Consider the following 141,909-nt stretch of genomic DNA (forward strand, 5'->3'; position numbering starts at 1 on the left):
ATGTCTGGGCATTTGGACTGGCCCAAGATTGGTCTCAATCTGGTCCCTAACCTAACTGGACCAAAACACACTTTAAGCCATACATTTGGATGGTGTGACTGAATGCCTTGAGAACAGAAGTGAACTGGACCCAGCTCGGACTTAAGTGGGCCGAAGCCCAGTTTGAGCATAAGGGGCTGTTTGTTAGGAAGCTGAAAATGACTGTTATCCACTTAAGTGGAAAGTTGGCCACTTCACTTTGAGCTTTCACTTTTCAATGACTGCATCAATGTTTGGTATATGATGGGCCTCTAAGGCTTTTTGGTGCTTAAAGAAACTACACATTCAGGAAGTTTGGCTCTATTCCTTGAATTATTATTCTCCAAGGTATGGAAGTACTAACTATAATGTAATTCTAAAGGAACTTGCTTGTCTATATTCTTAATTGCATAAAATGACATTATGCATTGGGAGTTGGGTTTAAAATTTGGTATTGGGATTCGGATCGGTTCCAGCGGATTCTGATCCTAGTGTTGCCCTAGAATCAATATATTTCAGGTATCTAGGGTTTATTTTCTTCTTCTTTTGATAGCGATATCACACAAATCACACACCAATCTCAAAAGGTTATTATACATGTACGTAGGGTTTGTACGTACAAAATTGGCTCGAGTCCGATGGGGGATTAGGATTGGCATCAATTGATTCTAAATGATCTATTTTTAAAAACCCTACTTGGGAGCTGATAGAAAGATTCTCCAAGGTGTAGATTAGCATTAAGCTATTAAAAAGGGAAATCAATGTTTTAGGGGGGAAAAGAATATTGTTCGATTGCGTCCTCCTATGCCCAGACACAAAGATGCCCCTACCCTCTAGTTGGATGCATGTACATGTTCTCACTAGGCCAAGCATTGGTACAATAGCCACTTGATCAGGCAGCATTCTTTTAACTATGTTTTAGATATGAATAAAGAATGAATAAATTCGACTTAATTTAAGAGTAACTTCGAATACATGACAAGTTAACAGAAACTTGTTTGAGGTGGCATATGCTTCTCAAGTACAAATGGGTGAGTTATTTTAAATTGAAGGAGTTAAAAGACCTAAGGGTAGGCCTAAAATAACTTTAGAAGAAGTGAAGAAATGTGTGCATCTCTTCCTCCTCCAAACAAGGGGGAATATGTGGTATAGGTGCAGTGTACTGTATCGATATCATACCAATTGACACCCTGTTCCTGCATCAGATATAGGATCACATAAATTTACTATTCCTTCCAATGAAATAAAAAATCCCATTCAGATAGATCCCACTATCCATTTTTTCATTGGCCCTGCAATAATGTAGGTGCACGACCGGACAGCAAATTTTTTTTCTTAATTTTTTTTGAATAAAGATTTGAGTTTAGCGGAATTGATTTGTCTGTCCTTAACTGGCAGTACTGTAGTAGCACAAATTCATCTGGTTGAGGGAGGGGGTGGGGGACTGAGGAAGAATAATTTATGTAGGAAACAGGTGTCAAAATTATGTAAATAGAGAGTATAGGGAGGGACCAGCCTAGAAAATCTGTTTCTAACATGAATGGACAATCAATCAAAGGGTAGACCCCTACCTAACTGTGCTTACTGCTTATGCCCCCAGCTTTCTATCAGTGACAGCAACACAGACTCGGGAACTCCCCCCTTTTGTAAAACCACACACTGTTCTAAGTTCAGTGAACTTCAGACTTTCACTTGATGAAGCAATTAAAGAGAGAAGTGACTAATCACTAACTTAAGAGTTATAAACACTACAAAAAGAGAAAGAGAGAGAGAGAGAGAGACTCATTCTACAGTTTCTTTAAGTCAGATTGTCACTGTCCCAGGGTTGGTTGCTGCTAACTGATAAATGTTGACACGTGGACTCATGACTTTCAGAAGATGCTCCAATCATGCCGCCGGTCAATCCTTATAGGCATGGGCTCCACTGACGAGTGTAACGAAAAAGCTGAATAAGTTTTTTTTTTAATAGAACAAAACAACTGAATAAATCAGGGTGGGCTTTTGGCATTTTGATTAGCGGGAATTTTGTTTTGATTGAACTTCCCTTTTTTTTTGTGGTTTTTGTTTTGATGGGTAGAGCAAGGGGATGTAGGATGTGAATCAGGAGACTTGAACTCAAGGCCTCTTAATAACAATGGGCCTTTACACACCACTAGTTACCAAGTGTAATGCACTTGATAGTATAGATTCAAGTGCAACGATCTTCTACGGTGGCACGTTGTCCTGTTCTGCTTATGATATGCAAGTACAAGGCCGTATGTAATGATTGTCTTATTTTCGCTTGGGCAAGACGCTCGAACAAAGGTAAGACAATCAATGCACATTGTCTTGTGTCTACGCAACACGACAAGATGAGTAGCCCACGCCGTAGAAGATCTGGATCCTAGATTCAATCAATTGTATAGAAATTAAAGCCACGAAGCTTCTAAAAGGCTTAACTTTAGGTGCATCTATTTGTAATCATGCATTTTTTACTCCAATAGAATGACATGTTAATTGTTTAAAAAGATGCTCTCTCTCTCTCTCTCTCTCGCATCCGGCTCCTCTCCTATGACTTGCCTTACCTCCCTCCTTTTTACGAGACACAAATAGGGGCAAAATAATTACCCTACTATGACCTGCCTCACCTCCCTATGACTCTGAAATCTACCAATCAGCTCCTCCACTCTAAGAATGATTTGGTCCCTCACCAATCTACAAGTGACATAAAAGCTAGCTTCTCCTATGCGAGGGAAATAGAAAAATTAAATTAGTACACAATTTTGGAAATTTGTAGGTTACAGGGTAAGTTCTTATATGACAATCAATGCCCCCAAGAGAAACGCGAGAGAGCCCAATAGTAGAGAAATTTAACACTAATGAATAGAAAGTACACGGTGGGATATCAACCATCTCACTCCCCTAGTCTCGTCTTCTCTTTCTCTTATTACAAAAATCATCCTTGTCTTCAAGGATTGATAAGTAGAGTGAGGTGGGTAAATAAGTCCGATTACAATATTATGTTATTATAACCAAGTTGGTTACAAACAACTTTGCCCTATCTATTTAAGCAAGGTAAAACTTATTTAAATTATCATTCAAGATTCAAATTATTAAAAAATTTAAATTGTCTTTATCATTAATTCTCAGTCTTATATACTCCATTGACGAATATCTGAATTATCCGTCCTAAGTTGATTAAAAGGTCAGATGACAAAGATCCCATGGCCGAAGAGGTTCTCTGATTCTCTCTACACCATAGGCCAATGCAAGAAAAACTCGAATTTTACCAACCTCTCCGTTCAAAAGAAAAACGTAACAATACTTCTAAGATACCAACCCTGGCCATGCCCTACAACTCCAAAGGAAAGTGACCCATGAAAGTTGCATTTAAAAATCCAACCCTTAAACATAAGCCAAGGAAAACTCGAACGTTTTACCACCCTCTCCATTCAAAAGAAAAACGTTACAATACTCCGATGATACCAAACCCGACGAGGCCCTACAACTCCAAAGGAAAGTGACACATGAAAGTTACATTTAAAAACCCAACTCTTGAAATTAAAAGCCTTACCATTGTGACAAAATATTAAAAACAACAGTGACCCTTTAAAACCCTCTTCCGTTCATGTTCTTTTTATTACTACCCAATTATTCATTGTCAAATAAATTCTCAAGTTTTTTGACAAGTTCTTTATAATAAATATTCCAAATCATGAAGAGTACAAAGAATAAAGATCTTAATGATCGTTAATTTTTTATATTTAAATTGTCAAAAGGTAAAATAAAAAAATAAATATGGTTAATATGCTATAGTTAAAAAAATATTTGAAAGGGAAAAGATTAGGAAAGATGTTCTCCGTGTGGGAGTATAGGCTGCACCTAGACACATGGAGATGAGTGAATAAGAGAATGCCAAATGGCAAAATATAATCATACAATGATAAGGAATCTTTTTTTCAAATGTAGCATTTTATAATCAGACCCGATCCAACTGGTCTTGTCTATACTCATAGTTGAGATATCAATAATTGGGTTTGGTCGTTCACATACTGGTTGGCCACACGGCCCAACCCAGCTAGATTTTGTTCACAAACTCAACTGTCCTCTTTGTTTGCAGATGTGAATGGGTTTTTCATAAACATCTATCAGCCCCTCCAAGTTTAACACTTTTATAATAAGATCAAAAATATTTTTTTTGGTCCTCTCCATTCTTATATAAGTTATCACGGAAAAAGATTGAAACGGCACTAGTGGACGCCCTCTCACATTCCACCTTTGGATTCCATACTCTTCTTCTCATTAAACTTCTATTGGATGATTCAATTTTCCACCCCCTCATTGGTGAGAAAATGCACTCTGGCATCGTAGCACTTCCTCTCCTATGTTACTAATATGACCAAGTTCCCTACCACCCATGGTAAAAAAAGAATCTCTTAATCCACATCTCTAGGATTAGATGCTCTATTACTCATCTCCTTGAAATTTAAGGAGGGTTGGGGGGGGGGGGGGTTGGCAGGTCAATTTTAGTTTTCTAACACAGCTAGTCAACATAAGGAGGTCCGATTGGCTCTCCTAGGCCCAATTGACCAGTAACCACGGGCCGTGGGCCATTTTTTTTATTGGCCCATATCCTTCCTAAGTCCCATCAGTCTTCCATTTTAGTCTCAATCAAATTACTCGTGGAGATAGCATAGTTCAAAATTTCGGTAGAAATACAGAAATTTGGTACTTGTCAAAACAAAATGGCATGTAAATGGTCCATCTTTTTTTGCTATTTTAGGGATATATTTAGACAATTTTGGTAATTTTCGGTGCCATGATTTGATGCCATTTCAACCGTTTCGATGATATTTTGAAACATAAATCTTGAACCTTAGTAAATAAATGAAATGGATTCGACGATTAGGATCAAGTCGATGGGTCTTTATAATCAACCTTGTGAAGGGTTTAATCACCACCCAAATGGTATATTGGTATTTGATGAAGATCTTAGCCCTAAGAAAGAACATAAAGTGGACTAGCCAGATTTGGAAATAATTATCTTTGTAAATTGCAAGTAGGTCCCTTCCTCATTGGACTAATAATTTGATGGGCTATCAATGAATCCTTCATAAGTCTTGTCTTTTAGATGGTTTTTCATGTACACAACCCTTCAATCTAACTACCTCAACGTTTTAATTCATGGTGGGTCCCACACTGAAATTCTCCATGACTCCAGTTTCACACTGTCACCTCTTTTTTGTTTCCTTTTTTTCAATAAATAGTCTGGTCGTGCGTGTACACGTGTGGTGCTCCTTTATTACTTCCATTCTAATGATCTATAAATCTATAATCCCCACGTTTGTGGTAGTTAATGCAGCCCCATGGGCATGTTAGTAAGAGATGATCATGCAGTAGCCCTTAAGCTCCGTTTGGCTTGTTGGAGTGATTAAGTGAGAGAGAAGGCGTAGGGAAGACGTAATAGCTTGAGTGAAACAAGCAGGGAATCAGACTCGTCCCACGTGTGTGGGAGAACCATGTCATCGGGCATTCACCATAGACAGGGGCACGTGTCCATCCCTGTCGTGGGACCCGTGGAGTCCTTTCAGCCACTCCTCCATTTTCAGTGCCATTTATTTATTTAAAAGAAGGAATGGATAGGTCACACCTGTCACAGGTGCGAAGAGATCGAGAGAATCATAGAGACTAGACACCGGACTTGCGGAACTGATGATTTCAAATGTGAAGTGGGGCCCACATGATAAGATCGTCAACCGTTTCTAAGGCAAAGGGTATTTTCATTACGTCAGGTGGGTAAAAACTGTAGAAATTCGCCAACTCTTTGGATAGATTCCCTTGTGATTTGGGACCTTTTTTCTTGGGTCATTGTAAGGTCGGTCTTACGTCTTACCTATCAAAAACAGGACAAAGTAATAACTTTAGATATTTTTTCTTGGGATAGAGAACTCTACCTGGGCCGTGCATACGCTGCCCCAAATAACTGGACACAAGGGGTATATGAAATGACCGTCATGCCTAAGTCATCGATATCAGTATTAGTATTAACTGTATTCAATCTAATATCGATAATGATGCAGTGTATCAATCCATACTGATGGCAAAATCATCTAATAATACGAAACCAATCTGTATCAATATCAATATTGATATCAACTGGTACCGATGGAACCTCAATACCATGATTTAAATCCTTGGTTTGGTATATAACTTCAAATAGATATTGGGTCTAACTTATATTTTGAAATCTGATTTATTTTTGTTATTTTCATTTTCAAGATAGAATGCATTCTAGGTGAAAATATATTTATGCATACCAAATACATCTTTAATTTTTTTCTCGGATTCCTTCAATCATTGTAAAAGGTTTGACCACGAATCTATTGTCATTGTTTCTTTTCCTTTACATGTTTGAGGTCAAAGTGTCTTTCACTATTCCCATATACACATCCAAGTTCAATATTAAGCATCAGTGATCTATGCACATATCTGCACCCTTTTGATAATATGTGCATACCCTGGAATCTAGTCAGGCTTTATTTTGAGTTACCTGATATGACAGATAACTTTACAATATTCACATGTCAAGTTTCAACTCGAGTAGGTAAACACTTCCCATGGCCATCCTACTTCTGAGTGTTAAAATCCTCTGCAGTACGGGCGGGGCGGCGGTGCACATCCGACAGCACAGCAGAGGCCATGTGTGCCATGTGTGTCAATTGGCCTCTGCTGCTCCGTCGGATGTGCACCGCCGCCCTACCGATACCACAGAGAATCCTATTCCTACTTCTGATCCTTGAATGAACCAATATATTTTCTACTTACAGTCCATCAAGGCAACCACACTGTTAGAGTTGTTCATCCTTGTTCCTTATTCTTGTGGTGTCCCTACAAGACCGTTCTTCATTGAAACCACAATAAATTGAGAGAAACTCATTACAATTGAAGCCTATGTAGTTGCGTCCATAAAAGGCTCAAGACTACCATCACAAATAAGAACATGGTCCTACTGTTGTGATAATCTATGGTAATCCACACAAGACAGAACAAAAACTTGGGAAAATTACATGATTAGTTACTTTTGGGTTTTTATTTACAAAACTGTCCACCCTATGTTTGAGTTAACAAAAAAAGACAAAAACTAGTTAAGGTTTACAAAACTGGACAAAATAGTGCCTCTCCCTCCCAAAATTACTTTTTTAGATATTTTTACCCTTGCCATTGCCTTCTTGCCTAGGCATCCTCCGTTCCCTGCAACCCACCCCTGTCCCCGCCACCGCCATTGTCTACTACCCAAACCCGCCCCTCCCTTCCCTTCCCTATGATTACCCAGGATGCCTGGGCGAGAAGGCAATGGCAGGGGTAAAAATATCTAAAAAGTAAGTGAGGGAGGGAGAGACACTATTTTGTCCAGTTTGTAAACTTCAACTTGTTTTTGTCTATGTTTGTTAACTCAAACATAGAGTGGACAGTTTTGTAAATGAAAACCCAAAAGTAGCTAATCATGTAATTTTCCCCAAAAACTTTGGGACAGTTAATGACAACAATTAAAGAGGGTAATAATTTCACCTTATGAGACCACTTAAAGATTAATTGCACAAGATTTGTCTGGATTGGGCTTTTCATGTTAGAATAAAATCTCATTTCTAAGTATCCAAATGAAGTAAAAAGTAATAGCAATTAGCAAGGATGAAAAGAAGGCCTTGTTTTTAAGATTTCAATAATGAAGGACAGGAACTCAGTGATTCAAGCAAGCCATAAATTGAAGTAGCATAGAGAGTCTCAATCCATAATAAACCTAATGGGCCAGCTGTTGGACAAGTGTGTGTCCATCAAACCTGGTTCGGTCCGGTTCAACCCGATTCACCTTTGTATTGAACATTTATACATTTTAGTTTAATATTGTCACATGCGATATAAACTTTTTGAGCATTATGTGTCCGTAAATTATACTTAAAATGGTAGTCACGACTAGGGTTTGGGCTGGGCACCCTTATCATATGGTTGTCGCATTGGGTATGCCTAGACATGTGATGTCAGGGTACGAATGCGAGGTGCTCACATGTTTGATGTGTGCATTGACGAAGAATCTACTTTGTCGATTCCCTCATGTATTCTGCGGATGTAGGAAGGGATAGACATGTGTCACCGACACTCGTACTGAGGGAACCCGTCACCGCAAAGTGTGATCGCATTCTTTGGTTCATCAATGACCGAGACTCAAACGAGTCAAAGCCGGTGTTCGGGAATGCGTGAACACTTTGTGAGTGAAGGAGTTATCCAACACGGTCACCACTTGCGATTGGGGAACACCAAGATAGAGAGATCATCGTGCACGGTCGGATCGAACTGGATCCGATCTGCGTTTTGGAAATGGTTTTGCAAAATTTATTTTACATAAAATGATACATTATTTATAGTTATTTCAAATAAAATGTTTTATCGAATTTTGCGGGACCCGATCGGATGCAAGACGCTCTTATATGGACATGTACTATGGAATGGGGTTTGGCAGTACATGTGTACATGCCCTAGATTCCATAATGATGGTGTTGATTAGTGGGGGGGGGGGTTGTATATGATAAATTGTTATCATATAGGGAGTTATTTGGAATTTGCTAATTTAATTGGCTCTTTATTTAATTAATGGATTTGGTACTAATTGTAATTATTCATTAATAATTAAATAAAGAATCTAATTAATACTTTCCCTATTAGATTCTGCTTCTTCACCTGATATAGCACTTTGAGTTTAAACAGAATCGCAGATCGAGAGAGAGAGAGCAGGACTCTCACTAGGGCTCTATTAAATCTATCTAGGATTTAATTAAACCCTATTATTATAAATAGGGGACCATAAAACGCAGAAGATAAAGCTCTCCACGTTTTTGGAGCAGACACTCTCTCTCCTGCATTTTTGGTTTCTCTCTCTCCCTCTTGTGATCTCTCTTCTTCTTCTTGCTTCTCTCACCTGTGTTTGAGAGTTGGGGTTTATGAAACCCTAGACATGTGCTGAGGAGTTTGAGGGCATCTGGGATTGGCGTGTAGAACCTTGGTAGCACCATTGGAGGTTCAGATCTGTTTGCTTGGAGCGCTCACTAGAGGAAGAACCAGCATCTATTGGATGAGCAACACTTGAGGCTCACCAGGTTAGCAGATTCTTTATTAATTCCTTCTTCATTGATTATTAATATTTATGGGATGCGAAAGAAACTCGAATCGATTAATTTCATGCGCATTCGAGTATGGGATGGATCCCTCTTGCCATGTGATGGACTAGAGACGAATTTCTCCGTTCCTATTGTGATAATTAATTTTATGGGACGCAATAGGGAAGGCTAATAGGGATGCACCAGGGTTCCCATGGGAAACCATGGAACACCCTAAAATTAAAATGGGATACCCATGGGACACCATGGGATAACCCAGGGCGTGCAATACCCTAATTGGTTTCCCTACGGAACCATGGTTTGATCCCTGGACCGTTGTTTGACCAACACCAGCAACAAAAATTCTTTTAGTTAAGAATTAAGACAAAACTTTGATACATAGCCAAGCAAAGTGATTCCTTAAATATTTAATGGGCAAGAGATCTTTACTTGGTCACATGGTCTTTACACAAGCGTTTGGATCAATGGGTGAGCACGCCTAGGTATCTACCAAGGGAGTAGAGATGTCATCTCATGGTGCCCTGTGAAAGGGCGTAGGAAACACCACTACGTATAGATTTTTTCCCATATTTAATAATCAAATTTGCCACATCATTCTTTCATGTGATAGGATACGGAAATTTGTATATTTACAATTAGATTTTTTCCTATTATTATTCACTTCTTTGATAATAGTACTTGACGAGGTTTTCTTTTTATTTATTGGGGAAAAGAATACTACCTGGTTGTGTGGGCTGTGTGGCTCCTACGCGTAGATATAAAGGCGTGTGAAAGTATCACATTGCACCATGGAAAGGCAAAAATGCCACTAATTCGATGCTTGTGCGTGCAAGCTCTAGAGGCCCAAACAACGATATGTTTCCCTTAAAAAAGAAAAGAAAAACTTCAGACCAATATGTAAGTTAAAAGGGGTCATACCATGGACCAAAATTAGATCAAATCACAAAATTGCAATTAAGCCATGATCTTAGATTTTTTGTTTTTACTAGCTCTATAACCCTATTAATCTCCAGATCTTTATCAGCTCCATTTCCCCAAGTCCCTCTAAATATGGGGGGGAGGGGTGGGGGGCAAAAAAGACCACCCTACCCCTGACTGAACACATTGCCCAGGTGAGGTCCACCCCCCAATTAGAGGGATTTGGGGAACTGGATCGGGCAGGGAAATGGAGTAGATAATTTTCCATCAATCTCCTCCTCCACCCAACCCCCTCAAATCACTATGTCTCCTGTTTGCTGTCCGAACAGGATCGTCCTGTCCCCTCACATGGGGGTGCGAAATGACAACCTAACCTCCTGTCCGAACACACTGCCCGAAAGAGATTAAGTCATCATTTCGTACCCCATATGAGGGGATAGGACGGTCCTGTTCGAGCAGCGAACATGAAAGGATTAAAATTACCATCCCCCCTCCCCCACCCCCACAACAAAAACCTGAAAAAAAGGATTTAGGTTTAAACCAAACCATCTTTGTTGGCTCTTTTTATCTCACACCCGAGTTAGGAATCTCTCTCTTCATTGCATGTGTATCATAGTCAGATGTGAACATCCATCCTTGCCGTTCGAAGAACACCTCAGCCACGTGTCAACCTCAACCTTTGGGGTGAGCCGGATCCTATCTTAAACCTTTTTGTTTTCAATCACACAGATTTAAACTATATTTCATTCAAACAACTCTCTGTCGTCTTCCTCCGTATAAATTCTAAATCGATATCATACGAGTGATACGACAAAGACTTATAATGACGAAAACACCCTCTCCTTCGTCTGCTAAGAAAGTATGAATCACGTAGGCGCTGCAAGTACAAGAGAATAATGTTTACGTAATTTCATCTGTTTTACATTTGGGCCCACCATTGTGACGACCCCCCGACCGTTAAAATTGAAAGTGACGATGAGGATAGTGGCCAAAGAAGCGCACGTACAGTCAACAGATAATTACAAACTCTTCCCTATCACTAATTTAAATTTTAAAGAATAATTAATTCCCTAAATATATTTATCGAAAATAATAGAGAGAAGAGACAGAGACACGCGCACACACGCACACTTGCACAGAGACAGTCACATGGCATGTGACCAACCAGCTGGGTTCCCTCCTTCCCCGTCCCCTATAAATAGCTCTGCACCTTCGTTCTACACGTCCTTTTGACTCTCTTCAGTCTCTTCTTCTTGTTCTCTGTCTCTCCCTCTCTCTGCTTAAAACTCTAATGGCGGAACTCAAACCCTAAGATTATTCAAGTAAATATGGTTCTAACTATGTATTATAGTTTCGTCATCTTCCAATCCATGGAATTGCAGAAGCTCTTATACTACCTAACATTCTTCTTTGTTGTTCTTCCCGCCGGGAAAGTGTCTCCGGCGTCGCTTGACGGAGTTACGAGAGATGTCCAACTGTTGCTTTCTTTTAAAGGTACGATTTTGAACCCCGGAGTGTTACAGAACTGGCAACCGAATCAGAATCCATGTTATTTCACAGGAGTAGCTTGTAAGAACTCGAGAGTTTCGGCTCTGGATCTGAGTTCTCTCCCTCTGAACTCCGACTTCCGGGGTATTTCTTCGTTTCTAATGAGTGTGGAGCGATTGGAGAGTTTGACGCTGAAGAATGCGAGTATTAGCGGTAACCTCACTTCGGCTTCGGCATCACGGTGTAGTGAACTGTTGAGCGAGCTCGATCTGTCGGGGAACTCTTTGTCTGGTTCCATTTCGGATATTTCAAGCTTGTCTTCGTGTTCGGGTTTGAAATCTTTGAATATTTCGCACAATTCCCTCACTTTTTCTGTCGGACCAAGGGATTCCGGTGGTTTACGGCTCAGTTTTCAGGCTCTGGATCTCTCCTACAATAAGCTTTCTGGTCAGAACGTTGTCGCTTGGGTTCTTGCTGGTGGTTGTAATGAGCTCAAGTACTTCTCTGTGGGGGGAAACAAAATCTCTGGGAATATTCCGGTATCAAGTTGCCGGAGTCTGGAGTATCTCGACGTCTCGTCCAACAATTTCTCAGGGGAAGTTCCGTCTTTTGGCGGCTGTTCTGCGTTGCAGCACCTGGACCTTTCCACGAATCAATTTTCCGGCGACATCGGCGCGCCACTCTTGGGTTGTCAGCAACTCAGATTTTTGAATATTTCCAGTAACCAATTTTCAGGCAACATTCCATCTTTTCCCAGCGGGAGTTTACTCTCTCTGTTGCTCTCCGCCAACAACTTCCAAGGCGAGATACCTCTGCATCTCGCTGATGCATGCTCAACTCTGATCGAACTTGATATTTCTTCCAATCACATGCACGGTACGGTACCTTCTAGTCTGGGTTCCTGCTCTTCTTTGGAATACTTTAATCTCTCCAATAACAACTTCTCTGGTGAATTCCCTATTGAAACTCTCATTCAAATGACTAGCTTGAAGAAACTTGTTCTGTCTTACAATAATTTTGACGGTAGTTTGCCGGATTCGTTGTCAATGCTCACACATTTGGAGTTGTTAGATCTCAGTTCTAATAATATTTCTGGATCAATTCCTCCGGGACTGTGTCAAGACTCCAAAAACAGCTTGCATGAGCTTTATCTGCAGAACAATCTCTTCACGGGTGCCATTCCGGCCACTCTCAGTAACTGCTCCCACCTGGTTTCGCTTGATCTCAGCTTCAATTACCTCACAGGGAGGATCCCGTCCAGCTTGGGATCCCTATCTCAGCTCCGGGATCTAGTAATGTGGTTTAATCAGTTTCAAGGTGAGATTCCGCAAGAGCTCATGTACATCCAGACACTCGAAAATCTGATCCTAGACAACAATGAGTTGACCGGAACTATTCCTGCTGGTTTGAGCAACTGTACCAATTTAAACTGGATCTCATTGTCGAGCAATCAGTTGAGTGGCGAAATTCCAGCATGGATTGGTCGGTTGAGTAATCTAGCAATCCTGAAGCTTGGAAACAATTCGTTCTATGGCAGTATTCCACCACAGATTGGAGACTGCCAGAGCCTGATATGGTTGGACCTCAATAGCAATCACTTGACCGGGACAATCCCTCCTACCCTTGCAAAACAATCGGGTAAGATTGCTGTTGCGTTGATTGCGGGGAAGAGTTATGTGTATCTGAAGAACGATGGGAGCAGCAACTGCCATGGAGCTGGAAACCTCCTTGAGTTTGCTGGAATCAGACAGGATGAGTTGAACAGAGTTCCTACAAGGCGCCAATGCAACTTTACTAGAATCTACATTGGTAAAACAGCATACACGTTCAACAACAATGGCTCCATGATTTTTCTTGATCTGTCATACAATATGTTGGAGGGTAGCATTCCAAAGGAGCTTGGAAACATGTTCTATCTCTCGGTTCTGAATCTGGGGCACAACAACCTCACTGGTCCCATCCCTCCTGAAATGGGAAGCTTGAAGAGTGTCGGGGTTCTTGATCTCTCTCACAATAAACTTGAAGGACCAATCCCTAATTCCCTATCTGGTCTTACTCTGCTCTCTGAGATTGATCTTTCAAACAACAACCTCTCTGGACTGATTCCTGATTCAGGTCAGTTAGGAACTTTTCCAGCTTTCAGATATGCGAATAATTCGGGTTTGTGTGGTTACCCCCTTCCTGTTGCTTGTGGAGTGGGTCCCAGTGCATCCAATCTCCAGCATCATAAGTCTAGCCGAAGGCAAACATCTCTGGCTGAAAGTGTGGCAATGGGCCTATTATTCTCCCTCTTCTGCATCTTTGGTTTGATTATTGTTGCTGTTGAAAGCAGTAAGAGGAGGAAGAAGAAGGACGCGTCCCTGGATCTCTACATTGATAGCCGATCGCACTCAGGCACTGTAAATGTTAGCTGGAAGCTCACTGGTGCACGGGAAGCTCTAAGCATCAATCTGGCGACGTTTGAGAAGCCTCTTCGGAACCTCACCTTTGCCGATCTTCTTGAAGCCACCAATGGTTTCCACAATGACAGCCTCATCAGCTCAGGTGGCTTTGGGGATGTGTACAAAGCTGAGCTGAAGGATGGAAGTGTTGTAGCCATCAAGAAACTAATCCATGTTAGTGGGCAAGGTGATCGAGAATTCACTGCTCCCTCTTAGTCAATGTATGTGACAGTTCCACAGCAAATTCCCAACTGAATCTGTGGCCATGGAAACAAAGGACAGAGGCTCTTGAAAGGTGGTTCAGAAGCAACCTGTTTATAGGAAGTCCACTAACACATTTGGATGGATAACTGTTAGATATATGGGCTAGAATACCATGGGGGTATTCTGGACCTTTTTCCCTTTGTTATTAGTTGTTTCTTGTATGTGGTTTAGTCTCACATTGCTCATGTAATTATTTTTATTGTATCATTATGATTATAAATAAAGATGCGCTTGGGATAATCATCCAAGCGTTTCCCTAATTTTAAATCTCTCTACATGGTATCAGAGCTGATTTCGAATTAGTAACAATGGCTTTCTTAATTCAAATCTCCAGCCAAACAATTATTCATTCTAGCCAAAGCGATCCTAGAATCCTTTCCTTAGAAAGAGTAACAATGGCTTTCTTGAATTATTTTGATTTGGCTACAATAAATTACTTGAGTATGTTGGCTAATTATATTTTGTTTATTTCAGTTGGAAGGCATTTTTTTAACAAATTCATAATCTTCATGCTATTATTTTGTTTGTCAAATGATGTACATGGTGACTGCATAGTGGATATATGCCCATATTTTTGTTCCAGAATGGTTAAGATGAACTGTACTAAACACCTATTAAACATGTATCTTATTAATGCCACACACGTTATTTACAAGGTATATATTGAAACCTAGGTCCATTAATACCCATACATATCCATACCCTTTTCTACCATACTATATTTACTAACTCTGGATGAAAGGATCCAGATCCCCTACGGCGCACTGCCCATCCTGTGTTGTGCTGCGCAGACACTAGGTCATGCGCAATGACCGCCTTACCCCCACTCGGGCAGGGGTAAGGCGGTCATTGCACGTGGCCCCATGTCTGCACAGTACAATGCAAGACTGGCAGCGCGCTGTTGAGGATCCAAATTGTTGGATGAAGTACCTCAAGATAATTCAAAGTAACCCAAAAAAAAAAAAAATGACAGATATGACTTTATTAGACTCTATTATAGTGAAATGACATTCTTATAATTTTAAATCTATTTTTAACCACTTCTCATCCAAAAGTGGTTGCAGCTTTTAGATTTTCAATTAATGTTATAATCAGGTCTCTATGTTTTTCATGGTTATGGCCGGGTCTGTTCTGCTATAACTTTACGTTTAGTACCGTAGAATGGCGGATATACACAACTCTCACATATCCGATGTGGGACTAAACCCACACACCCAACACACATATTTTTTGATGAAAGTATAATCACACAAACCACACACCAATCCCAAAAGGTTAATCGACTTTTAGGACCATGGAATGATAGATATACACAACACACACCACACGCACACACCCGATGTGGGATTAAACCCACGCACAAGTTTTGTACTAATTGAACTCCATGTATGATTGAAACATATATTATCAATCCAATTAGTAAAAGGCTTATTAATTATCAGCCAAAGTATCCAAGTAAAGTATGTGATATATTATTCTTCAGCATCTATTGATGGAAAAAAAAAATAGAAATTTTATTTCTTAAGAAGTCATCTTATGGATTTATCCATGTATTCCATGTGGTATAGAGGACCAAAAAGTACACGTGCATTCTAAATGCATCCAAAAGTGTGGTTATAGCATTTAGATTTTCAATCAATGGTTATAGCCGGGTCCCTATGTTTTTCATGGTTATGGTCGGGTCTATTGTGGTATAAGTTTACATTTAGGACCGTAGAATGACGGATATACACAACACACACCACACGCACACACCCGATGTGGGACTAAAGCCACGCACCTAGCACACACATATTTTTTTGTGTAAGTGTAATCACACAAACCACATATCAATCCCAAAAGGTTAACCGATTTTTAGGACCGTGGAATGTCAGATATTCAAAATACACACCACAGGCACACACCCCATGTGGGACTAAACCCACGCACAAGTCAGATATAGGTGCCCCCTGATGATGTCCGATGATCGATCGTTAACCCACAGCAGTAGTCACCAATCAGAGAGCTAGCGAAAGCCACTGCTTCTTCCAGTTCTTCCCATTAATTAATACAGGTACATCATTTTACTTAATTTGGTATTTCTTTCTTTAAGCCCTCTGAATTAGACCTCTTCAATTCTTGCTGCCATGCATGCACAAGTTCCTCAAATGGCTTAGAACTTTAGAAGATAGAGTACTAGCTAGGATGTACAAGCAGAAGATCGAAGATAAGAAGCAAAATATTTAAATTTGAGATTAACGTAGAAGCAGTTTGGTTTGCTTTAATTACCAGATACAAGTGTAACCATGTACAGAGTAGGGAGGAGCCTAGCTAGCTAGCTAGCTAGCAAGCCAAAAAGAAGAACCGAAAACAGAGGAGGAGCAAAAGGGCAGGGCAGGGATCGATCGAGCACATTCATTAATATGGCAGCAGAGGCTGTTGTTTCCTTTATTGCAGGTAGACTTGGGGACCAGCTCATTCAGCAGGCCAGTTTCTTGTTTGGTGTAAAGGACCAAGTGAACGATCTACGGGATGAGTTGATGTGGATACAAAGCTTCTTAGAAGATGCTGATTCAAGGCAAGATGAAGACCCTCTTGTGCGCACTTGGGTTTCCAAAATTAGAGATGCTGCTTATGACATCGAGGACATCATCGACACCTACATCCTCAAGGTTGAAGATGAAAAAGATGTTTTAGATGGTGGTACTCCTCAGAAAAGAAAATTCCTGGGTTCCCTTAAGAAGTATGCTTGCATTTGCCAAAAAGGGAAAAACCTCTACTCAATAGGGAAGGAGGTTGAAGTGCTCAAAACCCGGATCCAAAAGATTGGAGACGGAATGCAAAGGTATGGCATTAAGAGAAAAGAAGGTGGCTCACAAGGAAGTGATAGGAGGAGGAGCCAGTTTTCTCCACAAAACAGATTTGATCAGCTAAGAAGATCTTCTCCTCCTCAAGACGATGATGCTACTCTCAAAGACATTGTTGGGTTAGAGAAAGACGTAGAGAAATTGGTATCAGAGTTAGTCTGCAAGGAGGAAGATAGATGGTGCCGCTTTATTTCCATCACAGGCATGGGCGGTATTGGGAAGACAACTCTTGCCAAAAAGGTTTACAACTGTGAAGAAGTTAAGCGCCATTTTGAGTGTCGTGCTTGGACATACATATCGCAAGACTTCAGTGTCAAAGACGTCTTCAAGCAATTAATAAATGAAGTCAAGCCTAATCCCAGTTCAGAGGAACTGCAGGTGATGGAGTTATTGAGTGAGGAAGGTTTGGAAAAGAAGCTTCGTGAGCTATTGAAAGATCGTACGTATTTGGTGGTACTTGATGACATATGGGACTTGGAAGCTTGGGAGAGTTTGAACAGAGCATTTCCTGACGCCAATAAGAAAGGAAGAGTAATTCTTACTACTCGCAACAAAAAAGTTGCTAAAGAGAGTGTTGTCATTCACCAGCTACATACTCTAAATCAAACAGAAAGCTGGGAGCTTTTTGTTGCTCAAGCATTTGGCAATGATGGTTGCCCTGCAAATTTAGAGGAATCGGGGAAAGAGATGGTGCAAAAGTGTGATGGTTTACCACTAGCTATAACTATATTGGCTGGTCTATTGAGAGGAAAATCGCCACAAGAGTGGTTTACAGTGAGAGACCGCATTGTCCAACAACAACTGATGATGAAAGTCGAAGGGAAAAACAACATCGAAAAGATTATGTCTTTGAGTTACAATGCTTTACCCTATCAGTTGAAGGCTTGTTATCTCTATATAGGCTTATTCCCGGAAGATTATGAGATTGAAGCTGAGGTATTGATTCGGTTGTGGATTGCAGAGGGTTTCATAAGGTGTGAAAGAGATGATACACTATTGGAAGATGTGGCTAGTGCATACTTGGATGAACTGGTCGACAGAAATATGCTTCAAGTGGCAAGAAAAGATGACTTGGGGAAAGTTTCGCATTGTCGAATCCACGACCTTCTGCGAGAGTTCTGCATTTCAAAAGGTCGGGAAGAGAACTTTTTAGATTGTTATCCTCGTAGTGCCTCTTGCTCCTCATCATCATCATCTTCAAATACGACTATGGCTTCTTCAAGTAGTGTGCATCTCACGACGATATGCCATACATTCAGGGATTGGAAGGTATGATTTCTCCAACAACCTTTCTAACTCACACCTATGTACGCTACTGTACATGTTGTTCAACCGCAATAGAGGAGAATCTCTTCAACAACAACAGTTGGAATCCATTTCAAATATCAGACTGTTGAGAGTGCTTGACCTATCAAATGTTGAGCTTTCTTCAAGTATGAGGAGGTTGCCTGATGCCTTTGGAAAGTTGATTCACCTGAGGTACTTGCGATTGTATAACACAAATGCAAAGCTTCCATCATCCATAGAGAGCCTGCAGAGCTTACAGACCTTAGAGTTACAGGAGAGTTCATGTCGTTGGTCAGATATAGCTATTGGTGCTTTATCCAAGCTAACACAATTAAGACACTTGTTTTTAGATATTTTATACTGGGCTGGCTCGGATGGAGAGGTTGGAAATAATTTGCCTCGAATTGACACCCTAACCAATCTCCAGACTCTAAGGTGGGTCAAAGCCATTGTTTGGAAACAAAATGAGATTACCAATTAGATTAATCTCCGAGATCTTAAGATTATTGGAATAGAGACATCAGATGTGGAGTTGTTGTTGTCATCAATTGGTAAGTTGAACAAAATTCAATCATTGCGGCTTGACTTATCAAATTATGGATCTACGGAGAAGTGTGGATTTCCAACGTTGGTAACCTTGTCCTCTTGTCATCAACTTCGAGATCTGACTTTGTGTGGAAAGATAGAAAGGCTACCAGAAGATCCGTACCTTGAGTTCCCACCCAGATTGACTGAATTAACCTTGATCTATACAATGCTAGGGCCAGACGGAATGGCCACGTTGGAAAAATTGCCCAACTTGATGTCCCTTTTTTTCTTTATGCACAAGAGCATTAAAGGGGAAGAAAATAGTATGTTCCGAACAAGGGTTTCCCCCAACTCCGTTACTTATGGATCCGGGACTTAGATGACATAGAGGAGTGGGAAATCAAGGAAGGAGCATTACCGAAGCTTAACCGTCTACGTATTTGGAGTTGGAGTAATTTGAAGAAGATACCCATGGGATTGAGGTTTGTTGCCTCCCTCCAGCTGCTGGAATTACGGAGTTTGTCGGAGGAATTTAAGGACAGATTTGACAGAAGAGAGGACGCTCATGAAATCGGACACATCCCCTCCATAATCTATGAATATCCTTCTCTTTTTTGGTAAAAATAATCTACGAATATCCAAATCCTCTATGGCAGAGGTAAGACCGGCAACCTCTTCCTCCTCCTCCTAACCCTTTTTACTTAATTAATTGGTTTTTATGAAAAATCAGTTCCACATCATACATTCTTTCCTTTCACCAATTGATTTCTTCTCATTGACTATCATTATTAGAAAATCAGAAGAGGTAAAAGATTAATTTACTTATTTATAATGAAAATATTTTTTTTTTTTAAAAAAACTTCCATGTATTTCTTTTATTACATCTTCACTTTTTTTCTTCTTTTTTTCCTCTTTGATTGATTTTACATCATTTATTTCCGTAAATTTATGTAAAAATAGAAGTATTAATTAGTAACACTCACTGTTCACAGTAGGAATTAAAATATGTTATTTCATTTATTACCGAAATTTTTAGTTTATTGACGAAATAATTTTGTTGCAAGGTTAAAGGAGAGAAGGAGTTTCTCTCTTTTGGTGCGCACGCTGGAGGGAAAGAGATTCAGCTCCGGATGATATATATAAGTACAAGTGGTGGTTCACATGAATTGATCTCAGACGTTGCTGAGTTTTTTTTTTTTTTTTTTCATCTTCTAAGCAATCTCTGTTAGTTGAACTCTAATATGGTATTTCACATTTATCTAGTCAAACTTGGCTACTTCTTGTGTTGTGTATTAATCCTTCAACTTCCTTGTTTTCTAGTCAAACTTCTCTCTATATCTGATATATGTTCTTAATTAATCTCTTCATAATCACATTTTGATGGAGATTAATTATTTGGTTTGTTAAATAATCTGTACCTCGATCTTTAGGGTGTTTCCCTAGATTTGATAAGCAGTTGCTGTTGGCAAGTAATAGATATATTGAGTTCTACAACATCTATTGAGCATTTGAGAGCAAAGCTTGCACTTTAATTTGTATTGTGTATCTGAAAGAAATTGGTTCGTTATTATCTCTACAATTCTTTGAAGTTTATAATTAAGTTGGTTCGTTATATTACTTTAGATTCCTTAATTACTTTCTTTTTGTCTGGTCTAATTAATTTTTCATGTCTTTCTAGCTCCCAAACTTGAAAAGTGAAAACCTATGGATGATTATTGATCCAAAAACATCCAAGCATGAAAAAATTAATTCTTTTTACCTTTCTTTTGATATACATATTGGTTTACAACTTGGCCTATTATGCACGCGGACTCAATGGGAGGAGTCCTAGCTAGTGCGATTGTCTCCCATAGTTAATTTCCTTTCTCAGCTCACCTTACCCATTACTCAACTTGGCATCAAACCTCTTGGCCGTCATATTGTTCTTCAACTATGTTTCATATGTTCCGTCTTTTCAATTTAACTTGATTTCCATTAGCAAATTGAAACAATCTTGAACTGTGCTATTATTTATTTTTTTTCCCCCCCATCTTTCTCTTCAATTTCTTCAAGTTATGATGTTACCCGATTCCCTTGGAAAGTTGATTCACTTGAGGTACTTTCGATTATCGGGCACAAAAGCAAAGCTTCCATCATCCATAGAGTGCTTGTGGAGCCTACAGATCTTAGACTTATGTGGGAGTAAAGGTCATTGGTTTGATATAGCTATTGATGCTTTATCTAAGCTGACACAATTAAGACACTTACTGCTTTTAGATTACAAATACTGGGATGGTTTGGACTATTAGAGGTTATTGCTTTACCACAGATTGACTCCCTAACAAATCACCAGACTCTAAGGTGGATGGATGCCCTTGTTTGTTTGGAAACGAAAATGAGAAGACCAAATTGATCAATCTCTGAGATGTGGAGTCGGTGTTATCATCAATTGCAAAGTTGGACAAAATTCAAACATTGGATCTGAAATTATCAGCTTATCAATCTACAGAGTATACATTCCCAATGTTGGGTACCCTTTGTCTCATTGCCGGCCATCTCCTTAACTCGAGCTCTAACCTTGAGGGGAAAGATAGAAAGGCTACCAGAGGATCCGTACTATGAATTCCCACACAAACACTCTTCAAACATAAAGATAGAAATGAAATTAAGAAACAAGCGGAAAGGTACAACTCTCTGAAGTTTCAAGGGGCTGACTCAATTGAGTAAAAACTTCATTAATCAAATTCTTCATTTTAAAATGAACATCACTCTTACATATTTAAAGAAAAACAAAACCCTAATCTCAAGTTCTAACCCTAATGAGCTTAAGGTTGAGACTTTGTAATTAAAGACAATTATAGACCTAATCAAGGTAACATTTACTAAGGTAAGTTCTTTGGTACAATATAACTCTATTGTACCCCCCTCCCTCGCCATCTTTCGTTTTATGATATGCATGGACGACAAAGATGGATTAGATGCTACACCATATGTATAAGAAGGATGAATTGATGAAAATATTCCATCGGTCGTACATGATGATATATATATATATCCGATTTGGTAACGAGGAACCCAATTAATTAACTTCACATGTAAGAATGATAGAATCATTGATTGAAAGAGGTGATCTTAATTACAAGAATATATAGATACCTCTCCAAATCCATGAGCTTTTGTTTTGCTAGACTTGACTCCAAGTAAAGAATGTCCGGCCATGAGCAAGGGTACGTAGTATATATACTTAGCTTGTGAGACATGAATGAGAGAGACTTTTAGATTGTCTCCCTAAGTAATTAAGAAGGCAGATGTACAAGGCTGATTAAAGGTTTCTGATCAATGTTCATAATCTCATCATAGTCAAATTTTGATGGAGATTATTTGCTATGTTAAATATATAATCTGTAATTCTTTTAAGGTGTTTCTCTAGATTCGATCAGCAGTGATAGTACTTGGTATTAATTATGAATTTAAGCTGGAACAAATATGAGATGCTTGTGTGGTGCACCCAACTACCCAAGTAATAGCTAGAATGGCTATATTGATAGAGTTCTACATCTATTGAGCATTTGAGCCATTAATTGTCTTTTGTAGTTCAATGTCATATATCTGCTCACTAGGACCTAATTGATGATATTTTTTTCTTCTTTCTAGGACTTCACAGAGGCCCAGATTGGGTGTTCCTGAAGATTAATTAATAGATCTCTTCAAGAGAATCTGGTTTTGTGTAGAATACATATTTGTCCAAAAACACAGGGCATGCATTTGCATTATTTGTTGGGACCTGTGTTTACCTTGGGTGAGGCATTTTTTCTCAAACTTTAAATATTGGTTGAGGTCTTGAGGATATTCCCTTCCCACAGTTAACCACATGCCCCAGGGCTGAATGTTTGATCAGTACTGAAGACGTTTAGTCCAAACATGATTTCAGTTGGAGTACCCTAAATTCTCAGACGTGGGGATATTGATGGTTTCCTACCAAACATAAAAGTCAAAATAGGAATAGTATGAGCAATAATGTTGACCATATGTGTCTATCGTAGAAGAAAAAGATCGTTTAACGACCTGAATAGCAGCCGCATGATGTCAAACCATGTCTTAAAATCTTACCTTACCTGTAATACTTTTCTTCCTTATTCTCTTCATTCCTATCTCTCTCCCCAATTTGAAGACCCTGCAATCTTTGGCAACCTATGGCCATCATGTTCGATGATCGTTGACCCACTGCCACCGAAGAACCACTTCCTCCCTGTTCGTAGCTGTTAGTCTGTGGCTGTTAATGACAGTAGATCTCCATGCACAATCATATTCGATCTGTTACAGAAGAACATCCAGGATCGCCATTACAGGTACATACTTTTACTTTGGTATTGCTTTTGGTGAAAATCACATTCACAAGTCTGTAAGAGTGACCTTATTATCCCTGTGAATTAGACCTCTTCTTACTGGCACAAGTTCAAATGGCTTTAGGCTTTACCATTTTAGGGAAACCTGTAATCTTCAAGTTGGCTTTCTCTTATCCTAACATCTATTCAAAGGATTTGAATTTATAAACAAAAAATAGGTACAGATTCATTCCTATCTATCCCATCACCATTGGCTGATAAGAGATATTAAACGGGTCAACTGATTAAGGATTCCAAAATTTATTCTTAATTAATAATCAAACTTGAGCTTAACATTTGATCTTATCCTACTTACGCAGATGAGACAGTAACAGAGAAGTGTAGCAAAAAGAACCAAAAACAGAGGAGAAAAGGGGGAGCACAACATGGCACAAGCTATTGTTTCCGCTGTTGCAGGTAGGCTTGGGGACTTGCTCATTCAGCAAGCTATTTTCTTGGTTGGTGTGAAGGACCAAGTGGAGGATCTACGGGATGAGTTGATGTGGATACAGAGTTTCTTGGAAGACGCTGATTCAAGGCAAGATGAAGGTTCCGTAGTGCGCACTTGGGTGTCTAAAAGTAGAGATCTTGCATATGACATCGAGGACATCATCGACACCTACATCCTCAAGGTTACAGACCAAGATAAAAATCGTACTCCCAGAAGGAGACGATTTCAAGATTCCCTTAAGAGGTATGCCTGCATTTGCCAAAAAGGGGCAAACCTCTACACTATAGGGAAGAAGGTTGAAGAGGTCAAAACTCGTATCCAAAAGATTGGTGACGAAATGAATAGGTACGGCATTAATAGGAAAGATGGTGGCTCACGACGAGGAGATAGGAGGAGCCTTTCTCTACAAGATAGATTTCAACAGCTAAGAAGATCCTCTCCTCATGACGAGTCTACTCTTAAAGACATTTTTGGGTTAGACAGAAAAGCAGATGAATTGGTAGCAGAACTAGTGCACAAGCAAGATCAGTGCCGTCCTATTTGCATTGCAGGAATGGGAGGCATTGGCAAGACAACTCTTGCTACAAAGATTTACAACCATGAAGAAGTTAAGCATCATTATAAGTGTCGTGCCTGGGCTTATGTGTCAAAAGACTTCAGTGTCAAAGACGTCTTCAAGAGATTAATAAAAGAAGTCAAGCCTAATCTCAGTGCAGAGGAACTGCAGGAGATGGGGATGTTTAGTGAAGTACATTTGGAAGAGAAGCTTCGTGAGCTATTGAAAGATTGTACATACTTGATCGTACTTGATGACATATGGGACTTGGAAGCTTGGGAGAGTCTAAACAGAGCATTTCCCCAACAGAGTAAGAATAAAGGAAGAGTAATTCTTACCAGTCGCAATACTAAAGTTGCTAAAGAGAGCATCATTCACCAGCTAGAAACTCTAAATGAAACAGACAGTTGGAAGCTTTTTGTTGTTAAAGTATTTAACAATGATGATTGCCCCACAAATTTAGAGGAATCAGGGAAAGGGATGGTGAAGAAGTGTGATGGTTTACCACTAGCTATCACTGTGTTGGCTGGTCTTTTAGGGGGAAAGTCGCCACAAGAGTGGTTTACAGTGAAAGACCGCATCCACCAACAACTGATGGTGAAAGAAGGCCAAGGGAAAAACAACCTTGAAAAGATACTGTCTTTGAGTTACAATGATTTACCCTATGAGTTGAAGGCATGTTTTCTTTATATAGGCTTATTCCCAGAAGATTATGAGATCATTGCTGAGGAATTGATTCGGTTGTGGGTTGCAGAGGGTTTCATAAGGTGTGAAAGTGATGAAACAATATTGGAAGATGTGGCTAGGGAATACTTGAATGAACTAATTGACAGAAACATGCTTCAAGTGGCATATCAAGATGACTTGGGTAAAGTTTGTTCTTGTCGAATCCATGACCTTCTGCGAGAGTTCTGCATTTCAGAAGGGGGAGAGGAAAACTTTTTAGATTATTATCCTCGTGCCTCCAGCTCCACATCATCTTTAACTGTTACTTCAAGTATATGGAAATCACGAAGATATGCAATACATTCAAGGATTAGAAGGTATGATTTCTCCAACCTTTCTAAGTCACACCTACGTACGCTACTGCTGTTCAACCCCGATAAAGAATCTCTTCAACAAGAACAACTGGAATCCATTTCAAATATCAGATTGTTGAGGGTGCTTGACCTATCAAATGTTGACCTTCAAGGTATGATGTTACCTGATTCCCTTGGAAAGTTGATTCACTTGAGGTACTTTCGATTATCTGACACAAAAGCAAAGCTTCCATCATCCATAGAGTGCTTGCGGAGCCTACAGAACTTAGACTTATGGGGGAGTAAATGTCATTGGTCTGATATAGCTATTGATGCTTTATCTAAGCTGACACAATTAAGACACTTGCTTTTAGATTACAAATACTGGGATGGTTTGGACACAGAGGTTGTTGCTTTGCCACGGATTGACTCCCTAACAAATCTCCAGACTCTAAGGTGGATGGATGCCCTTGTTTGGAAACAAAATGAGAAGACCAAATTGATCAATCTCCGAGATCTTATGATAATAAATATAAAGACATCAGATGTGGAGTCGGTGTTGTCATCAATTGTTAAGTTGGACAAAATTCAGTCATTGGATCTGAAATTATCAGCTTATCAATCTACAGAGTATGCATTCCCAATGCTGGTACCCCTGTCTCATTGCCATCACCTTCGAGCTCTAACCTTGAGGGGAAAGATAGAAACGCTACCAGCAGATCCGTACTATGAATTCCAACCCAGATTGACTGAATTAAACTTGGTGTATTCAAGGCTAGGGCCAGACACAATGTCTACATTAGAAAAATTGCCCAACTTGATGTCCCTTTATTTACACAAAAGTTCATACATTGGGAAGAAAATAGTATGTTCTGTACATGGGTTTCCCCAACTTCGTATCTTTCGCACCCACCACTTAGAAACAGAGGAGTGGGAAATCGAGGAAGGTGCCTTACCGAAGCTTAACCGTCTATGTATTGAAAATTGCTACAATTTGAAAAAGATACCCACGGGATTGAGCTTTGTTGCCTCCCTCCAGGTGTTGGAGTTTTATGATATGTCTGAGGAATTTTGGGACAGATTTGATAGAGGAGAGGATGCCCATGAAATCGGAAACATTCCCTCCATAAATACCAGAAGGTGATGGTAATTGCTCACCTCATCTTCCAATTTGTGTCCCTAATGGGGAGGAATTATTGTGGGGAAGAAGAACAGGTACTAGTATATTATCGATTTGTGACTTTTCTTTATGTTTTCACTTTTACTGTTTGATTTACTTGTGGAATGAAAAGATGTATCTTATGTATGTAACGTGCTATCACCTCCATATTTTTAAGGACCATATGAATGATTGAAACTAGGTTCTTTTGTCATATTGTAATTACTTGCCAACTTTTGAATCCGCTGAAGTTATTTTGTTGCCAGGTGAAGTGGGGGATGGAGGGTATTCTCTCTTCTTTTTTTTTGGGTTCTTGGAGTGTTTGGAGGGAAAGAGATTCAGCTTCGGATGATGCTAAAGTCCAAAAATCAAGAACTCATCGCAATGACATATAAGTACATGAATTGATTTCCCAAAGCTTTTTGATGGAGATTATGCTTGGTATTAGATCTTATATTAACCGAGAAAAGAACAAAATATTATATTCCTTCCATTGAGTACCTTGCCCCTAGTTGCTTGTCCCAAAATTTTGAAATGTAACTGTTTTTATCGTCTGAGTATGCGAAATCAACCTATAATGTATTCCAAGAATGCATACCAAACACAGCCTAAATGTTTAATGCCCTGCTTTCACAGGCTTATTGTTGAAGTGGCGGATTGGAAGAATCGAACACACACACACACTCTTCAAGATGTATGGATTGACTCAAACACAAAGATAGAAATGAAATTAAGGAACAAGCGGAAAGGTACAACTCTCCGACGTTTTAAGGGGCTGACTCAATTGAGTAACAACTTCATTAATCAAATTCTTTATTATAAAATGAACATCACTCTTACATGCATATTTAAAGAAAAGCAAAGTCCTAATCTCAAGTTCTAACCCTAATGAGCTTAGGGTTGAGACTTTGTAATTAAAGACAATTATAGACCTAATCAAGGTAACATTTACTAAGATAGGTTATTTGGTACAATATAACTCTATTGTTTCCCTCCCCCCCCCCCCCCTCTTTCGTTTGATGATATGCATGGACGACAAAGATGGATTAGATACTACAACATATGTATAAGAAGGATGAATTGATGAATATATTCCATCGGTCGTACATGATGTATATATATATATCCGATTTGGTAACAAGGAACCCAATTAATTAACTTCACATGTAAGAATGATAGAATCATTGATTGAAAGAGGTGATCTTAATTACAACAATATATAGATACCTCTCCAAATCCATGAGCTTTTGTTTTGCTAGACTTGACTCCAAGTAAAGAATGTCCGGCCATGAGCAACCAGGGTATTATATATACTTAGCTTGTGAGAATACATAGACTATTTGTAATTTATTGGTGTCATGATCAGACTCAAAAGCATGAGATATTCTTTTCTTTGATAAGCCTATTGATTGTGAGGAGTAAAGTAAAGACCAAAAGATTTTAAAGTTGTTTACGAGTTGGCTTGCCATGTCTTCGTATCGCCTAATACTACCTTGGGAGCTAAGAAAGAATCATCATCTAAAAGAAATTTGCATATAAACAAAAGGGTTCAAATTTGTTCCTAATTAAAGAATGACCTTTGGCTAAATTAGAGCAATTGAAAGAATCAAAAAAAGTTTTTCAAATTTAATAGTCTTGAGAGGGACTTTATTAGACCCTAAGAAGCTCAACTATCCTTGGCACTCTTCCTCCTCCCCCACTCCAAGTCTATATATAGAGAAAGAAAGAACGGAATTCTGTACATCGAAACCCTGGTTCCATATTGTCCTTGTTCCCTTCATTTGATCTGATCTAACACTTTATTAACTCCAGCTCCCCATCTACCATCCTTGCCTTTGAATGTCACCTATGAAGAAGCAACAAAAGGGAGTTGGCAGCCATTAATTATAGGCTATTATTGTTGTGTTCTGCACCCAACAGCCCTGACCGTGAGGAGCTCGTTCACATGGAGATTACATACAAAAATCAGGTTCATATACAAATTCATATTTGTTTTTCCTTAGAATAACTCAATTTATGATCCATATTATAAAGGAGAGGACACCACCTCAGTGGTTAAGTTTTAGCTCCAAAAAAACTGGTGAAGTCATAGTTAGTAAACTGTTTTTTCCCATATATTTCCAAAGATAAGGATCGACAAATATGCATTTTTTTCTATATCAACCATATTGAACATGGATTATACAGATGATACATGTAATTCATTTAAAAATATTATATATTTAATAATTTGAAAATTTTCGTATTACAGGTATGGGTCCCACAATGATGAACTCTTCCCCTTAGATAAGTCTTCCAAACCACTGGAAGTATTTTGTCTTTCTTTGAGGTCCACCACAACTGTCCATGTAAGTAGTCTCTCTCTCCCTCTACACCAGATTTTTTTTTTTTTTTTTTTTTTTTTGATATAAGTATAATCACACAAACCACATACCAATCTCAAAAGGTTAACCAATTTTTAGGACCGTGGAATGGCGGATTTACACACAACACACACCACACTCACACACGGGTGGGACTAAATCCACACACCTCTACACCAGATCTTGTTGGGAGTTTAATCACACACATCACACCTCGGTTACTAATTAGTTTATTGCTCCATTTATACACTTGGCAGTCCTTCCACCTACTAGTTTGATAATTTATGGTGTATATATACAATACACCATTAATTAATAGATGGTGTCACATGGATATATTGAAAACATGCTTTGATATCATGTTAAATTTTTATTTTTTTTTTTCTCTTTGTTGAAGGAAAAAACCCAAACGTAAAAGGAAAGAGGTTACATCAGAGTTTATAAAAGTCATTTGATTCGTGGTCCTAACAGTATTAGCAAGATCACGAGCAATTGCCATTTAGGATCTATCCATTTTTAAAATACAAATATTCTCAAACATAGACATAAGAGTTTTAATGTCCCATAAAATAGTAAATAACTCCCACAGCCACTTATACTTCTTTTGAGCCAACCAGGTCACCATCAGATCCATGCGATGAGTCCAGATGTTGAGAGAAACGTATCCCATTATCCATATGTGTTGCAAGAAGTCCTTTTGTTTCTGCCTCTTGAGAATTCCCTGCAAAGGCAAAGTCCACAGAGGCCATAATAAAGGTTCTTTGATAAATTAGTACAAAGCCCCAACCTGCTTCTCCTGTTTTCTTGGTGAAACTCCCATCACATATGAGGGTTAAATAATTGGAAAGGGTACGTTTAAGGTACTGTGAGCGGGTGAGAGTAGGAATTGGTTCCTTCAATGTGTCTTGTGGTGGAGGGAAAGAAAGAAGACTGAGATCTGAAATCGGAAATCCGTCGCTCTACATATATTATGGACAATGATATAGGGTTCGAGGGGTATTGTGAGAAGGATTTTCTTCCCATAGCTAATAGTATTTCGGTGAATATATTTTCATCTATCTCCACTTAAGTATCACATAATTACAGAAACACCTGTCAGTTTGAAAAATTATGCATGTCTCCTTATTTTTGTGAAAAGTTAACAAATATACTCATCCTATTAACTTTGGAATAACGACGTTAGAATTAAAAGAAAAATTGTTCAAAATGCCTTCTTCTTCCAAATTGTTTAGGGTTTATCTAATGAATCTTACCATTAAACCCACCAAAATCCACTTCAATGGATTCGGATTCAGGCGGTTTTCACTGTGACAGCCACCGGAGCATTGCTGGTGAACTCGCCAGCTTTTGGGGCATTGATGGTACAAAAGGTCATAGAGATACATGATTCGAAGGGGATCAAGGGTCCGAACAAAGAGTGGGAAGCGCCACCGAAGCTGTTCCAATGGAAAGATGCAGGGATCAATTGTGTGGCGGTGGGGAGCTCGCCGAAGTTTCAGATTTACGATATCGATTTTGGATGGGAGAAGTCGGAGACGGTGAGGAGTGGAAGAAACAATAAGTTTCATAGGATGGTGTATCTGTACCAAGGAAAGGGTGGGGGAAGAAGTATCGATGTGGAGATCAGCTTGGAATCTCAGGCTAAATCTTAAATCACATTATTCTCGCATGTCAACTGAGTGACCCGTCATCATCACTCTGTAAGGTACCCAAAGTATGTGACAGATCTCACATTGTGATGAGACACAAGCGAGAAGACCCGCAGTGAGGCATGTGGGCCCCACAACAGAGTAATGTAATTTGCTGTACAGCACCACCGAATACTCTAATTGGTTGATCAGGGGGATCGACCGGTGTGATCATCCAGTGAGTGTTACAATGCTTGATCAACAGCTTATGATTCAAGGATTTTAAATATAATTTTCATATGCTTAGACACTCACCTCATGGTCGTCAACCAGCATAGCCAACACATCATCAGTATCAGGGGGAGCATCGGTGAGAGTAAGGGTGTCAAAACCAAGCCTGAACACTTAAAATCGATCGAAACCGACAAAAAAAACCAGACCAAACCGAACCGATCCTTATCAGATTAGGGTATGACGGGATCGACTGAAAATCGGACCACACTGGACCGACCGATAACAAACGAAAAACCGAACCGAATGAAACTGATAAAAAAAAAATCTATGAATATAAGGTTATGAATAATTGAATTGATTTCAATATTAGTGAGTAAATTTATGGTTCTAAGGGGAATTGTTACAAATCAATGACCATGAGGTTATGACAGGGAAATTGATTTGTAACAATGCTTCTTCCATTGATCTCCTTTTTAAGTGTGGGGCTAATGAAATATTTTATGTAGTTGAAAAGAGAAAGAGAAGAAAATAGGCACAAACCGAATCCAATCCGTTTTAAAAAACCCGGTACCGAACCAAATCCAAACCGTTATCAATCTGTTATAATAAATCGAAACCGACACGAAACCAAATCGCACCGAAACGGAGCTGAAATCGAAAATTCCCTATTGGTTCGGTTTCGATTTTCCTAAAAGCCACATCGAAACAGATATACCGGCCCGAACTCGGACCAAATCGACAGATTGACACCCCTAGGTGAGACTTACAATATAATAATATATAATTAGACCCGGTTCAGGTGCGAGTATGACATTCTCCCCCTATAAAATTTTGTCCTCGAAATTTAAATTATACCTGAATCAGCAAACAGGTAAGAATACTTGTCACTAAGGGTGTTAATCGGTGTGATTCTGGTTATTCGGTTCGGTTGCGGTGTACATTTTAATAAGGTGAAATCAAAACCGAACCGGATAGGAATCAATCAAAATCAGAATCGTTTTGCATACGGTCTGGTTTTACCAGTTTCTATTCGATTTTGGTTATCCGATTCACAACTGGTTTACATGCAGTTTGTGTAGTATCGGTTTTGAGAAATAGTAATGAAAACAACCTTGGTTTTCAAGACCTTTATATTCTATGTTTCCCCATTTTCTCTCGATGTCCCTTCACTCATCATATTTTCAATTCTTGTGTGGTTCTAAAAAAAAACTTCCCATCTTCACCCACCCTTCTTTTTCTTTTTTATTCTTTGTTTTTCCATATTTTTTTTTTTTTTCTATTTTCACAAGATTTTTTTTTTTACAAAAAAACTATTTCTTCCATTAGAAAGTAGGGTTTTGTTATCCATTTTAACACCATCATTTTCAATTCATACTTGAACAAATATATATAATATATAGTTAATCCATGACATTTTACTTATTTTATGTTTTTTTTTCAAGTATGATACAATAATTATGTTTATTAAATTAATTAATCCAATTGATGCATAGGCTAGTATTCAAGTAAGAGGTACCATTTTTTATTCGATTTAGAACCGTGATTTTGCGGTGCATATCAAAACCGAACTGTAAATTAAAAGCTATAAATCAAAATCGGATCATTTTTCTACGGTGCGATTCGATTCAATTCAATTATAAACAACAGAAATAACATGAAAGAGAGGAAATAGAGTTCCCAATCTAAATTGGGTTGGGCAGGCAGAGACACCAAAACTTGCTGGCATGGCTGGCGCCAATGGAATTTCACTTATTATTATAAATAATAAAAGGGAATAAAAAAAAAACCAATGAAATTTCATTCACTTCGGTGCTAATTCCATTGGTCTTCCAGGTAACTCCTCTTTTTTTTTTTAAGGGTTAGAAAGGTAACTCGATCTGGCGGCATCCCCTACTAGAGTCATCGATGATGAGGTTCAGGTCCAAAAGGAAGTTGTTGGTCGACGTCGTCCATAGGGTTAACCACCTCGGACTTAGTGGCCTTTGCGAATTTGTTGCTACAAGTGGTAGCAACCGCTGGGATACTTCAATGCGGTATTAAATTCGTCCAGGCTTGAACGATTCGGTCTTCTTTATAACCTTATTATTAGAAGACCCTCCTCCTCCTCCTCCTCCTCCGGTAATCAACCCTTGCTATTGCTTGTTGGAGATCCGAGCGAGTACGAAGGGCGGTCGTTTTGAGTACCTGCTCGCAGGTTCCAATCTTCAGGGCCTTCGTACCGTTGAGGTAGATGGCACTTAAGGATATTTTCAGCAAGAAATATATCGAAGAGTTGACATCGGACTAGTCAGAAACCAAAGTTTATCAAAAACTTGGTCTAAAATTTTTGAAAAATTAGTTTTTTATAATTACATCGACAATAATCCAGCAAAAGAAGGATTATTCAGAGCAGGATCAATGGACAATGGGGATGGAATAGTTGTTGGAATTATCCGTCATTTTGCACCAGTTAACCATGCTCTTCACTCGGCCCACATGGTTTGCTTCACCGGTTATGGAGAGGAGGAGAATGGTAGTGGCCAGAAGAAAGACCAGTTGTGAGCTTGAACAAGGATGGAACCTCTGGCTCTGGGTGGTGCCCATGTATTGTATGAATTAATGCTCCTTCAGATTCAGACACTGACCAACACCCACCCCTCCTATGGCCTACCCCTTAGCCCTTAGCCTGGTCAGGTAATTGGAAGCTTAATTAATTTTCTCTCTAGGTAAAAGAATTATTATAACTTAAATTGGAAAAAGTTCTCTGTCTGGGAGTGTGGCCTATGACAGCACTCTCATGAGTCTATCTCTCTCCTCCCTATGTGAAAAGATACCTCTAAAAGACACCTCTGTCCCCTTGTTTTGAGAAAGAGATAGATAGATACATAAGAGTACTGGTGTAGGCCATACTTCCATACAAAAAACTGCTTTCAAACTTAAATACATTTTGATTTGAACAGAAGATAGTGAATGTTTCAGTTTTGTTAGTTATAGGTATCCCCAACATTATTAGTCAATGATCCATTTGAAATTATCAAGACAGATAAGTAACCAAATGACAGGGTACCCGTAAGTAGGCCGGGTAAATTTGTAAAGCTCACCTTGATTATAACCTATTAATTGCTTGCTTCAACTTTTTACTTTTTACCCAAAAAAATAAAAAAACTACTTGCTTCAACCTTATCTTGTCTTTGTTGTTTTAGGATTGTAATATTATTAGCTATCATTATTACGGGATGAGAGCTTGGAATCTGGATCCTCTCCAATGACATTGACATTGAAGAGGATATCTATCCCTCTTCAATTATCGGGGTGGGGACCTCTATCCGCTGCTGTGCGCATCGTGTGGTGCAGCAGCGGCCATGTGTGCACAATGGGGCCCGTTGTGCACACATGGCCGCTGCTGCGCCGCACGATGCTCACAACAACGCTCCAGTTACAGTAGCAGATAAAAATTCTACCTTTATCTATGCCACCATTTCTATCCATTTGCGGATCGGAGAGGAGAAACCTCAATTATCTCAAATTTTTTTCTCATCTCTCCCTCTTTTATTCGAATCTTTTTTAGATACCCCCGTGTTTCTATCTTTCCTGCTTCAAAGGCCTCTCCGATTCACGACCCCTCCTAGCCTGGTTTGGTTGGAAGCTTTTTTCTTTCTAAACCTTAATGTGGATTAATTTATATCTTAAATCATAGTCACCAGGTTTACTGACTCGACTCGTCTTTCAGTAAAACCCTGGTGATGAATCGGCCTTGTTAAACCCTTAGTAAGTTCACGTATTATATGCGTATCCAAACTCTTAATTCAAAAAAACATATTTTACCATTTTTGTATATATGGTAAAAAAAAAAAAAAAACAACACGCTTTTTTAAGTTTCTTGTCAATTACAGTGATTCCTATATATTATCCAAGACATTTAATATTTGGTATCCAGTTTAGAGTCATGTATTTTCGCCTATATTCCAAGCGTGGGAAATAGTTTGGCTGACTCCCTTGCAAGGAGGGCCTAGTCCTTGACGTGGAAGACTAGGGGTGAAATAGAGCCGGGTTTTTTAAAATCCTAGCCTAACCGGCCCTAGGTCGGGCTGAGATAACTCAGCAGCCCAACCCAATTCGACCCTGATTGACCTTGATTTTTGCCAAGGGCTAGGTTGACCCTGATTCCTGCCGAGGCCTGGTTGGCGTTGGCTTACCCTCCTTTTCTTATATTTACGTCGTCTAAATCGATATTAACTTGATATTGAAAAATCAAAATAAATCGGACCAAAACCAATCAGAAACTGAAGTTCCTTAACAGTTTGGTTTCGATCTCTCATTCTTAGATCAAAACCGATTCAACACTACCCAAAAAGGTCGAACTGACGTTTGACACCCCTTACCAAAAATTGAGTTTTGCTGGATAGCTCGTGGAATTAGCCAGTAACGGTCAGATAAAATATAAAAATTTAATAAAGATTAAAATAAAAATTAATGGTCGATAGCGATCCAATCCGGGTGGATCAATCGATCCATCCCGAGATTCTAAACCATTTTAGAAGATTGTTTTCTGGGTTTCACACATATCAGATTAGATTCAGACAATCTAATCGTGTAGCCCGATCCAGGGACCGAAAATTTGTGTCTTTTCTCATTTTTCTTGATTCAAATCTCCAGCCAAACAATTATTCATTTTAACCAAAGCGATTCTAGAATCATTTCCTTAGAGAGAGTAACAATGGTTTTCTTGAATTATTTTGATTTGGCTACAATAAATTACGTGAGAGTATGTTGGCTAATTATATTTTGTTTATTTTAGTTGGAAGGCTTTTTTTAACAAATTCATAATCTTCATGCTATTATTCTGTTTGTTAAATGATGTACATGGTGACTGCATAGTGGATATATGTCCATATTACCATATTTTTGTTTCGAAATGTTTAAGATGAACTATACTAAACACGTATTGAACATGTATCTTATTAATGCCACACACGTTATTTACAACGAAATTTTTAAAAGTATAAATTGAAACCTAGGTCCATTAATACTCATACATATCCATACCCTTTTTTACCATACTATATTTATTAACTTCGGATGAAGGGATCCAGATCCCCTACGGCGCACTGCCCGTCCTGTGTTGTGCTGCACAGACACTAGGCCACGTGCAATGACCGCCTTACCCCCACTCGGGTAAGGCGGTCATTGCGCGTGGCCGCGTGTCTGCGTAGCACAGTGCAAGATGGGCAGTGTGCCGTAGAGGATCCAAATTGCTAGATGAAGTACCTCAAGATAATTCAAAGTAACCAAAAAATATTTAAAAAAAAGAGGGCAGTAGATTTCTGTCCGGGAGTGTAGCCTACGCCAGGACTCCCATGTGTCTATCTCTCTCCTCCTCAAAACAAAGGGCTAGAGGTATCTTTTCAAATGGAGAGGAGAGAGATAGACTCATCATGGGAGTGCTAGCATAGGCCATACTCCCAAACACAGAACTTTCTCCCAAAAAAAATTGACAGATTTGACTTTATTAGACTCTATTATAGTGAAATGACATTCTTATAATTTTAAATCTATTTGTAACCACTTCTCATCCTAAAGTGTGGTTGCAGCATTTAGATTTTCAATTAATGGTTATAGTGACGTCCCTATGTTTTTCATGGTTAGGGTCGGGTCTGTTCTGTAATAATTTTACTTTCAGTACTGTGGAATGACGAATATATACAACACACACACACCCGACGTGGGACTAAACCCACGCACCCAACACACACATATTTTTTGATGAAAGTGTAATCACACAAACCACACACCAATCCTAAAAGGTTAACTGACTTTTAAGAACATGGAATGATGGATATTCAAAATACACACCACACGCACACACCTGATGTGGGACTAAACCCATGTACAAGTTTTGTACTAATTGAACTCTATGTATGACTGAAACATATATTATCAATCCAATTAATTAGTAAAAGGCTTATTAATTATCATCCAAAGTATCCAAGTAAAGTATGTGATATATTATTCTCAGCATCTATTGATGGGAAAAAAAAATAGAAGTTTTATTTCTCAAGAAGTCATCCTTGTATTTAGAGAAAAACTCAACAACCATAATGAGCTGATTAAGACGTAAACATAATATCTAAATTTGAGATTAACGAAGCACTTGGTTTAATTTGATTTCGCAGATGCAAGCGTAACAGGGGAGCCTATCAAAAAAGAAGAACCGGAAACAGAGGAGAATAAGTGCAGGGACCACAGTATGGCAGAGGTTGTTATTTCCTTTATTGCAGGTAGGCTTGGGGACCTGCTCATTCAGCAGGCCAGTTTCTTGGTTGGTGTGAAGGACCAAGTGAAGGATCTACGGCATGAGTTGATGTGGATACAAAGCTTCTTGGAAGACGCTGATTCAAGGCAAGATGAAGACCCTCTTGTGCGCACTTGGGTATCAAATATTAGAGATGCTGCTTATGACATCGAGGACATCATTGACACCTACATCCTCAAGGTTGCAGATGAAGATGCTTTAAATGATACTCGAAGAAGGAGACGATTCCTGCGTTCCCTTAAGAAGTATGTTTCCCTGTGCCAAAAATGGCCAAACCTCTACACATTAGGGAAGGAGGTTGAAGGGGTCAACACTCGGATCCAAAATATTGGTGACGCTATGAAAAGGTATGGCATTAATAGAAAAGATGGTGGCTCACAAGGAAGCGAGAGGAGGAGGAGCCTTTCTCCAAGAGATAGATTTCAACAGCTAAGAAGAACTTCTCCTTAAGATGATGCTACTCTCAAAGACATTGTTGGGTTCAACAAAGATGTAGAGAAATTGGTATCAGAGTTAGTCTGCGAGGAGGAAGATCAGTGGTGCCGCTTTATTTCCATCACAGGCATGGGCGATATTGGGAAGACAACTCTTGCTAAGAAGGTTTACAACTGTGAAGAAGTTAAGCGCCATTTCGATTGTCGTGCTTGGGCATACGTATCGCAAGACTACGGTGTCAAAGACGTCTTCAAGCGATTAATAAAAGAAGTCAAGCCTAATCTCAGTACAGAGGAACTGCAGGAGATGGAGATGTTTAGTGAAGTATATTTGGAAGAGAAGCTTCGTGAGCTATTGAAAGATCGTACGTATTTGGTGGTACTTGATGACATATGGGACTTGGAAGCTTGGGAGAGTCTGAACAGAGCATTTCCTGATGCCAATAAGAAAGGAAGAGTAATTCTTGCTACTCGTAACAAAAAAGTTGCTAAAGAGAGTGTTGTCATTCACCAGCTACAAACTCTAAATCAAACAGAAAGCTGGGAGCTTTTTATTGCTAAAGCATTTGGCAATGATGGTTGCCCTGCAAATTTAGAGGAATCGGGGAAAGAGATGGTGCAGAAATGTGATGGTTTACCACTAGCTATAACTATATTGGCTGGTCTATTGAGAGGAAAATCGCCACAAGAGTGGTTTACAGTGAGAGACCGCATTGTCCAACAACAATTGATGATGAAAGTCGAAGGAAAAACCAACATCGAAAAGATCATGTCTTTGAGTTACAATGCTTTACCCTATCAATTGAAGGCATGTTATCTCTATATAGGCTTATTCCCGGAAGATTATGAGATTGAAGCTGAGGTATTGATTCGGTTGTGGATTGCAGAGGGTTTCATAAGGTGTGAAAGAGATGATACACTATTGGAAGATGTGGCTAGTGCATACTTGGATGAACTGATCGACAGAAATATGCTTCAAGTGGCAAGAAAAGATGACTTGGGGAACGTTTGTTCTTGTCGAATCCACGACCTTCTGCGAGAGTTCTACATTTCAAAAGGTCGAGGAGAGAACTTTTTAGATTATTATGCTCGTAGTGCCTCTTGCCCCTCATCATCATCATCTTCAAATACGACTATGGCTTCTTCAAGTAGTGTATGCATCTCACGACGATATGCCATACATTCAGGGATTGGAAGGTATGATTTCTCCAACAACCTTTCTAACTCACACCTACGTACGCTACTGTTGTTCAACCGCAATAGAGGAGAATCTCTTCAACAACAACAGTTGGAATCCATTTCAAATATTAGACTGTTGAGAGTGCTTGACCTATCAAATGTTGACCTTTCTTCAAGTATGAATAGGTTGCCTGATGCCTTTGGAAAGTTGATTCGCTTGAGGTACTTGCGATTGTGTTACACACATGCAAAGCTTCCATCATCCATAGAGAGGTTGCAGAGCCTACAGACCTTAGATTTAGGGTGGAGTCCAACATCTCATTGGTCAGATATAGCTATTGGTGCTTTATCCAAGCTGACACAATTAAGGCACTTGTTTTTAAGTGTTTCATACTGGAATGGTTTGGATAGAGAGGTTGTAAATAATTTGCCTCGAATTGACACCCTAACCAACCTCCAGACTCTAAGGTCGGTGAATGCCCTTGTTTGGAAACAAAATGAGATTACCAATTTGATCAATCTCCGAGATCTTGAGATTTTTGGAATAGAGACATCAGATGTGGGGTGGTTGTTGTTATCAATCGCTAAGTTGAACAAAATTCAATCATTGCAACTTCAATTATCAAATAATGAATCTACGGAGAAGTATGGATTTCCAACGTTGGTACCCCTGTCCTATTGTCATCACCTTCGAGATCTGATTTTATGGGGAAAGATAGAAAGGCTACCCAGAAAATCCGTACCATGAGTTCCCACCCAGATTGACTGAATTAACCTTGTTCAATTCAATGATAGGGTCAGACGAAATGGCCACATTGGAAAAATTGCCCAACTTGATGTCCCTTTCTTTATACGACAAATCATACATGGGGAAGAAAATAGTATGTTCCGAACAAGGGTTTCCCCAACTCCATTTCTTAAGAATCAGCAACTTATTTGAGATAGAGGAGTGGGAAATCAAGGAAGGAGCATTACCGAAGCTTAACCGTCTACGTATTGAGTATTGCAGTAATTTGAAGAAGATACCCATGGGATTGAGGTTTGTTGCCTCCCTCCAGGTGCTGGAATTATGGCATTTGTCCGAGGAATTTAAGGACAGATTTGGCAGAAGAGAGGACGCTCATGAAATCGGACACATCCCCTCCATAATCTATGAATTTCGGAATCCTCTACATTCAATCTTATCCCTCTTATGCAATATATAACCCAGCTGACACGTGGCAGAGGTAAGACCGGCAACCTCTTCCTCTTCCACCTCCTCCTCCTAACCCTTTTTGCTTAATTAATTGGTTTTTAAGAAAAATCAAGTTCCACATCATACATTCTTTCTTTTCACCAGTTCATTTAATTTCTTCTCATTGACTAACATTATTAGAAAATCAGAAAAGTTAAAAGATTAATTTACTTATTTATAATGAAAATAATTCTTTTTTTTTAAAAAAACTTCCATGTATTTCTTTCTTTTTTTTCGCTTTGGTTGATTTTACATCATTTATATCCATAAATGTATGTTAAAATAGAAGTATTAATTATTAACACTCACTGTTCATAGTAGGAATTAAAATGTGTTATTTCATTTCTTACCAAAATTTTTAATTCATTAACGAAATAATTTTGTTGCAAGGTTAAAAGAGGGAAGGAGTTTCTCTTTTTTGGTGCGCGCACTGGAGGGAAAGAGATTCAGCTTCGGATGATATATATATATATAAGTACAAGTGGTGGTGGTTCACATGAATTGATCTCAGACATTGCTGAGTGTTTTTTTTTTTTAAAATCTTCTAAGCAATCTCTGTTAGTTAAACTCTAATATGGTATTTCACATTTATCTAGTCAAACTTGGCTAGCTACTTCTTGTGTTGTATATTAATCCTTTAACTTCCTTGTTTTCTAGTCAAACGTCTCTCTATATCTGATCTATGTTCTTAATTAATCTCTTCATAATCACATTTTGATGGAGATTAATTATTTGGTTTGTTAAATAATCTGTACCTCTTTATGGTGTTTCTCTAGATTTGATTAGCAGTTGCCGTTGGCAAGTAATAGATATATTGAGTTCAACGTACAACATCTAATGAGCATTTGAGAGCAAAGCTTGCACTTTAATTTGTATTGTGTATCTCAAATAAATTGGTTCGTTATTATCTCCACAATTCTTTAAGATCTTCTAATGCTTCTGTTTTCAAACTATTCTCATTTGCCAACCACTCTCCAATCTATATTAGATTCAAAGGGATTTTTGGGTTTATCCTTGCATTGTCCTCCATTAGGAGAGAGAGAGATCACAAAGTGCAAGATAGAGAAAAATAACATGAATTGCATTGTCCTTGGAAGACAAAGAGTTGTCCTTGAAAAAGCACAACAGAGACGAGTTGAAGAGTTGCCATTAACTATGCAAAGAAAGTTAGGGAAAGCGAGTGAGAACCAAGGGAAGGAATTTGAGAATCTGACCGGATACATTGAGTTTCATGTGACACAGATACCCAAAAAAAAAAAACCCTAGTCTCTTGTGACTTGAACAAAATCTAATCGAGTTTTGGTGCTTTTTTTTTTTTTTTAACCAAATCTGTATTACTCCTAGTAAGGTTTTTTCCTACCTATTTTATTAAAATAAGGGAAAATTTTACATACCTCCCTTGCTTTTCACACTATGTAAGAAAAAACCCCAATCCGTTAACTGTAGATGTTAAACATTAAAATAATGTTTTAATTGATCAAAATGTCCTCATCTTCCCCAAATCATTTAGGGTTTGAAAAAAATTACAACTCATCTTTCCCAAATCATTTAGGGTTTGAAAAAAAAGGAAGATGGGTTGGGCTTCCCTATCCGTCTCCTCCAGCAGTGCCATCAACGACATCTTCACCGACGGCGTCTCCTCTTGCCCTGGCTCAAGGCTAATGAGTATATAGCTGTATTGGGACATTTGTCAAACACATGAGGTGAAGTTCTATATTTAGTGAAATTTTTGGGCTTATAAATAACGTTGCATATTGTGAAAAGTTGATTCCCATAAGATTGCTATAGTTCTAGAGTGTTTCATATCGTTGGGTTGGCATTAATCGGACGAGATTCCATTTGGAGCGCGCTGAATGTCCATGGCAAATCTGATTCTTGTGTGAGCTTCTTGATTGGTCCGCTCTATCATGCGTCGCATGGATGCATTACATTGTATCGCACTCTCGGGGGTATTAAGGATTGGGCTCCTCTAAGGCACACGGGTGTGCTACACATTTTGTGGCACGACACCATAGATCGCCACGTGATCCACGAGCTCCCTTTTGGACGGCTTGGATCGAGCTACAACGAACAGTCCCTGTTGATAGAAATTACGACAAAAATCTTTTTTATTTTTTTTATTTTTTATGAGGACGACAAAAATCTTTGAATCTCCATAGAAATAAAATTAGGCCAAGCCAAAAAGGATTTGAACGAATCAAGAAGTGAATGATGAGCTTATAGGATAAAACAACCTCTCTCTAAAGTAGGGTAAGGATGCGTACATTATGACTCTCCCCAGACCCTGCAGTGGTGGGAGCCTTGTGCATTGGATACGCCCTTTCCAACTAATTTATTATTGGGAAAGAACGCTACGGATCATGATCATCCCTGTAACAGCCATAGCAGCACACTAATGAGGCGCAACGCAATGACCGCCTTACCCCTGCTCAGGCAAGGCGTTCGGGCAAGGGTAAGGCGGTCATTGCACCGCACCTCATTAGTGCGCTGCTATGGCTGCTACGGGTAGGCAGACCGTAGACAATCTGGCCACCTGGTCGCGTGCGTTGCCCCTACACTCTAACATAGCGGCATGCGAAATGACCGCCAAAACCCCCCTTGGAACTTTGACAATGACCAAGGGGTGTGACGATCATTTTGCATGCACGCCCATATATCACGATTCATGGGCGGCATGTTTGGCGCGACCGGGTGACATTCTTTCTCCGTTTATTCTTTACCCTATTTATCAACATAGAAAGAGATTTAATTTTGTATTTACATTTTAGACACAAGAATTAAAGTTCTCAAATAATAAGAACCAGTACCAGTATCAGACACTCCTAAACTATAGATTTCATTTCAGGAGAAATGCGCATATTAAAAAGGATTTTGGGTAGTTTTGTAATACTGATCCTTATATCGGGTAATAAAGATGGGTAATTTGGTAAACTAAACCCATTTTTTACATAGTAACATGGTTTGAGGGATTGGTATCGGATCGGCGGATTCTTATTGGTATCGATTTTGAAGACCGATACTGATTCCTGACCGTATCGGTAGATTGGCAAGTAACAATAGGGATGTAAATGGATAACCGAAATCCGAATCCGAATTCGCATCCGTATTCGTTTAGGGGCATCCGTATTCGTTTAGAGATATCGGGAAAATAATCCGAATACTCCGATTAAAATCCGAATACTTAATAATAAAAAATTAAGTAAATAATGATTTTTAGGGTTTTTGAAGATTAAACAAGTTCTAGAATATGATGAAAAGAGAATCATGATCTAAGAGATATGGATTGAGAGAGAATTGTATCCGCTAGGGGGAGGAAGGTCCGGGTTACACAAGGCAGATATGTAAACGGATGGTCGAAAATCCGAATCCGATCCGCATCCGAATCCATTTAGAGGTATCCGTATTCGGCCAGGGAATATCCGGCTCCGATCACATCCGATCCGTATCCGATCCGAATCCGATCCGTTTACATCCCTAAGTAACAAGGATAAAAATGGAAAAAAAGAAGAAGAAGAGATTTTTCAAAGAGTACTCGGTAAATCTTTTCCGATCTAGACTGACAAGGACCGATACCGGTTACTAGAACCCTGAACAGTAGATAATGCTAGATTGTTGAGAGAGAGGGTGAGTGAGGAAGGCGGGAGAGAGTTGTGGGCAGTGGGCATAACATCATGGAGGCAAAGAGCGGGAGGAGCAGACCTCGAGCTGTGTTCATGGCGTTTGGGACCAAAGGCGACGTTTATCCTATCGCTGTACGGTTTTTCTATCCTCAGTTGTTCCCCTTTCCTTTACTTTTTTTTTGTCTTTTAACGATTTCATTCTTTCGCTCCGGGAGTCCGCGTTAGCCCCGACCGTTTACACTTGCATTCGTAGTTACCGTACCTTTTTGGTGCAGTCAAGCAAGCAATGTGTAATTGTCGCAGTTCGAAAATGATCGTTTCGAAGCTCGAATTCACCTATATCCATCAATCGTCAAAATTCTAGATGAAACAATCGATATACGGTTTAAAAAGAAAAAGATGATGTTTGGGTGTGTCTTCCTCAGATTCCACCTGCTACTCGAATACGGTGGAGATCTTCATCCTTTATTTTTGGGAAGAAATTACCAGTTCGCACGATTGACTCTTGAGTACGTTTTTTCAACTACTGACAGTGAAGCGTCATGGTTGGTGGGAAAGCATTGTTTTCCGTATATAATTTTTAGGTCTACCAAAATTTTCCTTTCTTCAAGTTATGACCAGAGAGAGTTGCATTGATATGAACAAAAGACTTGGGATCTGACGCATTCCTGGAAGTCTGGCTTTGGAGTATGGAGACTATCCGTTTGATGGTACAACGCAATACTTTGTGAATTGCCCGGCATAAGTAAACTAAAGGACCTGGCCGACAGCCCATCCTAATTCTGTTCTTTTTTTTGTGGTTTTTTGTTTTTTGTTTTTGTGCTGGGCATCTTCTAATGTTCTGTTGTCTTTACCTGAAAAAAACCTGTAACAACCTTAACATCGTCAATTTGTTCGTAATTCCTATCTGTGGTAGTCTTTCTTCTTACTTTACTCCTGCACCCACCCTCTCAAAGTATCCATCGATGAGAGCTTATTATCAAATGGATTGTTGTCTGCAGGCCATCGCTGCAGCTTTTGCAATTGATCAACAACAATACAATGTCGTGCTAATCACTCATTCTGCTCACAAGGTTTGCACTGGAAACTTTGTCAGATCTCAAATTATACCTACTAACGATACATGCAAAAGAAAGAATAATGATAAAAACAGACTCTTGCATTAAGTATTTGACATAATCCTGAGAAGCTAATTTATCTGCTTCATGTTCAATCACTTTATCTTAGCTGTACTTATTGCTATTAGGTATTGTCATCAAGTATTTAGTGGCTTCTGTTTGGTGTTCATTTTTGTCAGTTAATTTATCAGTTATGTGGTGAAGTTGTTGTTAAAACTTCAAAAGAAATTCATTGTTACTGTAATCAATAAATTAAGCGATTCATAACCTGATGTTGAAAAATTTTACTCCTCGGGGATGAGTTAGACAAGTGAGAGTTTCTGGGGATATGGTCTCAGGAAATTTATATTATCAGCAAATCATCAGCGATGCTCTTATATGTTATTTATCTTGCAGAATTTAAGTGCAGAGTTGGCAACAAAAAATGTTTCCTATTTCCCAATTTCGACTCCATCTGTTCTTTCTGCTAGTCAGGAAAATTCCTCTGGTTTGAATAGCCTTTTGAATCTAAAAGTCCTTTCTTCAGATTTTGATGCTTCCTTCTATTCGATAAAAACTAGGTCTGGTTTGAAACCATGAACACAGGTGATGCACTAACATTTAATTGTCTCATCAGGCTCTGTGGATTTCCCATTTTCTCTGCAAAAAAAATTAATTACAGTAAAGCATAGACAAGAATGCTTGTCTGCAATGGAAAGGATCTTTGATGATGGACCAAACATGGAGAATGATTTTATTGCGATAAATTTCTTTGCACTGGTACATTCTGCTTAATACTTAGGGTGTCAATGGGCCTTTTGAATTATTTAATAAGTTAGTATGTTGATGCAACGATATGCTTCATCCTTGAAAGGTTCTCCTTTTGTGATGATTCAGGAAGGATGGAATCTTGCAGAACTGTTTCGGGTTCGCTGTGTTATTGCAGCACCTTATGTTGTACCTTACAGGTATGAGATTCATCTTCTTCTCAGGAATAATGTACAGTGTTTCAGGCATCCCACTTGTAAATTTGTAGACCTCCTGCTCTCTTAGCTTTATGCACCTTTTACCATTTAACTGGTGGAATTTCCGCTTCTCACTCCAACCTTCTCACAAGAAATTCTTTAATAGCTTCTTAATCTTTTCTGATTAGGACAACGTAGTACAAAGAGATCATGGCTATTGCAATGTCTATCTAAATCCCTCTTGCTCCTGTCAAATCCTTAAGCCTTTTCCCTACGAAAGCCTCATTCGTGTTTTCTATACATGAGAACATGGCTATGCCAGAAAATCTTTGTATCTACTCAGCCTTTTTGATTACCAACTTTGTCACACTCACCGAGGATATGTGCACCTGGAAGTTGGCTGGTGAAATGTCCACCAATTGTAATCTTCCCCAAAATGATGATAATCCTCTTTGACATCACCAATCTTCCTCTCTTATGTTGCTTTTAAGTTGCTGGGGGTATTAACAATACTTTAACTTTGATACTCTTAAGACTTTCTTGACAGTTTTAACGTATTGTGCAGTGCACCTTCATCATTTGAATGCCAATTCAGAAATGAGTTTCCCCTATTGTATAAATATCTCCAAGAAGTTCCTACTGGCAAGGTAAACCATGCTTCATTTTTTGAATATTCAGAAGTTCCATTGATATGCCTTCTTTAATTGTTGCCTTTTTATTCTTTGCTGATGCATAGTTATGTTTGCGATTGTGCAGAAATTTTGAAAATTTGAAAAAAGTTCACACAACAATCAGGACAGGACATTTAATTTGCTTATTTTTCTTAGTATCTTTTTTTGGAAAAAATTTCTGTTCCAGAAAACTAGCCACGTGCAAGGTGATATGACATTCTTGAGTAAAATGGTCTATATTGGCCATATGTCAAATTTCAGGCTAGGATTCTACCATAGACCCTCCCACAATTCACATATTGACATATTCCCTTATATTTTCAGCTGTCCATTTTTTTTAGAGATGTATCATTTTCTACTGGATTTTCAAAGCCTTGTTTTGCCACTTGGCCAGCTCTATTTTAACTGAAACTTGATATGTGAGCAGAGACCTTCAGGTCCACCTGTCCACAAAATGTCAGCCCTAACTAATCTGTCACGTTGCAGATATTTATGCCAGTTTAGAGAAACTCTCTAGACCCGCTGGACTAGAAAAACTTTATTTTTTTTATTTTGAATTTATAAAAATTCATGGCCTTGGGCTTATCTTTCCTTGTATCTTCTGCCTTTGAAGCACGTGGAATCAATTTCTCATCTTTGTTCACTAATAGGTGTGCTGGAAAGATGTGATACATTGGATGTGGCCACTTTTCACAGAAGAATGGGGCTCATGGAGAAGTGCTGCTTTGAATCTAAGCCCTTGTCCCTTCACGGTTGGTGCCACTTGACCTGTGAAGAGTTAACCTGATTTATAGGCTACAATACATGGCTAGCACTTATATGCCTTAGCGTAAAATTTAGACAACTCTTACCTGTTAATGTTAGTAATTTCAAGTATGTAGTCTACTGTTGACTTTCGTAAGTTTGAATTCATCAAATTGGTTCTTTATCAAATGCAGGATCCTGTAACAGATCTTCCCATGTGGCATGACTGGCCTCAATCCCCTCTGCTGCTGTAATATTTTGATACTCCTTTCTAAAAGTCTGCATCATAAAAAAATGCTTCCATGATTGAATTTCCTTTGTAGATGCAGTAGATGAACATTTAGATTGAAAGCTGCAATGGGTTTGATAAGAAAAAAGAGGCTTTTTGTTGAAAAATTGTAGTAGACCTGAATAAATGCTGCAATCAGGGGTTCAAAAAACCAGTTTCAGATCGCTTATGGGCCCACCCAATCAACAAGGCCCCAAGTTTTAAAACTTAAAAGGGATTGGCAGTTTGGTAAATAACCAGAAATTTAAAGGGTTCCTAAAGGAGATGAAAAGGGAAAGATGATACCAAAGGAATTGGCATTTATTGATCAGGGGTAAACTTGGAATGAAAGATAAAATATGGACTAGGGAGAATGAAGAAATAAAGGAGGGGTAAAATGGGAAACAACAAAATATGATTTAACAAGCAACCCACGATTTGTGGTTGTCTTCAACCTCCAGCGCACGATTTGCACAGTAAACCAGCGGGGAACTTCAAACTTGCGAGTGTGAGTTCTCACTCAATAGGGATCCAAACAACGTGAGAATTCAGGATGGGTTGCTAACACGATGGCCCCTTGATTCTAACTGATAGGTACTTAAAGCGGCAATCAGATTATGAGACCATAGCCCTGCAACTCAGGCCTACCAAAGAACTCAGGAAAAGCTTGATTGCTGATTCGATTTCTTTCAAATGGATGGGTTTTAGAAGATGAAACTCCAGGGTTTACGATGCCTATTGGTGGGTAACCTAGACCCAGCATCTTGGTAAGAATGGGATAACTATGGAAACTAGTTTAGGGTTCAGTTTCCGGGTGAGATTCAGTAGGATGATAAGACAGGGAAAAGTATGTCAGATGGAAGGAAGAAGATGGCATTTTCATGTTTAATAAGAAGATTGAAATCTCAAGAACAAAAACATTGAGTTTATTAGGTTTTAAAATAGACTAGACAGTAGGAGTTTAGAATCAAAATATCCAAAACAAATCCTTAAGATTTTTTAATTTTTTTTTTGAAGTTTTAAAATAGATTGACTAGTTGGAGGTGAGATGGGCAGCAAATAAAGATTGTAGTCTCCAAAACAATAACTGGGTTGAGGGAATGGCAAGATATAGGTATTTTAATTTTGGGTCATATATGTGTTGGGCCTTTGGTCCAATGGATTTTCTTTGTAGTGGGCCTAAATTATAGGTAGGAGGTAAAAACTCAGGATTTACCTTATTAGGTTAGTTTGAGTTGTTTTGTTTCATTAAGTAATTGTTTTTCCTTGGTTGTTAAAGATAGGATTGAGTCTTGTATGAATAGAACTCCTATTCCTACATTGGATAGAGTTTGAATCATTTGGGACCCTTATGCTAACTAGTTAAGTTAAAGTTTTAGTTACAAGGGACATCTATTCGTATTATGGATATAGTTTTCTACTTCTTTCTTAATTCAAGTTCACTTTCCTTTCCTATTGTAATTATACTTTTAGTTTCTATATAAAAGAGCATTCTAGTGCACAAGGCTCCTGCTACTGCAGGGTCTGGAGGGGGCAAATGTACGCAGCCTTACCCCTTGCTTCGCAGGAGAGGCTGTTTCCAAGTTTTGAACCCGCAACCTCAACCTACACTTTTAGTTTCTATATATTAACGTAAAATCCATAGAGCTCCATTTGATTTTGCTATTGAATAAAATTGGCTTTCACTGCATCTATGTTGTGTGGGATTCAGAATGCTCTGTTGTGGATTCCAAGGATGGTTGATGAGATGTCAGCCTAGTTCCAGGTGGGATGCTTGGTTTATATCTTTCTTCTATTCTCCCATTCTTCTAGTCTTTCTATCTTTGATTCAGGTTGTAATTTTTGGTTTCCTGTTCTGTTATTCTTCATGTAGAGTTGCTGGAAATTTTTGTGTCTCATTGTTTACATCTTAGTTTGCAAATCTGATTTTATATTTGGTAATCAGATAGTATTCTAAACACACCCACGGTTTCAGAATATGATTTTAATGTTGATTTCTTAGAGCCCTACTTCAAGTGGGATTCTTCTAGAGTCTTATTGCCAATAAGATTAATCCATAACTCCAGATCTGACCATTTGATTCAATCATATTTTGAGGAGTTATTCTAGACCACTAAAGTAACATGTGACCAGAATTTAATTCTCATTTGAGTTTGTTGGTTTTTACTTATTGAATTTCTTCTAAATCTGGTCTTTTCCCCTTCACTATTGTTCTGGTTTTTAAATGAATTTCTGAACCTAATCCTTTAGGCTTCTACAAACCCATCACCATCTGCTTGGCAAGCTCTTGCATGGATACCACAAAACATGATTCAAATTCTAAGAAGAGTTTTTGCAGCTTTGATCACCATCTTCTAGGCAAGCCCCAATGTTATAGCCACACAACATAATTTGATCAGAGTGTCAAGCCTCTTCCTGCATCTGTAGGATAATCTCTTTCTTAGGCAAGCTCCAACATGGGTCCAACAGAACATACTTGATCCAGATTCCAGTTTTGGGGCAATAGATGTCATGAGGCCATCAAAGGTTATTTTTATTCCTTAATGTCTTGCAATTAGTCTTAAAAAAAAATTTAGCATTCATGTCTTGGAAATCCTTTTATTGTTTGTTGTGAAGAGAACCTCACATTCATGTATACTAATGTACCCATTTAAATGCCAGCTGGATTTTGTTAAATGGATTATTAGCTTCGGGCTATAGAGGACGTATACTTTTTTTCTTTAAAAAAATTAGTTTTGATTTTGTGTTATATTTAGTAGTATTTACATCATGAAGAAATGAAATACGACTTTTAACAAGGCAACACATTTGTTATAGAATGAGGCAGAATAACAACGTGTGGCTGCTAATTTTATATCTGTTGCACTTGAAGTTGCTGTATATGGTCAATTCTTATCGGTTCTTTTCTTGATACAGTTCACTTTTTCTGATTTCAACCTTTTTATCTTTCTTTTATTTAATTGAGAAAATCATATTTTACTAGTTGGCAATACTTTTGTCAAGCAGGTATGGATTTAGCAGAGAAGTTGTGGAATGCCCAGGTATGCTGTTATTATCATTCCCATTTCCTTGTCTTTCTATCAGATATTTATTATTTCTTGTTGTTTCCTTCTTTGAGAGGATGATCAAACAAGTGTATAAATGAACATTCATCATGAGGTCGAGAGGAATTGAGAGGAAGGCAAGTGAACAAGCTTTATGGGATATGGGCATACAATTACCCCGGAGCTATTAGCCACAATAGTAGACTAGTAGATGCAGAATATGGACCTTAATCATTCTCCAACATTTAAATGAATCTTAAAATTTATTATTCATAGTTGTCAAGGCATCGCCTACGCACCTTGGTGGTGTCGCCTTGACGTCCAGGCCCCTCCAATGTCTTGGGTTGTCGAGATACCATGACAACTATGTTTTTATTTGTATAAGAAAGCATAATTTATCCATTTGTTCAGACAGATCCTTAAAATCTCATGTATTTTGTCTTGGGAGAGGGATGGATTCAAGACATATGAGAGATTGATGCAGGCATAATAGGGGATATTTAATCCCTTGCCCGCATAAGTTCACATCAGACATCATAAATTGTTGAATGGGCCTGTGCACCAAGACCATTAGCTAGTGTGATGAGAAAAATTTTATTGTCTTTCCATACATATTTTCCTAAAATATCCTGGGAGTTTGCATTGTCAAATAGGTTGAATTGAATGTTTGACATCATTCACTATCTGCATCTTTCCCTAGGGGTTGATCATGTTCAACTTGATGGATTTCAAGATAACTAAATGTTGGAGTTGTGGGAGGTCAGGGGTACAGATACCAGGGGTAGAGGTAGGGAGGAGGTCTTAAGGATAAAATTGACTCCACTCCATTGTCTGCGATATTCTGGGAGGCATTTGGGTTGTTTATAGGGTTCAGTAGGGTACCTGTAGGCTAGTTGCTTGTAATGCTGGCTGGGCCACTGGGGCACTGTGGCTTTGTCGGAAAGGAGAGGTTTTTTTTTGTTTCAGGATGCTTTGATTGTATCTGTATAGCTGGTTCTGTAGGCGTTTGGCTGGTGGATTTATGTTTGTGGGGTGAATAGTGATCTTTTGTGGGGTTGATCATCTCACAGTTCATCTCAAACCTTGTTGAAGATCTTTATCCTCAGCTTCCTTATTTCTCTTTCCCAGCAGGGGAACACAAATAGGACTTGCGTTTCAGAAACAATAGGGCATAGTTTCAAGGCAATCTAAGCCTCGTCTCCTTCCTTGTTTCTCTACATATTACACTTCCTTTCTGGTTCTAAATTCCAAATGTATTATTTATCTGGAAGCCTCTTTGTGTCCTTTACTTATCTATCTTGGGTAGGGTAATGTAGAAGGCCCTTGGCAGTTTGCTGATGTGATTAGGCATATTAGATTCATTGTTTCTCAGATGAAATGCCCGTTCTGTTGAAACGTAGGTCATCTATTGACATGGCAATCCGTTTGTCCAAGGAAAATGTCCATAGGTTGAGGTGGTGTCAAGGGAGTTCTGTCCCAATTCCAAAGTAGGAACTGTTTTATTTTTATACCTTGTGCATTGAGTGTGCTGTCATTATAATGGACTTGGTTGTTGGGAGTATTAAGTTTCTTCTCATAGCAAATTGTTTTTCTGTTGCTAATCCCCCCCCAAAAAAAAAGTTGCCTTTTGCTGAGCTCTTAGAATTAAGAGACCACACTAGTCTCAGTGCTTTCATCAGACAATGCGTCAGTAAGATGGCATAACCTCACCAATAGGACCTGAATGGACAAATATGATTGTTCCAAACCTCAATTTTGTCACGTTTAAGTCATGAGGGGACTGAGATTGGGATATCTATAATCTCTGTAGAGGAAGGAGTTGTCTTGGTACTTGGTAGTGGTTCGCCGATATTTAAAAGGATATCCATGGATATAACTTGAAACAAATCATCAGTGAAAACAAATTCGCCGATATCAGAAATGACATCCATGGATATAGCTTGAAACAAATCATCAGTGGTAACAAATGGTCCACTCTTACAGTAACTGTCTACCTCGAGTGGAATGGCATCTGTTTTGGAGGACTCTAAATTCTCTCTCTCCTACAAAAACAAAATTATTAACCTAACGATGCTTTTCCATAGCAATTCTAAAGAGGAAATAGGGTAATAACTAGGGTAGAAAATGATTAATGTGTTGCCAGACACATAAATGTGGGGGATTTTATGCTTATGCCTTGAGGTTCTCTTCTAGATTAGGCAAAAGCTTACACATGGAGGCTTGGGTTTCATGGCTCAGGTGTGATGGGTAAACTGCAAAGGGAAACTAACAAGTCATAGGACATTTGTTAGGAGTGAACATGGTAAAAAACTAGTCAAGTCATGTGGGATGTCATTTACGATATCATTTCTGGAGTATGCCCTAGCCTAAGGTCGTACAGTGGATTTTCCTGTATTCATATTGAAAGGATTTTATTAAAGGTTTTAATGCTGACCGTCAACATGATCCAGCCTCCTCTTTTTTTACATGGGTTTGGGACTAGTGATGCCAATTGATGTAGCTATAACATATATCATAAAACTTAGAACTGTGCGGTGAGTCTGGTTTCAGTTGTGATGGACAATTAATTTAGTTGACAGACCAACAGTCTTGACTTGCACATAACTGTTGTTCCTGCCTAAATTTATTCATTGAGACTGAACTGCGAACATATTCTTACTGAGATTCTTAATAAAGATTTTGGAAATATGTTGCTTGCTTTCTGAGCCTTTTGAAGCTTTTGTATTGATTCAGGAATTGAGTTTTTATGATCAATGGAAATTCATTGTTTAGTGAAGTTTAATTTCTTCAGTTTGGTTCTCCACTGACAGGAGGTCAATAACAGGTTATTGGCCATCAAACATCCGAGTGTGTGGCTTTTGGTTTCTTCCCACTGAATGGCAATTTTCGTGTAACAACTGCAAAGAAATTTCAGCTCTATTGTCTTCAGGGCATCTTAGAACAAAGAATGAAATGTGTCCACAGCATGCTGATTTGGAATATTTTCTGAAGACTCCTGCCTCGGTTTTACCTATATTTTTAGGGTTAAGTTCTATTGGGAGGTAAGTTCATTACATTTTTTCTTGTAATTCTTCACTACTATTTCATTTGACATTTTATTAGTTAACCTTGGTTTTAAATATTTCTACCAAAATTTTTGGCCTGATCTTGGGATGGTGATGTGTCTTGGTGAATTGGGTATGGTGAACGTGAAAAGTGCTGGAAGGTCAAAACAAATGTCCATGCAAAGGAGTTTTGAATAGAGATTTGAAACATTGTGGGAAAAAGATTTACTAGTGGAGACTGAACTACTGACTAATGTTACTACCTGCTGTCATTGAAAATGTTGACAAACTTTGGTCAAAATTATTGAATTGTTTGATCTTTCCAGGGAGTCGGACCCAAAATCAAATTATTGCTACAGGGAAGCCAATTCTATTGCAGACTTACTTTCTAAAGAATCGGCAAAAAATGAGATGTCCTTCTTAGTGGGTTCTTTCCCTCATCATATTTTAGAGGAAATTAGAAGAGATAGCTTGGGGTTTCCAAGATTTCGTTTTTGTAATTAGTTTGTGGGTTGATCGATCCTGCTGATGGCATTGCCGAAGGTGGGATCTGATGATCTCTTTTTCGTTCTTGTTCTCCCTAGGTATGCTTGGGTACTTTTTGTAGTTCTTTTCTTCCATTAATAGTTTAATACAATTCATTCTGATCCTTAGCAACAACCAAAAAAAAAAAAAAAGGGAATCCAGTCTGAAATCGGGATGGAATTACTTGCTTGCTATAGAATTTTTTAACTTTGTGTGTGTATATGTGGACAAGGATGTGGAAATTTGCGGTATCAAGAGGACCATGTTTTTTGTTTTTTTGTTTTTTTTTTAAAGTTTATTAGGCTATTGTGCAAAAGAAAAACAGCTAAATGCAACATCCCGCCAGAAGGAAAACAGCTATAGATTTTTTTTTAAAGTTTATTAGGCATTTGGGAGGATCTCCCAAAATGAACTCATTTGCCATCCCAATTTCTTAGTATGGAATTTTGGAAAGAGAAATTCTTACGGCATTCTATAACATTTTTTACTGGAAAAATAGAAATAAGAATTTCTATGTGAATAGCACACTTAACATTTTTAAATCTCTCACTTCTGCTGACAATTTTGTGATGGCCCCATTCTATTTCTGGAGTATAATAAAGGGAAGAAAAAAAAGAGAGAAGAACCAAGTTCTTGCGAGATACTTGATCAATAGCAGCATTAAATGTTACTGCATTCATTTGGAAGCCTTGGCAACTTCTGTGCTTTCCAAATGTGTAGATGATGAGCCTTTCTTTCGATAATCTTGTACAAACGTGAAATGATGGTAAATTCAAAGTTTGTATGCAGTTATCTTATTGATAATAATTCTGACATTTCCTGTTTGTAATTGTTCTTTATCTTGGTAATGGAGTTTTCTCCAGGGTAACCATATTGGATTTTTATGTAGAGCAATAGATGTTCATCCATACCTTTGTGTCACTTTATGAATGTTGAATTTTACTTCTCTGAGTTTTATTATTTACTTTTATAACTCAGAGAATGTTATACTGTGCAGCATGGGTTTTCTAACAAATCCTCGAGCATTTCTTCGAGTAATTGAAGTAGTTTTAGGGATCACAAGTTATAGATTCATCCTTTTCACAGCTGGCTATGAACCTTTGGATGCTGCCGCCCAAGAGATAGCTGCTGAGATGGGATCATTCTCCAATCAAGGGCCTGACAGTAAGGATGGAATACTCCTTTTCAGTGGTCGTCTCTTCTGCTTTTCTGGGTAAGAATCCCTTTTCATGTTTTTATGATTGTGTTCATGTGGAAATCAAATTAGGAAGGGAAATGATTAATAAAGCATGAAAAACTTGAAAGAGGAGCCCTCTACCGTAAAGCTTCAGCAAGTCTATATGTTTGCCTGGAAAAGAATCTCAGCAAATGGATTTTGACCCCTTTTTATTTGAAGCCATGAAATTGTACTTACGAGTCATGACTTTGAAGATAGATGTTCAAAAATTATTCCTGAATTGCATCTGCATTGATGTCAAATGGATTGACCGTATCATTTAACTTATCCACGTTGATGACTTGGATCTTGACAATCTTCACAAGCTTTCTTGTAAAAGTTCTATTGAGGAAAAAGATCAGACTATTACAAGTAATTTCTGTTGGTATCTTCTGCCCCGCTTTTAATTATCTAAAACCCAAAATTAATACTCCTGCAGTGTTTGGATTTTTTTTTTTCAAATCTTTTCCCGCCAGCAACCCAACCACACGCCTCTGTCATTTAACTAATTGAACCAGACTAATCCCATTCTTTGATAGCCTTTGTGTTCCGTAAACCCATATATTCTTATGGCTGTTGGATCATTTCTGGTAGCCTTTTGGGACTTCATCTGACTGAAGTTGGACCACTGGTTGACTACTTGACTAGTCTGATAATAAATAGGAATTCAGTCTCTGGTCCAAAATTTCCTCTCTCCCCCCCCCTTTCCTTTTCTTAATCTATAGAGACTGACAGTTCCCTCTTGTCACTCTATGAATTAGTGCTATACCATACAACTGGCTGTTTCCAAGATGTGCGTTAGCAATTCATCATGGGGGTAGGTGAGATTCTCTGTATGATCTAAACAGTTTGGACAATGTATTGGCGAACTCTGTGAAATTCCAGAACTAAATGTGTTTTTATGTACTACTTGGTTTCATGTGGCATCAGTGGATCGACTGCAGAAGCACTACGTGCAGGAATTCCACAGGTTTGTTCTAGATGTAGACCTCTTATTGCTATTTTATAAAGTTCAAGCAAATTTTACTTATTTTATCTTAGAATTTAATTGCAATTTCAGTTTCTATATTGCTCAAAACATGGACATTTCAAACCAAGATGCATGTATATGGCCCCAAATTCCATCAGTATATACATTCTGTTTGTGCACATTTTTGGATTACATTCACTATCATGTCAGTTAAGTGTGCAATTATGCATATTTGTGTGCATATTCTTTCCTACGTGTATTTGTGGTATGAGTGGATAGACTTCCTCCACTTGATCGTTTGTTAATGGATTATGGGCATGGTAACCTTGGACATGAGCGTAGCCGCACCTCCGCGCCCTTTGCTTGATTTTCTTGTTAAAGTGAGGTTAGGTGGGCGAGCTACAAGACCCACATTGCTAAACATATATATAAAAAAAGGAAGTAAATGATACTATCAACTCATACCATTTAATATTGATCCATTTCTTATTTGTTTCCCTACCACAACCCTTAAATGAGGAAAGAATAGACACATCAGTCCTTCAATGTCCTAATCCCTTCTCTCCTTCTACCACTATTATTTCTATTTAATTTAATTTTAGAATATCAAAATGAGCTTGCTTTTATTAAACTTCCTCTTTTAAAGTGAGTTTGTTAGTCAAAATGAGCTTATTTTTATTAAACTTCCTCTTTTGTCTATACAAGCTACTTGAAGCTTCTTTTTTTTTGGCTAATATACTTGCTGATACTTGAATTGCAATTAAATTCTATTTTTATAAAAGCAGGACATTTTTTGTTGAGGCAATTGAAAAAAAGATTCATGGTGGCCTCAAACCACTTGATTCCATCAACCTAGGTCATTCCAAATTGCTAAGAATTTACATTGTTCTTTCTTTATGTCCCCCCCCCCCCCCTTTTCCCCTCTCTCCCTTTTTAAATATTCAAATTTTGATGGAAGTTTTTCCTTCCAGGACAACTATATGCATTTGTTCCTCAGTTTTGTTGAAGTCATTAAAATCCTTGTCCATGTGTGTAATTGTATATTCATATTCATTTAGCTAATTGTATGTTCAAATTCATTTAGCTATTATAGAAGTGTATTTAAATAGTAAGGGAAATAGAACGCTAACTGGGAGCGTATGGTGCGCTGCTTCTGCTCTCAGACACTGGCACCCGAAATGACCACCTCGTCCCCATGGAAAAAGTTGAATTTCCTAGGGGCGTGGCAGTCATTTCGCCAGTCCCTGTGTCTGGGCTCAGGGGCAGCGCACCGCACACACCCAATTAGCATTCTTTCTCCCTAATAGTAATCATGATACTTAATAGGTTAAGTGGTGCACCCCCTACCCTGGGGAAACAAATCCTCTCACTTCGCCCCAGACCTCGGGTGCATGCTTTTTATTTACCTTGCATCAAGGTTTAAGTGTGAAAGTGTGTGTGCCTTAAATAATGAAATTTAATGATGGGTGTGGGTTGGCAGGTACTGTGCCCATTCATGCTGGATCAATTCTATTGGGCAGAGAGGATGTTCTGGATTGGAGTTGCACCAGAACCATTGCAAAAGAGATACTTGCTTCCAGATGATGATGATCTGGTGAGCATTAGGCAAGCTGCAAATGGGCTATCAAATGCTATAAATTCTGCTTTATCTCCGAAAATAAAAGAATTTGCATCAGAGATTGCTCAAAGAATTTCATCGGAGGTATGTATAGTCCAAGAAACTTATGGTGCATTTTAATTTACGTGTCTCGTGTCTCTGAAGGGAACATCTTTATGGTTTCTGCCCTTCATTAAGCTGCCTAAGAACCATATCCAGTCAGACATGAGGTTCAATTTGATGTAACCATTTCTGTATTGAATGTCATTTTTTCCGATGAAACTCTGAAAGGAAGAGTGGGCACAGACTAGTAGCATTCATTTTTTGAATTCTTTTTAGCAGAGGATATAGAACTACTACTGCAGAAGCTTGTGTGCTTATTTTGTGAACCGAGTGCCTAAGCAAGTCAAACCTGTGATGTTTCTAAGCTTTCTCTGATACTTCCAGGATGGAGTCGGCAAAGCTGTGAGGTTCTTGAAGGAAGAGGTGATCTCTCTTAGTAGAAGTGAAGATTGAAATTCTCTATCTTTGCAATTATTGTTTCTTGGCCAATTCAAAATGGCATTGTCACTGTGTCAGCTACTAGTTTGGTGCCAGATGCCCATCTCTGACTTGTGTCATATCTGGGTTAACATTGGTTGCAACTTAGTTTGAATTTGGGATGGCATGATGGTTTAGTTTCTGCCCCCTGGACCAGTTTACTTTCTAGTGGCCTCCATACTATTGTTCCTTGCAGATGTTTTTCATTATGTCAATGGAACTGCTGACATGGTTGGCTGGTTTCCATTTCCAGAATCGAGTTCAGAGTGGCCTTGGACCCAGGCACCAAATCGGTGAATTCTTCCCTCTGATGTTTTCCCCGTACTTTAAATCTTTTTTTTTTTTTTAATAGTACATCATAATGTTTATCATAATATGAATTTCTTTCTATTTGGATCTGGTAATTTAGGAGGCCTTTTCAGTTTTGTCCATGCTTCTTGAAATGCATCCAGAACTAAATAACAGAACATTTAGGGACTTCGGGTGTTGACAAGTTACAATAGCTGATCCTGATGTAGTTTTTATGTCAAGAACAGTTCAGCGATGGCCATGGACTATGATGATGGTTCCGTGCAAAAGGAGCAGTTTTTTGTTTTTTGTTTTGTTTGTGTTAAAACAGGAACCGTATTGCTTGCAACACCGGTGTCAAATGCTAAGATGGTTGCAAGCACCTCATGCAGGGGCGGAGCTGTTGTGGTGGGCGGGGTTGCATGGCAAATTCTCTTCCACACCCCCTCCCCATCCAACCAACTCTTATATAAAATTTTGTACCCAGCTTTTATCCACGGTCGGTATGTAGACTGTCATGCGTTTCAACTATTGGATGGGAGTGGGAGAGGGCATAAGTGTAATAACATGGCCCACTCTCTCCCCATTCAACGGTCGAAGGCACGACGGTGTACGTATATGGCCGTGCATAAAACCTTTTGCTTTTGGGCAAGAGATTGCTGATCCGTCTACTAGCCTCTATGTCAGCATGGGGGCCAATGAGGGTGCATGCGGAAGCTTCTACTTGGATGGGGGTTTTTTTTTTTATTTCAGTTGGGGGGGGGGGGGGGGAGGTTGGAGGGTAATTTTGGACGCACATGTGTAGTTTGGACTCTGGACCCAAGAACCACATGATAAGGTAGCATTCTTTTTCCAATTTTTATTATATAAAACTTATATATGTTAGCTGTCACCAAAAAAAAGTATAGAATAGTGTGCCACTTGGTCGCACAATGCATGTCACTCTTGTGCTAGATAGGGGTGTGTAAAATGACAGCCATATACCCCTAGACATTTCCATATTTCCAGAGTTGTGGTTGTGATTACATGCCCCTGTGTTTGGGTGGGGTGGCATGTGATGTGCAATCGGATGGCGTTCTTTCTCCGGAAATGTATTTATGTTTAGCTTGATCTTGTTTCCCATAAAATATATTGTTTTCATCACGTACTTCTCTGTGAATATAAATAATAATAATTTTGTGTATAATAAATCTTGAGGGTAATTTATTAAGGTATCCAGCTCTTGAGAGGAATCTCTACGTGGTTTCCATCGTACACCTTTATTTTCCCTACGGCAATTTTTTTTTTTTTTTTTTTTTTTGTAGAGAAGAGTTTTACTGATCATGTGACCCGCACTGGCTTCAAGCATACAAAGACGATGAAACCAAGGAATGGCAATGGGCCAATCATTTGCCCCATGGCAGTTTGGTTGTGTTAAAAAATTGCTAATGGTTTGTTCACATCAGCCTTGACCCATGTAGTTAAATTTCAGCCATAAGGGGAGAAAGAATTCTGCTTGGTGGGGCAGCTCGTGTATATTCCAAGCTGCTGTGGACACACCACTAGATTGAAATATTTTAATATCTACCATTGGATTAAGGTTATATTAATTTAATGATTAAATATTAATTTAATAATTAAATATCGGTTTAACAGGTAACCAGTCTCACTTCCTCTTTCTTCGTAAATTTATAAAGTTTTCTTTTTTTAAAATCAATGCCACTTTCCTTCCCTTCCAACCAGCCGAAGCGCTAAAAATGCTTTGACTAATAATACTATAAAGATGCTATCTTTTAGGGTAGTGATCCTCGATAATAAAAGGTGGTGCGGGTTTAGTGACGCTAGGTAGTGTTGTTAGCATTACTCAAAATCTGCTGTCGGAGAACAGAATATAGGTCGAAGAAATAAAAGGGAAGGGTTTTTTTCAAATGCCCCTTTGAAAATAGTTAAATTTACAGTTGTGCATCTGAACTTTCACTAATTTCAAGTGCACTTTTGCTTTCCAAACTATGTACCATTATAGTCCCGCCCGTTAGACACAGATGTTATGTTATAATGGATCCTAATTTTTGAATATTGATGGACCATTCTGCCCCTTAATATGTAGAATGACAAAAATACCTTTGAAAAAAAAAACAAAAAACTGTAACTCATCTTCCCCAAATCGATTGTGGAAGATGAGTAGTATCCTTCAACCCATTTGTACGTTTGGCCATTTTCTGAATCTATCTCTCAAGCTTATCTCCATCCTCATACCAAGAGATTTTCAGCAGAAGATGAGCTTGCCACAAGATCACGGGTAAAAGGACCAAGAACCAGAATTAGAGAGAATTTAATAACCTGAACAAAACCAATCTGAGAGGTCATGCAAAATCTAATTCAAAGTTGGATAGCAGGATTATAAATTATAACGAAAACCTTCTTCCACTAGGAAACCCAGAAAGTGCAGAATTGATAGGAAATTGTGAGAACTCAAATAAGAAATCGATTAGGAATTCAAGTTGAAGATTTAACAGTAAAACTGTATCCAAAACATCAAGTGAAATAGATTTTTAAATTAAGTAGAAGTTGAGTTGAACTAGGAAAACCAAATCATTTACTAGAATTTGGAGTTCAGAACAAAAACTGCAACTAGAAAACTAGAAAGGCAAATTGAAATCAGAATATGGCAGAATTTTAACCAATAATCAGGCTTTAAGACATTAACCAATTATCAATTTGAAACAAGACAGAACAATAAAACCAAAGATGAAGAAATTGAGACATTCCAATCTGAATTCATTAGAATGATAAAGAGAGTGATAGATTAAAGACAGAACAGCAAACTAGATTAGGAATCCAGCCAATTTGTAGGTTTAGAATCCACGAGTATGGTTTGAAACCACATAACCAGACGAATTTTCTGCAAAGGGTTAAACCTTAAAACCCCCAGTTGTTTTACCAGAATCTGAGGCCGGCATCGTCGTCGCCGAAGGACGGACGTTGTTCGCCATGTCCTTCTAAGGCCGCCGCCTCCTAGTTCAGCCACCGCAAGAGGCGGCAGTGGCTTTTAAAAAAAACCCTAACCCGTCTCTGTTTTGCAATTTGGGGAAGAAGGAGAGGGAATACTAATTCTTATAAAATTTAAAAAAAAAATAAAAAAATTTTGTATAACCCATTTTTTGAGGTCAAATTGGTCATTCTACTCTATCAAGGGGCAAAATGGTCCATCAATGTTAAAAAAATGGGATCCGTTATAACATAACGTCTCTGTGTAACGAGAGAGACTATATCACTATAGTGGTACTTAATTTGGAAAGCAGGGATACATGTGGAATTAGTGAAAGTTCAGGAAGGCAACTGTAAGTTTGGCCATTTTCAGGGGGGCATTTAAAAAAAACCCAAAAGTAAAAGGGTGATAAGCATTGGCCTAAGCATGCCAAATTGGAAGCCATACTTGTCACATTTCTTTACTAATGGTCTTATACAGAGAGGTCTCTGATATGACTGAATGTTTTATTAATTTTCTTTGTTAAACTTGAAGGAACGGGTTCATCTACATGTACTGATGTACTTGAGTATGTAGAGGTGCAGATCCTCTCGAGTCAATGTAATAACTGGTAGGTTCAGTGAGAGAACAGCAAGGGGAGCCTGCAGTCTTTTCAGCAGACTCCACGACCCACTCCCCTACTCTCCTCTGCTTCCTAACTATGGACCTCCTAGAGACTGGAGAAGATACTTTCCTGAGTATGTAGATGTTCTTCAAAAGTTGTAAAGAGGATATGCATGTACTTTATGGAAAATGCTAACAACACTCCATGTGCATCTCCCTTGGTGGATTCCAATAAATGTTGCTTAACCAATGCATAGGATGCAACTTTTAGAACTTGGAATTCTACCTCGAACCAGATAATCTTATGCCATTTTCAATACATTTACCAAGGTATATACACATAGAAGGAAAGATTGCTAAGCTGAGGATCTTCCACTTGTACAAGTTATATACTGATGGATATCCACAAATATAAGACAATCTCTCAGACACGATTAATTAGGCTATCCTCTAGGCATTAAAATGTACACATGAACAGAATAGTAATATACATAATTGACAGGGTATGATCAATACTAGAGAATAGGTAAAGAAAAACTAATTGCCTGTATCGTAAATCAAGGAACTCATCCAGCAAGTCTTCACGCACGTCAAGGGTTACTCTATGTATGTATCCTATAGCTCCCAATCAGATATATCCTGCATCAATAAGCAGACAAGATATTTTGAGAGAGGGTGGTGCTTGAGATAAAGCCTGAAAGAGGACCACAAAAGTTTGATTTGGGGGAGAATACTAATGTATCCACAAGACAAAAAGACTCCTTTTTAGTATCTAAAGGAAAAGACATGCTCAGACAGACCGGTTTAAATTGCTTATTCTTCGTTTTTGACCTGGACTCAAAAAATAATTATATTTTACCTAAACTGAGAAACATGCAAACATATTATACTAATACAACATGGTCATCCATTACTAGATGGTGACCATGGAGGACTTTGATTGATCTAAACTCAGGTATTAGGATTTTCCTTGAAAGTAAATTACCTCTCCAAAACTTAGCCTCACATACCATCATCAAGTCCCATATCTGCTATAATAACTTCAACTTCCAGCTCTGCATCTGTGAATGTAAGAGCCCTTTGGAGCTTCCTGTGACAAAAGATCTCAACCTCAGCCATGTAGATGGCAGTCACAGGTCGGTGATCAGAAAGCGTATGCTCAACCCTCTTATAGTTCAACAGCTTCATTCCATTTCCAAATGAAAGGATGCGGTCACACCTGAAAGATGAACACATTTATGACCCATATATGAGTGTCCATTATCCAACATAATATAGTAAGCATATGCAATTGTTTATCCTATTTATGGGGGTTGACATGAAGGAATGATGATATAGGAAAAGCTACCTCTTTATGATCATTACTAGCATGTCATCTTTATATTTTTTTACTTTCAGCATATATATGTATATATATGTGCAATATGCATGTAGCGGTTGCTATTTAAAATGTTGGATGCACGTGTAAATGGTGGTCGAATAAGCCGAAGGGTATCCCTATAAGGCTGCTGGTTGCGAAGAATTGTGGTTTATAAGCAGTAGGGTGTTGAGCACATGATTGTGGAAGGTACAGTTAGTTAAGAGGTATTCATTTGGGATGTGTAGAAAATGTCTTGTTAGAGAATGTATAGCTGCAGTGAATTAGGCTACTGTAAGTTGAGAGTTCTTTGTGCACGTTTGTGTGTTATATGGTTCTTGCATTTGAACTTTGGAGTGTATTCACCATACTCCTTGTGTTTGGCACTTGCAGTTTACTTGATCAATTTTCAGGGCAATTTGTCCCATTTTTCATGTTTTTGTCTGGTGTTGGATGAAGTAATGTGATCTCTTTAGATTTTATTGACTCAAGGTTCTCTGGAATGTCTACTTTTCTTGAATCAGCTTAAAAGACCTCCTTGGAATATCTAAATCTTCACATTTGCTTATTCAAATGCCTGTCATCTTAAAATGCTTCTGTCGCTATTTCCAGAGCCTCTTTGGATCATTGACTCAAGCCGCTCAGGATCCTCCAGCCACATGACTGGAGTGTCCTTACTTTCTCTAAAACAGTATAGGCTCAGAAGACAAAATGGATGAATTGAAGAAAAGATTCGCATGGACAAACCTGACCAGTAACCAGACACTTATGAATAAATACACTCATTTGTAAGAGATGATTCAATATCAAATGGACACAAATATAAGTGGATGGAGAGGTCAAACCCAATATTGAAATGAACCAACAGAAACTCACAGATTCATACCATGCTGGATTACGCCTCCCAGCTTTTGGATCCTCCCCACAATACTTCTCCGAATTAAACTCATACTTGTATGTTGGTGGAAAATTTAGAGTACCTTCGGACCATCCATCAAATGCTTGACCTTTTCTCAATTCTCGTATGAGCTGCAACAACCAGGTCAGATAATTCCAATAGTCATCAAAGTCAATATCCAAACAATAAAACGAACAGATCCATCAAATATCTGAGAATTGGGGAGTACATATAGTTGAATCAAGATTTGCATGATGATGACATTGATTCTGTCTGCATGAGTTTGTGCACAGGGCACAAACCCCAGATTTTTAAGAGATTGCAACACTGAATACCTAATGTAATGCTCGATATTCAAAGATAGAGTCACTCACTCCTTTATAATGGTACAGGAATTTCAATAAGATCCTATGCAATGGATGCTCAGATATTCCAAGGGCATTAAAAATAGTAAATAAGGGATGAACGTGAGCGGAAAGAGTTAGAATTTGCAAACCCCACCCTCTCCCTCTTCCTTGTGAATTAAGTGATCAATGGTCACAATGTTATCTGTGGCCACCGTCCACACAAAAAACTGAAATGTAATAGGAACCTTCCATTTACAACTTTAAGATAATACTACGTTGACGTGTCGTTGTACGCATGTTGAACATAGATTTAACAATAAATATTCCATCTTTAGAGCCTACCATACTCTCACCTATCAGGCACAATATCATCAATTATGGAATTGTTGCAACCACAAAAAGCAAATCAGTGAAAGGCTTCTCGGTTATTCAGGTTCCTAAAAAACAGTAATGACCATATTATTTCACTTCCCATGATTTCATAATGTAGATAAATAGGGAAAATCATTGACTTTAAATTCTGTTAACTTCTCCCTGCAAATTTTCTAGAGTTTGAACATGTTTTTTTGTTTTTTGTAATCTGTTGCACATATTTGCAAGAATTGAAGTTGGAATGAGTTTGTAAATTTTGGAGAAAATATTGGCCTCAGTACATTGAAGAGGTGTTTTTTCTACTGCAAGGTCAAGATCATGGATGCTCTAACAATTGACTTTCAACACTATCTTTTTGGCAGGCATCGATTCCAGAGTCCAGACACATGATTGAAGTTCTTTCTGGATTTTTCCTCATTTGTAGCAGGAAAAAGTGCACTAGTAACAAGAAAGATAAGGGAGGAAAAGAAACAACAGGTCCTACTGCCTTTGCCACAAATGTTATTCCTGCAGTGATTCGTCATACAATTATCTCCTTATACTCTCATTGACTAATGACTAGTGTCAACTGTACATGGAATCTATCTACATCTTCAAAAGAAATTCAAGAATATTTTCTCCACAGAAGGGGTTCTCAGAGTTAATGACATTTTTTCATTTAATATGAGAAAAAGTCAGTTAATTTGCATATACTACCTCTACATACAAGATTTTGATCAAAAAAATTACCATTCCTGAACAGAATGTCTTAGAATAGTACTCTCTACACCAAATCACATTAAATTTTTTTTTTCGTTATCATCCATTTATTATACTTAATATTTTGTGTTTATACATATTAAGAACAAATTATACCAAAACCCATCTTACTATGCCAGAAAAATCCTACATATTCTCAGAGACATATTTCTGTATAATTTTAAGTTTTAAGCGTTCTAATAAGACTTAAACAGCCTAAGCTTATAGATTACTACTACTAAATCAAATATTATGTTCTTTAAATCTTCTACGTGAGAATTGAAAACAGTTCCAGCATTAGAAGAACAACAAAAGTTCACTATGGAAATAACTCACACTATCAATGAAATTGAATCAAAAGTTACCTGGTCCTGCTCAATCAACTTGGACCATTCGTTTTTGGATATGAGTTCTCGTGTCTTCTCATATGATAAGTTGATACGATAATTTAGGTCCCCCAACCAGATAACTCTTCTGCAAAAGGGAATAATGGCACTTAAAAACTCAAATTTGGCAGAAGGATGGATATTGAAATATATATGGGCAAAGAGGGGCTAGGGGAAAGGAAATTGAAATTAAGGGGAAGATAAAGATCCATTAAAATGTTAATTTTTATGTCATTGACAAAGTAAAAGTTCATGATATTTGCAAATAGAGAATAAATGCAATAGAGAAAAAATTTTGATTGCACCATTTTCATGTTAAGAGGATATAACAAGGCATAATTGTTAGATTATAAACAGCTCTTGGGCAAGAGTCGTCTTTCTTTATTGGAGCCGTAAAGAGACCAGTTTTTAGCCAGCAGCACACTTTGCGGGAACAGAACCACCCTCCTATTGGTCCAGCAGGCGGACAACCCTAACTGGCAGTCATACCTAGCCTAGAACTATCTATATACAACGGTTAGTGCTCCAGAATAAGCAAGCAAGTCGCCCCTAGGACAGTCAAGCGCGCACCAGAAACAATCTGAGAAACTACAGAGTGCACTACAAGAACTTCTCTGTATTTATGTCTAGGTTGCTTCTATTCTATTATACACATCCATGTTTACAGTTTTTCCTTGTAGTTCTGCTTCATGCCCATGTTCACTAGGAGGTCTCGAGTTCGAGTCTCCTGGCTAGTACCTTACCTCCTCCCTGGTTCGATCCCCCCCCTCTATAAAAAATATATATATGTAGCTCCAAATTCCAAAATAATAATCTACTTTGCACTGAAACAGAAAGAAAAAAAATGAACTTCTCCCTTACTCATGGTCAAGGATGGTCTTCGGGAATCCCATACCAGAAACTGGATTGAAATGTGTCCTACGATGTATTTCTTGCACATCAGCATTCCTTTTATGTTCATCCCCATCCTTCTCACCTGATGTTAGATGAGTACAGATAAAGCAAAAATGTGTCTGATATATAGACATGCTCACTGATACTGATCCCTGGAAGATTAAATATTAAAAGATTGTCAAGATACCACCAATTAATCATACAATAAAATCAGGTCGTTAACACAACTCAAGCATAATGAACTAGGGGCAATAAAATAGTTTAACGCACTTTTTCCTTTCAGTGAGGGTAAAACCTGTCATTTCACATGTGTACTCGAAAAAATGTACCAGACAATAACAACTCTTGAAAATGACATAATGGTAAGTCACTTTCAAATAATTTTGAAAACCCTCTTTTACCCCGACTTAAAGAACTAGGGGCAACAAAAAAAAAGGTTACATGTTCCAAATACACCTATAGAGGTGTCATTCTGACAATCCCAACTTGTAATTGTTTTTTTTTTAAGGATAACAACCTCATTAAGAAGAAAGATCAGATAGAGTACAACAACAAAAAAAGAAGGCTAAACCCAGCCAAAACAGAAAAACATGCAACAAAGAAGAGAAGAAGACACAAGGAGGGCACATATCAAAGCACCCAACAAAACCTCACAAAGCAGAATTATCCCCAACCACAATCAGGCCTGACAACACCTTGCCTGGCCAGTTCATCAGCCAAAGAATTAGTCGACCTAGGCCTTGACATATAATATTGTTCATCTAAACAACATATCAGACCATGTGACAAAATTAGCAAATGAAAAGCTATCCTTTGAACCTTTACACTGGATTCATTACCCAAAAGCAAATAAAATTTGAACTACCTCCAATTGTCAAAATTTTTTTATATTTGACACGTATAGATTACCCAGATGGATTATGGAGTGAGCTAGAAGATGTGGCAACCAATGCACTGCTTAAGATGAAAAATTAAATTGAAAATATAAGCCAGTGAATTGCAAGACAAATGATGCAGTATTTGCGCCAATGTTATCAAGGTGCATCACTCATGGCCTGCTGCCTAAAGCTTGGTTCACTAACGTGTTCCCTTTGTCTTTCTGGGCTGTTCTCTTCAAACATAAAGCAGAAGCTTGTCTGTTATTTTGTCCATAGCAACCCTGTTTCTTGCTCTTGTTGAATAAAGGCTGACATGTAATTTTACACATTGATTAGGTTGTTGTCTAGCACATTAGTCAGCTAACTTCTCGCAAATTTCTATATCCATTTGATCTTATTTTGATATTTTTTTAGTTGTACATTAATCCACACTATCTTATGAAATACATGTGAGCCTCAGCTTCAGTTAGTAGAACCCCTTGTGCACAAGATCTTGGTTCCTTGTGTGTCTCTCACCCTAATAACAATGTTGTTTGACAAACTATCTAGTTAGAAGGTCTAAGTGCGATGAATTCAAGATTTATGAATATACTTCTAACTAGAGTAAGTCAAGGAAGGAGCCAAATAGTCTAGTTTCAATTAGGAGTTAAGTTTCTGGAGTTCTAGTTAAAGGAATCAAAAAGGCTGATGCACAGATTGTAATTCCTTCTCTCAACCATATTCACTCCTTAATTTTCTCTCACTATTTTTTAGTTGATTCCATTTTATATTGGAGGTTCATCCTTCGACGCAGTTCATGGATTTTCTGGCTCTTTGTTTAGGATTAAGTTATCTGAAGTTCCTAGTGTATACTTACTGGAATTTTGATGATTTTCTGATTGTTTCTCCTGGAAATTTCATCACCAACCCTCTCAAAAGTGCCATTTATACTGATGTTTCTTTTGCTAATGGCTATATTATCTATGTGAAGAGAAATCCACCAACTACTTTAAACATCAACATGAGTAAAGAAATGTGATCAATTGACAAAGATGAAAATGACTAGGTGTAAGATCATAAGACAGTGAAGTGTTAGTTCAAGGGTGAAAAACATTTTCAAAATGATTAGTTGCATGTGGTAATTCAATGACAAGTCTTCTTAGATTATTGTTATTGATGGGGAAACTAAAACAAAATCAACTCAATTGATCTCATTATTCATAAATCAAGGAAAGACAAAAACAACGGGGGAAAAATTATCTAAATGAATGGGAAATTTTGAAATGGTAATGACAAATTGACAATAAACTGTCAGAGAAGTTATTAGATATTGAGAAATTCAATAAGGTTTTAGCTATTTTCCAGAAACATGTTAACAGACGTTTATATTGTTTCAAAGTACATTCTTAAGGATGTTATTCATAAATTGTAGTTGTTTTGTAGATGTCAGCAGTGGGAAAACAGTAGTTTCATTTCTCATCTTGAATTTTTCCAAGGTTTAGGCCTTGTATATCAATATCTATACTTTCATTTGCACTGCAAGAAGTTACTAACAGCTTCCAAGTAATTGTTATATGCAGTTACCCATTTAAACATTAGGAAGTCAACCTTGACAACTTTTTTAAGAGAAAATTTAATGCATCAAGAGCAAAGAAGAAAAGAGCGGTTGACTATGTTAACCTAATGGAGAATTCGATTATATATATTGGAATTTGGTAGCATGAAATACTAAATATCCAACTTAAAAGGGGGGGGGGGGGACAGAAAAGTGAGTGGAAGTTGGCAGAAAAAAGAACTCTCATTTTATTGGTCAAAAGAATATCATCCTTTCCGTTCACAAATGAAATGGCCTTAGGCTTGGCCAGACGATTATCATAAAATGCCTACGCAGAAATCCAGGAGGGAGGGGAAAACAAATATGATTGTAGTGAGTTTCTACTCAATGAGAGGCATAAAATTCAAGGAGATGCAAAACCCTCCAAACCAAATTTATACTCTAAAGTATATATATACATTGGCAAAGCAATCTATTGCATTCAAAGAAACAGAATTGTCAGCAAGACTTAACAAAGGCTACTACATAGAATTGATAGTAAAAAGGCAGCACTGCATAAAACTGCAAGGATAGAAAAACTAGTTAAGAACTCACCTTATTACCGATGTAGCCCATAACACCAACACCAACGGTAGACACTTTCACGTTCCGAATATGTCTACGCAAGCTTCTACGAACCCATATAGAAAGGAAAATCCCAACCATTTTCTTACTAATTATTCTTACAAAAGGTGACCTTTTGCGGCGTATGATGGTTTCCAGGTCAATATTGGTTAGCAAAGCTGTTTCTGATGCTCCTCTACAATCCCCACAAGTAGATGACTTGAAGGAATAAGATGTTTTGAAAGACTTAGATGCTTTGAAGGACTTGACTGATTTGAAGGAATTGGGTCTCTCTAAAACATGCTTAGCCAGCAAGTCCATTGGTGGCTCAGGCCAACTCAAACCAATCCTCTCTGTCCCACTAAGTGTTTTAGATAATATGCCTTTCTGTTGGGGAACTGATGACTCTGGATTTTCCATGGACTCCTCTGCCCTAAAGCAATTTAACCTATCTAATCTCTTTGAGGAAGAAAACTGTCTCTGTAAATCACGTTCTCTTGATGAGATTGTATCTGCATTTTCAGTGGTGTTTGAAGCTTCAGATCGTACAAACTCATTCTCACTTGTGGTGGTTGCATCCTTGACTTCATCAGAACCATTGGATTCTTCATCCAATGGATATACTTGCTCATCTCTATCACTATCAGTTTCAACAAGGAATTCATCTTCGATATCAGGGACATCATCTGATGGCTTGAACCTAGATGGTGAAGGAGGATCACTGTAGCATTTATACTTTGGCTTCTCTTGTTGAATTCTGTTCAGTGTTTCACGAATAATATTTTCCCATTTTGGAACAGGACGGCTGTCCTCAGCACCAAAGATATTTCCTGCATTTAATGGGACAATCTCCTGAAGACTACAAAGATAAAATACTGTTAGTCTAAAATGAAATTTTCCACACATAAGTGTGATAAGTTTATACAATTAATGATGGTGATATACTTTCATTGAAAAAAAAAAGATGGTGATATATTAGGGTACAAATAAGAGTCATAAATACTTTTCATTAACTGGAAAAGTGGGAAAAGAAAACAAACAAGTATGATGAAACAAGTTTTGATGAAAGAAACAAATATGCATTTAGTGGAGAATAAGTAGCATTAACTCTGGCATAGATCAAATCTTTTGATGGGCCCAGAACTGCCAGAGAAGCAGCCAATCAACTTATGCACTAAACTCTAACTAGCAGATTATGGAAATAAAAGGAAAGAGATGATTACCCGATCACATACATATCGGCAGGCTCATCCATTTCTAGCCACTCTGAGATGTCTAGATCATCAGGAGGAAATTTACCCCCTACGTTCCATGTCCCTACAGAAATCCTAATAAGGCCAGAACTGAAGAGTCAGCAAGAAACTCATGATAGATGAAATATAAAAATAAAAAAGAGAGAAAATGATTCTTCCCCCTCACTCCAAAAGCTGTCTAACATGCCTGAGTTCTTTGGTGTTTATGTATTGAGCTCGAAGGGTTTCTGAATTCCGTCTCCTCCTCTTGGGAAGAGTTTCAGAGGCTCCTATAAATTAAGGCCATAAGTTATTCAATGGAAAATGCAATAATACGGAAACATTTCATGGAAAGGAACTCAATGAGAAGGAAGCATGTGAAAAACAGAATTAAAATCACTGGTTAATAGTCATCCTCTTCCCCAGATAAAGTTCTGGAAGCAACAGTTTCCAATTCTTTTTATTTCTTGATTAATTTAAACTGCCTCCAGGTCTGTTCTAGATATGGTTATTTTAATACCTTAAAGAGTTCATTGGTGGGATATTAATAGAAAGAATCAATTACAAGCAAATACTTGGATTTTGCATTTATTTAGTAGCAGAGGCATTATCTTACCTATTCATGTAAACAGGACAGTTTATACTCATAGAGAGAGAGAGAGAGAGAGAGAGCTGGTAATTGTTTATACAAAGCACTCGTAATATTAATAGAAAGAATCAATTACAAGCAAACACTTATGGGCACCAAGATTCAACCAGAAAAAATATGGCAAAGCTTTTCTCTGGGAGGGTGAATTTTTCTTCATTTTCATCAATTGAAATTATTTTACTCATGGGCACCAAGGTTCAACCAGGGAAAAAAAAATGGCTCTCACCAATTCAAAAAATCAAATAAAATTCGATATTACACGCGTTACCATTGCGCTCACCTTTTTTGTCTCCAAAGAACGAATCTTGTCCCCAACGAAAAAATTCTGAACAAAATAAAAGTTTCAATCAAGCAAAACTTCAAAAGGAGTTCTTGAAACTTGCATAAATAAGGAGTAACAAGTAAAACTCAAACTTTTAATGACAAATCAAAGAAAAATTATGTGTCCGGGGTTATCTTCTTCTCACCTTCATCCTCAGAATCAGAGCTGTTGTCACCTTCGTCGGTATCCGCACTGAAATTGTTTCCGCTGGAGCTGATGTTGAGCCATTTGTTCAGGATAACTCTCGGCCAAAGGAGCTACAGGTCCATGCAACGGAAACACAAGATTTCAACCCAAGTTCACTGCAATTTCTTAAACTAAGAGAGAAGGGGGTTGGGGTGAAGGGGAAGGAAGAAATGGACAAATGTTGCCCCAGCGAAAAAAAAAACTATAATATTAAAGTCTCTAGAAATCCAACTCAAGAACCCAGATGGGAGAAAATAATAATAAAAGTAGCAATAATTATTAAATTAATACCTCTGCTTGTTTTTTCTGGGTCTGCTTCATGTTGTGCAAGGTGAGAGAGTTTAGAGATATGGAAACAGCAAAGCCCCCGTTCGGTTCTCTTTCTGCTCACTAATCTGAATATCCACAGACAACAAAACTTGAATCAAGGAGGGAAGTAATTGGTGAAAGTCAGGGGGAAGGGGTGACAAAATTGGCTCTCTGGGTAGCAAAATAACGGTCCTCTGTAGAGAAGGGAGTGAAAAACGAGAGAAGGGAGTGAAGAACGAGGGAGCTTTATCAACTGAATCGAAGGGAAGTGCTGAGTCAGTTTATCTCCCGAGTTAAGAAATAAATTCTCCTGAATATTTTGCCCAAAAATAATACAAAATTGGAGAAATGAAAGCATTGGCGGGAATATAATATTGTGTTGGGTCAGACGACGACAAAGCATGATTTTGGAAATAGGATCACACACACTGCTGACACATTTACAAGCATGATTTTGGTTACAGAAGTCCTAAAAATAGATAACACTTAACCTTCTGATCTAGACAATTAATCCAACACAACTGCCACCCGTCTTGTTGTTTTTTACTTTACCTCCAGAGGTATTTTTTATTTTTTTTTTTCTATTGATTTTTTTTTTTTAAATAAAAAATTTATTAAAGATTAAAAAAGAGGCAAACAAGCTTAAATACAGACCAAAGGCAAAGAAAACTAAAACTTAAAAAGGTGACTCAGTCCTAAACACACTGGTGAGGGCAATAAGTCACTCGCTCACCCAAGAGAAATAATAAAATAAGACTACGGGAGATCTATGAGGTGCATCGAGAGGGTCCTTATTCTATTCGATCGTCTATGGATCTCAGCATATAAACCAGACCGATCAAGAACCACACGGATCGAAAGAGCCTCCTTCTCTGGCGAAAAGGGAGATGGAATTTTTTGCAATCCCACTTTTAACTTCTTTTAAACCTGATGTTTTTCTAGTACCACGTCCACCGCCTTAACACCAAGATTTGCATTTCTTTGATTTCGAGTTCTGCAAATAACTGAGATTGCCATATGGGAACCCACACGACCACCTCGAAGAGCATTCCCATGTCTAACACGATTTTTTCAACCCGGCAATTTAGTCTACCCGCCTTGCACCTACTCTTAATTAGATTGGTCATAACCTGACCCATGAGAATTTGATTTTTGAACTGATTCTATCTCATTAGACATATTTAAAAAGATAGCTCCATCTTGAAAGTGAGAATTATACATATTCGAACTCCCTCCCTCTTTTTGGTTCGGCACCACAGATTTACCTTGATGTCCCGTTTTAACCTGCACCTCCCTTTCTTCCAAATCATCTTCTTCAGAAGAAGCACTACCATCTGACCTAGAACCACCTTCACTGCCCTAATCCTTTGACTCAGAAGAAGCACCATCACTATAAACGAACCCGGACTGAGAACCAGCACTAATTGGAGCTCCAGAATTTGGCCCGCCCAACCCATTTGTTAAGTCTTTACTCACCACTAAGGAATTTGAATGAGATGGCTGTCTCTCATTAAAAATTGACTTGCCAAAATCAGCATGACTATTGAGTGGGACGTTACTTACCAATTTAGATCCCTCTTGATTGGAAAGACAGGGAGAATCTCTTCTTGATTGCTCTCGAGAACGTGATTAAATGACAAGGGGACTACCGGCTTTCTATCAACTCTGTAAAGTAAAGACTTCTTACCCCAAAAAAGAAAAATCTACTCTGTAAAGACTTGCAACGCTAAAAAATAATGCATTCAGCTTTGACTATTATTGGCTCCACACCCGTTCCCATGCGGGGGAGCTGAACCGTACTCTGGTTAATTTATGGGTATCAGAGTATGGGAGAGTATGGATGGCTGTGGCGAGTCCGGCTCAGCACTTCGTACGAAGACTAAGAGCTTCCTCTTTGTACTTTTCCTAATGGACACAAAACTGATCAAAACTGACTCTTATGATTTGGGATTTGTTTTTTTCTTATAATAAAACTAGCCATAAGACAAGAATTTTTATCCACTCAATTAAACTGCACGTACTTGACGTCTAGTACATCTAAATAGAGGAAGGTGGATCTCATGTGGACCCTACCTCGGATAGTGTGTTCAAGCAGGGAGTAGGATAGTCATTTCTACCTCTTCTGTTAGATGTACTTGACGTCAAGTACTGGTAGTGTAATTGAGAGGATAAAGATCCCATAAGACAAAAATGAGACCCACATCCTCCTTCGCCTCCTCTTTCTTCACAAAGGATGAAGTAACACCATCAACCAGTCCAATCCCTCTTCTTCCTCCTAACCCACCTAGAACTCCACCCTCACGCCCAGTTTCGCCCCCTAACCCCACAAACAGCTCCCCATATGGGGACATGTGTTCGTAGATCCATCCTCCATGGGGCATGGAGACCACACTTACTACAACCCTATGAAAGATGAAGATCTGTCCCTACCCGTCCCCTTGTGGGGAGCGAATCCGTTCCTCGCAACCTCGTCTCCAAATCCCACCCCTTGCAACCGTACCCCCGATTCGATGCCATATGAGAAGGGGGTTTTGCGTTGGGGGAGGACCAGAGTTTATACACTTTAATGTAATTGTTAATTGAAGTCTAAAATTCAACCCAAAAAAAAAAAATTTTAAGTCTAAAAGAAAAAAGGTGGAGGATAGTAATTGTGTAACTTGGAGCATTAACAAGGAACCTTGACCAGTCGTGCTACTACTGACTTTAAACCATTCCCCTTAAAGAAAATAGTGAAGCATTTTTAAGAAACGAATCACTTTTTGATTGATATTTATTCTCGATCCATATCGATATCAAGTATCGATAATATCAATACATATAATAAGATATCGATACCTTATCCATATTATATATCCAAATAAAAATTTGTCCAAAACAATAAATTCTAACCCCTACGTGGAGTGGACCATGGATTCAATAGGAGCGCTTCTCTATTTCTTGGCCTTACTCCTATTTTTCTTCAGATATTTGAAATATGGAATATTTTGTTGACTAGTCAGCTTCTAGTAAAAAATACAAGGACAAAATACTCCAATCCAATGGCAACAACTCTAGGTTTACTTGTCCATAAAATTTGAACCCAATTAGACATACATCATGACCTTATTTTTTGGTCAACCACATAAGATTATTAAACCTAACCAAATATACTTTGCCCCCAAAAAAAAAAAACAGCATGAAAATCAATATGTTTTTATCCAAAAATATAATAAATAAATAATAGAAGAATACTTCGTAATCCTTTAGGCACATAACTACATAAAGCCTAAGTCAACTGAACATAAATGACAACATAACGATTTAGAGAGACGTGATGAAGGTATGCTATCTAATCACCATTGAAGGAAACTCACACAAAAAAAGAACAAGGAGAAAGTTTTTCGAGTCCTACGAGTGAATTCTTTACCCATTGATTCATCATCATAATTACTTATTTCTCAGGTATTTTGAAGGTTCGAAATGCCCCTTCACTATTCCCAGAATTTCATCCAATCACAATAATGGTCATTGGCTGAAGAGATTTTTTTCTTTTCTCCCACAGTTAAAGAAAACTCGGTCCAAAAAACAATGACAAAATATGAAGATGACAAATTCACATAGTTTGCATAACCACACAAAACATGAAGACAAATCGGTTGCTTGTGAATTTGACCTTGATTGGTTTTGGGTGGCCATTGAAAGGGAGGTGGAGAGGTAAGTAACCTATGACAACTAACAACTTGGCTCAAACATCCGATCAAGGCCCTTTTCAAAAACCTATATTCCACAAAATATAGACGGCATTAATATATGGAGAGAATTTTCTTGAAAAGAGTACACATCCATCTAAGGTCATAAATGTTTACTCCTTATTACAATTTCTTGATACTTTTTGGCTTTTGCACACCACTTGAAATGCCTCAATCAAGGAAGATTCCTCTTTATTTATTTGTTCTTCCATATCTCGTTTGTAACATTAAAGATCCCAACACATACATTATTTTACCTCAAAAAAAGATAAAGACTGAACACACCGACACAACTATGCCCAACCTGAGGCTCTCTCTCTCTCCCCCACCCCTTATGGAAATGATCTTCTACAATGCCAATCCCACCCTTTTCATTGGACACAGCTGCTAACTCTAAGTAAAGCCAAACGGCAAACATAATCCTCTCCCAAAAAAAAAAAAAAATGTTTCCATAATTTAAGCCTGTGAGTCAGTATGACATGGTTGGTTAGGGCCAAATCTAAATAGACATTTAGGAATGACTAACCATGTCGTACACACCTCATATCTAAGCTTCGTTGTCCGAATGCCTTCCTCGGTGAGTCAGAATCTCTGAGGTCACTCATTATGTCAGATCACCAAAAGCGGTCCATTCTGTTGTCAACTGTCCTTTTCCAGTTCGGTATCGTGCATAAAGTTTTTTTTTTTTTTTTTTTTTTTTTTTTCACTTTCTAAATTTTTTCTGGCTCTTATGCAATTGGTTCCTCTCGTATGCCGTCGACGAATAGGAATGCAGTATAGGGAAGAGATAAGATAAGTGTAGACTTTACAGAGAATTTTAATCATAAGTGGCGGAGAACATTTATGGCACCCGGTTCGAAACACGGTAGGAAGAAACAAAGGTATTTAGGGTCGGGCCCCAAACGATATGGAAGGAGGAATTTAATCATAAGAGGCACAGACAATGTCGGAAACTTAAATTGAAAGGAAACCCACAAAAAAAGTATAAAGTAGACACATGTATTCGAGTGCTCTTACCAAAAAAAAGGTATTCAAAGTGCGTTATGGACATTGACTTTCATCCTTTCCTATGGTCGATGTCATCCCAATCCTTAACAATGTTAATAATAATAATAATAATCCGAATCATCGAATAGCAGAGAATTGATCCACTATCTACAAAAATCTCAAAGAGAATCCCCATCGACCCCCTTTCTATCATTAGGAAAGATATCATCGATGTCCAAGTCGTGTAAAGGACCAATGAGAGTGCAAATAAAAGTATCAACGTAGAAGGTTTTTTTTTTTTTTTTTCAGACGGAGTGGTACTTTGACATGTTTCTATGCTTGCACGAACCACATGACAAAATAACGGTATTTTCCTTTCAGTTATATTCTTAACTAGGCTAATTGTATTGTTCACTCCCTCGCTGTAAAGGTCATGTCAACATCATGTAAGATAGTATGATCGCATTCCACTCCTTAGCTACATGATTTTTGTGTCAAGGAAGCTTTGTGCTCCTCGTGTCATTCATCTCAATAAAAATTAAAAGTAATCTGAATTTATTTGATTTGAATTAGATTTGATGGCATCGAAGTCTTATTATTGTCATTCTATAAACCTTCTTTTGCATCAATGAAACTTATCTTGTAGGCATATTTCTCAAGGTTGTCGAATAAAAAACTCTAATAAAAACAAGAATTTTGAGAAATCTTTGGTTCTTAATTCTATTTCTAAGATCGATCCCATGTCCAATTCCATATGCTTGAACCTTTTGATCTTCTGGGTTAGATAAAGGGATTAAAATCCATCCCGCAAGTTACTTGGAAAAAATTACTGATTCATGAATTTCAACTGCAACTAAAGGACTTTTTTTTTAATCAAAGAAGTTGGAGAAATGCCTCCACCAAGCGATTGATTTATAGTATCGTGACTCGGGACTTAGGAGATGCTTTGTCTTGCCTCTATTTGCTCTAGTCACTACAGAAATACTCTCTAGGATCCAATTGCAAGCGATCGTGACACGATAGTAATTTGTTTTTGTTTTCCACAAATGGAAAAGATTCAACATCATGTTTGGAGAAGGTTGGATATGCCACCAGCTTTTGATAGATGAGTAGCATATACCAATCACATGACTGGACATAAAAGGGCAAAGGGATCCAAGGTTCAAAATCCAGGTATCGGACTCGGGATCGGGATCGGATCGGACCAAATCGGTCAGGATCAGTCAAAAAACCCCCCAAAATCATTTTTTTATGGATCGGGTCATGTATCGACCAGAGTTGGTGAGTATTGTGATCTTGGGATCGAATCGATCGATATTATCTAGATTGGATCGGTCAAAATCGATTGGTATCGGTCAAGATAATATAAAAAAACTTAAAAACTTTGAAAAAATAAAAAAATATTCAGTTGGATCGAATCGGCCGATCCAGTCAACGATCCAATCAAACCTTGATGTATCGGTCAAATCTCGGGATCGGCCTTGACCGATACCGATCTGATCCAGCCAATATTGGCCAATCTGATCCGATACCTCAAACCATGAAGGGATCTTTTCTAAAAGAAGAGGAGAGATGATGACAAATGCTGAGCACCTGGCGGTGTGCCCAGCCTTTTCCCCAAAATCAAATAAGATGGTATGTTTCAGGACTTTTTGGGAACTTTGTTCCATCGTCAATAAATTTGATTTCTATAAAAAAAAAAAAAAGGTATGGTTTGGGACTTTGGATAAAGAGCTACATTTGTCATGCCTCACAAGAGAACGAGAGATCTACACCCTCCATGGGCTGTGTGTCCCACAGTCCATGAAAGGTGTCGATTTGTCCCCCATTCGTTCCCACGTGGGGACAGGAACCAAACCGACAAATCATCGCAATTTTCTCCGGCAAATACAAAGCAACCCATTTAGAAAAAGTAACCACAAAAAATTAAAAACTAAAAAATGGCAGATAAATATATAAAAGTTCAGACTACAGAAAGAAAAAGGGGAAATTTATACAGCGCCATAAGTGAGATCTGGCATCTGAGCAACAAATGTATGAAAATATGAACTATTAAGAGCTGGTTTCAACTCAAGAACAGTAACGACGAAGGAGATAAATAAATGATCGATCAACGAATGGACAGATAAAGCAGGTAAGAGTTGAATTGAAAGATCCGTACCTTTTGAAGTCCGAACTTTGCACTATTAGTTGTTTCAGCAGAAAAATCGAACAGATAGAAATCATGAGAAGTGAGATCTGAGCAACAAATGTATGAAAATATGAACTATTAAGAACTATTTTCAAAACTCAAAAGATATTAATGGAGGAGAAAATGATCTCAATCGATCGATCAAAGGACGAAACAGGCAAATCAGGTAATTAAGAGGTGGAATTCATTAATCAAAGATCAGTGTACCTTTTGAGTCCCGCACTTTTACGTGAGAAAAAGCGAAGAAATGGAAGCTGAAAAGAGACAAATCACACTCAAAAAAAGTCACTATTCCCTCTCCTGACTCCTCCTGAGAGACTCAAAAGTCTCCTGCTTTCTTCTTTGAAGGCTGTCTGAGCAGTGAGAAGAGAATCTGATTCTCTGAAATAGGGATTTGCCCTTTCCGTCGGTGTCCCTATTTATAGCTCTTCGTATCAGATTCTTCTTTAGCCACGTGGACTTATCACTTTTGCCGCTTTTACATCATCCGCAGCTTCTGGGTTTCGTGGCTATTTAAAATCATCATTCGTCAGATTGATTTAATTAATTTTGGGTTCTCCAATGAAATTGACCGCGTGGACACGGTGTCCGTGAATGGAGCCGGGGAGGTGGGACCCACAAGTGGGACGTGTATACCGTGTAATTTTGTGACGACGTCGAAGTAATTGTTTTTTTTGGGGATACTGTCTGTCTCTGTCACCATTCAAATAAAGTACTTAAATTAAACACCGAAATAAATTAATAAAGCACTTAAATATAAGTTAAGTGAATCATTAAATACATTATCGTTGAATCCAATCTTCTTCATAATTAGCAACCATAATGTCTGGCATTTTGGTGGGTCCCACCCATCGCAACTCATGATTCTCACTATAAAAGAAAAAAAAAAAAAAAAAAAGGAAATAAAAGAAAATCAATAAACAAAAGGTTATGTGTATAGCCATACATAGTGCACGGTCGCCCATCAAACTGTTGGATGGGCATGAGCATATTGGATGCACGGCTTTACCCCTCCAATGGTTTGGTGTACAACCGTTGATCATGCATAGCCTTAATCCATTTCCGTGTTCTATGTTGTGTTCCCTTACAGATTCCCTTTAGCTAGTCGTCGGACCATCGAACTGATCTCCTATGAAAATGTAAGTGATATAAAGATCTAGGGAAAAAGTTCTGTGAGGTGCCAGAGGAGGGACCGCTAGTATGCTATCCATTCCATCACATCTCATTGATGCACTTCTCTAAATCGCTTGCTCATATAACTATTTCACAAAGATAAATGTTATTGAGAATGTCATGGAAAAGGATTTTGATCAGCCATGGTAGGAGTTGGACGATCTAACTCGCTAAACGACAGCAAAAACAGGGGTGGGGTGGTTATTTCACATATGGGGCCCAGGTTAGTGGGGCTAGACCGTCTAACTCCCCCCACGGCTAGACAGAAGCCAGGTCTGAATGTTAATACAAGACAGTTGGTTTTTAATTGCCACATGGCACTTCCTTGACACTCGACATATAGTGAATAGGCAAGCCCCATCCTGCCCCATTTTTTTTTTTTTTTCTTTCAATTAAGAGGGATTAACTAATTTCAATTAAAAATTCATTGGGTCTTTTTAAGGATTCTTTTTAAGGATTGTCTCTAAAATTGCAAATTTTTATTCATCTTATTACTATTTAATATCTCATAATTTGATTTTATTAATTGAATGAATATTGGGATTGAGTTTCCCATATTATCAACATGAGGGGAATCTGCACACCACACCAATAAGTGTTCTAAAGAAATATCATTCATGTGAGGCCTATATTTTCAAAACAGGTGATCGAAAATTCATATAAAATGGAAAACTGACGACATTTGTAGCATAGCAATCTGTTTTTCTCATGTATATTTGTTATTTAACAATTATAAACATATTTTTTAAAAAAATATTATTTAATGGAAGAAAATAAAAAACAAAATTACAATCTTGATCATGTGATTTAGCTATGCCATCAAAATTGACTTGTGGGCAATTCAATGGACACCTTGTCTATTCAACCGCTCAATTAAGCCACACCAAATCTCTCCCCATAGTAAAAAATCACATGATTATCATCTTAGTGCTAGACTGCTAGCACAACAACAATTGTGAAACACTTCTTTTTTCTTTCTAGAAAACTATTAATGTAGAACGTTACTTTTTTTTTTTTGATAAGTTTTGTAGAACGTTACTCATTACTAATTTAAAAAACTACTTGGTCAAGTTTGAGTAAATACTAAGACAGGTGGTATTGAATTGAATAAATAACCCGGTAAGGAATTTAAACGTGCATCACTACTTAAGTGGGATTAGTTGATTGTGAGGTTGACATATATAAGTTTTAAAATAATAATGCTGGTTGTTCCTCATAACACTCATTACAATTAGGCTCACCGCATATATACATATATATACAAGGTATTTGGTTATGCACTTTGTCAGTATCATGTTTTAACTTTTCAAAGTAGTTTTCTCCAATCATAAATATGTATCTAAATTTAGATAGGGGTAAAGTTATCTGCACTAAGGGCGTGGGGTATGCCTAGACACATGGGGTGGGCGAAATGACCACCCCTCCCCCACAATGACCCAAACCCCGTCCCATTTGTCTGGGCGCAGGCTTCTGGACAGAGAACATGTACCTAGATAGATAATTATAATTAGGGAGAGAAATCTATATGCACACAACCCACTTATATATATTGATATCTTACACGACAAACAACTAGTAGGGATCAAAACAGTATATTTGAAGAGGGGAGAGTTGGAAAGCCCACATATTTGATGAGGAGAGAGACTGACTGTGAGAGTGATATACATACTTTATGTGGATTGGAATAAATGGGAAAATGATGTATACGCTTCTAGTAGTACATGCCCTCTTACAGTCTCTTTCATTCTTGACATTCTCTCTCCTCCTTGAGTATGTGGGATCCTCTATATACAAAAATCATGACACCCTCCCATGTGCCCATTGGCTTATATTGTAGGAGATGTCAATGCACATGGATCATCTTTAGATCTCTCTCCCTAAAAATATAATCTAAGATTTTGAGATTTTTTTTTATGTGGGTTTCTTTGGCTGTTATGGTTACATAACCCACCAAATTCACATTAGAATTTGCCTACATGAACACAAGTGAAAATGTTGAATTGTGTACAAAAACACAAATGAAAATCTTGAATTGCGTATAGAAACAAAACAAACCACTTCTATTCTTAGAGAGAAGGTACGTGAGGCAGTTTTCCTTCAGCTACGATGAAGCAAGTATTCTTTCATCGTGAGTGATCAAAACCATGAGATGGGTGTTGAAAAGTCAGGGAGGGGCATCTCTTTTTTTTTTTTTGTTTTTTGTTGAAAAATAAATTCCTTGACAAACAGAGTCATTACAAGCAATGACATCTTTCAAACAAAGATTCAAAAGCCACTAAGAGGTAACTGGCCAATCAATCGGGGACTCAACCGATAGGACCGATCAGGCCAAGGAGTCTGCAACAACATTAGACAACCTTGGAATGAAACAAAACGAACATGATGCAAAGAAGCTTTGAAGCTGGAGAATATCAAAAGCCACACCATTAATTTCACAGTTGAAGCATCTAGAATTAATTTGATGAATCAGGCTAGAGCATCCGATTCCACCAAAATATGAGATAAACGGTGCTTTGCCGCTTGGAGAAGACCACTATTGATTGAAGGTGGGGCATCTCACCTTCAATCAATAGGGAATGTAATAATGATCATTGATTCATAAACTCTCATTGCGCCCCTCTTGGTTGATATTCGCGGGTGCACTCTCATTGGTCGAAGCATTGGCAAAAGAGCCATGCTCCCAAATAGAGTTCATTTTCCCGATTTAATATGTGGGCCATCAGCATATATAATATTACATTAAATTTTTTAAAAATTGTCATTTGTCACTCAACAAACGTTAGACATATTTTAAATATCTTTAAAATGAATCATACCTTTTTAGCATTTTTTTGACGTACCTTTTAGGCCAATACAAAAAATGAAACCAGGGCGACAAAAAGACACCCCATAAGTCCATAACGCTGCTGTTAACCCTCGGCTTAAAGTCAAGGGGTCCTTGTCGTCTTTAGGGTATAGTAATATAGTTAAGGGTTCCAAATCTTTCTCTGAATACAGATCCATCCCCAAAGGTAACCATGGGAACGAGGTTTGTGGGAAGAAAAATGGCTCAGAAGGAAACAAGGAATTGGGATAGGAGATTAAAAAAGAGTCTTACGCGTTAAGGTGCTAAACGTGTGGTCGGAGGTACAGAAAGGAGTGGATGAAGAGAAGTTTGTTTTTAATGATGAAGACATGAATTTATTTTGGTAGAAAATTTTCATCCATTGTGGGAGGGAGAAGTAAATCTCATGATCTGACGGTCATTAATACTCCCATTATAAATGAAAGTTCAAAATTATTTATTTTATTTTCCTTGTTTTTTGTTTTTTGTTGATGATAAAAGCAGGTACAAACTAAGCACCAAGTGCATAAACTGCTAGGTTATGCACAATATTCCAACAAAACCCCGGTTCTGAAAGTTGGTAACAACTATATCAGTAGCACGATTACTAATATACATAAGATCCTGTTCTACCTCCATTAATGCTTCCTTTATGGTTGGTGAAGGAAAACTCTTTTTTTATTTTTTTAAAATTCTCCCAAGTAAAACTAGATCAAGTTTTTTAGAGATGGATTTCATCTATGCGTCTAATGGCATACGAGAATGATTTTCATACGAGAACCAGATCTACCTCTATATATAACATTGATGGGAGAGTTTCAACGTGTCAAAGTTGCAATGAATCGACCAACACAGCCCATGTGAACGAAAGGAACCTTTTCACATTGATTTCTTGAGCATGTTCAATTGAGACAAGTAATGAAGTTTAATATTTCCCTTTCCATTATTAATGAGAGGGTTGGCACTTGGCAAGAATTTAAGCTATCAACATACTTCATTATTTTATTTGGCTTGGCATCTTCTAAGCAAAATCACTTGTCAATGTCAATATTATTGTCATTCAATCTTAAATTACCAGGTTGGTTCTTACTATTATTATTATTATTCTAATACATATAAAAAGTATCGTCATCTGAGAAGGTACAAACATACGAGTTATCATTATTTATTGCTATATTATCAGTATAAAAATGCATATTATAAGTATATTATCTAAAATCATTTGGATGGACTTTTAGTTTTTTCTTAGATGATAAATTCATTTTGCTCGGTATAAGTTGCCTTAAAAATCATGATGTTTTGGAATCAGAACTAGTAGGAACTTCCGCTGAATTAGGTTATGTTCAATTGAGAGGGTCTGAAAGAAGTTTGGTGTTTTAACAAGTTGTTGTCTCAACTTCTTCCAACTGCATTCCATTCTACGTGACCCTATGAAATTTTAACTTATTTTTAGAATGTTACTGACCTGTCTAAAGATATAATTTTTAGGGCAATACCAAATGATGCTCTGTTAACCTTTTTGAGTACTTTAGCTAGGAAAGCTGCTTTATCTAACCTTCCTTGTGTTCATGATCGATGTATTAATTTGCCATCTTAATATATAAAGTTTTTCTTTTTCATTAAAAAAAAAAAAAAAAAAAAAACATTATCTAAGACTAGGTTATCAGTTTTGTGAATTGAACACTTTAACGTGATATCAAAGCTAGCTATCTGATTCACTATGTTAATAGTACATCTATGCATCACCGAAAGAAAGGTTACATATGGTGTGTGTACTGCCAATCAAAAGTAGCAACAAGCTAGTGTGAGGGGGGAGGATTGATGAGATTAATCCCCCATTGGAGAACTGTGAGACCTTGAATTGCTTCATATATCAATTGCGTCTTTTCATTTAATAGCTTAATAAACTTTTGAATTAGATGTTCTTAACATGTCTTTCAATACACTTATACCATAACTTTGCCTCATTTCGTTCAACTTCATAAATGTTTTATGGAGAAAAGTTTTCTGTGGTGGAGTGTACCGATCGACCATGCCCAGACATAGTGGTAGGCCAAATGATCGCCCCGCCCCTTATGAAAGACGAAAATTCCGCCCCCAATCTTGCTTTTGTATGCTCTCTCTCTCTCAACATACATCCTGCATAGAAATGGATAAAAATAAGTGGTCCAACCCTGGTTTTAAAAATCAGTAGGGATCTGTATTGATTCCAGCCGATATCAATCGTATCAGGTCATATTGATTTTGTTCTCAACTCCCAATTAAAACTATTGCACCTAGGGATGCAAGTTTGGCCATGATGGCCTGAACCCATCCTGTGCCTGAAGAGGGCCTGGGCTGAGATACCTTGGTCTTAAGGGCGGGTTAGAGCAAGGACTTTCTGGCCTTGAGTCAAGGCCAGACAGACTGGGCAAGGGTTGAGGTCTCGGACTGAACATGGCCCGACCTCACTTACCTTACAACCAAACGGACCCGCAGGAATTTTGTACTTCTCCTCAACTCCAGCAAAGAGGTGTGTGTTTTAACGCCAGAAGTTGCCTGTTATTATATGGAAATGTAAATAAGATTTAAAGTCAAGCTTAATCTAATCTGTTAAGCAAATACCCAAAAATCATGAGATTTAAAACTCCTTCAATCCAAGTTGATACTTAGCGTCCTCTACATCTCCAGCAATCGATTGGACATCAACCATGCTGAGGATAGCTTGAGGCCTAGGAAAGAGGAAGACAGTCCCAAGCCCATCTAACTTTAGGTTTTCACTGGCCCAGTCCAAATTTTAGAAGCGCAAAAGAGGAAAACTTAGCCTAGCCCAGCCCAGCCCATCCCAGCCCAAGCTTAATCTTAGGAAAATATTTCATTTCCAACCACAAAGATCTTGGGTTCTCTACGGTAGGCTTCCATTTACTTTTTGAGTTAGATGTGTTTTAGGAATTAATTAAATATATGAGTAAGTTATAGGTTGCATTTAATCTGTTATAAACTGACTTAATCACTAAATCTTACCCTTCATAAAGATACTGTAAGACCAATCACATATGCAGATAGAGGACCGAGTTTTCCTTAAGCCATGGTGAAGGGGGAATCCCTTGACCGTAGCTTTCAGACGGGCAGGAGAAGTTATCATGCAACAGTGTGTTGGGGGGGGGGGGGGGGATGTTCGACCTAGGATGGTGGTTCAACCTGCGCTGTGAAAGAAAACTTTCTTCCCAAAACTTATATGGGAAAAGGGTAGGCATGCTAGCTCTGTGCCAGCATCAATCCGTCTCTCCCACCCCCTATGGAAATGACCCCCTTGCCTCCCTATTCCACCATCTCTATTGGGTACAACTGCTAGCTCCAGGAAAGTTAGCAGCGTGCCCAACCCTCTCCCATCTTATATACATAAAGGTAGGGGTGTAAATGAATAGCCAAAATTCGTTTCCATATCTGTGTCCGTATCCGTTTAGCACTATCCAAATCCGTCCGAAAGCTAAACGGATGCGGATACTAATAGACTATAGTTATTCGAAAAGCTATATTTACATGTAAACGGATAAAATATCCGATCTGTATCCGTGTCCGTATCCGTCCGATGGCTAATCGGATGAGGATGCTGATGCGGATATAGCGCTATCCGAGCCGAATCCGATCCGTTTACAGGCCTACATAAAAGTCATCAACTCATCATATTCTGGGGTTGTTTTAAGTACCAAATTTCTGGCAGGACCCAAGCCTGCAGCAACCCAAGCCCAACCCGAGGGACCTTAGATTTCTTTCTTATTTAGAGGTTTGGGCATGGCCAGGTTCGGGTTCTCTTAATTTGGATTTGATTTGGATATGTGAAGTTTTTGCCTGTCAAGTAAACCTTTCATTATAAATAAATCCGAAGCTCTGCACTCTGAATGGCTTGGTTTTCAAACCCTGCAATCTGACCGTTGTACAAATAGTTTGAATTCAAATGTAATCATACTCTCTCTGATGTATCTATCTATACACAATACTAGGAAAGGGAACATCTGATCGCAGCACACGCCCTGCACCTTGATATAGGAACGTGCAAAATAACCGATGCACCCTTGGAAATCTGGAACCCCAAAAATAATCAATAATATCAAAAATTGAGTTACCATTGAAATGAATTGATATCTATCTTCTTTTCTTTTATTTATTTGTTTCAACAGGTTATTATTCCAATTTAAGTCGAATTACTAAGACTGTATACAAATCGAATAAGAATTAAATAAAACCAAATCGATTCCGATTGATTTCGCTTTAAGATTATGAAAGAACACTATAATGTTATTTGTTTGACTTGTACTTAAATTTTCCCTTTTAATTATTTAGGTACAAGTAGGTGCTAAAATACAGGAAACCATGTGGCTCCGATTTGGATTTCTGACAATCTGGAGCGATCTATCTATGTTGGGTTTCTATGATTCAAGCTGATTTCAACCGATTCTCAATCGATTCCAACTGAAACTTAATCAAGATCGGCTGGATCCGATTCAGATTCTGATTCCAAGTTCAATAACCTTGATGTCCACATGAGCGATCCATGAGCCAACAAATCAATTGTTTGGGTGGCTAAGAATGGGACCAGGGTTTAAAGAATTGGTGAATCGTCCAGGTTCGATTCCACTTTTTTTCTGTTCTAAATCATATTAATATTCACCTCCAGATTCTCCGATTTCTACCCTTTTATGCCGAATCCAGGGTTAATCGGACTGATTCCGGCTGAATTTGGAATCGGCTGCGACCGATTCCGCCACCGATTCGGGGTTTTAAAACCCTGCCATGGGCGCAGCCACACGTTTGAGAACTCAAGTCCAAGACATGTTTATTAGAGAAGAGAAGTAGTAAAACTTAAGGGGAATATTGCTTGGGAAGTGGGACTAGAACTGAAGCAGAGGGCTTCAATCAGCTAATGAGGTGCTGGAGCTGGATAAGATGTCAGGTCTTCATCATCCGTGTACCTGTAAGCCCCTCAATTTCTTGAACTTATCCTGTCTACTTAATTTCACTGCACCATTCAAAATCATTCAAAAGAATACTACAATTTCAAGCACCTTCAGATGTCCCGTTTCAGTAAGTTCAAGCTTCTTTCCTGTTTCCAGTACGGGGACTCTTGAGAGTTCAGTTTTCTCCCCGGATTCTCTGATTTGGAGAAGAACCCATGTACCCTTTTGCTCCTCCAATGATGACTATACGGAATTCGGGGGTACCCGTGTCTCGAACAAACCCGAAAATGAGAGATTTCAGGAAATTGAAGGGCTTGAATTGCTGGGAAAGCCTTCGCCGATACCTGTAAACGGTGGTTCTGTAACAGAGGTGGAATCTGAGTCTCCAAAGCCTGATAGAGATGATGCTTTGGCTCCTTTCCTGAAATTCTTCAAAACTAGAGATTCTGGTGAAGAAGTGGAAGAAGAAAGTGAATCAGAAGTGAATAAAGTGGAGGAGTCGCAGTCGCAGAAGGTCCTTGTCGAGTATTACGAGCCAAAACCTGGTGATTTGGCGGTGGGTGTTGTTGTGTCGGGCAATGAGAATAAGATCGATGTAAACATCGGTGCGGATCTTTTGGGGACAATGCTGACTAAGGAAGTGCTCCCTCTCTATGATCAAGAGTTTCCGTATCTTTTGTGTGATATGGAAAAGGATGCCGAGGAGTTTATGGTTCCTGGGAAGATGGGCATTGTCTGGGATGAGGATGCAGTGAGTGGGGAACCCGTGCCAGGGAGGCCGGTTGTTGAAGTAGGGACAGTGCTTTTCGCTGAGGTCTTCGGGCGAACACTTAGTGGACGACCTTTGCTCTCCACAAGGCGGCTCTTTCGGCGGGTTGCGTGGCATCGAGTGAGGCAGGTTCTCTTCTCGCTTTTCGTAAAAATTTTAAGATATAATGTTACACCATTTCTGAATTTGGGTTGCTTGAGGCTTGCATTTTTAAATTATAATTGTGCCATTTTGTAGTCCAGTTTCCCTTTTTCTTTAGAATTTTTCAGACCATGCAATTTTAGGATGAAGTCTCTTTAGGATAACTGATAGATAACTGCAAATTTGCATATGATTTAAAATTGAAGATTTGACAGAGAGAGAGAACCCCCCATTGAACATGTATGGTTAACGATGGAATTATTATTCTAACTGAAAGCTTACTTTTTTTTTTTATTTCCCCCTTTCAGATAAAACATTTCAATAAACCTATTGAGGTTAGAATTACGGAATGGAATACGGGTGGCCTTCTTGCAAGAATTGAGGTGTGCGCCTTTATTTGATGTTCTCAGCTATCTATCTGTTATGGTGTTTCTTCTTCCAACCATTTGCATTGTTGGAATTTTTTTTCCAGGGTTTGCGAGCATTCCTTCCTAAAGGTGAGTTGATGGGTAGAGTTAACACCTTCACAGATTTGAAAGAAAATGTAAGTTAATCATATCCCTTGGTCAATTACCCAGTCTGTTGTTATCTGAGCCAATTACGCATTTATCACAAGCTAGATTATGATATGCTTTTAAACCATGTGCCCAATGTTGCTTGCCCATTTAGCAACTTTTAAATGCACCATATCCCCAAATCTGTAATCATAGGTGACCATAGTAACTCAGTCCAGAGATGATCCTAGTTGCAAGAGTCCATACATTCGGTCACTAAAATTTCACCAAATTTTTTGTCATTTGAATGAGTTTGAGTCCAAGTGGCCAACTGTTGTATTTGTAGATTGAAAGCATAAACCACTTCTGGTGTTCACAATTACTGTATAATCCGTATATCTTGTTTACATTTCTTGCTTAATGTGAGCGGCTTGAGGCGATAGGCAACTGCATCTTAATCTTCTTTTCTGTTTTTGTATTCCAACTGCATCTTTATCATACTGATATTTTAGAAATTTATTTCTGTTTTTTTTTTTCTCAAGCTTTGCTTTACCAAATAGAAGCTTAGCATTATGCCATTGAGATATGCTTAATGAGTGTTGTTTTTGTTGGTCTGCAGGTGGGACGCCGGATGTTTGTGCTGATTTCTAGAATAGATGAAGCTAATAATGACTTAATAATCAGTGAGAAAGAAGCTTGGGTTAGTTCATTTTCTCAGCCTTTTCTTCTTCTACATCTGGCTTTTTCTCCCACAGGGATGGGGGGGGGGTGAGGGGTGTAAAACTGCTTTACACTTCTCAATCATGTCATTTTCCCCTTTGTTTGTGGAAATGGGAAGGTCACTATAATTGTTTAGTATTTCAGGCATTGTTGCACCTTCAAGATGGAACACTTCTAGATGGCACTGTTAAGAAAATTTTTCCATATGGGGCACAAATAAGGATAGGTGAGACCAATAGAAGGTGAGAGTTCTGCTCTATCCTGCCCTGCAATTTTATGTGGTATTCCTAATTGCTTAGTTGAAGTTTTATCTTTTGTTTCTTGTTCTTTCTTGTTCTTTCTTGTTCTTTCCAATTTGAACATATGTCTAGTTTTCTCCTGCAAATCCAATGTAGAAAGAGTGCAGAGCCGTAACCTAAAATTGCAAAACAAAGAACAGATGAAAAGAATTTGCAGACAAAAAGATAGGTTGATGTGTTTCTAAAGAAACTATATTACATCATTTTTATGTAAGTAATCTGAAATGCTACCATTAAGGTTCACTGAGACTAGCACTCATTAGGACAGCTTATACCTTTATAAATGCTCTAGTTTATGGTATGTTCATCATATAAGCATATGAATTTGCAAAATAACCCTCTTTTCGCCATTAAGAAAAGAAAAATGGAGAATTTTTTACCATATTTTTGCTTTATAAAAAAGATAACAATTGACATAGCCAAAACCTCTTTGGAGGATGCAATAAAAAAGACAATGTCCTCCATTGTGTTCAATATGGTGATATGTCCCTGTGCCATTCTTTTATTGTACTTCTTAAATTTCTGTGTGAGCCACCAGAGCAAACTGAAACCTGAGTAAACTTAAATTATATTGTTATCTCACTTGGTCTTTGCTGGTGCCCTCCCTTTGCTCTCTGATAGTTAGCAAGTTTCTACTGTTATTGTAACTGATAGTTTTGTTTGGTGTCCTTAAAAAATCCTTAATGCTTTGTTTTATTTAGAGATTTCCATTAATGGACATAGTTTGCACTTGTCTTTTCTTCTTGTTCAACACTCTCCAACAAATCTTAGTTCATGTTCAAAATACTTTCTATTCCTTGCAGTGGGTTGCTGCATATCTCAAGAATAACGCATGGCCGAATCGGTTCTGTCAATGACTTGCTAACAATAGGTGAAAATGTGAAAGTTCTAGTGGTGAAATCAGTGTTTTCTGATAAAATATCACTAAGGTGAGCAAGACATGGATTCATGGATTTTCACCTTTCAGCTTTTGCATTGTTTAATCAACAATACAGAAAGATCACTTATGTATTGGTGTGGGTAATTGCCATATGGATAGTGCCTGTCTTTCAAAGAATTTCATGATGTGGACTGAACACCATTTCAGCGTGATGGATGTGTATGTTCTATTTTTTAGTATACTTTGCTATACATGTAGGAATTTGATTGTATTCTGTACAGTTTTACCCTCTCCCCATCAATGAAAATTTTCACTTTTCTCCTTTTTGCTTTCGAAAAAAACTGCATGCACTGTTTGGAGCTACTGCTTGTCACTAGCGAGCTTGTTGAGAACTAGATAGTTTATAATACGTATCTCTTAACCTAAGTTTGAAATGGAGGATACAAGAATAGGAGTGAAGTTCCTGATAAGAAAGAAGACGAGCCGAGAGCTTGGGGAGAGTATGCTAAGTACAATGAAGCAATAAAAGATTGGTTACGGATCCTTCAAAAGTTTAGACCTTCTTAAAAGCGACATTACTGACATTAGTAGGGGAACTGCATTTTGTTTCATAAGGATCAACAGGCCCAGATTATCTTCAGACATTGCATTCTCTTTCAAAGAGCTGGTTTCACCTTGGATACTATCCCCAGCATTTTGAAGACACCCTTATCAGTTATTTGTTCCCCCCCCCCCCCCTCTTCTGGGAGTGGAGAAGAGGATTTACATGAAGACACCATCCATCTTACTAGACAAAGAGTACAATAGAGCTTCAATTAAGATCAAGTGGTGAGGAAATATATGCATAGCTTAGGACTAGTAATAATTATGGCTTTGGATAGGGCTGATTGGAGGAAAAGGATCCATCTGGCCGACCCCATTTAGTTGGGATAAGGCCGAGTTCAGTTGAGTTGAACCTCACTCTAGTTTACACAAAGAAGATTAGACCAGATATTGAATGATTCTTTTGTTTTATTCTTTCCATACCCTGCAACAATGAATGAAGTAGAAGTCTCCTTGAAGATTTTTCTCTCCAATAAATAGAGATTCAAAGATAATATGTTTCTTATGGGGGCGAGGGGGAAGTAAAAACTATTTATTAGGTGAGAGGTATGAATCTATCCTCTCTTGGGGTCTAGAATGGATTAAGGGTATAGAAATAACTAACATTTCTTATGGATAACCCATTTATGTCAAACAAAGCCACCCCTATGTCTAATGTGGCTATTCCAGTTCAACTTCCTTGTGTATTACTGATATGAGCAAAATGATCCCTATGGATTTGATGGGTAAGGGTAAATTCATGTTCCTGGACTCCTCGTACTGCTGCTTCTCCCCACTCTCTCCCTTGGAGGTACAATTAGAAGTTTATTGATGCATAGGAACACAAGAGGGTGCACTAGTGATGTTCAAGATGATGCTTGATACATTAATTCCTAAAATTGCACTATAAAAGAAAGTATGTCCTTGAAAAGTTTGTCCATTTTAGTGTGAGATTGTTCCTTTTGTGATTATGTGATAATGGTTTTATTGGATCTGCTAGTCATTTGGATTTAAGTGGATAAAAGACACTAGTGATGTTCAAGATGATGCTTGATACATTAATTCCTGAAATTGCATTACTAAGAAAGTTTGTCCACCTCTGAAAAGTTTGTCCATTTTAGTGTGAGATTGTTCCTTTTGTGATTATGTGATAATGGTATTATTGGATCTGCTATTCATTTGGATTTCAGTGCATAAAAGACATAGTCTTTTAATTTCTCTTTTTTATGTTGCATTGAAGTGGGGTGGTGGTGACGTTTGGGAAGATTCCTATCCAATGGTTAATGGTTGCGTTCACAACATTTGCACACATCAACCCATTTTCCTTATTTTCTCCCACTTGCTTAGGATTCCCTTCTCTATTTCCTATAAGGATCACGGTATAGAAACCTTGTCACAGATAATTGTGCTTGAACAGATAGCCTCTGTCTTCTGATCTGGCATATTGCCCTCCTATCCACATTTGTCTTAACATTCTGTTGTGTACAAAAAAAAAATTCTAGGATTTTGCGACTAAATTGTTATAATTATTTAGAAGATTATTATTGGGATATTTCTGATGCCAATTACAGTGGCTAGCTTCTGAAGATTCTATTGTCGCCTGCAGTATAGCAGATCTTGAAAGTGAGCCTGGCCTATTCGTATCAAATAAAGAGGTGATTCATTATAGCTCGCATTTGTCTCTGTTTGGCTCCTGGAATTCTTGTAGTGACTTAATGCTACAATCTTTCTTTAAAATTTTGACTACAAGATTTCTTGTTAAACTCATTCTCACTTTCCTGTGTTGGGCAGAGAGTATTTTCTGAGGCTGAAGAGATGGCTAAAAAGTACAGGCAAAAACTACCAGTTGTTTCTGCAAGTCGTAAGCTAGATGACCTTCCGATTGATGTTCTTCCATTTGACGACGAAGCAAGATTATATTCAAACTGGAAATGGTTCAAATTCGTACAAGATAATGCTTCAAAATGACTGATGAGGTGGCCTGCTTTGTACGATAGCGAGCTGGGAAATTGGGAGGTGCTCAGTCCTGCAATGCCTGAAGAAACTAAAATATCCTTGTTTACATAAAGTGACAAACATTAACATAAGGGTGTTTTAGTGTTTTCTAAATTCAATCCATTTGAAAATCGATGGAGGCAAGGTATATGATCTTGTGATCACACCTTATTTCCTTTTCTTTCTTTTTTTTTCTTCTTTAGATGAATATTGTCTTTGTTGACAATTCTAAGATATGCAATGTCAGAATTTTGTATTTTGTACCATATGTAATTGCTATTTGATTAATATGAAAAGATACCCCCATCAATCCAACAATCTAAATGACCAAACGGGGAGAAAGCCGCTGGTGAAAGAAACTTCACCGCCAGTCACTGGTTAAAGTCAGTTTGGTCAACCTTAACGTTTCCATCAGCTTTTACATGGCAATATGCTTAAAAGAAGAATGGGATTCAGTTCCTCTTTGGAGGGCATCGCCCAATGAGTGCGTGCCTCACAATGAGGCATCCGACGGTTGGGCTGTGCCAAACATATTCCGGCGTGTGCATAGTCAACCATCAGGATGTGTGTGACACAGCCCAGCCGTTGGATGCCTCATTGGGCGACGACCTTCCAAGGAGAGGAGCCCAATTCAGATGACTCTTCTATCCAATTCAATTCGGATAATGCGTAACATAGTTTATCTGATTCAAATAGATATCCAACTAATAATAAAAAATTAAGTAGCTAATGATCTTGAAGGTTCTTGAAGATTGGACAGATTCTAGAGAATGAGGAACATAGTTAAGACAATTGAGAGGCATGAATTGAGAGTGAATGGTATCCATTGGAGAGAGAAACACTCAAGTTACACAAGTCAGGGATGTAAATGAATTGTCTAAAATCCAAATTTAATTCACACATGTATCAAGCCAGGGGATATCTTGATCCGATCACATCCAATCTATATTCGATCTGTTCACATCTCTAAACTTGAGGTCATGTCCCTTATAATGGAGGAAATTTAGGTCATGTCCCTTATAATGGAGGAAATTGGAGTTGGTTAACAAAAGTTAAGGTATAAGAGGATTCTCTTGGGTAGATTGGAAAACATAAATAAATAAAAAATGAAAGAAAAATATAATAAGATAAATTAATTAGTTTTCATGTCTTTCTCCCTTTATTTTCAAATATTTTCTTTTCTATTCTTACCTTCCAAACATAGCCTTTGCCTGTGCAGAATGAACATTGATCTTACCGACTTTTTCTTGGGAGGAATCTTGATTGGCTTGACTCATTCGGAAGGCTCGCAATGATAAAATTTCTGATGGGGGTATTCGGTGGAACAAGGCTCGCAAAGGCTAAGTTTATTGATATGGTGTAGGCTAGGGGTGCAACAAGGCTGGGATGGGCCGGGTTTTTGAAAACCCAAGGCCCAGCCTAAGTCCCTAGGGCTTACCTTAAAACAGGCCCGGCCCTGCTGGGCTCAAGATAGGTCGGATTTGGTCATGTTTTAGTCCTTTAATGTTATTTTTTTACCCAAAAATGAGAATAAATTTTTACATAAATATTTATGCATTTAATATACTAATCAGTGATGTATATTAAATGTAAATTATAATACTTGATCTATGTCTATGTGAATTGTATGTATATTATTATAATACATATGACCCCTCCCCAAACCCAGCATTGGCGAGAGCCTCGTGCATTAGGTACGCTTTTTTATATGTAGAGGGGCCAATCTAGGCTCATCGCAAGAACTCAGACCAAGCCCTTCAGTGCTCAGGGCAGGCTTTAGGGTGGACTTGGGCTTGCAGGGCCAAATTTGTATCCTTAGCGTAGAAATCCCAGCCCTAGCCTTGCCCGCTGGCTAAAAAACCTAGTCCTGGCCCTGTGGTGGTCAGGGCGGGCTTTGTTTTGGGTCGAACAAGGATTTTCAATGTGTAGAAGGTAATTTCCATTGTTTTTCTATTATGAGTAAATTACTCCTCCGTCCCCTCGATTATGCTCAAATGATAAACCCCTCCCCTGGTATTGAGTAATAACTCTCCCCTCCTCTGCATTAACAAGATTCTATCAGTGGTTGTTAAGTGATACGAAAAGACGATAATACCCTCATCTCTAACCTTACTCTTCCTTCTACCTCCTGTAACCCCATCACTCTTCTTCTTCCTACTCATCTCCAAAAGCTGTACCGTTTTTGGGGAATGAAAGTTTATTTGGAATTAGTTTGATGTTTACCATGAGCTGTGCGTACCTCCCCTCCCACCTCTGATTTGTTCTTCTCCTTCTTCATCTTCTTCTTTCACATATGATAAGACCTCCTCTGTTCTGGCGCTGAACCCTGCAACAGATCAGCACCAAAGAGAGCCTTGGTGAGTTATTAATCTTGGGCGATTGGCTCCGAAATCTTGATCGCAGGAAGCCCATCTACTGGCGATTGTAGTCCCTGAATCTTGGCTCCAGATACTTATCTCTTGGAAAGATTCAAAGTCTGGTTTAGACTTGGTTCTGTTTTACCGCCAAATCTGGTTTCAGGTCCCTTCGGTGGTTCCTTTATTAATGAATGCTCTAGTAGACTAGAACCTAATCGTTTAAAGCCTTTGTTACAAGTCTATTCAATCACTGTCCAGAGGTCGGGTTTCTAGGTGAGTTAGCTGCTGTAGAGATCTACCCAAGAAACTTCTTGATGAATCCTTTGTTGACAGCCCAATAAGGGCATTTTTAATTCCCTCGTCGAATGCTACGGAGGCGGAGGCGGTAGTGGTTATGGACGTGGTGACCGTGGCTGGTCGTGAGGGCTTTTAGGGTTTTGATATGGTTAGGGTTTGCTTATCATGAATGGTTTCTTAATAGGTTTAGTGGGCCTATTCCTCCTGAAATTGGGAACTGCAAAACTGGGAGCTCTCCCGCGGACTATAACCCAAATATGCTGAGGAAAAATCAATTACCCAAAGTCGACTCTGCTTCCACCGGAGTGTTCGATCGACGGAAGAAGAAGAGAATTTCTCTCTTCCAGAAGATCTCTTTTTCATTTCTCTCCTGTTATTAGGGGTATTATTGAAATATCACAAATATAAGAATATTTTGAGATTTTAAACTGATGTCGGATCACTTAACAGCCATTTTTAACAGAATGAGAAGATTGATAGAATCTTGTTAATGCAAGGGAGGGGAGAGTTATTACTCAATACCCAGGGAGGGGTTTGTCATTCGAGGATAATCAAAGGGGAGGGGAGAATAATTTACTCTTCTATTATTTTACTGACTTAAATGAAGGAAAAATGACCAAAAATAAAGATCAAGGTTTGGAAATCAAGAATAATCGAAATTGTCCGACCCCAATTTCCGATTTGAATCAGCCGATTCTAGCAATCCAATTATTGAAAATATTGAACCATGCCGGTAAGGTTCGGTCCTAGGAAATGTAACAATGTAGCTAATACTCATTGCAAGAGCTGCTGGTATTTGGTTCTATACTTCTGTTATCCTCCCTTATGTATTGATGAGCCTTTGTTGTCTGAATGTTAAATCTGTTCGTGGGCTTTGATTTTAAATAAAAGGGTAAATTACATCCCCTTCCCTGTACTTTGCTCTAATAACACATTTCTCTCCTTGACTTTCCTCAATTATATCTGCTTCCCTTATCATTTACGATAAATTACTATTTCACCCATGCCGTTAGTGTCCGTTTGTCAAGTCGTGACATGGCATAGTAATAATTTCCAAATTGACCTTGGGTCCATATAAGATGACCCTTTTACCCTTTTGATTAAAAACAATCCTTCTTCTTGTTCCTCCTCTTGCAACCCCACCTGCCCACACACCTCTGCAATCCCGCCCCTTTACTACAATTTCGCTCCCTTTCAATCCCTTTACTCGTTTAAAGCTGCACTTACCGATAATTGGGTCCATGTAAGATGACCCTTTTGAATAAAAAGAGCTTATGGATGATGCTTTAAAAAATGAGATTTATTGGCATTTGGCCATGAGAGAGAGGCTTGAATTCTAATAATACACTATGAATGACCAATAAATCGATGTATTTGGTATGTATTCTTGAAATACATTTTAAGTCGATTTTGCATCCTCTAGATAAAAATGAATTTTGCTAACTTCACACAAACTCACTGCAAGACTGCGTATGACACTCGCTAAATTGCATTTGGATCTGGCTCTCCTCCAGCCGTGGTGGGAGTTGGAGGGTCCAGCCCCACAATGAAATTACCAAACCATCCCCCTATTTGTGGGTGTTTTCGTTGGGCTGGACCTTCCAGCTCCCACGACGACTGAAGGAGAGCCAAATTGATTGCATTTTCTTTGAAAAATTAGAAGCACTAAAAACTATAAAAGGGTTATCAATTAGTCATCCCTGAGCAGTGCAGTGCCCTCACAGGGCAAGTTATAGAGTTAAAGATTCTAAACATTTCAATTTTATTGGACACATTTCAAAAAATGAGAAAGTGGCTTCTACGGGACCCAGAAACAAAAGGCCCAATAACCTAACCCAGATATGCCTTAAGAGTTAAGAGCAACTGAACAAACTACAAGGCCATGAAAGTACTCTTTAACTGTACTCTAATCTCACTTACAAGTCTGAAAATTAACAAAATATTAATAATACAAGTTAAACTAGGCTACAGATAGGGTTGCGGCTTATCCTCACAGCTGATCTCAATCCCTTGTTTTAAGGGTATTCTCTTTCAACACATAGGAAAATAGTCCATCACACAGGAGATGGATATTTAAATTCAAAATGAGACAAGGTGGCAAAGCTATTCTAAATAGGGTTATGGGCTCCATGAACTAATGACAACAATGGATTATTAAAAAAAAAAAATCATAAGACGATGGGCACTTAAAGATATGATGATAGAATAGAAACGCAGGCTCTCCCCCAACTTGCTTGACCTACAGGCTTAGGTTAATTTGTCTCCTCTTGATTGCTTTCTTCCTCTTATCCATTACTTAAATACAGTAGGGTAAAAGATGCCTAAGATGCCAGTGTGTGGATTCCTTCCCATGCCCTCTCTAGGGTTTAAGTATCAGTATTTGTTGTAATTGATATTGATAGCCGACCGATATGGATCAGTGGTATCGATTAAAAAAAATGTGTTATTTTTTTTATAATTGTATCCGATTTAAATCTAATATGTTTCGATGGATATTGGTATTAGAATTGATAACATGTACTAAAACCCTAGCCCATTCACATTTGGATCAGTAGATCCCACATTGACACTCTCTATCTTCCCACACCAAATGACTCCCTTTATATGAAACCATCTCTTGCATGTCAGTTGGTGTGCGTGATGTCCCACACAGGGTTTTGAAACATAGGGTAGAATTTGCCAATCCTAGTCGATTACTGACCGATTCTGGTCTATCCAAATCAAAATCGACTGAGACTAATCTTGATCCCGATTCTACTCTTTAAAATCCTAGTTGTACACTCGCATCATAGAAAACCTTTCCCCAATATAACAATATAAGGTGATACACTTGGATTTATTTTCTCTGGCCACACTTAGGATATGTACTTGGTTCTCAAGGCTCAATAACCAGGAATCTTTCCGTACATTTTTTTTCTTCCTTTCAAGTTCCAAGTCTATGAAAAAATATTATAGTAAATTAGTGTAAGATGAGAGTTAAGTAATACACAAAGAGGCTTAAGTTAAGCCTTAAGGTATGTTGCCTTAACTCTGTCAGATACAAACATGTTAGAAATATACTTAAATGGGTCCAATTGGATCCTGATTCTCCTCTTTTGTAGGACATGTGTATAGAGACAGAAAAAAAGCTGAATTCCTCCCTAAGACCAGGTTCTCAAAACCTTTATGATTCATAGAAACTAATATTTTTGAGAAGCTAGTGGCGCATTCACAGTAGTGTCTTTTGAAGGAAAAAAAAAAACTCCATTTTAAGTGAGTGTGTACTAAGGCTGTGCTTGGTATGCATCTTTGAAATGCATTTTAGGTCAATTTTATATTCTTGAACTATAAAAAAAAATTTATTTTTATCATTCAAAAATGCAAAATCGACTTGAAATGCCAAACGCAGCCTAAGACAGAGGATTGGACTGGAAGGATCTCCATTTATCAAACCAAATAGTACGACCCACTTCTCCATCTTCTTTATTAAATCTCAAACAAAAGCCAAAACCTTATAAAAGTGAGACAAATATCTTATATTGAATTAGCTTAATACCTTAGTGAATATATTGTACTTTGTTTGGATGTTAGGCCTTAATTGTCCGCTTAATACTCATTGTCCATATCGTAATTTCACTTAGGTAAAGAGATTCGGGTTCTCTTTCTTTATTTTTTATGGCAAAGAGATAACTCCCTGGACCTCTAGAGCCTCCAGTGTGTTGGCCAATGAGAGCACATGCATAAGCATCCCTTTGGATGGGATTTTCATCTTTTCATGAGAATAACGAGGTACTTTTACGCGTTTTTGTGTGTAGTTGCAGAAGCCACGCAAGCCACGCGATCAAGTAATGGTTTTTTTTTATTTTTATTTATCAATGATAGTTAATGGATGATGAAATAGTGAGACGCCAACCTTCAGAAATGTAAATGGAATGAGCATCTTCTGCTTCATTAATATTAGACTCAAGCAAGAAGAATGCTGTCCAGACACTTTATGTGAACCCAAAACGAGATTGTAAAACCCAGAATAGACATGGGATCTGCTTCCAGTGATTTCGATTTGGATTGGATTAGAATCGTTTGAGATCAGACCAACTATAAAACTTTGAATTGGGAAGAAGAAGCAAAGATTTCTATTAAATTGCTCGTTTAGCGAAGTTTTGAGTTCAAATCTCTTGGTTCACAACTTCCGTCTCACCATATTGAATAGAGTAAGACCTAAAAAAAATATAGATTAGCGATTCTAAAATAGGTTACAAGAATGGACATTAATCAGAATCAGGATTGACTGATTCCAATTCGAATGAGTCGATTCTATGGATTCCAATCTGATTTCTACTGATCAAAGTATCGTGAACCATCTAAGATCGGAACACTTGGTCCTAAGGAGGATCTGATTCCTAGTTAGATTTATTTCTCTGGGCCCAAACTTGACCTTATGTGTTTGTGTTATCGTCCAGAGTTAAAAATTTTAGATCCATGAACCCAGACCAGGATACTAAATTGGACATCCATTAACAGGTCTACCAGCAGTTTCAGGAATGAGTCCGTATTGACTCAACAACTCAGTATACAACTCGAATGGGTTGGCATCAATTAACTCACAGTTTTAAAAATTGGAATCCGAATCAGCCAATTCAACCGATCCCAACTCTGGTCAATTCTATTGTAGTTGATTCTAGGACCAAAACCCTAGAATCATAGAGTTTTCGGCTGCGTTTGATACGCATTCTTGGAATGCATTCCATGTCAATTTTGCATTCTCAGACCATAAAAATAATCATTTTTTTCCACCCAAGAATGTAAAATTGACCTGAAATGCATTCCAAGAATGCATACCAAACACAGCCGAATTCATATTTAAGAGCTGACTCTAGGGTTCTTTAAGGCCGATTCCAAATTGGATCAAAATCAACATGGATCGATTAACGTGCAAGACTTGTGATTATAGTCCACGCTTGTAATTTATCAAAACTTATTAGTCAAAACTCTTAAGTGCTTTTTCTTGGCAACTTGACTCGTTTCCTCTCTTCTTATGAGAAATTAAAAACAAGGTGAAGAACTATTTAAGATTCTGTTCCTAATTTTTTAAACAGCAGGGTTTCTTAATGGTGTTGGAAAAGACAACCTGAATTGAATTCAACAGGTTAAAACTGAATCAACCCAAATTAAAAGAATTCGATTCAATTTTGGTTTTGGAAACTAAAATTTCATTCAGTTTTGGTTTTAGGCTAAAAATCATCGGTTTGAACCGAATTGAATAAAGTGTAACTCATATACATCAAACCCGAACCAAATATGAACTGTACTAAACCTTAAATTGTTAAACATGAGTTCCAAGATTTCAGTTTTCATTTTTTCCATTCCGCCTCAATCTTCAACTATTGACTCTCTTCAATTCTCTTCTGTAATTATGCACTTTTGCTCATTTTGAAGATATTTGATGGACTTAATTGGATCTAGGTATGTAAAAAGGGCTGAAAGGCACCGAATTTGCCATTGTGGGTCTGTATCTTCATGAAGTTGTAATCTCCTTCCAACTCTATTTGTTTCAGCAGGTTATTCCACTTAAGTCAAACTTGAACCCACTATGAACTGAATGAAACCAAATATAGAAACCGAATAGGAACAAAATAAAATCGAGCTGATTTGATTTGGTTTTGGTTTCAATTTGAGGGTATGAAAAACTATTTGATTTTGCTCTGATCTTTTATTTGTAGATATTATATCCTGAATTGAACCTAAACCGAACAAAAAAGCAAAATTGAACTAATTGACATCCTTGGGGTTCCCGTACTGGCAAACTATAAACAAATACATAGCCAACACATCTATATTTGTCATATGGTACGTAAACAGAGTTTGTCAAGTGTATGAAAAAAAACATTGAAAATTAAGAAAGATTGAATTATGGTTGGAGTAGCAATAAGCATGCAAGGACATACATAGGGATGCATGTGAAAACTATAATTAACTTAAGACATAAAATTTGACATGTGACTAATGCAAGCCAATAAAAAGGAAAGAAGTCTGAATCCAAGAGAATGACTCGAAGAAATTAACTTTAGGAAGATGAGAGAGATAAAAGATATATGGGAAGGATGGCTTCTTGCCTCCTTTTTGTCCCCTTTCAAAGTGTACTTGGAACAAAGAAACACTTCCATTTGTGTTTCTCCGTTTATGTTTTTTTGTGTTTTAGATGTCCGAGTTCCACAATAATAGAAAAACAAACCGGCGAAACAACAACATAAACACTCCTGTGATCCAGATCCTTTACTACCGAGCTGCCCAGTAGGATCGTGCTGTCCACACACGGTGCTGCATATAATGACCGCCTTACCCTCACTCGGGCAAGACGTTTGGGAAAGAGTAAGACGAACACTGCACGTAACACCGTGTCTAGGCAGCACAGTTCTACCGAGCAGCTCGACAATAGAGGATCCAATTGTGCGAACTGTTACCAAACGCAGCATGGGCAAATTCCTCTTATGTGCTGAGTTGGGCCTGAACTCAATCCCAACATTAAGTGTAAGCAAAGCCAATGACAAACCTTAAAAATTAATTTTAGGGTTTGGTTTGATGACTTTCATCCAATCTTATCTTATTTCTCAAACTCCGAGATATTAGATGAGCAGACTTGTGTTGCATTACAGTCAAAAGCTCAACCACAAACCCTAATCGTGAACTGTGCCCTTTATATATTTCAACCCCCCCCCCTCTCTCTCTCTCTCTCTCTCTCTCATAGTCTCATGTGTGTATTTTTGCCTTCTCTGGTCCCAAAACGCACCCACTATTTCTTCCTCGGTAACACAATCAATTAACTCACTTACTTTACAACATCACACAGTAAAAAAATTTACATTTACCAGCTTTACCACCACTGAAAATATGAAAACTTCCTCTAAGTTCACGCCCCTCCCCTAAACCCTAATTCATTCTTAATTCACAAACCATGTTTTCACTATTATTTTGTTCTATAGTTTTATATGTGATTTGTATTATACAAAATATAAAGACATTGAAGTGGTTGCTTACTCCAACCCTTCTACAGTTCTACTTTCACGATCCCCTAAACTGCCTCGCTCCTATTATCATCAAATCTCCTGTTCCCTAGGCATGGTGCCAGCTTCCCTCCCCCCCCCCCCCCTAAGCATCTTATAACTTGGATATTATCTGACTCACGTGATATAGGTTTTGGGTCAGCTCTGAACCGGAATCTATCCGAAATCAATTGGAATCGGTTTGAACCCTAAAAACCCAGCATAGATCGATTCTTCGGATCAGTTGGAATAGACATGAATCCTAGAAACCCGTCATACAACGGTAGGAATCAAATTGGTACTGGATAAATCAAAATCGAAATTGGGCCCGGACAAAATCAGAATCAAATTGGTCTTGATAAATTTCAATTCTAAATGTTTCAGAGCCGCCAATTCTAGGGTTTGTGGGATCAGATCGTTGGATTTCAAATCTGATAAGCTGATTTTAGGGTTTTTGAGACCAATTCGAACCAATTCTGATCTGGTCCGGCCAGAATCGATAGGGAATACAACTGATTCGACTAATCCAATTCCAATTCTTAAGGAGATGAAATGAGGATAAACAAGAAGGCTTTGCTTAATAAGATATGGTCAAGGTCAACAGAATGGAGAAAGGGGTCTCGGGGTCTCTATGCATTGCGTAAACTTTGATTGGTGAGTGACACGCGTGCCGCAGCACCGTTCAGTACTCTGTATTACAATGTCTATAGTGTCTTCCCCTCGTGCCATCCCTGTCAGCCTTAACTTACGCATACAAGAAATTCAGTAAATTCAGTAAATGGAACTATGCATGACCATGGCCATGGTATATATTATATAACCACATTCAAACGTTCTTGACAACAGATCGAAAGCTTAAACTCGTAGCAGCTCCACCAATTTCCCCCCACCCAACTCCACCTTCCAATGGAAACTCAAATAAAAAAGCCCACCTTTGGTGATGAACAATAAGACCATCTGCCGCACCAACTGTGGTAGGTACTACTAAGCATCAGCGGCGGCGCCACCCACCAGCAACGCCACCTCTCTGACAAGGAAAGGTTGTGTCAAAGGTAAGAAAAGTGAAACCACCCTCAGTTCCTCACCATAACTCCCAGTGTTTGGAGTATCTTCACATCTATACTGTCATTTTTTTTTTTCACTCACTCGCATGTTTTAATGCTTGGTGTGAACTTTAAGCATCCTTAGTTCTCCACCACCACCACTCCCTCTCCCTCACATGCATGTTGTCCCTTAGAGTGGACTTTAACCAGCAGATGCTCCACCACCATCACCCAACCAACCCCATTTCTTAACCTTCTTCCCCCACCTTTTGAACTCTCTAATGGAGAATATGACCCATATCATCAGCTGCTGGTGCTGCTTGCTCTGTTTCTTCTTAACCTTTTCACCTACACTAGTCTCTTCTCTGTCTCCAGATGGACAAGCCCTTCTCTCCCTTCTTACATCTGCAGATGTTTCTTCAACATCTTCTTCATCCATTCTTTCTTCTTGGAACCCGTCACACGCCACACCTTGTACATGGCAGGGCGTGACATGCTCTCCACAAAATAGAGTCATCTCACTCTCTGTCCCAAACACATTCCTTAACCTCTCTACACTCCCTTCACAGCTTTCTACGCTCTCATCTCTTCAGCTTCTCAATCTCTCCACCACCAATGTATCTGGTCCCATCCCTCCCTCCTTCGGTCTCCTCGCCCACCTGGGCCTTCTTGACCTCTCCTCTAATTCTCTCTCGGGCCCTATTCCACCGGAGCTCGGCATGCTCACGTCTCTTCAGTTTCTCTTTCTGAATTCAAATCGTTTCTCGGGTTTCATTCCTCAGCAACTCGCGAACCTCTCGTCCCTCCAAGTCTTCTGTCTCCAAGACAATATCTTAAATGGTTCCATACCTTCGCAACTGGGCTCAGTGGTCTCCCTTCAAGAGTTTCGAATAGGAGGGAACCCATACCTGAGCGGCGAAATACCTCCTCAGTTGGGATTACTCACCAATCTCACCACATTCGGCGCTGCGGCAACTGCGCTCTCTGGTGTGATACCCCCAACGTTTGGCAACTTGATCAATCTTCAGACATTGGCTCTTTATGATACCGAGATATTTGGTTCGATTCCGCCTGAACTGGGTTTGTGCTCGGAGCTCAGAAATTTGTATCTGCACATGAACAAGCTCACTGGTTCAATCCCACCTCAACTGGGCAAGTTGCAGAAGCTTACAAGCTTGCTTCTTTGGGGAAATTCTATTACCGGACCAATCCCAGCTGAGCTCTCCAACTGTTCATCTCTAGTAGTCCTTGACGCTTCTGCAAACGATATTTCTGGTGAAATCCCATCTGATTTCGGGAAGCTAGTGGTTCTTGAACAACTTCATTTATCAGATAATTCAGTCACGGGTCCAATTCCGTGGCAGTTGAGCAACTGTACCAGTCTAACTGCTCTTCAGCTTGATAAGAACCAGTTATCAGGGCCTATTCCGTGGCAGGTTGGTAATTTGAAATTTTTGCAGAGTTTATTCTTGTGGGGTAATTTGGTTTCTGGAACTATCCCTTCTTCTTTTGGAAATTGCACTGAGCTTTATGCTCTTGATCTTTCGAGGAACAAACTCACTGGGTCGATCCCAGAAGAGATTTTTGGTTTGAAGAAGCTGAGCAAGCTTCTGCTTCTGGGGAATTCATTGTCAGATGGGTTGCCTCGAAGCATCTCAGAATGCCAGTCTCTTGTAAGACTGAGGCTTGGAGAGAACCAGCTCTCAGGTCAGATTCCTAAGGAAATAGGTCAGTTGCAGAATCTTGTCTTCCTTGACTTGTACACCAATCACTTCTCTGGTGACCTTCCTATTGAGATTGCCAATATCACAGTTCTTGAGCTATTGGATGTGCACAACAACCACATAACTGGAGAAATCCCGTCTCAGTTGGGAGAGCTTATAAATTTGGAGCAGCTTGATCTTAGTCGGAACAGGTTCACAGGTGAAATTCCTCAGAGCTTCGGAAATTTCAGTTACTTGAATAAGCTAATTCTCAACAATAACTTACTCACTGGGTTGATCCCCAAGTCTATTCAGAACTTACAGAAACTAACGCTACTCGATTTGAGCTTCAACAGCCTCTCTGGTCCAATACCCCCGGAAATTGGTTTTGTGACAAGCTTGACAATTAGTTTGGACTTGAGCTCAAACAGGTTCACAGGAAAAATCCCTGAAGAGATGTCGGGTTTAACTCAGTTGCAGTCACTTGATCTGTCCAATAACATGTTCTATGGAGGAATTGAAGTTCTGGGTCACTTAACCAGTCTCACTTCTCTGAATATTTCCTTTAACAATTTCTCTGGTCCTATCCCTGTAACCCCATTCTTCAGGACTCTATCTTCAAACTCATACATCCAGAATCCAAAGCTCTGTGAATCCTTTGATGGGTCTACTTGTTCCTCAAGGATGCTTCAACGAAGTGGTCTAAAGTCTGCCAAAACTGTAGCTGTCATATCTGTGACTCTGGCATCGGTAACAATGGCTATTCTTGCATCTTGGCTTCTTTTATCCCGAAATCGGAAGTACATGTCTGATGGGTCCTCAGATTCATCAGCCTCTTCATCGGGTGCTGAAGATTTCTCATATCCATGGACTTTCATCCCATTTCAGAAGCTTAATTTCAGTATTGAAAACATTCTCGAGTGTCTGAAAGATGAGAATGTGATTGGGAAAGGTTGTTCGGGAATTGTTTATAGAGCTGAGATGCCCAGTGGAGAATTAATAGCTGTGAAGAAGCTTTGGAAGACAAAGAAGGAAGAAGAAGCCGTGGATTCTTTTGCCGCAGAAATTCAAATTCTTGGACACATCCGCCATCGAAACATTGTCAAGCTTCTTGGTTACTGTTCAAATAAATGTGTTAAGCTCTTGCTTTATAACTACATCCCTACTGGGAACCTTCAACAGCTGTTACAGGGGAACAGGAACTTGGATTGGGAAACCAGGTATAAGATTGCTGTAGGATCTGCTCAGGGTCTTGCCTACCTTCATCATGATTGTGTACCGGCGATTCTTCACAGGGATGTAAAGTGCAATAATATACTTCTGGATTCCAAGTTTGAGGCTTATCTGGCAGATTTTGGACTGGCCAAGCTGATGAGCTCTCCCAGTTATCACCACGCCATGTCAAGAGTTGCAGGATCCTATGGATATATTGCACCAGGCAAGTATATATCTTCTCCAAGTTTCTATTACTTAACTTTTCATTCCCTCTTATACATTCAACTATTACAAGGCTTATTCTTATTTTTTTTTAAATAAGCTTTCTTGTAGCTCCTTAATCCAGTGAACATTACTCAGGCTTCTTTACTTATTTTCTTCCCTAAGCTGATTAAATTTGCAGCTGTGTGCTGATTTCTTATTAGTCCATATGAATTTCACCCCCCATTGGTTTTGTCATGATCTTATAACTGCAAAATAATGATATTAGTTTTCTCATTATCCAACCAAATTAGATAGCAGCAACCATCCAATGTTTGGGTGACAGGGACATTCCCAATTATTATTTTCTCCGTCCAATTCATTGTCTGTTTGATTGTTGAGGTTAACGATCTATGTGAATATAATAAAATGCGGGGTTTCTCCTGCACAAATCATGTTGTATGGTCTGCTTTTTGGTGATCTTAGATTCCCAACTTATGTTTAAGGTTTATTTTCCTTCCAGCTCATATTATCTGAGTTTAGTATGCTCTGTGATCCCTGATGCTTATGTTTGATGTTGTATCAAGTAGTTATGGTCTCTTGATCTTCTTAATTTACCTTTTCCTCAATGTGATGCATCAAGCTTGACCTGACTTGTAATTCTAATTAAAAAATTTCTATGGTTCTGGCAGAGTATGGCTACACCATGAACATAACAGAGAAGAGCGATGTCTACAGCTATGGGGTAGTCTTGCTGGAGATCCTTAGTGGCCGTAGTGCAGTAGAGCCCCAGGTTGGTGATGGGCTCCATATAGTTGAGTGGGTGAAGAAGAAAATGGGGAGCTTTGAGCCCGCTATAACCATCTTGGATTCAAAGCTCCAGGGATTACCTGATCAGATGGTGCAAGAGATGCTGCAAACACTAGGGATTGCAATGTTCTGTGTGAACTCATCACCATCAGAGCGACCCACCATGAAGGAAGTGGTCGCATTGTTGACAGAGGTGAAGAGCCCACCTGAAGAATGGGGAAAAACTTCACAGCCTCTCATAAAACAACCATCAACCCCAAGTTGAAAGTTTCTCTCCTTGTTTAGTTCCCAGAAGTCTCTCAGTTAAGATTTGTTTTCCTTATCCATGAGAAAGAAAAGAATTGGAATGGGTAGGAAAAGGTTGGAAGAAGTTCTAATTGGAGCTATTCTTTTTTATGTGTTGATGGTGGTCCTTGGTTATCATTTGTACAGAACTACAGATTCCAAAAAAAAAATGTTGGCTGGTTTTCTACATGTTTTCATCTATTTTTTTCCCCTTAATTTCTCTGGGTCCCATTTAACTTCATATACAAAATAGACTAAGCATTGATTATTGAACCATAAAATTTTGCAGAGATGGCTCTTAAGGAAACATAAATGTTGTGAATGAGAGTACTAAATAGAGCATGGACCACAGTTTCAATTTCATTTTCACCTGAAACATTTAAGGACCTGAACCACATGGAATCAAAGGAAGGAAAGAGAAAAACGGGAGATGAAAGACACTTATCTGGTTTGTAGGCCATATGATGCAGGCTGAGGAGCAGACAAAGAAGCAAACACCAACGCCTGAGCTGCCCTGTGCACGTGCCTGGTCAACTAGTGGCTTTTGTCTCTCATTCTCAGGAATTCTCTCTCTTGGACCATCCACACTCTTGGATTTTCAGAAGTGATTTGTGTGAGAAAAGAAGATTTGCAAAGATAAAGTTCAATATTTCATTTGTTCTCTTCCCAAGAAGATCCGCAAAGATAAAGTTCAATATTTCATTTCATTTGTTCCCATCCTCTGTGTATTCCATTCATTTGCTCCTGGGAAAAGAGACCCAATTCAAAGCTTCCATTAAATTTTGCACTTTCGCAGCATGAACCTGAGGAGACAACCCAAATGCCTAGTCGTGCCATAGATGGGCATGGGAAAATGTATGGTCCCCGTGCAAGAGAAACGACAGTAAAAGATACGGCCCCTTAAAGGCTTAGCAAGCGGTGAACACCGCCCATGGTCGAGAGAAAACTCGAGAGCCGAGACAGCAAGCAAGCAAGATTTGCAAAGGTGATGGTGATACCCAAGACCTGCTTATTAGTTAGGAGGTTTATAACTGGACCAGGAAGAGATCATACATTTAGGTAATAAAATTAGAGAAAAAGAAAAAATAAGAAACGAACAAAATTATAACTAATTTAGAAGTGACTCCCATACATGATTAATTGGGAGACAGCCATATAAGATGACATGGACATTTGCAACGCGTCGGGGTGGGTGGGGGTTTGAGTGCTCCATTATAAAATGGGTGATTTGATTCAGATTGAAAGAGCTAAAAGAGCCCGGGATAAGCCTTAAATGACTCAAAGAGAAGTGAGAAAAGAAATGCTTAGTTTAGGGCTACTTATAAATATGACTTCAAATAGAGCTGATTGGAAAAAAATGATCAATATATAGCACACCCCATTTAGTAGGGATAAAACAAAGTTGATCTGCTCACCTGAAATATTTTGGACAAAAGTTTTGGCAAGCCAATTTGACTTAGTTCCTTCGTATAGAAAGAATTTGATTATTTTGACCATTGGATTGATGGAGAGTTACATCGATAGGCCAAATAAAACATATTTAGTGGGTTTTTAATGGTTCCAGTAAAAAAAAATCACACTGTATTGACTATTGACATTTAGAAAAGTGATGAATAGGTAATAACATTTAAAAAGAAATGTCTCTACTGAATTTGAGTGCTATCTGAAGTATGATAATGATGGTTATAGCCATGGCCACAGGGTCGGAGAGCCTTTTGGGATAAGGCCAATTGTCCCATTTACTCTCCAAGAAACTTCCAATATCTTCGATAGTAATAAAGAAGCAGATAAAAAAAATCAAGAATAAAATGCGGATTAAGTTTTCCTTCACAGGGGAGAAGAGTGACCACATGATCGGAGTCTTGTGTCATGATTACACTCCCACCCCCTATTTACGAAGTTGAAGATACCCCTCTTATGTGCAATCCAATAGTACCAATGGATTATGGCGAAGATATTCCATTTCACCACTGGTGCAGAAAAATTCAGTCCAAAAGCAGTCGGTTTGCATTGTATGTAACGTCCTGTTGAAAGCGACATCGACTACTTCCTCCTGAAGGTCTTCAAATGAAAAGAACCCAGTACCTAACTACCAGACCCTATGATTTGAATCAAAAGATTCTTTGGGAGAGTATATACAGCACATCACAGATAACTCAAGAGAATTTATGAGATCTCCAACCGCAATGCATGATTAATTGAAAGATTTTGCTAACCTCACCGAATCAACCGTAAGGTTGGCCTACTGCCCTACACAAACACAGCCCACAGGGATCCTTGGCATTGGAAACTTCATAAAATAGAGGGATGGAACATAAAACTACAGGTTAAAGAATCTGTGAAGCTAGCATTTTCATCAATTGAAAGGTAGGTTCAAGCTCCACGCATGGACAATCATGACTATATCAGTAGTCCACAATACAAAGAAACAAGGACCAAAGTCACATTGAGATATACACAACTAAACAAAATAATCACTGCACACAATCCTATCATGGGGGCCAACTACTTAAAACTACCAAGAATGTTCTCCTCACCCATCATCTTCTCAATCAACTTGGTACAATAAATCAATATCCTTCTTATTGGTCTTTTTGAATAGTAACAATAATTTGAATCCAAACACAGGATCCTGTCTGAGGATACTCCAAAAGAAGAGTGGCCAAGTGCAGAGTATCTGTTCGACCCTTTATCAGCAGCAAACATTTGAAGGCTCCATATAGATACAGCACTTCCAAAACGACAGACCCACATCAGGAGTCCTGTCATCTGCTAAAGACCACACATCCACCAGTCTCCACACTATTTACCAATCTGTATTTGGTGACCCCCTGCCATAGCAGTCCTGAGGCCACTAAACACGCAGTGCAGAACTGTTCTTTTTCTTTAAAAAATGTTAAACTATGATTAGTTAAGAGATGATTAATTGAATACAGGCTTTCAAACATTAATGATTTCTTCCAGATGAGGAACAGAAGCTTTTAATGTTGTAACCTTTCTCCTGAAATTCTTTCCTCTAAAATGGATGGTATCTTGTCTAACGAATTATTTTGAGGAAGTTGCAGATGGTGATGGAAGATTTATCTTTATATGATATGTAAGGTCTACGGGTATGAAAAGAGAGGAAGTAAAACAATGATGTGTTCCCTCAAATTTGGTAGGAATATGTTCTTGATTAATTCTTCTGATGTTCTAACCTTTCACCCAAAATTCTTTCCTCTAAAATGCATTATGGAGATGCTTTCCTTCATTCATGTAAGCAATCAGATTGATTAAAGTATGAAATGCATGACACCAAGACATCTTTCCCAAATCAGTAAGCTTATTTTAGAAAGCACATGGAAAAGAAAGATGCTGAATTATGGAACACTTCTTGGAAGACGAGATTCTCCAGGAAAATGTTATGATCCTCAACCCACTCCTCCCCCCCCCCCACAAAAAAAAAAGGAGCATTTTTATTTTAAAATTGTGGAACGATCAATTAGCTAGAGAACTGTCCTTTTATCTTTTATCTGCCACTCAAGCTCTTTCAACTACATTCCAAACAATTCAAAGTTTTCGTAGACCCTATTCTTAAAGACAGCTGAAGAGGATGAGTTTGAAGCCAAGATACCTATTAAGCAAAGAGAAGATACATCATTTAATTTTCATGAAGAAGAACCTTAACAATCAAACAGTTATATCCAATATTTAATAATCTAACATTGGGATGTGATGATGTTAGTGCTATAGAATAATGGAAGCTAACGTGTTGGCCAAAGTTTCATTGCCAGAAGCAATTGCCGGGTCAAACAAAGATCAGGAAAGGTCCTCTCAGGTATGTAAGAAACTGAGAGTTAAATTTCTGGCAGGGAGAAATTTTTTCTGTCGGGCAGAAATCAGGGTCAGCCGAGGATCTGGAACTCCAGAATTGCCAAAGACAGCAAATCAGGGAGAGATTCAAATGTTCAGGATTCTTATGACAATATTGCTGATTCTACTACCAAAACAACACCAAGGCCATTAATTGGTATCAGGGAGGGGGAAAAGTAGCTTCTGTTTCACCTTTCAATGAAAGCTAGCTCTGGTCCCCCCCCCCCAAGTCAAGGGTGTAACCAAACACATGCTGTGGTATACTGCAACCTAATCACAGTGGAGTGGACAAAACTCGACCCAAGTCCCCTCCATAGTGAGGCAGCACATATGCAAATATGCCAAAGGGATCATTGATGGGGAATCAGGTAAACGTTTATTGGCTGGATGGAGGACTTTATCTTTGTTTGGGATATCAAATCTGGTTGATTTGGATAGAATCTTGTCTAATGGATTATTTTGAAGAAGTTGCAGATGGTGATAGAGGGCGGGCCTTGGTGCAACGGTAAAGGTTGCTCCATTGTGACCAAGTGGTCACAGGTTTGAGTCTGGAAACAGCCTCTCTGCGAAAGCAGGGGTAAGGCTGCGTACGTTATGACCCCTCCCCACTGGGTACGCCCTTTTTTGCAGATGGTGATGAAAGATTCTCTTTATATGACATGTAAGGCCTACGGGTATGAAAAGAAAGGAAGTAAAACCATGATGTGTCCCCTCACATTTGGTGGTAGTCAATGAAGTTCCCAACAGTTGTGTTTGGTGTTCAACCACCTTCCTTTTGGATGTTCTTACTGCTTACTTTATGAAAAGTTTGTCGGTGTTTAGGTCCACTCAGATGCAGATGGTAAGCTGTTTTTGTTTTGGAATTCTAGAGTCCTTTAATAATGATATTTCAAACTACTCTTTTATTCTCAAACACAATGTGCATGGTGTAAAGTCACTTTTTTTCTAACAGCTGGTGGTGAATCTCTCCATTCACCAATTTTGATGTAAAAAGCTCTTTCCATTTTTATGCAATGAAATATAGTTCGATTGCTGGTAACTAGGAAGGATAAAGTAACGAATGATCAGGGTAGAACTAATTTAGGAGTAGCTCCAATACATGATAAGCTACGAGAAAGTTGTTTGATGTGGCATGACCATGGTCAACGGAGGGCTTGGCACTCCAGTATGGAGGAATGATTTGATTCAAATTGAAGGAGATAAAAGAGCCAGGGGCAGACCTAAAATGACTCTAGGAGAATTGAGGAAAGATAGCATAGCTTAGGCCTTGTATGACCTTGAACAGAGCTGATTGGAGGGTAAGGATCCATGTAGCCAGACCCCATTTAGTTGGAATAAGGTCAAATTATTGTTGTTGTTGTTGCCTATCAAGGAAAAAAGGGGGAAATTAATTTTTTGCCAGATGAATTTCCAGAATGAAATTGATTCCCTGGTTTACTGGCAGTATCTCTTACATCTTCTAACCAGTAGTTTCCAAAGTAATTTCCATTATCCATCTCTGGAAACACAGAATCAGTAGTTTTTTTACTTTTCCCAGTATTAAATAAGTATCCTGTCACGGTGTCACCTTCCAAAAGAGTTATACATCAGAGATAAGCATATCTACTTTGCCTACCTGGGTTGGCTAAATATATTTGTCTACAAACTACCTGTCCCTTTCTCTATAAAAGGAATTTGACTCCTCCCAAAGTCTCTAACAATTAATGTCTCTAAACAATGTCTCTAAATTATTGCTTAACCAAATCCAAACTTGATGTAAGCCAACTGACCTTTCTGTACACAGTACACCTACATCGATTTTGGGTTGTTCCAAATGCAATGAAAATCAGCCAACAAATTATGGTATCCTTGGTCAAGCAAGAAACAGAGAATATGCTAAAGATTAAGAAAGGTCTTTCTGATAAACCTGATAAAGATGAGGTGGAAAACAGAACATACTCCAAGAATATGGAGAGAACACAACAGGTTGCAGTGGACTCTTACTAATGGAGTTGAATCAGAATTTGACCCCAGAAGATTAAGGAAAAGGAAAATCTTTTTAGTGAGATGGAAAATCATTTCCTAGAATTTGAGAGAAATGGGTCCTGATGAAAAGTAGACAACATTCAAGGATTTGAGGAGTCTTTTGAAGGCTCAGAAAGGACAGGTACACAAAACTAAGGTTCCTAATATCTCATGTGTTGATGCCTGGTTTGGTAATTAAGCTTAGTCTGTTATATTCAGAAACAACGAAGATGGCTACTAGTGGGTTAGAAGGCACTCATAGACTCATATCTGAATTTTGAAGTCATTCTGGGATATATTGGTCTACTGGGTGCAATGAAGCAAGGAGCTAGAGGGCATTTCTAGTCGCTTTTTTAATGGAAAATGTGAGCATATTATTATAGAAAAAACTCTGGTGCATGCTCTGAGAGTTTAATTTCTTTAACACTCTGTTTTTAGAATTTGCATTTTTCGTTTAATTATGCAGGATGGTGGCCTACTGCTATTATGTGCTACACCCTTTTCTTCTCCCTCCCCTCATAACCAACAAGCCCCACTTCAAATGCTATGTTAAAATTATGGAATTTCGTTTGACTCGTATAACCTAACGTTTTAAAAATCAGAATCGGATTGGTCGCTTCAGATTGTCGATCCCATCTGGCCGATCAGGCTCGGTCAATCCCTGTACGGAAACTAGGGTTAGGGCAGTTTTATACTAATTATGGCTCATATCCAGATTGGAATTGGTTGGGACCGATCCGGTCATTGATTCCTATCTTTAAAACTTTGGTATAAACAGCTGCCCAATAAATGCAAGAACATGACGCGAGTGTACACTGTACAGTAAAAAAGCAATGGCATTACTAGGCAATTACATCCCTGGTGTTTCCTAATACTCAAACAACAGAACAAAGTAGTGGAACTGGAAGCATAGAGATCTTAAGAAGGCATGATAGCACTGATGCATATGAAAATCAAAAGAGCACATTTACATAAACTGTAGCTGTATCCATGGTGATGATGGGGCATAATGACAAATAAATATGGTCCGCAAAATGCGATAATTTCCATTGAAAATAGCATTCAAATGATCATCGGAAAAAGTAGAAAATTTTCATTCTTCCGAAGCTGTGGATTAAATAATATCTGATACATTCCAACATAAACTGCTTGCCAAAATCAGCAGAACTTCTCCCGAAACAATATGCAGCTCATCGTATTAAAAAATTAAAAAAAAATGATATAGACTAATACCCAATGAACCAACCTCCTCAATCGTTCAATTGTTCAAGTTCAGCCTTCAATTGCTCGATCTTTAGCCCCATGGACCTCTGCAACAAAGCCCTCTCGTTCTCAGGTAACTTCGCCAATAGACCCTGGAACTTGTCCAGGACAACCTTCACAGATTCCCTAGCACTTTCTGCTTCTTCGTCTAAGTAAACTGTTTCCTTTGATTCCATAGCCATGTCGATCTCTTCTCGAGCTTCTGCGAACTTGAGATTAATCTCATCGACCTCTTTACTCGAATCAAAACTCAGGGTAGCTTCGTCACAGTATTGCCTCAGAATTTCATAATTTCTGAACTGGGTCGTAGAATCTGAACTGATTGGATGTGTACAACAGTGGAATTTCGAGATGGGCAGAGTGAAAAACTCCAATTCTGAAGATGAAACCGAGCCAGAAACAAATCGAGATAAAGTTGTTGAGGATTTGGGAGCAAATGAAGAAATGCTTGTCGAAAATTGTCAAAAAGGATATTTCAAGCACAATTTAATGAGAGAAATATGCGAAACTCGACACATTTTTCTCTATTATACCTATCTCTTTTCTCATCCTTTTCGATTGGGAAAAAGTACAGAAATAGAAGAAGATTGCCAAGGTTTAGAACAGATAAGCAAAAGCAATTTCCCTCGCAAGTTACAACCCTACTTCACTTCGATGATCATGCATTCATGCGCAATTAATCAGAAGTTCAATTACGATTTAAGGTATCGAGATCGTATCGATCCATCCGTATGCTGGGTACCTGATCCAAACCACATTGGACATGAAGTACCGAAACAGGGGAGGATTCGGCGGATTGGGCAGCTCTCCTTGGACTTGGAGGGCATCGCCCAATAAGCATATGATGGTTGGGTTGTGTCGTACAAGATCATATCTTGATGGCTATACATGAGGCTTTTAGCTCTTCACCAGGGAGCTCAGCACGCTCAGGGGGCATCCAGCCATTGAGTTGTGCCGTAAACATCCTTAAGTGTGCACTGAGATGTGTGCGGCACAACCCAGCCCTTGGATGTCCCTTGGGCATGCCCTAGGCGCTGAGCTCCCTAGAGAGGAGCCGGATCAGGCTGGGGAAATGCAGTGAGGGGAGAGAGATGGCATGCTATATGATTGATTAAACTTGAAATAAAACTCTAAATTTGTTTAGTGGACAATCTAGAAAATATCTTGTCTAATTATCCATCCAATAGACAAAATGGCAAAAGAGATGGCAAGTATAGGTGACAAAATCATTTCATCATAGGTTGTGAATTGATGGAGAAAACCTTTTTCCTTAATGTGGCTTTATGTTTTAGGAGAAAGTTTTCCTTCATAACAACGATTGTGTACATTATGATCCTCCTTAGATCCTACAGTGGCGAGAGCCTCATGCATTGGATACGCCTTTTTTATACGATAAGATGATGCCTAAGGATTTAGGCTCTATAATCTTAAAGGAACCTGTGGAATGTGAAAGAATTGATTCGATGCAAATATTTCGCTCTTTAAAGGCAAAAAGTAAACATGTATGCTTAAAACCTGCAGCCTTGCAATACTTTCCTCCATGAAGACTATGGAGTTTTCTTGCATCTTGCAATAGGACCTTATTTGGGCCCAAGTCACGTGGACAAGGTTTCAAAACAAGGAAAGAGCATTGGAATGGAATTGGGCGGAATCGCTCTCAAAACACCCTAGAATTGGCCCTCAGATATGAAAACACAACGATTCTAAGATTTTGGACCATGAATCAGCCTTCTCTAATTGGCCATAATTGGGACTGGTCACGGCCGATTAACCGGGATCATCTGCTTTATTGGTCATTCACGCTTACTAAGCTAGCCACCTCCTTAACCTGTGAGGGGAGAGGGTGCCTAAGAGAAGCCCAATTAATTACAGCAAGGAAGCCCAAACTTGGCTGATCTAAGAGCAGGAGGAGAACAAGTGATCAGAATTTTTCACTACAGTTTGGCAAATTAGACCAGAAACCTAATGGAGGATCCCAATTTCCTTCGATCGTTCTTAATTAAGTGTAAAGGCACCTCTTGGCAAATATTGGTATGGGATCAGCCTTAGGCCCTTAGCTGATATTGATATCATATCGGCATAACGGTTTGTAGCAAGGGTAAAACAGTCTAAATATAAAAAATTTAAAAGAATAATATAGGCAAAAACCGTCCGATATGATCGACCCATATTGATATTGTATCTGCTGAGCCCCCCCCGATACCAATTTTTAAAACCATGATCCCAAGCTAAGAAACTGAACCAAATCAGAGAAGCCCATTCAACCTACTTATTGGTGGGCCGGATTAAGGTGGCTTCACGAAAAACTCTCTATTGGACCCAGAAAATCCATGGCCCAAAGAACTAGGGCTTCTCCATATAGGACTCGATATTATCGGTATCAGCCGAGACCAATATGAGTACTGATATCATGGAGTAAATCCCTGCTCAGGGGATATGTGAATTATTCCATTTCCTTGGCTGCTAGCCTTGTAGCAGGAACATTCTTGCTATGGGCGTAGCAGCAAAATTTTTTCCTAATTCGGTTGCATTTAGCCTCATATGTAGTTTCTCATTTGGCAATAAGCCCATTTGCAATGTTGGGCCTGTTTTAATTCTTAACATTTCCAAGCTTATATGGACTTTGATCCAAAATCCAAAGTGAAAAAATGAATATTCTACAAAACCAATGGACCATTATGCTAAGTGCTAACAATACAAAAAAAAATTTCTACCCAAAAATAAACAATACAAATTTTTTCTTGGTTTTATTATTTTTATTTCAGATGGGGTAGTTGGAAACACTAGTTTGCCACTTGGCAAATTCTGTTTGGCTGAAACTTGAAGGTCTATCTGTAAATTTGGGCTTCTGATTTGCCACTTGGCAGATTTTTAGGGTTCTTTACTCTTTAGAAAAGGCTTTCTAAAGGGAATGTGTAGGAAATTGTCCCTTATTAATACATGGAGTAACAATCAAGGGAGAATGAACGTTAACCGATCGTGTGTGTGTGTGTTGCAGATTCAATGCAGCATAGCTTTGAATAGTTGGATTGGTATTATTTAATGCTAATCGTTGATAATATTATGTAAAAAAAAATTTATTTAAACCTATATCGGTATTTTATTGGTATTCGATGACTATTTCTTTCCCTTTTAAATCGTTCTTTTACTTTATCTTTTTTTTTTTTTTTGGGTCAATCCTTTTTTACTTTATCAAGTCTTATAGATGTTTGATCCAAAAAATAAAAAATATATAGCACACCTCAAAACAACAAATGAAAACGAATAAAAGAGAACCTTAACATTACAACATATAAAAACAGATACTGTTGTGCCGCCGGATGTGCACCGCCATCTCACCGGTACTGCAAAGGATTTTAATACGTTTTACATAGTTTACTACTAGACGGTTTCCCTATCCAGAAATAATGCCTAGGTGCACATCTGGTTGCCCATGTGACCGCCAAGTCTAGGCGACTCACCTAGCTGAACCTCACCTAGGCAAGCCTGAGAGAGAGAGAGAGAGAGATCTTCAGAAGAATTTAGAGGGGGAATGCATGCCAATTCAGATTGTCTACGGCGCAGCTGCCCGTAGCAGTCTGCAGATTGGGCCGCGCATGTCATGACCGCCTTACCCCCGCTCGGATAAGGTGTTTGGGCAGGGATAAGGCGGTCTTTGCACACACGGCTCAGTCTGCGCCGCTCATGCCGCTAAGGGCAGCGTACTGTCGTAGAGGATCTAGATCCAATGCATGCCACACCCGTGAGAAGGACTGAGTCGCTAAGGTCCTACCAACTGCTATCCCCCATTCAACTAAACTAAACAAAGAGAAGAATGAGTTTTCAATGGGTTAATAAAGGCATTCTGGTTTAGCCTGTGACTTTACACTTTTTTTCATTGAAAAGCTCTAAATTGGTGTTCTACTTTTGGAAGAGTGTTCTCTCCATGTTGGTGCTATCGGATCCGATTGGTCAAAATTAAATCGCCTGATCTGATCGGTTTCGGTCCAGACCAATCCGGACAAGTATTAGTGGATCGCTCATTCGCTCCTTGGATTGGTCTACTGGATTGTATCGCTTGTTCTGATGTGATACGTGTGACTTTTTTGGGATTTTTAACCGATTTTTCTTATTTTTATTATTTTTATTTAATATTTTTTGATCGATTCTTACTGATTTTTAATATTTTTGATTGATACCAAAACTGATCATGCAAAACCTCATTTTGACCGACTTGTTAACTAGTCCTTAACGATTTTGATCGATCCGAATCAGTATCGACGGAGAACAATCCATTTATTACGAACAATGGTTTTCTCAGCAAGTGGCATAGGTTAATGGATCAGTACAAAGTATAAGAATTTTTTCCCCTTCGTGCATAGGCAATCTAAAAATTTGTTGAGAATCAACAATGTTGTTTTTTTTTTTAAATGTTGCTTGCTACGAACATCATTGTAAAAGCAAGATAAGATGCCTCAATTATAAAGAGTTGCTCACAACTAAGGAATACAAGAAGAGAAAGTTACCTGTTGCATGCACAAAGCAATCAAAGATACGCTAAAAAGTGCTAAAAAAATGACAGAGGGCATCGTTAATTACATTTCTTCTAGGAAAACTGAGCTTGCTTACATTAGAAACCACTAATTAAGGCTTTGTGAGAATGAAAAATGTTGAAGCAAGATAAGATGCCATAATGATAAAGAGTTGCTTACAACTAAGCAACACAAGAAGGGAAAGTTACCTGCTTCACAAAGCAATCAAAGATACACTAAAAATGAAAGAGGGCATCGTTATAGCTTTTGCTAGTACGTTCGAGTTTTTGTTGTTTGGGTAGGATTGTTTTCCCTATTTTTGTGTTTTTATAATCACGTTAAATATTTGTATCTTTTTCTCTTTTAATATATTTTTTTTAGGCAAAAGGTTTTCTGATCGGCAGTGCAGGTAAGGGAATCTATGGTCGGGAATAATCTGATCCATGGAATTGGTATCAATAGATCTTGTCCGTTAATTGAATTCCAAAATATTATATGGTTTTGAGTGAAATACGATACTTAATACCGAAAGAAAAAAAAGAAATACGATCCCAAATACACTTCCTCTCTCTCCCTCTCTCTCTCTTGTCGAATGCTTCGTTCTCACTTTTGTTCTGAAGATTGTATCTCGGATTGAAGGCTAGGGCTTGCTTTTACCCTGTTTCTCTCACGCTTAAGAGAGAATTCTCCACAGAGGAAGAAGCGTAAAGTAGGTCGCTAAGAAGATTTGAGATTGGAAATCAACAGAGATCTTATTGCTTTAAGACTCAAGAGTTTCAACCTCCCTTGGCAGAGAACTGTAAAGGTTCGTTCGATTTATTTCTTTTACTCTCCATTGTTGTCCTTTCAAGTCTCCTCCATTATTTTTGTTATTATGGCATACCTTATTTCTTCAATCTCCAATATCTCTTTCTCTCTCTCTCTCTCTATCCTTCAACTGATCGTCTGTTTTCTGGAAAATCGGTTGCCGGAATCCGACGTGAGTCTGCTACATTTAGTTTCTCTTTTGTAATTTCTTCTGTGTTTTTTTTTATTTTGGTTGGTGGACTGCACTTTCCGTTATTTATTTATTTATTTTTTTTTACTCTCAACGCTGTGTATTGGAGAAGCGGCTATGTTTCTGCCTGTTTGTTCTTTACTTTTTTGTGTTGAGATAGATTCATATCTTGTTGTTTGCCTTGCTCTTTAATCCTTACTATTTTCCCTACTCTTTTTTCTTTGAAACATTGATGCCTTTTTCTTTTTTAGGAATGTTGTATCTTTGTTCTGCTTTTGTCTTTGAGAATCTATTAGCCTGATGGGTATGACACTATAACCACTGAAATATCTGAGAGGTATTTTTGAGTGCCATTAGTGATGTATCTTTCATGCCAGATTCTTCTGAGTTGCTTTACCTTTTAGTTAAATTCACATAATACCAATTAGGAATCAAGAAACAGAGACTGCCATAGATTTGGAGTAAATGATGCCTTTCATCAAGGGAGTAATCTCATTGCCATTGTCTATCCTCTTCTCTCTTAAAACAGAACACCTTGAAGCCAAACTCTCTACAGCCATGTATTTCAATCCCCCATTCTTCCTCTACATGTATGAGATAGCATTTAAAAACAGCTCACACCATGATGAGATGTTACTTTCTATTTTCTTTATTGCCAGCTTTAGGATTGCTTCTGATAGGCCCCCAGGCCCACATGCCTTTCAATTAAGCTTTTCTTAAAGCATAAACAATAAACAAAGAGGAAGACAATGCTAAGCCTTCTAATATATCAGACCCTTTTGGGTTTTTTGTCATTCCTTTAGAAGGCAGCTTCTTCCCTAATACTATGGTCAGTAAGTGAAAAAAATCCAAAACCCTATATGACATCTAACAGGTCAGAGAAAAAATTCAATAGTAAGGGAGCCGAGTACTAAAATGCTTCGCTTGATCATGGACCGTGGATGCAAGAATAAACATTAACCGAACGGTGCTGATGTAAGTCAACAAAATATGGCATTGCTGTTCTATCATTTCTCTTACTAGGTTTTGCTCAAAACATAAGATATTGATGTAAAGGCCATAAGATTTTCTATCAAAGGAAGTAGAAAGAAGAATAAAGGAAATCCTATTCTCTTTCTCTTATCTAATTCAGGAACTGAGTACTAAGTAGACCTTCTTTCATATGGAAGGTCCCAAACAAAGTTAAGTAGTCTCTAACCCACAAGGTGTAGTGGGAAGGGGGCCATCCTCTCATGGTTTCAATTACATTACTACCTGCTTTCATTATGGCATTGTTGCTTTAATCAATTTCAGAAAAAAAATTAACTTTCTGGTGGCTTTGGATTTTTGAGTGCCATCAGTGATGTATCTTTCATGCTGAGATTATGGTCAAAACACTTCCATAGATTACATGACTTGAAAAGAAACAAGAGGGAGAAAATCATGTTTCTCAGGGCCAAGCCGTTTGTTTCTGTCAAGAGTCATTTTTATCTCTGTTATCTACTTTAAATTCTTGAGCTTCAAGAAAGAGTTTTACTTTTCACTATGACAGGCTTTTGGTTTAAGAAGAATGTCATTATGAGCCTGCACGGTACTCTTCTCTACTGGGCATTTCTGGACTTGAGAGAACAGAAGTGCTTCTAAAAGAGTGGGAAGAACTTGGGAGTTTTCCTGAAACTCAGCTTTATCGGCTTGGATGTCAAGTTGAGGACTAAGTCTGTTCTCTCATTAAGATGATGATGACTAACCAGGTCCATGTTGTTGGAGAAGCCTATGGGTATATTTATTCTCCCATCTTCCATAATGTCTGAACCTTTTCTGTACAGTTTTTTTTTTTCACTCTAGGCATTATCAAATAAGATTAATAACAGTTATTTCACTGTTGCAGTTCAGAATAGTTGGAAGTGCTGCTTTCACTGGAAGTCATATATGGATTCATCGAGAAAACGGCATGGGGGAAGGTCATCCATATGAGGTACTGCTGGAACTAGTTCTGCTCTTGACATGTCAAATTAGGAGTGTAACTTCTTATGAATCATCCGATGTTAATAAAATGCTATTGTTCTCTAGAATAAAAGTTGCTGCTTCACTTGTTGGTTGAAACATTGAAAATGGAAATTTGTGAAATAAGCTGGATTTGTTATTCCCTTTCAACGCCTTATGGCTGTCAGAATCCCTCTACTTCTTTTCTGGTTGGTATATATTTAGTATAGGAACTCGAGGGTTGGTTACAATGTTATGCATATTTGAGGAATTGATTGATTTCCATGCTGATTGATCTTCTTCTTATTTAATGATTTTTTTTCAAAGATCAGGAGTGGGTGGGTCATGTCTGGATTTGAAAACAATTTTTGTGGGGCTTATTCTCATTTTGATGCTTTCAGGTTATGGCTGAGGTGAACCACCAATTTTCAGCTGGCATGCAGGTCCCCCCCTCTCTCTCTCTCTCTATCTATGGTGCGATGCATTGGCTAGTTCAAGTATAAAAGCTGCCATGCAAGAGGTTTGAGTGGTGACATTTTTCAATTTTATTTTTGATTCCATTAAAATCTTCCGATCTTCAATTTCTTGTTTCAAGTATATTTCCCTTTTGAGGCAGTATATTCTACTTTCTTATCATGTTTCATCTCTAGAATTACAACAAATGAGACATTTTAGGCCTACCTTAAAACTTGTTTCAACAGAAAAAATATGGAGAAAATGGTGGTAAAAATGTATGTATTTGTATTGAAAATATACATCTACCTCCTCTATTGTCCCAGAACTAGTATCCCTTTCTCTTGAAACAATAGGGTGCTTGTACACAGTTCCATAGCTGCCCTGCCCAAGTTCTGTTGGATGTGTCAAAATTCTTGGTTTCTGAAATTGAGCTTGGACTGAGAAATGGTAGCAGAAAATCCTGCTCCATAGAAGTTAGAACATTAATTAGTCCCTCCCTGGAACTCAAGTACTGTATTGATGTCCAATTTTCATTGTGTATCTGAGTGTTCTTCATGTTGGTGCTCTTATTGTTGTTGTTCCTGTCTTTCATTTCCTTATTATTGGGTTTCTGCCTATTTTCTGTTTCTAGAAATGAAGGTTTTGAAAGTATTAAAACAATTTTTTTGCATTGTAACTTAGAATTTCAAATGTCCCAATCAAAAGCCAAACTGACACTCGATGTGTTAAACTAATTAGGTTTAGATTTTAGACAAGATTGGGCTGCTTTTAGCAGTATAAAATACATGTTTTTGTTCAGTCTTCTGCATGTGTCTCTTATGGCAAAACTCTTAAAATAATAACAATAATTTGTTTTTGTCCTTAAAGTGCTATATAGTGTGACTGAAACAGCGTTTACACCAATTCATCATCTTCTCCATAATGCCTCATCGTTATAAAATATTCTACATCTGAATCCTTGTGGTGACTAATCAGCTTCAGTTTCTAATACTGAACACTTGAACCACTTTCTGTTTACAAGTGAAATGGTTTATGTTTATGGGTAATGCAAAGTTTTTGTCTTTGCATCCATTCTTTTCTGTATCAGTTTGCAACCCATTGGATGAGCCCCCAAAATCATACTGGTTGGACCAATCAACTTTATGTTGAAGGACTTTCTTTTGTTGTCGTACTACTAGCATCTCAATGGGGTCGTTGGGGTTATCTCCAGGTTTTAAAGGGTTGTTGCAGGGTTGCTGTACCTGTGTGTGTGTGTGTGTGTGTGTGTGTGTGTGTGTGAGAGAGAGAGAGAGAGAGAGAGAGAGATCGATCTAGAAAATGGTGCGAAAACACAGGATAGTCATGGTTTATGAAGGTAGGTGAGTCTTTAGCTCAAAAAGGAAGAGCACCTGGGTTTGTTCCTAGGAGATGATGGTTCGAGTCCATCAAGACTCTAATGTATTCATCAGTAGGTTCCTTATTAATGTCTGTATTCATCAGTAGGTTCTCTTCAATGCCTGTGGTGAACCACACAAGGCTCAGGTTATTTGAATTGCTTCAGAGGTTTACAACCACAGATCATTTACAGCAAAAGATGTATGACCCAATGCCTAGTTGATTCTCAATATGGTTTCTTGTATAAATCAGTTAATTCTAGCTATGTTCATTTTAATTTGTGTACTCAAATAAATAAAACTAGTTGAGAAATATTTTAAAATAGATTGAATAAACTATACAGAGATGTCTGTTTCTTGAGTTATCGTAAATACTGTGCCGGACACTTCAAGTTGTTGTTGTACCAGGAACAAACATCACTGTTGTTGTTGGATCTGATCCTTGATGAATTGTAATTTGAATATCAACATGATACTGCTATCTTGGATAAGTAGATTTTGTTATGATGCTCCCCTAGTCCCCACAGTGAAATAGAATGGGCATCAGTTTATGACACATACATAGCTATTCACTTGGTGGCCATGCTCATGAATCAATAGAATGGGGCTGCAGCAACAGTAGCAGGGGAAGGACTTCAAACACAAAATGCTGCAGCATTGTCCAGAGGCTCAATTGGGGCTACAACAGCAGCAGGGGAAGGACTACAAACACAAAATGATATCCAAAGAAATTTATAAAATGAAGTAGTCTTCCCAAAGGATTAAGAACAAGTCTCATTTATCATATCCAAAGAAATTTATAAAAACTGCATTACTAATTCAATAATGTAATAACTCCCCTCAATAAAATTAACATGACTGATCATACAAGGACGCAACTAGTTCATATGATGAAAGGCCAAGAAACTAAAAAACAGACTAGATTGAATCAATTCAAGATGAAAAATCCCCCCCTCTTAGTTTCAATTTTTTTGGTCAATCTCTTTCAACCTATGTACAAATAACAGGGCTAACATTAGATGAAATAAAATCGATGAAAAACACAGTAAAACCAATCTATCATACACATTGAAATGGAAACTAAATGTTCACTGTCCAGAAATAAATGAACTGTCAAATATCATCCAAAAGAAGAAACTACTAAACTCTTAAATTCCAAATGGAAAAGACTATACGAGTCCCGATGGGTTCGAACCATCATCTCCTGGAAACAAACCCAGGTGCTCTTCCTTTTTGAGCTAAAGACTCGCCTACCTCCATAAACTATGTTAGTTAAGATCTAATAAAAATTTAATGAATCACACAACATGGAATGATGTAAAGAACAAATAGAGGAAAAAACAATTCAAAAATATACATTGATCGCGCAGGCCACAGTTTGGTTCAATCTTACAAAAATGTTAACTTATTAGATGCCTTGTAGACAAGCAAGGATAGTTTACCCTATGTTTGCAGTTTGCACTCCTTGTGTGTACTAGCATGAAAATGAATCCATGTTGAATCTTAACTCACAACTCGAACTGGGTATCCTTTCTTACAGCTTACACGAAGAGCCTCATTCATAAATGTGAACTCCTAAAATCAACTTGGTTATGTTGCTCACTCTTTGAACAAAATATGCAGATAAGGAGACAGACTCAAGCAATTAATATGAACAATGATGCCTGAGACAGTGAGCCAAATGGTCCATGAAGAATTCAGTGAAATTGCATGTTTCCCACAGATGAAAGAAGAGACAGGCTTCTCAATTTTAACTAGGAAATAATTCTGTTTTAACTAGGAAAAATATGGCAAAGGCTAAGAAAATCAATCCTCTTTTTGCTATGTCACAAGATTATGGATTAATCTCTGAGATAATGGAGGAGATGAAGATCTTAAACACATGAAGACTCAGGCTGTGTTTGGTATGCATTCTTGGAATGCATTCCAGGTAGATTTCGCATTCTCGGACGATAAAAACTTAAGAAATCGCCCCGGAATGCATTCCAAGAATGCATACCAAACACACCCTCGGTGTCCCCCAGAAAAATACCAGTAGAGAAATACCATGAATGCAAAATCCTATTGTTACATTGTAGGTGCAGAAAAGCATTTCCTAATCCATTGTCATTCTTCACACATCATTTCCTAAGCCAAAGTCGTTTCACTTTCTGGTTCTTATCTGCATTGTAAAGAAGGCAATAGGAATCATTCATGAATCCTCTCTGGTAATTACATAGCCACTACAAAGACATTGCAACCTCAAAGGATTCACATGGATTGGAGTGTAGTACTACCCAGCATGGGGAGTCCAAATTTGAGAGAAAAGAAATAACTAAAGGCAGGTCGTCCTTCCCCAGTTTTGGTGTTTTCTACTACCGCAGTGTTTTCTACCCGTCTTTCTCATTTGCTATTTAAGGCTCTTCAACAAACGTCTTCCTCATCAGAGTACTAAGAAACCATCACACGTACAGAGAGAGAGAGAGAGAGAGAGAGTGAGAGATGCAAATTGGTTCCACCAACGATTTAGGGCAAATGGTTCCACCAACAAACATTAATCAACAAAAAGCATTTGGGGTTTGAAATACTTACATTGAGAAGAGGATGGAAGAAGATGAAAGGGGCAAATGGTTCCACCAACGATCCTCGGCTTCCGATTTGTGCGAACAACAGAGGTTGCAGAGGAGATGAAGCAGAGGAGAGGAAGAAGACAGGAGCCTTCACGATTCCATTGCAGTGAGGAGATGAAGAAGAGGAATGGAAGGAAATTTCTCACTGTTCACTGTTCCCTCGGTGCTGTTCAAGTGTTGTTCAAGGTTCCATGGCGGTGAGGAGATGAAGAAGATGAGAGAGAAGCAGGGATTTCTTTTTGTTTTGAAACTTAAAACCTTTCGTTTCTATTTTCTGGTCGGTTTGGGTTTATGGTTGGCTTGCGTTTGCTGTGCTCATAAACCGGAAATACTACCACTTTTTAGAGGATTTGTAACTTGGACGTTGGATATGGATATTGACAGGTGTCAAGCTCACAGCTGCCAGCAGGACGATGGCAGGAACCTACTCGGCAGTAGAGGATCTGAATCCACTCTGCTGCCATACTGTGGCATGTTTTTTTTTGGTAGAGACTGGAGCCTGGATTTAAGAATCGGTTGACTCGGATTGGGATCGGTTGGTTGTAACTCATTTTCTTTATAATTCATCTCAATTGAACCGAATCATGGGCTAATTCCAGAATTCTACATCGATTCGATTTCTGAACCGATTTAGCCTGATTACTATGTGGATATCCCATACCTGCATGAGATCGAGATGCGTAATAGACGGGTATCAATCAAGGATTGTGGTGAGTAGTTCTGACGGAGTCGACTCATTGACGCATGCGACAATTGGGGATATTCGATTACATTCGCCGTTTAGGTTGGTAGATCCGGATCAGATCGGAATAGAATTTTAAATACATTTTCAGATCCAAGACTTAACCATATTAAATTCGGTCTAGATCAGTTTCGGTTATTTGGTCCGGATCAGTTCCAGTTATTCAATCCGGCTCCGTAATTCGATACTTGGTTAATCGTTATTCATTGACACCTTTGTCGACTCATGGACACCAAGCTGAAACCGAAAGGTTCTCATTGGATTGCTCTTGGTTTCTCTAAAAACCACATCAAAACCAAAAAAACCCGAGCCGACCCATTGACACCCCTTATTGTGAGTTTTTACCTCAAATAAAGACTCGTTCAATTTTCTAAAATCTAGTTTGTTTATACAGTATGATCAGGGCATTTGGATAGTTCAGACGGAGTCGACTCATTGACGCATGTGACAATTGGGGATATTCGATTACATTCGCTGGTTAGGTTGGTAGATCCGGATCTGATCGGAATTGAATTTTAAAGACATTTTCAGATATTCAAATCCAAGACTTAACCATATTAAAATCGGTCCGGATCGGTTCCGGTTATTTGATTCGGCTCCGTAATTCGATACTTTGTTAATCATTACTCATTGACACCCTTGTCGACTCATGGACACCGAGCCGAAACCAAAAAGTTATCATTGAATTGCTCTTGGTTTCTCTAAAGACCACATCGAAACCAAAAAAACCCGAGTCGACCCATTGACACCCCTTATTGTGAGTTTTTACCTCAAATAAAGACTCGTTCAATTTTCTAAAATCTAGTTTGTTTATACAGTATAATCAGGGGATTTGGATAGTTCGGACGGAGTCGACTCATTGACGCATGTGACAATTGGGGATATTCGATTACATTCGCTGGTTAGGTTGGTAGATCCGGATCCGATCGGAATCGAATTTTAAAGACATTTTCAGATTTTCAGATCCAAGACTTAACCATATTAAATTCGGTCCGGATCGGTTCCGGTTATTTGATCCGGCTCCGTAATTCGATACTTTGTTAATCGTTACTATTGAGCCGATTTCTTATTTCTTTTGCTTCAATATCCATCTTGAATCGAACCGATTCATGGAACGATTTCTTATTCATTTTCTTCAATATCGATATTGAATCGAACCGATTCATGGGCCGATTTCTTATTCATTTTCTTCAATATCCATCTTGAATCGAACCGATTCATGGGCCGATTTTGTATTCATTTTCTTCAATATCCATCTTAAATCGAACCGATTCATGGACCGATTTCTTATTCATTTTGTTCAATAACCATCTTGAATCGAACCGATTTCTTATTCATTTTCTTCAATATTCATCTTGAATCGAACCGATTCATGGAACGATTTCTTATTCATCTTCTTCAATATCAATCTTGAATCGAACCGATTCATGGAACGATTTCTTATTCATCTTCTTCAATATCAATCTTGAATCAAACTGTTTCATGGGCCGATTTCTTATTCATTTTCTTCAATATCCATCTTGAATCAAACCGATTCATGGGCCGATTTCTTATTCATCTTCTTCAATATCCATCTTGAATCGAACCAATTCATGGGCCGATTTATTATTCATTTTCTTCAATATCCATCTTGAATCGAACCGATTCATAGACCGATTTATTATTCATTTTGTTACATCTGAATATTTCTTTGGCTTAGCACAAGGCCACCCATTTTTTTGGGGGGAGAAGTAGAAGGCCAACCTAAATCCCATAAAGGATTATCGTTTGGGTCCCACCCTTTTTTTTGGGGGGGGAGAAGTAGAAGGCCAACCTAAATCCCATAAAGGATTATCGTTTGGGTCTCTCTCTCTCTCTCTCTCTCTCTCTCTCTCTCTCTCTCTCTCTATGCTTTAACACCTCATTAATTAATGGCCCTTAATTAATTATTTTGATATGAACAACTGACCACTACTAACGTAACCAGTGCTAACTTAACCACAAGTGGAATTATCAAAAAGGCCTTTTGATCTGCCCGTTTGCGTCTCTCTCTCTCTGCCTTAACAAGTCATTAATTAGTCCTTTGTTCGATAAGAACAACCCATTAAAAGCCTAAAACCCTTCATCACATGGAACCGTGAGATAAGGGATGTGTACGTAAAAGACTAGATAAGTAAGAGATTCAAGGGGTTGATTTGTATTGAAGTATCAGTATGAATGTATACAACTGTTGGAGAGAGTTTTAACTCTAATAGAACAGCTGAGTGGTTTACATGACATCAAAGACGTTAGATTGCTTTTGATTGAGTGGTTCCTTTGGATAAGGAAACCAGTCTATACAAGATATTGACATCACTTATGTATTTCATTATACAACGTCTTCTCGTTAGTTATTAAAATTTTTTTTTTTTAGTAGTAGAACGTTAGTGATTTATTTGAGACTGGTTATTGAACGGTTGATTTGACAGGTGTAATTCTGTTATTAGGAAGCTCAATCGCATCCCTTACCTTCCACTGTTATACTCTCTCACTTGTTTGCTCCTGGCCGTTTGAAATCTCTCTAAAACTGGTGCTTTAATTACTCATTGACACTCATTCCATATTTCAGAAAACGTTTTGGGAAGACGAAGCATTGATGGCTCCATGTGCGCTGGTAATTGGTAAAGGCAAATTGGGAAGCCAAATAATCTGTTTTACAACTCATTGAAAGAGTAGAATTTAAAACGTTTTCTTATTTTTTGATCAAAATTCAATTCAATAGGAATGATTTCAGTCTACTTCAAATCTAGGAAAAGAAAAAGGGATAATTCTGGAGAAGTAAAGAGACAGAGAGAGAGAGAGACAGAGAGAGAGAGAGAGAGAGGGCGGGGGAGAGGGGGGAGGGGGGAGGAGGGAATATATAAATCTGTCCTTCGTTCTATTAGTTAGGACGTTATAAGCAAAAAGTTCAAAGGATGGAAGGATATCAGTCTGATTCTAAAATGGAGATTTCTTCCCAAAGTCTGAAAGGATATCACTCTGACTCCGGCCTTCATGGAGTGAGCAAGAAGATAAGGTCAATGGAAACCAAGAGTAGCGAGGGAGATCCCTTCAAACCCAGGTTTGACAAAGGAGTGAAGTTTCATGAAGGAGAGACCAAGAAGAAGAAAAGGCCTGCTGAAACTAAGCTCGACAAGGAGAAGCTGCGTCGCAAGATCGAGAAGTTTAAGTTGATGTTACGAAAGCTGAAAGAAAAAAAAAAACAGGAGAAAGGAGGTGTTGTGCTTAAGAAGATCAAAAACGAGGTTAATGTGGAACTAAAGAAAGGTGTTGTTGCGGTGAAGAAGATCAAAAAAGAGGATACGGTGGAACTGCCACACACGCCTAACAAACCTCTAATCCGGATTGAACGGGGGAGCTCATCCTTGAAGCCAATTTATGTGCACGATCCGAAGGAACATCCCAAATCTCCTATATTCATTAATCTGTCTGACCTTGAAGATGAAGATAACCTAGTTGGAGGACATGTTGATCCATCGGTTTTCCACCCTTGCTTCTACATGGATGACTGTGGAGGAAGTGAAGCTGAAATTGAAGTTGGAAATGGAGTTGAAATTGAAGATGTAAATGAAGGTGGGAATGGAATTGAAATTGAAGATGCATATGAAAGTGGAAATGGAGATGGCTTTGGAGGAAGTGGATCAGATTAAGCTACTTTTGGTTATTTTGGTCTTTTTGTTTTGTAAACCTTAGAACTGATGGGTGGTGTTTGGAATCAGATTATCGTTTCGCTTTGTAGTTTTTGTTTTTTTTTTTAGTTGTCCAATCTAAGCAGTAACATATTGAACAATGGGTATTTTCTTTTGGCTTTGGGTGAAAATCTTTGTACTTTGCTCGTTTAAGGAGCAACATATTTGAAGTTAAGGTTTTGCAGTTTTATATGGTTTGACTTGTGATGGTTATCTCTTTTTGCACATCGGCTTATCATCAGCAAATTATTAATCAGTCAAGGGCTCTTCTTGATCCATCCATTACAGGTTTAAAGGGGAAGTCTGCTTCCACATCTTCGAACCCTTTAGGATTAGTTTATTTCAATGTGATATTCCCAACTGAATAGGGATAGAATGAGAAACCAATTGAATTTGAATTGTGGTATTTCCTAGGAAATTTCTGAGGACAATAAAATATGCATGGAACTCACTGTTACCACTTAATAGCATTGCACAATAGCCTAAAAGAACCGGCCAAGCTTCAATCATGAAGCCAAAAAGTTCTTGAATTTTTTTAACCGATTTCAGAACTCTGTTCAAAACTCAGTTGTGAACCCAATCCATCCAGCCTTTTGCTGTTTGTGGAGTGATTTGTAATCTCTTTTCTAGTCCATAAATGTGTCATCCTTACCGTTTGGGTTGGTGCTTAAAGGATATGGGACTTCCATGGAACCAAAATTTGGGCAAGTCCAAGAGAAATTAGAAGATACAAAGTGTTCCAATTTATAATTAGATGATATTCCATCTATCAATCATAATGAATCCAATCCGAATTAGCATATTATATGATGAATAAAACAGAGGATGGTTGTGTCAAAGAGCAATCAATTACAAAATATGTTTCTCCATGAAGCTGCAGAAATCCAACTGGGTATTCAATACGGGTAATCAATTTACGGGGTGGGGCTTGTCATTAGGGCATAATCGAGGGGAGGGGGTAGTCATTTACTCCCAAAAAATAAAAATAAAAATCCATGTCATGAGAGCCAAACAAAAATTACAGCAATTCCAATTGCCAACTTAAAAAAAATTAGTTTAACACATCATGAGTTTTAACTTAAAAAAAACACTTAGATAGCATAATGTGTTTGTCCAGGAACCCTTGCTCCCGAACTTCATGCCATGAACCAGGGGAGGAGGTGGGGCTTGTCATTAGGGCATAATCAAGGGGAGGGGGGAGTAATTTACTAAAAAAAATACAGCAATTCCAATTGCCAATAACATCTCATGAGTTAAACTTGAAAAAAAAAATTACAGCAACTACAGAGCATCATGTGTTGTGTTTCTTCATGAACCCTTGGTTCCGAAATACTCTTGTATCCGAAATACTCTCCAGCATATGTATCTCCATTCCTGAGTAACAAAATACTTAAACAACAGATTGCTTTTAATTAAACTTACAAACAGAAAAATATAATAAAATAACCCAAATGCAGGACAGAACCCACCTAATAACAGGAAAAATACAGCAACTACAGAGCATAATGTCATGAGGGCACAATCGAGGGGAGGGGGGAGTAATTTACTCAAAAAAAAAAAAGATATATATATTACCATGGCAATTACCAAAAAAAAAAAAAATTGCAGCAATTCCAATTGCCATTAATAAAAGTTTCACATCTCATGAGTTTAACTAAAAAAATAAATAAATACAGCAACTAGAGAGCATAATGTGTTTCTTCATGAACCCTTGGTTCAGACCTTCATACCTTGAATCATCATAACAGCAGCCATTGGCAAAGTCAAACCCCAAACCCATAGATCTTGTATCCGAAATACTGTCTAGCATATGTATATCCATTCATGAGTAACCAAATACAACAACTACAGAGCATAATGTCATGAGGGCATAATCGAGGGGAGAGAGGAGTAATTTACTATAAAAAAAAAAAGATATATATATTACCATGGCAATTACCAAAAAAAAAAAAAAAAAATTTCAGCAATTCCAATTGCCATTAATAAAGTTTAACATCTCATGAGTTTAACTTAAAAAAAAAAACATCCCAAATGGAGGACAGAACCCACCTAATAACAGAAAAAATACAGCAACTACAGAGCATAATGTCATGAGGGCATAATCGAGGGGAGGGGAGAGTAATTTACTAAAAAAAAAAAAACATATATTACAATGGCAATTACCAAAAAAAAAAATAATTTACAGCAATTCCAATTGCCATTAATAAAGTTTAACATCTCATGAGTTTAACTTAAAAAAAAAAAATATCCCAAATGGAGGACAGAACCCACCTAATAACAGAAAAAATACAGCAACTACAGAGCATAATGTCATGAGGGCATAATCGAGGGGAGGGGGGAGTAATTTACTAAAAAAAAAAGATACATATATTACCATGGCAATTACCAAAAACAAAAATTGCAGCAATTCCAATTGCCATTAATAAAAGTTTAACATCTCATGAGTTTAACCAAAAAAAATAAATAAATACAGCAACTAGAGAGCATAATGTGTTTCTTCATGAACCCTTGGTTCACCTTCATACCATGAATCATCATAACAGCAGCCATTGGCAAAGTGATACCCCAAACCCATACATATTGTATCCGAGTCTACCATATGTACCACCATTAATGAAACAAAAAAATTTATGCTGTACCTTTCTTATGTAAGAAATAAAAAAGACAGAAGTAGATTGACAGTGCAACCAGGGTGGGGGTTGGGAGGAGGAAGTAGTAGGAAGAAAGTGACAACACACATGAGATCAAACATACCAGACCAGACCAGAAATCTCTCTCTAATATCTATTCTTCATTGCACTGGCCATTGAAATCATTTGCCGATGCTGATACTACCTGAACAAACATAAGGCACAGTCCACATCAATAGTATTGCACTAAAAAGTACTAACACAAAACCAAATTTCTTAGAAACAAACCTTCTTACAAGTGGACTTGTTATGCCCTAACTCCTTACAGTTGCCACATCTATTCTTCCTTCCACTTGTCATCTCCATTGGATGTTTACTACGACTTTCATTAGGCCGACCCTTTGTAACCACATCCATAGGAATATGGAGATTACGATATAGGTCATGTGTAGCATTGACAGAGGGTTGTGGGTCAACACCAAAAGTTTGTGAATTGGATTCACCCATTGCTTGTAAGATTTTCTGATTCACAATCCCCAATGCAACCGTAGCAGAATCACATGCCTCTTGTGAACCACTGATTGTGGCTATCAAACGCCTAACGGCATCTTGGAAAGCCCACATACTTATTATCGATCCAAAACCTCCATCACTTACTTCTTTGTGACTCGACAAATAATGCCTTGCATCCATGGTCCACCGTTTTAGGAGATATTGGGAAGGTATCTCCTTGAGGTCCGTCTTATGGAAGACTCGCAAGATGTGTTTGCATAACAAACCCATAAACTCAAACAATTTACAGCTACAAGTGACAACACCGGCATCAAGGTCAAACCAAACTTCACACTTATACTCTTCGGGAACATCAAAGGGACCCACCAAATATTTTTGCTTTTGACCATGTACTTCCATTAACGATGTCAATCCTAGTCTCTTGAGACCAATGTTTCTTAAAGATTTCAAAAATCTTCCTTGTGTACACTTTAGATGCATGCACCTCCAAAGGACTGCCAACTAACAATGGAGGGTTTGTGTTTATACAAGCAAAATTACTACTAGCTTCCCTCTCCCGGCGTCTCTCTACAGCCCTTTCGTATTGTCGTGCAAACTTGTACAATGGGATTGATTGCTTAAAGTAACCGCGAAAGTAATAGTTCATCCCCTCGCTTCTTTGTGTAGATGACATGCCAGCAAAGAAAGTACCTCTTAGATATAGTGGTACCCAATGCACCCGTTGCTCGTACATTTTCTTCAGCCACGCATGTTCAACGAGATTATAATTTACTAATAACTCTTGCCAACGTGTCTCAAATTCAATCTCCGTCTTACTACCGTATATACACCTCCCAAAATCCTGTTTGAATGATTGACTCGTCCCATACAAATGGCTCAAGTGTTCCATGCAATGTTTTTGCACATGCCAAGAGCAATACCTATGCTTTGCCCTAGGAAACACATGTGGAATGGCCCTCAACAATGATGGACATTGGTCTGCAATAATTGCAACTGGTGGTCGATCCCCCATTGCTTTCAACCACGTAGAGAATAACCAAATAAACGACTTAATTGTCTCATCAGCTACCAACCCACATCCAAACAAAATATTTTGACCATGATGATTTACTCCGGTAAAGGGACCAAACGGGAAGTGATATCGATTCTTCTTGTATGTTGTATCAAATACCACTACATCCCCAAATACATGATATGCAGCCCTCACCGCCCCATCAACCCAAATGATACCCCGTATAGTACCATCATCTGTTGTAGCCATTTTGCAAAAGAATTGAGGATCACACAGTTTGGAATGGTGCAAATATTCTATTAACTTTTTTAAGTCCATCCCAAGAAACTTCTGATTTTGTCTCTTCATTAAATTCTTAAATGCCAACTCTGGCAAACCCACCTTGGAGGCCCCACCAGACATAGATTTCACAACCTCATAAATAGTTGCCGGTCCAATACCACAATCATCTAGAGTGTTTGCAATCTGTACAACCAAGTCTGAGAGCCATTGATGTGAGCGAAGCCGATAAATTTCAGCGGGTTCCACGAGGCTATGGTTGTGGGCTGAAATAAATTGGTCAACAACCAAGCCCCCTTCAATTGATTTTACCCGCAAACGAGCAGGACAACCAACTCTACTATCAGCTCGACGAGTAACATCTTTCCCTTCTTGTCTTTTATCTTTGCAATCCTTAAAACCTTCCCTACTACAAACATACATGCGAGACAAGACATCCCCATCCACGTCCATTCCTTCTTTCCTTTTCCTTGACCTCTCCACTTTAGATTTCCGAACACTAAATCCCATATTCCGAGCATAATTGTTATAAAATTCATATGCAACGTTTGCATTGGCAAAATACTTCCCAATACATAGTTCCTCATTATGCTCAACAGGATTGTCAAAGTGTTCCGTTGGATCATCAACAAACAAATTTTCTCCCCCATCACCATTCTCACTTGGTTCATCCACAAATACATGATCTACTATATTTCCATTTGTTATATCACTTCCATCAGCAACTACCATGTCCCTACTATTTAATTCCTTTTCAATATCTTCCACATCTAATCGAAGAGCTTCCTCCATATCAGAGGGACCTTCATTAGCATACGCATCCTCTACAAAATGAAACACACAGCTAAATGTATCAGAGGGACCTTAATTTCTATTTGTTGTCATTTCAATAGCATTTCAAGGTAAAACTTACCTAAGTCTCTATATGGTATAATAACCTCCGCCATAGATCCATCGACAATAGTATACGATAATCCATCGTCATGTTCCATTTTTTGTTCCCTCTAAAACTCTGTAAGTATATAAGCATAACATAATTGTTAATGATAATTGATAGAGTAGTCATAATGTGCAACAATAGTCCCTCCCATTTCCTTGTAATTTGGTGATGCAATGTGACAGAGCGATGGAAGAAAGCAACCCAATTCAACACATGAAAATTATGTATGCCTAAGCATATATTATACCATTTATTACAAATCAACACATGTATCTCCATGGTGCCTAGATCCAATGGTCCAAAATAAACCCCCAAAAGATTCTTAAATAAACACCCCCTGCTGCCCAATACCTTGACCACACCTCAATATCAATGTTTTTTTTTTGGTAAGAAGTTAATGTCAATGTCGTCCAAATTACTTTTAGGTTCATGATGACCTAACAAGTAATTAATTTCAAACCATATCAAATTGAGCAGTCAGTTGATATGCTTTATACTTTACTAGGCATAGTGACGCCTAACAACCCGAGGCTGGCTCAGGTTCTCATACGAGAATTCTCGTACGGGTCTGAGCCACACAGATGGGATCAGGCTGTGGAACCCACCTCCCTTGGATTGCATCTGTGCAGCTAGGCCATACGCGAATGGTGCTCATACAAGAACCTGAACTGCACTCCAACAACAACCCCCCCTCCAAAAAAAAAATTCTAGAATGACAAGATTATCCGAAAAGATGAATGCATACTGCCTACTGGGAAGTAGCCAAGGACACAAACCAAATGCCGGTATCCTCATTCATATAATCCAACTATTATCTTAAGAAACAGAAATAAAGTTACTGTAGAGACCACCAAACTCATAGACCTTTACAGTAGAAAAAATGTTACTACAGTGACCACCAAACTCTTAAAACCTTTCAGTAGAACAACATTATAAACTCTTCCATGCTATCTCTGACCTAGAGACCTTAACCTCAGCTTCATACATTGAATTTTCTGAGAGCAAGAGTCGAATTCTACTTATATGGTCTATAATTACTATAAAAAAGTAGGTCCTCAGTTCTGCCCAGTGAACCAACATACCCCCTTCCAAGAAGTTTCTGAAAAGAGATCAAGAAACAAAATTAACAATCATAGTATGACCAACAGAATCTTTTATTACAACTACCTGGGGTAGGCTAGAATACTCACAGATCCACCCAATTATTATCCAACTGAGTTTTCCCTGGTCCACCAGGCAAAGGAAGGTACTGCCTATTGGATTTCTACAGCTATTTCTGCTACAAAACTCTATATAAATAGAGGTCTTTTTTTCTTGGGATAAGACACTAGAATTTTCTTGTATCCCACACAAATAATTAAACAATAAATGAGACCCATATCTAAAACGAAAAAATTGAAAAACCTCAATTCATTTGTGTGGCAGCCCTCTATGCTCTATTTATTAGGAAAATTCTTTCTTTGCCATTGATTCCATAGTGAAACATCCGCTATATCTTTGGTATCTATAGGGTTCAAGCATGGAGCCAGGCTCACCAGCACTTCATGCATTAAACAACCACTCTTTTTATACAACAAATAAATATTCACATTTCCCCAACTTTCCTAATTACAAACCCCATACATGACAAGCAAAACTGAAATCACCATCTCATTGACTCTCTACTGCTTTGTCTACATTAGAATCTGTCATTGTTCTTGTTCCTTTTGACTTCTGCCATTTACCACCTATGACAGTCTTTGACATCTCTAGTTGTCCACTACTCTACTAACAATATGCATGTCATTATTTCTTTTCATTGCACACATAATTCAACAATCATGTTTTTGGTACTTTCCTAATTATCACCTTTATACATAACAAGCAATAATTGAAGCCGCCATCTCTTTGGCAATTTTCTGCTGAGACATTTATGTTCCTTTTTCATAAACTGCTATTCATCACACATGACACTCTTAGGCAGATTGGCAGCTCCAGTTGTGCACAATAATTATGGATATGGGTATCGAAATAGGCTTGAAACAGAGAATATGGACAGGGATGCAACATAGGGCTTGAAGGGAGAAAATAAAGAAAACAGGACTAAGATCAGCAAAATATAATGGAAATTGAGTTGAAGCAATAGGAGGCACCATAAGATTGCAACCCACCGACATGGGATTTCTCTCTAAGTTTAAAGAGTGCAGCTGAACAAAAGGTGTGTTTCTCTCACCAAAACTCAACTTCTTGATTCAGGAACCCATTAGCAATGAGAGAAAAGGAGATTGGCAGTTTTGTTTAGCCATATAAAAGCTGCAGTTATGGGCTTTGATGATTTCCCTAAACCTCATTCTCAGAAATCCTGATCAGTATCTTGGATTAAATCCAAGAGTCTAGTCATTCCATGGTAGCCCCAGGTTACAGAGAAAATCAATTGCTAACATGGAGGCTCTATATTCTTATCCTCCCTATATAATCTAACCGATAGCCTATTTTTCCCCTTTCTTTGTTGCTGCCATAGGTTTTGAAATACTTCTATACTGCTGCTGGATTAAACATGTTTAAAGAACAAAAAAATGAAGTATACCTGCGGTGAAGATGTTGTATCCAAAATGCAGTGGTCTTCAGAGCTCGTGAACAGGGTATTTTCAAGCTTCAAAAAATAAAACCCACATCCAATCATTCACAAGGCCAGAAAGAGCGAGAGAGCGAGAGAGAAAGATAGAGACAGCGAGAGAGCAAGAGAGCGAGAGAGCGAGAGAGAAAGACAGAGAGGGAGAGAGCGAGAGAGAGAGAGAGCAGCAGACGTTACCTGTTGCTTCTCCTGCAGGTTGTTGATGACATTCCAAGTGGGAAGCACGAATCCGCTGAGAACCCTAGGAGACTGAGGGGAGAAGACGAAAGGGTGTTTTACGTTTTTTAACTGTATTAGGTATTTTTTTTTTCAATTATAGATAGGTATTTCTTTTTTAGTAAGAGAATACATATTTCATATAAAAAAGAATACGTATTTAAGTGTATACCATTGTATACCAAATCAATGCATCATATTTAACTGTTTTAATCCTACCGTCCGAAAACTATCCCTCACAAGATTCTTAAATGGGGTGGACAGACCAGGAAACCCCCGCCCTTTTTTTTAAACTTTTAAATTAAAAAAAAAAAAAAAAAAAAAAAAAAAAAAAAAAAGAAGAAGAAGAAAAGAAAGAAAGAAAGAGAGCATCGTTACATTTCTTCTATGAAAATTGAGTTTGCTTACATTAGAAAACCACTAATTAAGGCTTTGGGGGAATCAACAATGTTGCTTGCATTGCTGCGAACACCATTGTAAAAGCATGATAAGATCGATGCCATAACGATAAAGACTTGCTCACAACTAAGGAACAGAAGAAGAGAAAGTTACCTGCATCATAAAGCGATCAAAGATACGCTAAAAAGCACTAAAAATGAAAGAGGGCATCGTTACATTTTTTCTAGGAAACTGAGCTTGCTTACAATATACACTAATTAAGGCCTTCGTGTTATTTTTGTTTTTAGGTCGTTAGTTTTTTTTTTTTTGGGTAGAGTAGAATCGTTAGTTGACGACCTGTTCTGTTTGAAAGGATTAGTTTTGCACGTCAGTAGTGCAAGAATTTTAAATTTTTCCCATTTTAACTTCCATATAAGCTAATTATCTAAACAATTTGTGAGAATCAACGACGTTGCTTACTTAC

At 38.3% G+C, this 141,909-nt stretch overlaps 9 protein-coding genes across 14 annotated transcripts; 7 read left to right on the plus strand and 2 right to left on the minus strand.

The window, feature by feature from the left end:
• The first annotated feature begins 11,307 nt into the window (after positions 1-11,307).
• Positions 11,308-14,230, plus strand: LOC122642921 (systemin receptor SR160-like). The gene has a single exon (XM_043836540.1). The coding sequence runs from the start codon at positions 11,414-11,416 to the stop codon at positions 14,228-14,230; it is 2,817 nt and encodes a 938-aa protein (XP_043692475.1). The 5' UTR covers positions 11,308-11,413.
• Positions 14,231-16,680: 2,450 nt separating this feature from the next.
• Positions 16,681-37,897, plus strand: LOC122643035 (putative disease resistance protein At1g50180). The gene is made up of 2 exons (XM_043836666.1): positions 16,681-16,929; positions 37,186-37,897. The coding sequence occupies exons 1-2, from the start codon at positions 16,681-16,683 to the stop codon at positions 37,453-37,455; spliced, it is 519 nt and encodes a 172-aa protein (XP_043692601.1). The 3' UTR covers positions 37,456-37,897.
• On the plus strand, positions 23,141-26,583 carry LOC122650379 (putative disease resistance RPP13-like protein 3). The gene is made up of 2 exons (XM_043843827.1): positions 23,141-23,267; positions 23,624-26,583. Exon 2 carries the CDS (start codon positions 23,690-23,692, stop codon positions 26,471-26,473), a length of 2,784 nt encoding a protein of 927 aa, XP_043699762.1. The 5' UTR covers positions 23,141-23,267; positions 23,624-23,689; the 3' UTR covers positions 26,474-26,583.
• On the plus strand, positions 37,570-39,366 carry LOC122643118 (putative disease resistance RPP13-like protein 3). The gene has a single exon (XM_043836764.1). It carries the CDS (start codon positions 37,570-37,572, stop codon positions 39,364-39,366), a length of 1,797 nt encoding a protein of 598 aa, XP_043692699.1.
• Positions 39,367-43,466: 4,100 nt separating this feature from the next.
• Positions 43,467-58,219, plus strand: LOC122648952 (sterol 3-beta-glucosyltransferase UGT80B1). 3 transcript variants are annotated; one of them, XM_043842280.1, is made up of 15 exons: positions 43,467-43,604; positions 44,474-44,545; positions 44,987-45,077; positions 45,207-45,349; positions 45,467-45,537; positions 46,100-46,181; positions 46,856-46,957; positions 47,144-47,199; positions 50,224-50,258; positions 53,086-53,302; positions 54,828-55,043; positions 55,808-55,867; positions 55,977-56,016; positions 57,497-57,718; positions 58,061-58,219. In XM_043842280.1, exons 1-15 carry the CDS (start codon positions 43,524-43,526, stop codon positions 58,127-58,129), a joined length of 1,557 nt encoding a protein of 518 aa, XP_043698215.1. In that variant the 5' UTR covers positions 43,467-43,523; the 3' UTR covers positions 58,130-58,219. The 3 variants fall into 3 exon arrangements, with proteins under 3 accessions (XP_043698215.1, XP_043698217.1, XP_043698216.1); XM_043842282.1 differs by lacking the exon at positions 54,828-55,043; XM_043842281.1 differs by lacking the exon at positions 58,061-58,219 and having other exon boundaries at positions 55,808-55,863; positions 57,497-57,679.
• Positions 58,220-62,327: 4,108 nt separating this feature from the next.
• Positions 62,328-72,813, minus strand: LOC122665978 (type IV inositol polyphosphate 5-phosphatase 3). Of its 3 annotated transcripts, XM_043862107.1 has the most exons (11): positions 72,700-72,813; positions 72,368-72,479; positions 72,169-72,225; positions 71,460-71,541; positions 71,243-71,347; positions 70,011-70,878; positions 66,972-67,156; positions 66,090-66,198; positions 64,256-64,398; positions 62,998-63,231; positions 62,689-62,706 (listed from the first exon to the last, which is right to left on the minus strand). In XM_043862107.1, exons 1-10 carry the CDS (start codon positions 72,727-72,729, stop codon positions 63,015-63,017), a joined length of 1,908 nt encoding a protein of 635 aa, XP_043718042.1. In that variant the 5' UTR covers positions 72,730-72,813; the 3' UTR covers positions 62,689-62,706; positions 62,998-63,014. The 3 variants fall into 3 exon arrangements, with proteins under 3 accessions (XP_043718046.1, XP_043718034.1, XP_043718042.1); XM_043862111.1 differs by having other exon boundaries at positions 62,328-63,231; positions 71,255-71,347; XM_043862099.1 differs by having other exon boundaries at positions 62,328-63,231.
• Positions 72,814-88,484: 15,671 nt separating this feature from the next.
• On the plus strand, positions 88,485-94,824 carry LOC122666000 (protein PIGMENT DEFECTIVE 338, chloroplastic-like). Of its 2 annotated transcripts, none has more exons than XR_006333493.1 (8): positions 88,485-89,455; positions 89,776-89,850; positions 89,940-90,011; positions 90,581-90,661; positions 90,826-90,923; positions 91,784-91,909; positions 94,014-94,097; positions 94,234-94,351. XR_006333493.1 is itself a non-coding variant. In XM_043862120.1 (8 exons), exons 1-8 carry the CDS (start codon positions 88,547-88,549, stop codon positions 94,408-94,410), a joined length of 1,587 nt encoding a protein of 528 aa, XP_043718055.1. In that variant the 5' UTR covers positions 88,485-88,546; the 3' UTR covers positions 94,411-94,824. The 2 variants fall into 2 exon arrangements, 1 of the variants encoding a protein (XP_043718055.1); XM_043862120.1 differs by having other exon boundaries at positions 94,049-94,097; positions 94,234-94,824.
• Positions 94,825-104,938: 10,114 nt separating this feature from the next.
• LOC122648941 (LRR receptor-like serine/threonine-protein kinase RGI5) lies at positions 104,939-109,643 on the plus strand. Its single transcript, XM_043842265.1, has 2 exons — positions 104,939-108,294; positions 108,965-109,643. The coding sequence occupies exons 1-2, from the start codon at positions 105,435-105,437 to the stop codon at positions 109,345-109,347; spliced, it is 3,243 nt and encodes a 1,080-aa protein (XP_043698200.1). The 5' UTR covers positions 104,939-105,434; the 3' UTR covers positions 109,348-109,643.
• Positions 109,644-135,627: 25,984 nt separating this feature from the next.
• On the minus strand, positions 135,628-138,269 carry LOC122643177 (protein FAR1-RELATED SEQUENCE 5-like). The gene is made up of 4 exons (XM_043836829.1): positions 138,191-138,269; positions 136,373-138,101; positions 135,762-136,275; positions 135,628-135,678 (listed from the first exon to the last, which is right to left on the minus strand). Exons 1-4 carry the CDS (start codon positions 138,267-138,269, stop codon positions 135,628-135,630), a joined length of 2,373 nt encoding a protein of 790 aa, XP_043692764.1.
• Between the last annotated feature and the right edge of the window lie 3,640 nt (positions 138,270-141,909).

Source organism: Telopea speciosissima, chromosome 1 (genome assembly GCF_018873765.1).
Source record: "Telopea speciosissima isolate NSW1024214 ecotype Mountain lineage chromosome 1, Tspe_v1, whole genome shotgun sequence".
NCBI lineage: Eukaryota > Viridiplantae > Streptophyta > Magnoliopsida > Proteales > Proteaceae > Telopea > Telopea speciosissima.

Excerpts from the sequence above, each read along its gene's own strand:
- LOC122642921 (XM_043836540.1), top strand. The coding sequence starts at position 11,414 with ATGGTTCTAACTATGTATTATAGTTTCGTCATCTTCCAATCCATGGAA.
- LOC122666000 (XM_043862120.1), top strand. The coding sequence starts at position 88,547 with ATGTCAGGTCTTCATCATCCGTGTACCTGTAAGCCCCTCAATTTCTTG. Across the intron at positions 89,851-89,939 it reads GCCTTCTTGCAAGAATTGAG|GGTTTGCGAGCATTCCTTCC; the intron begins GTGTGCGCCTTT and ends TTTTTTTTCCAG. Across the intron at positions 90,924-91,783 it reads ATAGGTGAGACCAATAGAAG|TGGGTTGCTGCATATCTCAA; the intron begins GTGAGAGTTCTG and ends TATTCCTTGCAG.
- LOC122648952 (XM_043842280.1), top strand. The coding sequence starts at position 43,524 with ATGGAGGCAAAGAGCGGGAGGAGCAGACCTCGAGCTGTGTTCATGGCG. Across the intron at positions 46,182-46,855 it reads AAGAAGTTCCTACTGGCAAG|GTGTGCTGGAAAGATGTGAT; the intron begins GTAAACCATGCT and ends GTTCACTAATAG. Across the intron at positions 46,958-47,143 it reads TAAGCCCTTGTCCCTTCACG|GATCCTGTAACAGATCTTCC; the intron begins GTTGGTGCCACT and ends TATCAAATGCAG.
- LOC122665978 (XM_043862099.1), bottom strand. The coding sequence starts at position 72,729 with ATGAAGCAGACCCAGAAAAAACAAGCAGAG. Across the intron at positions 70,879-71,242 it reads GCCGATATGTATGTGATCGG|TCTTCAGGAGATTGTCCCAT; the intron begins GTAATCATCTCT and ends TTATCTTTGTAG. Across the intron at positions 67,157-70,010 it reads TGGGCTACATCGGTAATAAG|GGATCAGTATCAGTGAGCAT; the intron begins GTGAGTTCTTAA and ends TTAATCTTCCAG.
- LOC122643118 (XM_043836764.1), top strand. The coding sequence starts at position 37,570 with ATGGGCGATATTGGGAAGACAACTCTTGCTAAGAAGGTTTACAACTGT.
- LOC122643177 (XM_043836829.1), bottom strand. The coding sequence starts at position 138,269 with ATGGAACATGACGATGGATTATCGTATACTATTGTCGATGGATCTATG. Across the intron at positions 138,102-138,190 it reads TATACCATATAGAGACTTAG|AGGATGCGTATGCTAATGAA; the intron begins GTAAGTTTTACC and ends TTCATTTTGTAG. Across the intron at positions 135,679-135,761 it reads ACAAGTCCACTTGTAAGAAG|GTAGTATCAGCATCGGCAAA; the intron begins GTTTGTTTCTAA and ends ATGTTTGTTCAG.
- LOC122650379 (XM_043843827.1), top strand. The coding sequence starts at position 23,690 with ATGGCACAAGCTATTGTTTCCGCTGTTGCAGGTAGGCTTGGGGACTTG.
- LOC122643035 (XM_043836666.1), top strand. The coding sequence starts at position 16,681 with ATGGCAGCAGAGGCTGTTGTTTCCTTTATTGCAGGTAGACTTGGGGAC. Across the intron at positions 16,930-37,185 it reads TCGACACCTACATCCTCAAG|GTTGCAGATGAAGATGCTTT; the intron begins GTTGAAGATGAA and ends TACATCCTCAAG.
- LOC122648941 (XM_043842265.1), top strand. The coding sequence starts at position 105,435 with ATGGAGAATATGACCCATATCATCAGCTGCTGGTGCTGCTTGCTCTGT. Across the intron at positions 108,295-108,964 it reads CTATGGATATATTGCACCAG|AGTATGGCTACACCATGAAC; the intron begins GCAAGTATATAT and ends TGGTTCTGGCAG.